Source organism: Anopheles moucheti, chromosome X, assembly GCF_943734755.1.
Source record: "Anopheles moucheti chromosome X, idAnoMoucSN_F20_07, whole genome shotgun sequence".
Classification (NCBI taxonomy): Eukaryota; Metazoa; Arthropoda; class Insecta; order Diptera; family Culicidae; genus Anopheles; species Anopheles moucheti.
The window spans coordinates 16,081,301-16,188,974 of NC_069142.1; the positions used below are offsets into that span (position 1 = coordinate 16,081,301).

The 107,674-nt window shown below is 37.5% G+C and overlaps 8 protein-coding genes across 20 annotated transcripts in view; 3 read left to right on the plus strand and 5 right to left on the minus strand.

Annotated features, from left to right (window-relative positions):
* LOC128307363 (uncharacterized) overlaps window positions 1-459 on the minus strand; it is a 20,875-nt gene extending 20,416 nt beyond the window's left edge. Inside the window, exon 1 of the mRNA XM_053045157.1 lies at window positions 120-459. The gene's annotated coding sequence lies outside the window, so the exon portion shown is untranslated. The remainder of the gene's footprint in view (window positions 1-119) is intronic.
* Window positions 460-4,449: 3,990 nt separating this feature from the next.
* Window positions 4,450-26,190, minus strand: LOC128307468 (forkhead box protein K2-like). 6 transcript variants are annotated; one of them, XM_053045335.1, is made up of 8 exons: window positions 25,952-26,190; window positions 25,768-25,873; window positions 19,031-19,168; window positions 11,754-12,914; window positions 11,050-11,668; window positions 10,769-10,980; window positions 7,246-7,532; window positions 4,450-7,176 (listed from the first exon to the last, which is right to left on the minus strand). In XM_053045335.1, the coding sequence occupies exons 4-8, from the start codon at window positions 12,467-12,469 to the stop codon at window positions 7,034-7,036; spliced, it is 1,977 nt and encodes a 658-aa protein (XP_052901295.1). In that variant the 5' UTR covers window positions 12,470-12,914; window positions 19,031-19,168; window positions 25,768-25,873; window positions 25,952-26,190; the 3' UTR covers window positions 4,450-7,033. The 6 variants fall into 6 exon arrangements, with proteins under 6 accessions (XP_052901295.1, XP_052901296.1, XP_052901294.1 ...); XM_053045336.1 differs by lacking the exon at window positions 19,031-19,168; XM_053045334.1 differs by lacking the exons at window positions 25,768-25,873; window positions 25,952-26,190 and adding an exon at window positions 24,987-25,088 and having other exon boundaries at window positions 19,031-19,264.
* A 2,006-nt stretch (window positions 26,191-28,196) lies between these two features.
* On the plus strand, window positions 28,197-56,706 carry LOC128307458 (transcription factor kayak). 4 transcript variants are annotated; one of them, XM_053045312.1, is made up of 4 exons: window positions 49,300-50,072; window positions 52,643-53,030; window positions 53,464-54,386; window positions 54,716-56,706. In XM_053045312.1, exons 2-4 carry the CDS (start codon window positions 52,977-52,979, stop codon window positions 55,089-55,091), a joined length of 1,353 nt encoding a protein of 450 aa, XP_052901272.1. In that variant the 5' UTR covers window positions 49,300-50,072; window positions 52,643-52,976; the 3' UTR covers window positions 55,092-56,706. The 4 variants fall into 4 exon arrangements, with proteins under 4 accessions (XP_052901270.1, XP_052901271.1, XP_052901272.1 ...); XM_053045310.1 differs by lacking the exons at window positions 49,300-50,072; window positions 52,643-53,030 and adding an exon at window positions 28,197-28,947; XM_053045311.1 differs by lacking the exons at window positions 49,300-50,072; window positions 52,643-53,030 and adding an exon at window positions 43,706-44,485.
* A 1,133-nt stretch (window positions 56,707-57,839) lies between these two features.
* Window positions 57,840-75,915, minus strand: LOC128306676 (cytochrome P450 4g15). Of its 3 annotated transcripts, none has more exons than XM_053044256.1 (12): window positions 64,935-65,510; window positions 64,211-64,525; window positions 63,898-64,133; window positions 63,751-63,829; window positions 63,463-63,684; window positions 63,221-63,376; window positions 62,875-63,139; window positions 62,626-62,790; window positions 62,219-62,364; window positions 61,965-62,099; window positions 61,406-61,889; window positions 57,840-60,262 (listed from the first exon to the last, which is right to left on the minus strand). In XM_053044256.1, exons 1-12 carry the CDS (start codon window positions 65,310-65,312, stop codon window positions 60,123-60,125), a joined length of 2,721 nt encoding a protein of 906 aa, XP_052900216.1. In that variant the 5' UTR covers window positions 65,313-65,510; the 3' UTR covers window positions 57,840-60,122. The 3 variants fall into 3 exon arrangements, with proteins under 3 accessions (XP_052900216.1, XP_052900217.1, XP_052900218.1); XM_053044257.1 differs by lacking the exon at window positions 64,935-65,510 and adding an exon at window positions 64,783-64,885; XM_053044258.1 differs by lacking the exons at window positions 57,840-60,262; window positions 61,406-61,889; window positions 61,965-62,099; ... (7 more) ...; window positions 64,211-64,525; window positions 64,935-65,510 and adding exons at window positions 70,758-70,782; window positions 70,941-71,103; window positions 71,198-72,115; ... (1 more) ...; window positions 74,549-74,746; window positions 75,491-75,915.
* LOC128306679 (probable glucosamine 6-phosphate N-acetyltransferase) lies at window positions 66,696-68,369 on the minus strand. 2 transcript variants are annotated; one of them, XM_053044260.1, is made up of 4 exons: window positions 68,126-68,369; window positions 67,650-67,860; window positions 67,375-67,564; window positions 66,696-67,306 (listed from the first exon to the last, which is right to left on the minus strand). In XM_053044260.1, the coding sequence occupies exons 1-4, from the start codon at window positions 68,144-68,146 to the stop codon at window positions 67,090-67,092; spliced, it is 639 nt and encodes a 212-aa protein (XP_052900220.1). In that variant the 5' UTR covers window positions 68,147-68,369; the 3' UTR covers window positions 66,696-67,089. The 2 variants fall into 2 exon arrangements, with proteins under 2 accessions (XP_052900220.1, XP_052900221.1); XM_053044261.1 differs by having other exon boundaries at window positions 68,108-68,369.
* LOC128306678 (ubiquitin-like modifier-activating enzyme 5) lies at window positions 68,832-70,945 on the plus strand. The gene is made up of 2 exons (XM_053044259.1): window positions 68,832-69,136; window positions 69,216-70,945. The coding sequence occupies exons 1-2, from the start codon at window positions 68,926-68,928 to the stop codon at window positions 70,214-70,216; spliced, it is 1,212 nt and encodes a 403-aa protein (XP_052900219.1). The 5' UTR covers window positions 68,832-68,925; the 3' UTR covers window positions 70,217-70,945.
* A 3,631-nt stretch (window positions 75,916-79,546) lies between the features above and the next one.
* Window positions 79,547-89,391, minus strand: LOC128307153 (TWiK family of potassium channels protein 7). Its single transcript, XM_053044890.1, has 7 exons — window positions 89,185-89,391; window positions 81,459-81,620; window positions 81,251-81,374; window positions 80,901-81,065; window positions 80,241-80,438; window positions 80,049-80,164; window positions 79,547-79,976 (listed from the first exon to the last, which is right to left on the minus strand). The coding sequence occupies exons 1-7, from the start codon at window positions 89,389-89,391 to the stop codon at window positions 79,704-79,706; spliced, it is 1,245 nt and encodes a 414-aa protein (XP_052900850.1). The 3' UTR covers window positions 79,547-79,703.
* Window positions 89,392-92,491: 3,100 nt separating this feature from the next.
* Window positions 92,492-93,649, plus strand: LOC128307124 (uncharacterized). Of its 2 annotated transcripts, XM_053044855.1 has the most exons (3): window positions 92,492-92,716; window positions 92,807-92,978; window positions 93,061-93,649. In XM_053044855.1, exons 1-3 carry the CDS (start codon window positions 92,587-92,589, stop codon window positions 93,407-93,409), a joined length of 651 nt encoding a protein of 216 aa, XP_052900815.1. In that variant the 5' UTR covers window positions 92,492-92,586; the 3' UTR covers window positions 93,410-93,649. The 2 variants fall into 2 exon arrangements, with proteins under 2 accessions (XP_052900815.1, XP_052900814.1); XM_053044854.1 differs by having other exon boundaries at window positions 92,492-92,978.
* Window positions 93,650-107,674: the final 14,025 nt, after the last annotated feature.

The window sequence follows — 107,674 nt, forward strand, 5'->3', positions numbered from 1 at the left end:
AGAACAACCACTGTTCGGAACTACCACACACAAGGGCGTAAATTTCCCAAGTTTCATCGACACTTCAGTAAAGACGCAGCTAAAAAATAAAGTGCAGCACAGCACTTTTAATTACGTACCTTGACGGTGTTAGTTTCTGGTATGGTATACGTTGATTTTACATAATCCAATGAATATGCTGCTGCTAGCGTTATTACTCTTTCTTCTGCTATTGCGTTTTCTGCTGACTGTCTCTCATTACTTTACATATCGCCAATATGCTTCAATTTGTAATGTTCGTCATGTTTATTGATACGGAAATTTCACTTTAACCATGAACGTAACCCTATTTAGGCGATCCTGTAATTCTATTGCGTAGAAAAACAGTACAATAACTGACGCTAATAGTCGCAAAAATAAACTCAAGATACACCAAAGGTAAAGGGTATACTGAAACTACACGCACACGCAAACACGATGAAGGCGACGGGATTCTGTTTTCTGATTTATCGAGAGCTTCTCCTTCTTCTTTGCTGGTGCAACGAATATTGTTGGATTGAATGCAAGTTGATTGTTTGGCGAATGTTGTGTGTACTGATAGCAGAATCCTTCAACCTCACGCACACAGTTTGCAAAATGGTCGACAAAAGTAAAGGTAAATTTAACAAAACAAATAATTATGGTCGCTGTGTATCAAACGTTGGTATAACAAATGGGCAAGAGCAACTCAAGACACTTTGTTGCAGCAGACTTAATAAACGAAAAAACTAGACCTCACGCACACAACCTCAAACACTTTTTCACTAGCGTCCAACACAATAAAAACAATTTTCGCGCAGAGTCAACCAATTCGAATCCGAAGACTGGGATAGAATAAATTACGATTCAAGCTATTTGCTGTTGTATGCTGTTGTACACACGCCAAAGATATGGGTTGCTTTTTGGCAATGTGTAAACATTATTATGCATTTTTACTACGGTTTATGGCGTGTCGCTGGGATTATCGTTGGCTTGGATTACTTGTAGCTGTACGGAAAACGACTGCTAAGAAGCATAATAGCATCACCACCGTTGATGAAAGTTTTCTAGAAACCGAACCACAGCACAACTACCATCTTCCTGCAAGGTTTTGATCACACAGCAAATGATGTTGCTGTACAAAGAGTTTTAACCTATCCCTACACTGAGAAACAATGAAGTGTGCCCAGCTGTGTGCGTGAAGCCGTGTCGCAACCCTGGATATTTGTTGGTGTGTGTCGGTGTATTTTCTATCAACACCCTATTTTTCTTTTCGCCGTTGTTATTGCCCTTTTTTGCACGATATACAGCTATGGCAACACGGCGCAGTATTACAAATAATTGTTCAAATAAGAAGATTTTTCTGAGATTAGTTGGGAGATTTCATTTTACGGAAAGTTAAAAGTTATTAGTTATAAATATTGATGTTGTCAAATGAAGGGCGTATGCTTCATAATACGATAAGTATGACCAAAAAAATAGAAATTTTACCTTGCAAGTTTTGTTGAGCCATCAGCAAGTTGAGGAAATGTTTATATGACATCAAATAAGGAAAAAAATAATTGTAACAAGCATACAGTTTCAATAATCAATGACCCACTTCCAACTTTCCAATACAAGCCAAAAGCAAACAAATGAACAAATAGCAGGTTTTGTTGTTGTTTCTCTTGCAACCATGCGATACAATAATGCTATCGATAAAAAGCCTCACAACAAAAAGTCTCCAGACTAAATAAGATAGATACGAAACGATCCATCCGTCTACACTTTATCTTAGATGATTCAACCATGTATACATACTTTTAATCTATTTTATGTAAAATAAAAATTAATTATAGTGACATCAAAAAAGATTTATCAATCTATGAACCGAAAGAAAATACCTTCCTTTGTCATATAACGGATTTTTTTTAAATTTATTTAAATGTTTTCTTTCTAAGCTTGATTCTTGAGCATGCTTGAGCTTTTTTCTAGCTCGATTCGCTCAATAAATTAAGTGTAGATAAGGAAATCGACACTGTGACTTTGAAGTGTAAACGAATTTGCACCAGGATTCGACTTACGCGAAAATCAAAGACATGCGAATTTTTCCCAGGTTATAACGGTCCGCTATCTCGAGGACTGCCTGTATTGTTATATTTAAAATCTCTTCAACTTCAAACACGTTGTTGAACCCCAAACACGAAGAAAGTTCAAGAATCCTGCATAACATAAGATTCAATATTGGTTTTGTGGTCACGTTATAAGCTATTCGATTCAATTTCTCGATACGGACATGAGACTTAAACTTATTCGGTCTTCAAACGAGTCATGATTCGAATTATTTGTTACGGCAGCGTTTGTCAGGTAGATGGATAAATCACATTTTGGAATGAACACTAAAAGCAGAAAATTTGGACTCAACAGAAACTTAGTTTATTATCTGTTTATTCTATGCCATAATAAAAGATAAGTACTGTAAAAAGGACTTGAAGGTTTCTAACGTTCTGTTCAATTTTCCCTTTGCTGTTAAGTGTTATAACTTCTTCAACATTTGAATAAAAACAAAGAATAACCATTGTAAAAGTCGGGCGCGATTGCTTCTTGTTTTAGATTAGCTAAAATTGTCAGAATGTTATCCATTTATGATTTTGAGAATACAGTATGTTTTTAAATAGTTACAATAAAACACACATTTATATACAATTATCAGATATCAATTTACTTGTACATATAAGCATGCAAACTGTTGAAATTTAAACATGACTTATGTACACATCCATTTACAATTATCTTTCATCTAAGTGTTTATGAGCAGGAACGTACAATCATACCTGGATGACGGACAACCAACTCTATCTTTGATTAAATACCCTGGGTTTGAGTGTTCGTTCGAAGAAAGTGCCTTGTTGTTACGTCGATCGGTTTGTGATCATGTAGCACATTTTAAATGAACTATTGTTTATGCTCGGTCTCTCGGTCTAATTTCTTCCCAAACCTGAACTAGTTTCCAGAGCTATATTAAAAAATAAAACAATAAAAAATTGTACGCGAATTGCAAACACTTGTGAGACAGGGTGCTCTATATGCAGGTCCCTGATGGCATTTGAACAATATCGCCTACTTCGAATTTGGCTAGGTAGTATTAGATTGACAACGATGATTTCATGATGCATCTATTATATACATATTCCTCTGTGAATATTCAAATGACTGAAAACGATCTTCGATCGATTGAACATGCATTTAACAGTGATTTTACATGTAGCAATGTTGTTTTACGATGGGAATCAACAGTCTGTTATCTGTTTCAAGACCATTAACGACTCAACCCAAAATGTTTCATCCAAACGCAATATATTTTCTGCTCTTAAATGCTCAACCGCAAATTGTAATTGTTAAAACAACGTAACTACTAAATCGAAATTCTAACCACCAGTTTAATTTGTAAAAAAGAAAAGCGATAAGTGATCATTTTTACTTTAACATAACCCACTTCTATTATTGCTTTTCTGACCTTAAATAAACAAACGAAAATAATACCAGGGTTCTGTGCGGTGTATCATTATTTGCAGGCAGTCCCCGAGATAGGCGGTTACTCTTATATGCGGATTCGGAGATACGTATTCTTTCTAAAAGTCGCCTGATTCGCTGAATAAATTAAGCGCAGAGAAGGAAGTCGAAACGAAATTACACTAGGATTCGACATACGCGGAAATTTGAGATATGCGGATTTTTCACGGCTTATAACGGTCCGCTATAATTGCGTATCTCGGCAACTGCCTGTAATACGTAGTTACGGTGTGCCTTGTTCTCCGACAGCATTCCATAGAACTTGGCCTGCATATGCCTGCCATTGCTGGCTTCTTCTTCCTTATCAGCACAACAACCTCAAGAGGTATAGGCTTGTCATTCCTGGCTTTCTGTGATTAATTGTACCACGTAGCAGGATAGTCAGTCCTTGCTACGGAGGATTGACCTGGATGGGATTTTGGTCCGGCCCCCGTTCGTGTGACGACCGGCGCCGCTATCATCATGCCACCAGTCCGCCCCTCAGCATCAAACTTTTAAAAAACAAAAAATTGGTTCATTGGCATCTTCCTACACGTTTTCTTGTGGATAATTTCTACTGTTAGATATTTCCAATAGGTTGTGCTTCAAAAAACAATTGATAGTAAGTATTAATCTGTAAATGTAGGCAGTGCGTGTAAGTGTACTGCATTTTTTGCAACTTTCGACCTTTTTGTCACATTAAAGCATACTTCCATACAACACTTCATCAAATCAATCTGATTGATTTAGTTCAAATTTGTATTTTTCTTTTTTTCTCTATGCTGACAATTTTTTTCATTCTTACAGAATACATCTAAGTATGAATTAACGTCTCAAACGAATGGCCTTATTTTTTATTCTCTATACATTAACGTCTCCTACGCGAACTTTCTTTCGCCTGATAGCTTTTCTCGTGCAACATACAATTAAAGGTTTTTATTTTTGTTTTTTGAATCATTTTTTCGCACTAGTGTTTGATTCAGAATTATTTTCAGACAAATAATCCTGCTAACTACGACGCAGTAGTCTAAACAATTTCAATTGAAAACAAAAACATTTGCGCGACCAGCAGCTCATTTTTGTGCTGCGTCCAATATAAAACGCTCTACAGTCAATACCCGAGATACGCGGATATTGGGTTCCAGAGAAATTCATGTATCTCAAATTTTCGCGTTACTCAAGTTTCCTTTAATACATCGTCTATATGTTGTATGAAGGGATCGAATACTTATTTCCACGTTACCAAGCTAAATATTTTGTTTTTTATTACCAAGCATCCAAATTTGATATTACTACGTTTATTGCGAGAATTATAGCAAATTTTTAACAAAGATAATGTTTTAAATAATAAAATGTAACGTGTTAGCATTAGCAATACGGCTCGGCCGTTCTACTTGAACAAAAATGTAACTTATTCTGAGATTTTTTGTAAATTGCAAACTGGACAGTGAATTCCACATACAAAACTACACGAAATGTCAAATTTATAAAATCCGCGTAACTCTGGTAAAGACTGTATTTAAAATATACGTTTCTTTAGATATGCGCAACACGGTAGCGATTTATCCATCATTGTATTAGGTAAACCAATCCGTCCATGCGCACAAATTATCTTTTACCTCGGATGCCATAACAATGGCGCGCTTTGACAAGAATTTTTCAAACTATGAATTTTTTAGAGGCTTCACCCAATCTGTGCTATATCGTATCGTTTGCTAGAGACATAGATTCTCCTGTTTCGTGCTTATGCTCATTTTCAAACATCGTTCAGAAGAACAATAATTTTAAAATTAATTTCTCCCTAAAAACATATTAAAAGCTATGCATAAGGTTCTATTTGGGGTCGGTTGAATAGGAAAATCATTATAATGGATAGTAATCGGGGGTAGTCAAATAAGGTTCCTGTTAGGACGTTGTGGAAAGTTTATGGGACGGTGTGATGCTTGCAAGCATCGATGTCGTCAGGATATGGCTATGTATAAAAGGTATAAGCGATGATGATCGTGAGGTGGAGGGGATGGAAAATGTGGCTTACAGCTAGCTACACTACTACTGCGACTGACATTTTTTCTTTTGTTACACTAACTTTACTCTATGTATAATTTCTTATGTTCTGGTTTACGATAATTACAATTTGTTAGGTTTTATAAATGATTCCTTCTCCTTTTCCGGCGGGGATGTGTAGATTTACGATACGGGGTACCATGATCCAAAGCATAAAGCTACATTCCTTCATTTATTTCTACCCAGCTCCAGAACAAAAAGCCATGCTATAAATCGCGTGGCGGAGACGTTCCCTTACTTTGCCATATTTGTTGATCAACATAAAACATTCATTTTTTGCACTCCAACAGGAGTATGACAAACACACATGCGTGCACGAACTCCTCACCACAGGTTAGGAGACTCTTTTATGACTTATTACAATCACACAAAAATGTGTATTTAACACCATTGTTCCTCAACCGTCACAACGCGTATTGTTTCTCTCTGACAAAGCATAGATTCTTTATTTATTCCATTTTTAAATAAACAGCTTACAATACCACCAAATGTGACATTGAATCTAGTGCTGATATTAACAAAGCAAAACTACAAAATCTTACTGTGGGATGATCAAAACTGAATTAACTCTCACTGTTTTCCCTTCCTTCCTGTGTTTTCTTTGAATATTTTTAACTAATCATTTCGAAAATGCAGCAGAGGCAATTTGTGTTTCCTTCGGGGTACCTCAACACATATGCAGCACTTTACTATGGCTACTGACATTCCCAAACAAAAAAGTTAGCAGTTGTAATAAGTGGTAAAATAAGGTCGCTGAGAATATTTAAAAACCTTGTTGAAACATATTCACAGGGGAGAAAACGCGTGTCTTTTAGGAAACCATTATAATTCGTGTTGTAAACAATAAGATCAACGACGTTATGTAGGTTCTTTTGGTCTTCTATTATGTTGAAATCAATTCAATTACCAATGATTTTTTGTAATTTATATGAAATTCATGAAGAATATGTTGGAATTGTAAAAAAATCTAAATTAAACACATTTGCTAAAACATTCAACCATAATACAAAGGTCTACAAGTTTTACATAATGTTGTATTTTCAAGAAACCTTTCAGGGTATTTATTGCATTGTTAAATTATCAAAAAGCAAATAAGCTGCAACCATCGTTTGCAGGGAAGTATTTAAAACTTATTTCGAAAGTGAATGTGAGTTGGTGTCGCCTCAACGTAAATCAGGTAGCATACCAGACTTGTGTACATCCTATCATACGCTCTGATAAATTTCCTCATTTCCATGCTTTTACCGTCTAATGTGAAATATAGTGGAACTCTCATAGGTTCCATATCGTGTGCATTGAAAGTTAAACATATATGTATAAATGATAAACAGTAATGAGCTTCACTGAACCGAAAGAAAAAACCTGACAACGTGTTTTTTCTCGCCAAAATACGTCCAAAAGTTAAATCACTTTAGAAAATTTTCTTTTAGATACAAGAGAGTTACATCTTTTGACGCTTGCTGCCCGGTTCATAATCATCACTTTCGTATTCGAGCTGCTCATCTTCTTCATAAACTTCTTGTTGTTGATGCTCAGCGCTTGCGTATGCCGTGTACTGGTTCTGGTACGAAGACTGTTGAGAACCTGCGAATGACAATATAATAAAATATGAAAAATAAAATCAATCCCATACAGTAGCGTTATACTTCATACCATCATGATTATTCGCGGAGTACCCACTATTATTTTGTCCAGGAGAACCAGGGGCCGACATTAGTAATTCCTCGTTAATTGGTGAACCTTCACGCGAGTTGTCGGTATAGCTTGGCGAAACCGGTGCCGAACGAGGCATGCCGAATGGCGATCGGAAGCACTGCGAACCACGTTGGCGTCGTTTTCTGTAGCTTTGATCGATGAGCTTCAGTTCGCTTGAAGGATCTATCCTCCAAAAGCTACCTTTACCTGGTTCATCTTGTGATCGCGGTACTTTAATAAAGTATCTGTATAGCATGACAAAGACATACATAAATTATTCATAAATCCACCAGCTTATGCAGCCAATTTGTAAATTGTCGGCGAGTTATTATTGCCGAAATAACAATGAAGTTTCAACACAAACAAATTCAAATGTTGTAACATATTAATAAATGTGCGAGTGCGTTATGTTAGAGTGCGACGGTTAAGGGATTTAAAAGTTGCTTTTGATCGAATGTTCACCGAAGCTTCGAAGCATTATTGTGGTGAGGCTAAATATATCAGAAAAATAATAACACGACAGAGAGCCGTTATAATTATAATACATAATAAATTAAATAAGACTAATGACAAGACTACAGTTTTTCTAAGCAGTCGACAAAGCTTTCCGACGCACAAGGCTTAAAATAACTTAAATAAATAACGAAATAATTTAAATACTGGTTCGTTTTGTGCTAGAAACCAGCACGCTATGACCGTGCACGACATGACCTCATAAGCTAGAATGTAATCAAAGCCATTGTAATCAATACGTTTCATACTTTGCCACAATATAACTATTCATCATATGATAATCTTTGCTTGCTGTTTAGTCCACAATCACGCGATAAGAAATGTGAAACTGTTCAATGTTCTTAAATACGTTCACATTTGATAGGAGCAACAGATTTTACAAATTTTTTGCCATGAGCGAACAATAATATTAAACCTGTCTTCAACATTGACCAAGCAAAACGTTGGTATAGTGAAAACAATCCCTATAATTGCGATGGCACCTTGCAACTAAGTCTAGTAAGAACAGTTCTTAATCATATGCAATTGAATATCGTAATCTAAGTTTAGTTTATCGGAAGTTTAACAATAGGACCAATTTATTTGGTCATACACTCTGCCGTTTATAAACATTATCATATAATAACTATCTGCTTAGCAGAAATTTATTTGGCATTATTGTATAATAACAAAACGCCCTATTAATTGTCTTTCTGTAAAAACTGCAATAGCAAAACAAAATAACTGTATTTAACTTCCAGGTATAATTTCATACGAACGTGGTACTATACTTCTGTTTGCGTCGAGCGCAATATTGATACTGAAAACTGATCATCCTCACATATGACGCTAGATCAGGGATTTCAAAAATTTTCAGCCCGCGGACCATATTGGCTGAGATTACCTTAGCTGGAGCCACTCGTGCTAGCGAAGGGCTAAATTGAAGTTTTTGTAAATTTATGTATTTTAATCTAATCGGATTATAACTTCTGTCCGTTTTTGTCATGAATACCATTCCTTGTTCATATTTTTTTACTACAACCTTATAGATGTCGCTCATTCATATCTGGATTTTCTTGCTTTATATACCTACCCTCAGCTGGATAATCAGTTCTTAGAGGGGAAAGGTCCTACACTACAATAGAGTACAACACTTAATAGGTGTATGTAATTTTTTGTAGTTGAGTTATACTTGAGTTAACAAAATTATTTGTAACGGAAATTGGAAATTGGTGTGCCACCTTAAGTAATTCATTCTCTAACTCACTAAAACATGTTGAGATAACTCAACTTGAAATTATTAACTTGATAACTTGAGATAAGATAACTTGAGATTATTATAATTTTACACTTATTTTTTCAGATGGTCATTCAAATTATTGGAAATTAAACCTGACCAACAATTTCAAAAAAGACAAAATGTGTTTCTAATTACTCACAGCTTCACAGTGGGCTCTGAACAACAACGTGTTTAGAATTTGACTATAGGAAAAGTGAAGGCACTTTTGACGCAAAGCAGTGGTGGTTCCTTTCCCTAAAAGTGAATCTTTTTTTAACATTATTTTCCGTGAAAAGAAGTTAGATTTTATCAGACTCCATAAATCTGTTCCTCTTTTTCTAAGCTGCACACTGCAAATGTGACACTTACATCCTCAATTTCTGTTCTATTCTGTTATGTTCTGTTTCTGTTCTGTGTTTGAAATACTATAAGATTATACTCAAATTTTCAGCTCACACTATCATCATCATATACACATAGACATTATCATATACTTTAAACCTATAAGAATCTAATCTTGCTTTGCAGGACAATGAAGTCTATAAGTAGTAGCATCTGATTAATCAGTGCTATAGAAACGGTTTTAATTTCATCTTGTGTTAAATTATGACTCGTTTTCTCGAGTCTTAAGATCAATGCACTTGTCTTATTATCGCCCTTTTCTTTGGCTTTCAATCGCTCTCAAACAAATGTTAAATCTCAATTAGCTACTTTTACTAGGTTACTAGTTCTTATTACAATATGAAGTGCGTAAGTAAATTTGTAAACTTCCACAACAAAATTAGGCGCATATTTCTATAACACATAATAACGAACCTCAGAAATAAAATTTAATCTTTTCTGCTAAATATCTCAAGCAATCAACGACTTGCAATCAAAAACAAATAAAAAAAAGAAATGTAAAAACATTAATGTAAGAACATTAATATAGTTTCACATAAAAATGTAAGCAAACGTTCAAACATCTTATGGATGCTTAGATGAGTTACAATATCCGCTTTACTGCAGTACATTTACACGATGAACGAATTACCTCGAGATATAGCGTAAATTGTTAATTAATGTTTCGTCAAAAGAGAATTTTAGCTCATGTACGTATCAATATCAACTCTCAGGCAATCTTTAATTGAATTCGCACTTATGCCATTAAAAAAGCAGATATTTGGTGCAATAACTACTTATTTGATTGAATACGTTACGTTCAAACGCAAATGCGTTCTACTTAAAGGAAGGATTAAACATTTATATACAAAGCTCATAATCGCGGTTAATATTGCAATGTCCGAGATTTGGCTCTTTGCCCATATTTTTAAAAGATTTGTCTTACTCTCGTCAACGTGGATCTGTGTCCGTTGACCTCATAACGAATCAGCGATAGTAGGAATGCAATCCAACACGCAATAAACTCTTATTGTATAACTTTTTCATCTTTCTGATATTCGTGTATTGCTAATTCTACGCAAAATGTGGATATTTATGAAACATGTCTGTCCTTTCCATGGGTTTATGCAATAAAAATGTATAATAATGTTGTGTTTTGAACCGAGCGACTACACGAACAGGATAATTTTTGGGCAACAAATTTTGGATAAGTTCCTCAAAATTTCCAATGAAGATAAATAGATAATGGGGTAATTTAACTCATACCTACTTAAAAAAAAACATTCTACATTCATTTAGAGTAAACGGTACATGTTTTAATATGCTTACCGATTCAAGCTCAAATTGTGCCGAATAGAATTCTGCCATCCTTTGTTCGCTCCGGTACGATAGTATGGATAATTTTTCGAAATGAACGAATAAATCCCCGATAGCGTTAGCTGTTTTTCTGGTGATGCCGAGATGGCTTGAACGATCAACTGCGCATAGCTGTATGGTGGCTTATCACTTTCCAATGATTGAGTAGCCGGGGCTTGAAATTCCTACGATCAGAAATAAAATCATTTTTTTAGCATGATATGCCAGTTAAGAATATCTAATAAACTACTCACCGAATAATTATTGTTATTATTGTTGCTGACTACGTTAGCGGCGCTGTGCTGATGATGATGGTGGTTACTGTTGTACTGGGCAAATTCGTGCACGTTTTGTCGCGGACTAGTTGGGCAACTGTTAGCAGCACTAATGGTACCCGTTGGAGACGGGTAACCACTACCACCTATAGCATGCATATCGCTTCCTCTTCCTCCACCACCTCCGGCAGTACCACTTCGACCGGACCCACGCGATACATCACCGAGCAAACCAACAGTACCAGCATTACTATGCTCGGAGGGAATTGAAATTTTTAGCGGCGCATAAATCACACTAGAAGATGGTGATTTGCCACCACGATTGTGGTAATGGTGCTGATTGCCACCGCTTCCACCAAGACCCAAAGTATTGTTGTGATTGGCACCACTGCTTGTGCCACCGGTGACGTTCTGTGAAATGCCACCCATCGATGCACCGGATATGGAACCAGCGTGCAACGGAATGCCTCCCATCGGTCCGGTTCCCATTTTAACCGGCGTGTGTTCGTTCAGGTCGACAAGTATGCCATTGTTGGCCTGATCAATTAAGTTTTCAAACTGGATCTTAATATTTGTACTTGGAAAACGGATGCTGCATCTGCAATTGAAACAAGAGAATACGATTATTTAGACTTCAACAAACCAATCGCGGCCATAGAGTTCGCGGCTTGATCGTATCTTACAATTTTGGTAATTTGTACGGTTCACCACTCTTTCGATGAAATACATTGTCGATGAACACACCATTCTTGCTCAAACAGAAAAGTGTAAACTCGTCATTCATATCGTGCTGGATGATGAAGTGCTTTCGGGAAATGAAACTGTTCTTGCCAACGTGGAAGTCCACCTGTGACTTTGACGAGTTACGGCCGACTTCGATCACGTCTTCGCTTATTAGCAGCATGTTGTCTTTGCTGATAAGTCGTCCAATGAAGTTGTGATAATTAGCCGTATTACTACCTGATAAACCTAACCCGCTAGGCTCTCCGCTAGTTGCCGGAGCGGAAGCAGGAACCATTCTAGTAGCAGTTCCAGTTGATCCCATACTGGCAGAGACAGTCGTGGAAGACGAAGATGTCTTGCCAGCACCGTTGCTTAGTTTTGCCGAAGCGGTCGGTAGCGTCGGCGACGGCGAAGACACAGGTGAAGACGTTGACGTGCGTCTTGAGCGATGCGAATTCGCTGTATGGTTGTTGTTTGAGGAGGCTGGTTTTTGATAGGTGGACGAAGTGCCCTGGCTAGCTCCACCTGCCAAATGTTGGGCAACGCTGCTGTTGTTGCTTCCGGAGGAAGAATCATTTGGATCGGTCTGGCTGATTGATTGTTGTGTTTCCTGCTTGACCAACTTCATTTCTCCGTTACCGCGCGGCGGTATACAATCCTGAGTTGCGCTCGACATGATACAAACACTTTTGCACTAGAATCGTTATAGAGGCAACGCACTCAACTTCTCTCAGCACCACTACTTGTCGATGTTGTTGTTGTTACTTAAACAGTACGGTGCAATACAAATAGTCCAGGACGTGCAACCAGTGTTTAGCATCGTCCTTTACACCGTACATACGGAAACTACCTACTAACACTTTAAACCACTATCGGTATAGCACCAATGAGGGATTTCGATAACGTGTGTATTTGCTATTCAGGCGCACTCTCAGTTATACGCGAACAAGAAAGTTATTTGCGAAACGTTAAAATGTCCGAGAACTCTGTTACACCTCATGAAACACATACATCCACACACAAACTCTCTTTTCTTTCTCTATATGGTAATAGGGCAAATGATGACCAACCAGCGCCTTCCTTTTCAGCTGAGTTCAAAAACCAAATCGCTTAAGCAGCAACTGTAATGAGACAAAATAGATGAAAATAGTAAGATTATTCAGTTTAGGTTTCTTTAACAAACGCATATTTTGTCAAATACCATTCAAGTTATACGAAACACATACGTAAGTTTATTTTTTATTTTTTTCTGCGGGTAATACATGACATATTAGGTGGCATAGGATTGAGCAACTTTGGAAATAGGTATTATAGGGTGTTATAGTTTTAGCATGCTAAATTTAAGTTATTTTGAATTATTGTCCATTTACATATATTAATTAATGTAGAATGTTAGCAAAGTTCAGGATTTTCTAAACTTTAGGAGCTTATTGCGCAGTAGATTGCAAAACGTAAACCCAAGCTAACCGTGTCATGCCGCTTACTAAACAACATAGCTATTCAAGGCTGCTACCAGTGCCGCGTATCAATTGTTGACGGTGAAGTATATCCAATTGATTTTGCGTTCCAGTGGAAAAATACATTGATGTGACGCGCATGCGTTTGTAAGAATATACCAACCTAAATTATATTAGAACATAGACACAATTTCCTGCACCATTCACCAAAAAAAAACACGGCGCACCCAGATCTACTTGGTTTATATTCGATGAACGCACTTAACCAAACGTAAAACGTTGCTATTATTAATAATACAAGCACGTTAACTAACTTATACAAAAACAACACTGTAGCGTTTTTATTAATACCCATTCCAAGCTTTGAAAATACCCAATGACCGTACAAACAAATGCCAGTGAAACGTCGCAAGTGGGACCCCGGTCCGCGTTAGCCTTTTGTTTGTCAGAATAAACAACGTGAACGGGTCAAGCATGGTGGATTAACAAAGCACAGAGGTAGGTTTGTCGCTGGTTTTGGTACTAATACATACACATGCAATTTTGAAAATTTCGAGCAGAAAAAAAACCGGATCAAAACAAACACATAAAACAAGCACGAAAGTAGATTTGCTTATTCCGACAAAAAACGAGTTGTATTATAAATTACATTATTTTCCGGCTAGTAAGCTCCTAGAAGTTTACCGTAGGTATGTGAATGGCATCAAAAGGTAATCTTCAAGTTCAACAATATATGCGCTGTTCGAAGTTGAAACACTCGCCTAACGCGATGGCTCGAAGTCAACATGCATCAGCAAAGATTGTTGTATTATTTTCCTGCCTCGAAATCACAGGAGATGGAAACAATTCCTTACTTCATACGCAAAATGGAGCCCACCAATAGATGCATTCGAAACACAGCTGCACCATGTGTTCGTACATTCGTCTCATTCGTACCCTAACATATCATGAAGCCGAAGGTTGCACACAGTAATTCCTATAACATTAAAATACAGATTCATACGCACATACATATACTAATACAAACATACACGAACACATGTTTTGAGACACGTATAATGCTTTTCATGCCTAAATATGTTTTTGCATGACTGCAAAATTTCTTCATCTGTAACTTTCGATCGATCAATAGAAAGACCAAAACCTATCTCCTTTATGGTGTTACACGACAAATGCTTTCATATTACAATTGCTGCAGACTACTCGATATCATGCTTGATGTTTCAACAATCCTCCTCAATTCAAGACCTATTTTGCTTATTTTTCTAATTTTTTTTTTTTTTTTTTTTTTTTTTTTGTTTCGTTAGAACGGCCTGGCCGTATCGACTTATTTTACCACGTAGCAGGATAGTCAGTCCTTGCTACGGGAGATTGATCCGGATGGGATTTTGGTCCGGTCCGTTCGTGTGAAGACCGGCTCCGCTACCATCATGCCACCGGGCCGCCCCATTTTTTTTTTTTTTTTTTTTTTTTTTCTAATTTGCTTTCATAAGAATTCTATCTTGACCCTAGCTGATGGTTTTGTTAATACATCAGTTAGCAACGATTCCAAAGAATAGCAGATAATTATGATCATTTCATAGATAATTAGATCTTTTACAAAATTAATCCAAGCTCCAGGGTATTCTACAACTTTAACTTCTTTTTGTTGTACGTGGGGTTAACCAGGAATCCGTGCAATGCATAAAGTAGCGATCGAAGAGAAGACTGAAAAGACGGATTTTGTTTTTTAAATTTAAGGGAAGAAAATATTGGAATAACAGCTACTAGCTGGACTAAGGACTTCAAGCTAGATTTTGTTTTGCATTAGAACAGCCAAGGCCGTATAGACTTATGATAATACCATGTGGCCGGATAACTACGGAGAAACGGATCATCGAGATAGAATTTTTTCTCGGTCCTGTCGTCGTGTTACGATCAGTAAGCGGATTCAAGAATAGGGATATAAAATGAAATTTTTGACGATTAAATTACGTCAAAACTTAACACATTTTTTTCTTCGTTAGAACGGCCAGGCCGTATCGATTTATTTTACCACGTAGCCGGATAGTCAGACCTTGCTACGGGGGATTGGTCCGAATAGGATTTTTTCCAGTCCGTTCGTGTGAAGACCGGCGCCGCTACTGTCGTGCCACTAGACCGCCCTTACCACACAAATATTTATCATTATTATTTTTTTCTTCAAATTCCTAATAATGAGCAAAAACGAATAAGCAAAAGCGTGAAATATACAGTGAAACGTAAAACCCTTTACTGTAGCGCAAGAACTGGATATGGAAACGAGTGCCCAATTTAGTGAAAGCCAATTCTGCCAGACTTATTTACGCATGTGCCCGAGTAAACAATAGGAAAGTACCAGCAATTTTTCAGCTATCCTCAACAAACTAGAATAAAGTAGTTGGACGCTATTTTGCAGTCAACAATTTTAATTACCCGTACTTGAGCATTGGTTCTTATTTTATTTTAGATTGAAGCTCAATGAGGAGTTCTTCTTGCAACAGCACATTTATGTTCCCTCCATTTTGAAAAAGAAGGAGGATTCATGCCTTAACTTTTAAAATGTCGTTAAATCTTATGTTGGAATCCTCGTGAAACATTTCTAAGTGTGAGCAATATGTTTGTATATCGCTCACAATTCCTTACGTTTCTAGTTTTTTTAAATACACTAGTTTAGATTTGAACGCAGAAATAGCTGCTCTAGTTTTTATGATGTTCTTTTTTTCTCTTTGCAAATTAATTTCGTTAAATTTGGAATACAGATCTGCAAAAATGCTACGTCACATTCCCGTTTTGAAGGGAATTCCCTTTTTCCAGGTTATTCCTGGATAAAAAAAAACAACTCGACCGCATGATTACATAATACACTACGATTTGTCGCACAATTAATGTATTTTATTAATACGTTAAAATCTAAGCTGTTTTAGTTCTGCTTTCCGTTTCACCGACACCAACAATGCTAGAGGCACCGGTACATGGGAATGGTCTATTACCTTTGTCACTGTACTGTATGTTTTAAAAATTGTTCAATTTTCAACTATGCTTGATCGAAAATTGCAATCACAAGAACTATCAATTCATCAATTCAATTCAATATAAGAAATTATTGAGAATTCTATGACAATATGCTTCTGAAAAAGAAATTCGTCCATCGGTAAATTATTCGAAGCTCATCGCCCACTCAATATTTCCAAGAGCCCACTTGTGGACGGTAGGAACCACTTCGGGAATAATATTTGTATCGGTGCACCAAAGGGCAAAGAGAAACAAACAAACGCTACAAAACCAACAGTGCTAATCCATGTGTGTCTCATATGCAATCTGAGCCAGCCGAAATACTTGCGCACGATCTATTAGATACCATCTGTTTCTACACCTAAACCGACACATACAAGACTGCAAGCTCGAAAGCAGCAAAATCAAAATTTGGTTCCGAATCTCCCTGATGCATACCGCGAAAGGTTTTGATTTGGCACAATTTGATTGAGATTCAAGAATCTGTTGATTCTTTAACCTGAGTGAATGAAATTGAATCTCTGCTTCAAAGATTAATGCATCATCCAAAATGTATGACTTCCACCTTTGAGCGTGTCCGTCAGCATGTACCAGGTGTACATGTACAAGTTGAAAATGTCCGGTTGGAGTATTTGTTATTTTTGCCCGGTTAATGTTCATTGGATCAGTTTGACAGATATTTCATATTTTTCGTTTGACATTAGGTTGACATCGAAGTGTCTTATATTTGATATTGATTTCCGTGAACAACGAAGTACCGTGATCATAACGCAGTATTGCAAGAGCTATTGGATGCAGACCCTAGTCAAATTCAAATAAAGTTGGCGGAATGAATGTGACGAAAGTTGGCAAGATTCATGGGCTTGTAAAATGGGTTCCCCATGAATTGACCGAAAGACAGTTGGAGCATCGACCAGTTGTTTGTGAAATGTATCTTTAACTGTTCCAGAGAGAGTGTTATTTTTGCAGCGATTAGCTACTGGTGATGAGAAGTGTTTTTTTTTTGTGAATCCTAATCGTAAAAAATCATGGCTTTCTCCTGATGAAGCCGCCCCATCCGCAACAAACCAAGACCAAAAGGGAGTGGTGTACCACGAACTATTAAAACCGGGTGAAATGGTAAATACCACTAGTCACCAACAACGAATAGTGAATTGAACAAAAACTTCAACTGGAAGATTCAATCACACCCGCCTGACTCCTTAGACCTGGCCCTTTCAGATTATCACCTGTTTGCTTCTATGGGCCATGCACTTTCAGAGCAACGCTTCTGCGAAAATGAAGATGTCCAAAAATGGGTCGGTGAATGGTTTTCATCGACGCCCAAACAGTTTTAATGGAATGGGATTCACAACAATAAGCACAATATGCTGTACGGGTACTACAGTGAAAAATAAAAAATTTGAAATTTTCCCGGAAACCGCTTTTCCCGTCAAAGTACTGGAACTTTTTAATTTATACACGTGGTAGATCCCTTGTAAATTTAGCTTGTATAATATTCATCGGATTATACTTCATTTATACTATCGTACTAGTGTTGTAGTAATGTCCGATGCCGTTGTTATATCATGTGCTGCCATTCAAGTCTGCAACTATACACAGTTTGACAGCAGTTCAAATATTCATGAATATGTACAGGTTGTTCTATCATCCAATCCCTGTATTTCCAGATCTGTTAAGATAGATCTTTCTATTCTTAGTTTTCCCACCTGGGCCCATAATCTGTTAGAAAGGACTAAATCAGTCTCGTTTATAAATAGGAGACGAATTTATGAATGAATTGCACAGAGGAATTAACCGGCAATTATTATTATTATTACGCAGCAATTCAAAAATGTGCCAAATGTTTTAACTTTTAGTTTTGGGTCCGTTCACTCTTTAAGTCAGAGCAAACTTATGCTTGAAAGTATCTGATACATGGCTAGCATCACAAATGTGTTTACAATATTTTATTATACTTTACCCCAAAGACCAATCACTAAAAACTAAACAGCCGCGATAAATGCCTTGCATTGTATTATTATATTATATTCAATATATAAATATATAAATATATTTAATATAAATTATATTAAATAAAAATAAATTTCGCATACACGTTATTAAACGCCGGCACATTTAAAATCGCTTGCGTGGTCGAAAAAGGCAAACCGCTGCGTGCTTGAAGCTAGTGATGCCATGCAATAATGTGATCGGTGTGTGTTTTGTTTGGTAGTGATGATGCCAGCAATTCGGAATTCCAAAATAAATTATATGCTCAGCTCAATTTTATTTTTCAATGCTGCCGGCCTCGCACATGCACAAACACAAACACATCCTTTTCATAAATAAACATACCCACACACAAACAGTATAAACGATGTTCCAAATCAGTGAATCTTTTGCTTTTAATTTCTTCTTCACTCGTTCCTCATAGTTCTACCATTTCATTCCATTTTTTCTTGTTGTACGAAAACAGAATTGAATGTAACAATGTTGGAAAACTTTAACAGACTTCATATATAATAACATATATATTGTATAAACACATACTTTATACAATAAAATGTTTCAATTCGCAGCTTCTTTACAATGGTGTTACAGCTTGTTTAGCAACGTTTTACATATACATGTCTAGTCTCAAACCGCTCAGTTCACAAAGCAACACGACAGCAAACGTCCAAGGCATTTGGCACCGATCTCTTGAACGTATCCCGGGTGCTATTACGCACGCAATATGCTTTCAATTTTTGCCCATGATTCTACGTAATAGTGTGCGTGCAACTTACGTTTGAGTGTGTATTGGTGTAGCTTCTTAATGCGTTCTCCAGTATTGTAAAATATAGTTTTTCGCTGTAGGTTGATTGTTGTTATTTGTTCCGGTATTCATAGAAATATTTGCTGAACCACTTTTGAGTAGTAAAATGCTGACAAACGAAAGCGTTAAAGGCCACTTAAATTTTATTTTTTCACGTGAACAAAACTCGTACCAATACTTTGACAGGAGTAATATCACAAAAGCACTACAGAAAACAGCATGGTAACAAAAGTACACTTTTCTTTACTGCTGCTTATACATTTCCACTATTCGACAGGCGTCACTCTGCATATGTTAATCTGCTTTTATATTTTCTACTCAAAAGGCACTGAGGAACCAAACACGAAAAAAATACCACGAACTGGAGCGCACTTATGTCATCAGAAGCGTTCACAGCAACCGACAAGCAAAGAATACGTACGACTCAGCACACACAACCCGACTGGCAAGCACACTGACACAAAATACCGAGATGGTATACGCACTGCTGTCGTGCCGCAAACACAGCGAAACCCGATGTTGGGGTGATACTTGAAAAACTGCTCGATTTGTTTACACCAAGGAATGATATATGCTTGAGCAAGTGTAGTTCGGTTTTAACTCAACGAATGAATACTTGCAATCTAAATCAAAAAGATCCCCAAAGTTTATTTATTTATTTAATTGGTAATTATGGTCAACAAACATGCCGGGGCCCCATGGTGCAGATTTTTATAAAAGCCATTTTGAGAAAATTGATTACTTTCGAAATAATTGAATCCATCCATTCTACCCAGTTTTATATTCATAATTTAAAATTAATTTTATCGAAAGTGTAGCTAACACCGGTCACTCAGGCAGTCACATTTTCCGTTCTTCTACAGAATATGTGGATACCGGTTCTATTTTCTACTACCGGTATATATTTCTACCGCATGTTCTAAAACATGTTTGCGTAGAATAAGATTGTTTGCGCAGTATTTATTAGGCGATACTGGACAATACCAGGTTCAACGTTTTCGATGAAGCAAAATTAAAACTGATAGATAAATCGAAGTAATATCTTATGCACCTTTATTATATCATTATTATTAATTGAATTGTCAAAAAAAACATTTCAAACAACAGAAAGTAAGTTTAGAAAAAAACAAAAAAAAATCATCCTACAAAAGTAAGGAAATAGTCAAAACACATAAGAAATTGCTTGAAAATATGGATTTAAATACTTGCATATGTATGCGTACGCGCGAACACGTATGTGCAACTGTTTGAACAAACCGGTGCGAAATGAAAATAGAAAAATGAAACAAAGAAATTGCAAAAAAGCCTTCCTCGTCACGTAACACATTTATACGCCGTGTTTATAATTCAAGCAATTGTAATTGGGCAATGTGTGTGTATGTGTGTAAGTGTATTTGATCTCACGACGCACTGCCCCCAGGCCACGGATAACAAATGGTACTATTTTTGTTTGTTTATATTTTTCCTATCCGCTCCACGGCAGCAAAGTCCGTACACAACTACATACAACCACACGGTCGCCAATTTTCACACACAGCAACATGAATACGTGATGGCGCGTGCGAAGGAAAAGGCAAATTTTCCCTATATTCACGGCACGTGGAAAAGAAACGAGCTCAGTGTGGGAATGGAATAAACAATAACTGTATGAGCTCATGCACGCACAAAGCAGCTACAAACCAATGTAACCAATCTTGTGGTATATTCGCACATTTGACACATCTCTGCATACTTTCAAAAGAATTTGTTCAGGTGGGCTGGCAAATATAACCACTATTCCACACCACACATTTGTTGTTTTTTTCAATGTCATACAGAGATCTGCTCCAAAATACAAATGTACGAACATACGCAAGCGCGGACACAAACACTATCACACAAACATACACCAATATGCGCAACTAGAGATCTTTGATTAGCACGATTTTCATCGAATCAGATACGAATGTAAGTTGAGGAACGATACAACTTCTTTGAAATATTTCTAATGAAACGTTCCTTTTCTTATAACCTAAACAAACAATTAGTTCATCAGTTAAACTAAATAAATCAAACTAACCACCATGCTTTCCGTTTACTCACACAACCATACACTCATATATGTAATACACACATATATGTATATAAGCATATCATTTTAATACTTTTTCGACGAAATCGACACAAATGTTCAATTTGTATTATTCTCCGGATTTGTAGAACGGATACCTATTCGATTTGATTTTCAATTGTTTAAAATCACTTACACCTCACCGGCATTTTTAGAAGAAGTTGCGGATGTCAAAAAAACAACAAAATTATTGCTTTCCACAGTTGAGAAAGTATTATATCCAGGAACATGAAGGGAACGAGGATGTTGCTTGGAAACAACGTATATTTATAGCAATCAAGATACACACCTGGGGTCAGTGATGCTTGATCGAAGAGGAGAAAAGCACACCGAAACAGCGGCTACTAGGCCCTAACATCTAATTGTTGATCGATGAGGGAAAAGTTGCTTCCATAACACACTGGACTATCATCGACCCGAGCATATTTTTGTTTATGCACGATCACAACTTACTACACCGTCACGGAATAATGTATGCACGCTTGTATTATAATACAAATTGTATAATACATCAGAGTTCCAGCGTCAACTAATTCTTAACACCAAAATTTACGAGTCCCCTGAAAATGGTCTTGCAAAACCTAAGCCAGCAAAGCTATGTGTAAAACGCGCACCACGCGGTTGCCAGACACGGAAGGAAAGAAAAACAATTGACAACCCGTAGAACTCAACACTTCACTCGCGTTAAAAGTGTATGCGTTCGCGCGTGTATGTATAGGTGAACGATTGCAGGGTACGGGAATCACAAGCCATACATAATCCAACAACTGTAAGCTGTGACTTGTTTTCAACGCTGCTTTCGTTACCGTACTGTTGCCAAGGGGTTATGTGTTATCCCCACTCCCGACAATCGTTATGTTATTGCCCACGAACCAATTGCATCAGAACTACCAAATGTTCGTTGATTTGTGCACACACTTGTTCTACCAGTAGCGGTTCTTGAAAACGCTGTAGCGTTTTTAACCGGTAAAGTACTAGGCGGGTATAGTGTAAACGCGCACGGTTGCTGCGCTAGTATGTTACAGGTATTTGTTTCGTTCATTCTATCCGATACTAAGTGTAGGTGTATATTAACTAGCTAATCAATCTATTTCTATTTGATTGTACTGCAAAAGTCGTCATATTGGAAGAAATAAATAAATAAATAAATCTATTTCTTCTAGTTTAGAACAAAAACTCCATCCAACTACACACGGCAATGTTCCTATTTCATAAATATATTAATGTTTCGTTTCATTCGTTTAATCATCTGAGTTACTTTCTTCCCTAACATTCAAAATACTAAATCACGAAATATGCAAAACGTTTTTGATCACTTTCTGCCCAATCCATCCCATCCCCTGCTATTAGAACACAAGGAACACACAAACAAATATTTCATAGAATGTGTTAATTGACGTATTCCATTGTTGGCAAAACGCACACTATTACAAATATGGACCCAACACACCAAGTGCGACCGGGTTGTCAGATTTTTCTATCTAAATTCTTTACAGGGTTTTCAGGTCAGTTCATGTTGAGAGATATAATTCCTTGTTCGAGAGATGCATTTCTCTTTTTGTGATGCATTTTGGTTCCGTTGGAATGAAGTTCCGTTCCTTTTACATGATTTTCAACACATGTCATTCAGACTGCGCGGATGTTCCCCGTTCCGCGGAAGAGTACAATTCGAGTGTGCTCCAAACGCACTGTGTTCAAATGTAAAGTCATTCTTTATAGTTCGCGGTATTCCAGCAATGGGGCAGCCAGATCATTCTATAAGTTAGAAAGCTTTCAGCCTGAATTTGTTACAAAAATCAAGTACCGGACTGTATCACTCTGATCAAATTCGTAAAGGACATAACATTTTCACATACAGAATGACATTAGGGATTATTCTTGCGAAACCACAATAAGAGAAAAATCGAAGTCAACATTAAGTTTAATTCATTTTAAACAAACTATAAATCTGATTATTGCAAATATATAAAAAACTAGATCAATAATCCTTTTTTTGGAGTTTTCATAACGAAATGTTATTTTACAATTTTGGCCTACGGCAAACATGGTTTAATCTGGTTCAGACCGCAAAATGCTTTGATTGAATATTTGTTGTGGAGCTGACCGAACCTTTTGATTGCAAAAACCATCTAATCCTTTTTTCTTAGGCTTAACTTGACTTGTCATTGTTATGGGGAGCTGTAAGCGCATAAGCCTGGAATCGTTAAAACGCATACAATAAAACTGACTAAGAGTAAGATTCCGACCAATATACGAATGAAATTTTGCCTTACATTCAAAGGAGGATCCATTCCATTCCAGTTAACATACGAACAGTAAATAAAAACAATATGATTTCTCTTATTGAAATACGTCCTACCACCACACCGGTTTAGAACCGAGTATAGTTATTTTCCATATTCTTTTCCAAATGCACTGCATTCCTAACATTGAGATCTTTTCTTACAATGGTCCAGTAAAGTACAATATAAGCAGAAATATCTGGTCGTAATTGAATATTGTCTTATACGTACAGGGAATCGGCTCGCAGTTCACATAACATTTACTACAGAAGAATACTATGCATGCAATTATCTTCAATTGACTTCCAAAAAAATTCATCAATCTTCGGTATGATCTAATAACAAAATTTGTTCAAAACTAGGTATGAGTATTTACAATAGAAGCAGTATTCATCGACGGTAACAACCTCCTATAACTCAGATCGATTCAACCGATCCAAACATGATGTCTAGTAGATTCAATGAAACAGTAATCACTGTTTCGAAGTACACATGGTTGAAAATATGGATGCAATTATAAGTAAGTGTCGAACCAAGTTGACATTGAAAGCGACGCTGTTAAGATTAACAGCGACAATGTTGACTTGGACCAAGAAACGCATTAAGTTCATTATCGGTTGGTTTCTGGTTAGATTTTACTAATTGAAATAGATAATACGCGGGAAGTTGTTTTGGAATAATAACAATAACAGCAATGCGTACTAAATTCGTGATTCTACATTTTTTTCTACCAATTACCATTCTTGAAATTAGGTGTACGTTCATTAAAATTCGTGCTCACCTTTTTGCATCTCGATACTTTTTCGTGTTTATATCTTGAAGTTAAATACTTTCCCGTGCTCTGCAAAACCAGTGTGCAATGCCATCGGCTACAGATACCAATTCACATTGTAGCATTACAAAAAACCCGTCATGGCCTACAGACACCCAAAGCGTTTACAGCGTCTTCTAAGCGTATGAGGCATTTCATGCTTAGCGTTTACAAAAAAAGTCACTAAAGATATGTTACAATATCATCTGAGAAGCACTGTAACATACACATGTTTTTTTCGTCTAAAGCAACCTGTAACCTAACCACCGTAATGTCACATAACCTGCGTGGCTTTGCTACTACATATTATTCCTCGCAAGCACACCTATGGGTAAAATATTACCGCCTGGCCTGAAATATTAGGAGAACTTCCAATATAAACAGTTTTGAATACTAGCAAATAGAAACAGAATATAACATTTGGTGCAACATAAAATGTTTACTAAATGCAAGAATATTCTTCGATATGTAATATAACCTAGCCAACATTGGACCGCCAACAGAGCCAACATAAAAAGAAATAATGTAAACAACTTAATTTTAAGGTTATGTTGCGTTTCCTAAACTTCATTATTATCTGCACTTTTCTACCGCTCTTATTTTCATGCACTGTGTAGTTTCTCTTCACGACCATGTTGATTTTGTTTAAAATGAGCTCAAAAACTCTGAAACTTAGTTCATCTATGTTCTTTTAATCTACCTCAGCGTAAAGCATTCGCCATACCGGGAATCTTGTGTGAAAGTGCGCATCGGTAGCCGCCGAAAATACACAGCAGCATATATGTCCTTGGTGATTTACAAAACCTTTGAAGGTACTTCACAATTATACTGTTCGCACTTTGATTACACTGTAAAACTGACGCTTCCTGCCATTTGTTGATAGTTGAACCAAATTTCGAATAAACCTCTTCAGCACAGTCACAAATTGTTTCTAATGCAACATTGGCCGTGCATTCACTTTAAGCAATGTGCCTATTTTGCGATGGTAAATCGTGACGAGGCTTGTGTCCGAATCGTGCTTGTATGTGTATCGCGTAGTCGCATATTGAACACATTGTTTACTGGTGTGAGTTTTGTGACCTCATCATTCGATGCGAAGGCGCGCTAGCGAGTCGTTTCAACCACTGCGACCATTTGCAAGGGTGTGTATGTGCGGTTTGCAATGATGTGCGTTGTAGCGAGCACACAGCGGCAACATGATTGAAATAAAACGCCATCTTTGTTTTCTCATGTTTCCGCGATATTTTCCCGCATCATTGAAAGTCGGGTAATAAATGTGTAACACTTTTCACAACACAAACACAAAGTTTTGCAACAGTGTTTATAATTAATTTCAACCTACTACAATTAAATATACATCATCAAACAAAATTATTAGTTCTGATCGTTTGAAAAAATACATTCGGCGCTTCACGACTACAACTATTGTCCCTACCTTTAAGAAATTAGAAATTCTCACAAGTGAGTAATGTATGAACATCAATATATAACAATTCAACACTTACCACTTTTACGTATACGCCAGAATAAAAGGTGCAGCTGTATGTAGCTTTTGTGAATACCGAACGCCGGACCAACTAAACTCTGTTACCCTGTTCCTTTCACACCGCACTGCGAATCGAATATGACAAGATTAATGAAGATGATACTTTTGTTTGCTCCGCTAGAATAATTAAACTAGAAACTCACAAGGGCTTTATAGGTAAGTTAGGTTTTGTTTGACCCTATAACGACCCTTATTTTATGTATCAGAAAAATATAAACAATATGACTATAGTCTGATACGGTGGTCCAGCTTTTCTACCTTTTCTACTGTGTTTCTAGGCCTTAACCAATCAATTCACAGCAAATCGCGGCAGTAAGGACCGGCAGCTCAAGCCATGTGCCCCATACTTTCGTAATGTTTTGTTTAACTCGAAGCAGAATAATCAAATCACGAAATAGTTGCTTTACGATGATGTTGGAAAGTTTGAAAGTGCGGCTACTATTGACTACCAACACAGAAATAACAATTTTTCAAGCGTAATGCCAATAGATATACGTATAGGTACAGTTTATTCCCAAGATAGGCAAAATATGAGATAGGCGGTTCCGTAAATACGCAGAATGTCTATTTGACAAAACGTCAATCTACCAGTTATCCCCAAGGTCTATCGAGTATGAGATATCCAAAGTGAATATGAAGGCTGTGTATGGTTCCGCCATTTTGAATTTCATTTGACGTTTGGTCGCCCGTGTTAGACGCATGATCTATCCACCCACATATGGTTTGGTATGGTATTAGTGACACTTCCTCCATGCGACTAGTATGCTTGTCTACTAAATCGTATGGTTTCACTTTGTGCCTGGTCGATAAAGGTTTCCTACGTTTTGATTGTTTTGCCATATCCAAAAGAAAATAGTAAATGGTGTAAAAGGGATTCTACACGAAATTGTATTCTACTTTGATTTCATTTACACTTGCTGGGCACCGGTACAATCCATTGACCATTAGTTTGGTCCTCCTCGGAGATGAAACAGAATTCCACGTCGGAACGGAGCTTAAAAGATAACCGGAACGCAACTTCCTGTCGAAGATTTAGCAACAGCTGATTTGGTATGGGCATACCACCGCTTTTGTAATACGTTTATGCGAGGCTCGATTCATCCTGTTGCTTTGTTGCTATTTTTCTTGGATTTTGTTTGTTCCTTTGCTATTTTTCTCCTTCTGTCCTACCCAGCTAGATTTTTTTGTTACATTTTGTCTTAGGTGGCTTTGCAACATATTCGTATCTTGGTGAACATTTTGTTTCATATATTCTACCTATAGCGTTCTGGTTAAAAAAATGGTGTTAAATATTGTATGATCATTGTATATTGAGCGAAACATTTTCCACTATTGTTTTTTTTTTTAAATTCAGTGATACAGTTAACATTCCCCCATTGTATTCAGTACCGTGTGTGTCAAGCTATAAAAATAGCTGCTTTACAATTATTTAAGGCTCAATAAGGCAATAATCAAGCTTATATTTCACAAATTGGGAACCTAAGCGGTCTTTAACAGTATGCTAATAACTAAAGATTTATTTATGCAGTCTTGTCCGGCAAAGTGAATCTCAATATTTGTTTTGCTGTTTTGAATTGAAGCAAAAAACTGTGACTGAAAAGGAACACCCAAAGAAACACGAAGCAGAAAAACGTGCGCACCATATGAAAGAACAGTACCAAGGTGGATTAACAAAGCACAGAGGTAGGTCCGTCGCTGGTTTTGGTACTAAACATACACATGCAAGTTTGACAATTCCGAGCAGAAAAAATCCCGGATCAAAACAAACACATAAAACAAGCACGAAAGTAGATTTGCGGTTAACAACAAGAAGCGAGTTGTATTATAAATTATATTATTTTCCGACTAGTAAGCTCCTAGAAGTTTACCGTAGGTATGTGAATGGCATCAAAAGGTAATCTTCAAGTTCAACAATATATGCGCTGTTCGAAGTCGTTCTAGCTTCATTGTATTACACAATCTATATGGATCTTTGCGTCCAAGTGAGGATTTTGTGAGAAAATAAAACATCGACAGAAAAAGCCAACGTGTATTACGAGTTATATGGCCATTAATGCAAAAGGGCATCCAACCGTCATATCGCATATCACGAACTTCAGGCTACTTGTCAAATTGCTCTGCATTTCGAGACCTCGTTCCTATACAAACCTTCATTGGGATTTTCATTGGATATCAAGATTGTGTGTGTGGAATCAGTGGAAAAAATGCTACCTTACCGTACTCTGGACGTGTATTGGTTATTCTTACGTATATAACGATGATTCATTTTCGACAAATGTTTGTTCCAAGCAAGCTTACTCATGCAAAAAGCTTTGGACGTGATCAACCCTCATGGCGTGCGATTCAGTGTAGTTTCTCGAGTGACCATTTCGTAGATGTCAGTCTTTTAGCAGGTTGCCGGTGTTATTCTCTCTGTTACAAGTTTAGCTTATTTTCCTATTGCACTCTTAAAAAGTTGCAAGTGCGCTTCAGTCATAGTTATAATATCCATAGAAAACGTTATCTTTCTTTGTTTGCGTTTGTGCTGCGCTGATGCCGTGTTAAATCGCATAAATATACAAGAATTAGGGAGGATTACATCGTCAATTTCCAACTGTATGTTTAATTGAACAAGCATCGGCGGAAAATCCAATTATAGCAGAACAATTACAAGAAAATAATTTCAAATTAAAGTAACAGTAGTTTCGCAAGTGTTAAAGATTTCACTATTCCTGGAACAGTTTTCTAACGAGTACATAAATTCATATAAACTCGTGCTGCTGCACATAGGTAGGTCACCCTCCCCTGTATGCGTTAATTTCTTGTGGCAACACCAACACCTTTAAGCGTCTACGTAGGTCGAAAGGCCATACCAACATCAAAACATCCAAAACAGAATTAAAGAAGCACGATGAAGAATCATAGCAATATCGCGTCAGGTGCATACGAGGATCATTCGCAGTTCGATAGCGATGAAAGCAATAACAGCAATAGCGACAACACACAAAATAGCATTACCAGCACCGTTAGCGGTGGACTTCAACAAATGCCACCGGAAATTCCGGTCGCCGGTGGTAATGACAACAATCAACCTACAACTCTCGATCTTTCCATCAATGCACCAACGCAAGCACTATCGAGTATTCTTATTGCTAGGCCGGTAAGTAGTCTGTTTTATTTATAAAATTTCATGTAGGAATTTATTCTATTTTGCTTGTTTTTCAAGTTACTATTCATATTTATTTGCGTCTTAGTTCGCTTTAGGTTTTCCCATATTGTGCTAATATTCTGTTTTTTTTTAATACACGAGCTATCTCATTTTCATGTACACTCATTTCCCGGGTTACGCGAAGCTCAAAATTTTGACAGTTTATGTAATGTTGAATGTAGATCTGAATTTTTAATTCGTCATATTTTAATTTTCCCAAAAACGTTACTTTTTAATGTTATATACATTAATTTTGGTAAAAATTTACTCTAATTGTCGAAGCAAACGAAGAAATAATAATTATTAAAATACTGCGTAACGTGAAAAGAAGAAAGCGGTCATTAAATACTAATTAAAAACGATCTTATGAAAAAAAATCGAGTTACGCAAATTTCTCTGGCACGCATAATTCGCGGGATTCGCATAACTCAGGAAAATACTGAATATCAAAAAATGTATCGGTCTCATTCGTGATTTCTTGTGTTCATCTTTTTGGTTTAATGATTTTGCTTTAGTGCCCTAACAATCTATGTCCGAAATAACAATTCTGAAAACATGCTATGTGTTCCTTCTGCGTTATATGAGGTATAGAGGCCATACAATAATGATCAACAGAAGCGACAGGATATTTGCATTGACACAGCAGCAGCTACTCATTATTTCTTCGAATTGCGAACTTTACTAACATCGACTGTTGGTAGTTAAGCAAAATTAGAAAATGTTATTTAAATAACAATTTTTATATCCTATGTCGAGCTATGATCAATATAATCAACGAAAATTCCATGAAATTATTTGAAAAACAGCAATATTAGTTTACGTAATATGAGCTACTCTTCAATGTTACCAACTAAATGTCAGGGTTTCACACTAAAACTTAAAATCAAATACGAAATAAACGTTTAAAGTTCCATTGAAAATCATTGGAATGAATAGTCATATTAGGAATATTCAAATACAGCAATTTAAAAATTAAAAAAAAAGAAATCATATCCGGTATCCGGTTGTAGTTTGAAGTTGCCTTATGTCAGCAATAACGTTTTCAAATACAAGCTTTTCTAGTTTTTTTTTATATTTTTAATGGTTTATTGACATGATAATCGCTTTTACACTTTGAGGGTTCTATGTCTTTTTAAGTCTATTTTTGATTTATCGACAACTAGAGGTGGTTAGCACAGCTATCGTGCACACGTCACTAAGACGTATTACTAGTTGAACATGTGTCCGTAGGCTACCTTTTGGGTGAATCGTTCAGAGTACGTTCAGCGTCGAGTGTTAAAGTTTGTGCTGCGTATTTTTTCTCGTAGTGTAACTGTTCGACTTGACTATCGCACCCGGTGGCTGTTATTAGGGTTACAGTGACTTTACCATAGACATAAAGTAGTCATAGGTTTTTAACTGGAGAAATTGCCACTCCTAACCTGTTGGTCAGACTTAATATTGATGCTCCAGAACGAACAATAAAAAATAGACAAATTTTTGTTCCTCCTCTGTGAAAAACGAAGCTTTGCTTATGATGATGCGTAATTTTAATTAGTACTATGAACACTTCGATTTCCGTTCTTCCTTGGAACGTTTCAAAAGTAAACTACTGCTCCTTTACTCTAGGGTACTCACTCTAGAGATAGAATTCTTAGGATAAGTTTAAGTATCATGTTCAGGCCCAAGCATTGGTCATACATTATAGAATCATTAATAAATAAATATTACTTCTGGCTGTTTATGTCAGGATTTCCTACTGTATAACGGTATATACAGGCAGGCAATCTGATTGCGGCTAGTAGCTGCAATAGCTTGGAATAAAGACTGTTATCTGCTGTCACGCGCTGGCTGAGGAGCCTGGTATTGTATTGGTATTGTGGCATGTATTGTAATGATGTTAGTTGATCGTATAGAAGTCTATATCTCTCTCTCTTTCTCTCGTTGGTCTGCTCTCGAAAAAGTCATCATCGTGACATGACCCGGACAACAATTATTCGCCAAGGATGCTCGGACTCTGGAGACTCCCGAATTCCGACAGGTTTTGCTTCACCTGATCCAACCAACGAGATCGCTGCGCCCTTCTGGGCCAGTGGAACTGGAGATCGCTGTCGAACACCTTCTTGGTGGGGCACGAGCCCGGTATCCGGTCGTCGCTCAAACACGCCCAGAGCGTTTGCTTCCTCCGCTCGGATGGTTCAAGACTCGTGTCCACAGAAGACCACGGGGAGAATCAATGAGCGATATATCTCATATTTCGTAAGGTCTTGAAGACTTCTGGATCTCAGCGTATGGTGAAGTCCGTAATATGCACGATTCCCCTGCAAAAAGCGTCTTCGAATTTCGCTGGTGATGTTGTCCGAAGTAACGATCGTTTCACTACCACACCGAGGTTGTCGCCGTTGACTGATATGCTGTCTCCCAATTGGGCCCTATCGTTGTTCAGCCAACAACCGGTAAGCAGGTATTTCGTCTTCGTCGCATTGATTCTCAACCCGATTCTTGTTATTTCGCATTTTAGTCTAGTACAATGACGTACTGTCGTCTTGCCAATGATGTCTTCTGCGAAGCCAAGAAATTGGAGAGACCGGTAGAATATCGTGTCATGGATGTCGTTGCCTAGCCCCGCGCTTCGTAAAACACCTACCAAAATATTTAAGGATAGGCAGAAGAGTTCGAGGATACTCCCCCCCCCTCTCTCTCAATTAAGCCATGCCACCCATCCCCACCCAAGGGGTTGGGTTGCCCCGTATACCCAAGCTCGGATTATTGAGGGATATGTTACCGTTCCATACGACGAGGATGTATTGATTAGGAGTAGGGAATGGAAAGTCTATGTTATCCTTCTAAAGGCTTCGGATCCACCCCCCTATCAGTGAGGTATTGCTACATCACTGCCACAGAACTAGATATATTCAATGCTATTCTGGTTCAATGGCACTGATTGACCGAAGACTACCAATTACTATATTGATATAACATGCAAAACGTATATCTAGTGTATCTAATATAGCCATGAACTCTCCAAGTCCTCCACTGCCCTGTGAATCAGTATCAAGATTGAGATACCGATTTGGCGATCGTATGGACAAATTAGATATTGCAGAACTTGTTTTGATAAATGAACTTTTCATTCTTCTTCTTTTTATTCTAGATGTATATTTTGAGAATGAATGTGACATGGACATGGGCTAAAACTTTATGACCATTAGACCATTTTGTATTATTTTTTTTAACGTAGGTCAACGTAAAACAGGGCACAATTTTGTTGTGTCCAAAAATAACCTTCTACATACGTTTAGTATTTTTTACATAGTTGACTTACTATCTGCTCATTTATTTTTTAAACCCACTTCAACCTAAATTCGTTTTAAAATCAGTTGTTTACGATACAAATGCAATGATTTGTAATGTTGATTCTCTTGAAATCAAGTATATAAAAATGTGTTATAGACATTCTAAAAACGCATCAATAAATTTAACGGAGTAATTCCAAAGTTTAAATTTTTAGCTTTACCATAAAATCCATTTTTTACTTCATTCAAGTTAATCTTCTGGTTTGGTTTAGCTCCACAACTAGTTTGCAAAACGATTCAATTCAAAATCAATTCCGATTGAACAGAGGCGAAAGAGACCCAGAAGGTCCAAAGCCTCTCTAATATTTGACAACAACAACAATTCCGATTGAAGATGCCTAGTACCATATACCTGTTTCCAGTGTAGATTTGAAAAAATGTCGGTAGAACGGTTAGCCGGTATCATCTTATTGTTATTACGTAGCCGGATAATTAGTCCTTCCTACGGGGGAAAGGTCTGTATGGGGTTTTTTTCCGTTCCTGGCACCGGATTGCGCCTTAGTAAATAATATATGATGGACATTACTAAATCTTCAGAGTTTTGAAAAAGGTTTAAAAGTAGTATTATACGTTAAACTTAAACAGTTGTTGACGCCAAATGTTGTCGCTAACGCATGAATTTTTCTCTTGGAATTTCTTGGAATTTTGAAATCGTGGATATTATTAATACTGGTATTTCGAATTGTGAAGTAAACCGGTAAGTGATCAGAAGTAAGTGCTGTTGTTGTTTTGGGTTGATCAAAGGATTTTGAATAGTTAGTTAATGAGACATCTAGAGTCTAAGGCTTTCGAGGAGCATCTGATGCAATGTAGGTTAGTTTGTTTGGGTGGCATATCGAAAATAAACCTTTTTGAGACTTATACAAAAGCTTTATTTCGACTGAATTAGCTGAAAATCAGTTCCACATCTTGGGTTGTAAAAACTATCTTTAGGATTGGTAAGTTTTTGGATATATTTTGGAAAATCGCACATAACTGTGTTAGAACTGGGATGATAAGCGGTTATAAAAGTTAAACTATTGTGATCGGTAAAATCATTAATGCCTATTGATTCGATTATTGAAAGTTTCAGTTCATGTTGCTTCAAAGGTTAATCAATGAGTATAAGAACCCCTCGCTGTACAGTCTGAACACGACATATTCGGGCTTGTTAAAAACGTGGCCAGGTTTAAGAAATGTTTCCACTACCATCATGATGTGTATGTTATTTAAAGATAAAAAGTGATTAAGTTCCTGTTTTTTATTGGATATGCCATTTGAATTCCAGAATGAGACTTTTAGTTTCCCTAGGCAATCCATCACGGAAAACAGTAGTTGGCAGCCTCTTGGAAGATTGCCGAGATTTGTTTTTGTTGTGACTTACATTTTTCCAGGTTATTGAATACTTCTTATACAATAGGGATGATTCCGCTGAACAATTCCGCTCGGACCGTTATGTGGTGGTAGTTTACTTTGTGTCGCTTTGTCGGCTTTGACTGGGGAAGTGCGGAAAAGTTGGCGCTGACCGGCGAGTAGTTTTTATGGAGGTCTGGAGAGATGACTTTCGGTTTAGAGATCACTGGGCGTTTCAGGTAGCCGATGCATCCCACCGTGTGGTTGCCTTCACAATTGGCGCACTTCAGTTTATATTCCGGCACTTTTCCATCACTTGACGAGTTACTTACAATAAGGGGGTAAAGCTACGACGCTGGTTAGTTCGCACATTTCATTTCGTGGCACGATAACAGTTCTTCGCACTATGGCCGTATAATTGACATCTTCTACAATGCAAGGTACCCGCTTTTTTTGGAAAAATAACTCAATTTTTTTATTTTTTTTATTTTTTTTCTGTTCTTTGAAGAAGCTTCACCTATGAAGGCCATAGAGCACGACCTTTGAAGTTTTATCCTCCTCAAGCTAATAGGTATGGAACGCAACGTTTGTGTTTTTAAATGGTTCACCACTTTACGGAAGTCATTTATGTTGGTAAACTGGACGATAGTACCGTGGTATGTTGGCTTAGTGTTGTATTGCACTATAACTGCAGCTATAACGGCTTTGTGCACAAAAGCCACTGATGAACTTTTAACCACAATTGGTGATATTTTATCGGCGTCAATGTTTGTCACGTTTATCAGTATTGCCTGAAGGCTTGGAGGCTTGATCATTTGTGTTGTTTGCATCAACTTCTTCTTCATTGTCGCTAAACAGTGCGTAGCTGTTTTCAGATGGATCCGACCGCGTGTCTAGTCCGTCTATACGGTCGTGCGATGTTGATAGTTTGGGAGTTTTGCCCATTGGCCTTCCTCTTCCCACCTTCATGTGAGAAGAGTATAGATCGTTATCTTTTAAATACGCGTAGTATTTCGTAGTATAAGTGAGGATTGTATTATCATTGCGGAGCTAACTGGGAATACATCTGTACTGTTCCAGTGTCTGTTTGCTATTGTTGTTTATAATATCAAAATGTAACGTAATGTTTGTAAAGTAATGTTTTTGGAAAACTTTCAAATTTGGTATATGAAAAATTGAAATTCACGTATAAAATAACACGAACTGTCAAAATTTTGGTATTCGTGTGTCTTGAATTCGAGTGTCGCGTAACTCAGGAAATAACAGGACCATATAATTAACTGTAAAATTCAATGTTTTACATTGATTCATGAAATGAATCACTTTATTCACAATTACAATTATTGTAATTATGTTTATCATAATAATTTTAATTATGTTTATCAATAAAATTAAAAAGCAGTACATTTCCCTAGTAATTGTGTGCAAAAATGTATGAATGAGCTATTAAAATCGTGATTTAGCGACAAAAATTGGTGGATATGAGACACAAATTGATGTCTACTGCCATAAAATGGTGACTATAACACAAAATTTAGCGGCAACGACTAATTAAATGAAAGATTAGTCGATACGACCCTGACCGTTCTAACAAAAAAACCCGAAATAATTCATTATGGTAAAACAATTCGAACAATCATATATTATGGTTACTGTCTCAGTGGCGGGTTTAGTTCAAACAAAAATATTAAGCATAATGCATTAGAATGAAATGCATAAAAGCGATACCGGACGTCCATACGCCAACTACCCAGAACCGTTTTTTGTGCCCTTTTACAGTCAAAAGTCTAGGCATAGTAGTTAATTGCGATCTTAATTCTTACTCTTAATCTTAAACGTTTGGTCGATTGCTTCAACCTATAGCGTTTTAACTCTTAGGATCACTTAGGTCCTGATCTTCATCTTGAGATTCTGTTGTCGTTTACGGTTACGTTTGTTATTGGGCAACCAGAGCAGGATTACTGTTTGACACTGATCTTTCGCTAGATTATAGAACAGCTATATTTTACGAATCCGAAATGCCCACCATGTAACCATGTAATATTATTCATTTTGGTAAGACGCATGCAGTACTAACAAAGTATTGAAAGCCTAATAATAGTCATAAAAGACAAAACTATGATGGTGCTGCAAATGTTATTGCAATAGAGAATTGTCTTATGCAAGCAGGCTGGGCAGGTTAAAAAATCACGAATCTCGCGTGGTTTTCAGATTTGCGCTTCTATTCCCTTCGCCAGTCCCTTATATTTCATATTTTTTCCTTATATATTATTCATCTGTTTCTGCTTTCCGTTATTGCCCTGCGGGAAAAATCATCATGCATTCTCGCTCTGCTTAAGTAACAATTAAATCTGTCAAAGTTAGAAAGTATAAAGATATTTTTCTTCGTTTTTATCATTCTTAATCCTATTTATTTGAGTTTGTTCCTTCTTTTATTTTCCTTGAGTATTTCTCCTTTCTGTTGTCCTTTCTAGATATTTTTCTCGTTACTATATATTTAGAATAGTTGTTAAGTTAAGATTTAAAAAATCGTATATCCATGAAAGGAAAATGGATAAAGAATGAATAACACTAAATCCTCAAATGTTATTCCTTCCTTTGGCGTAATAATATATGCTAAAATCATCATCAATCATCATCATCACATCGTTGACTTAGAAGGTTTGATAAAATTGCATATTTTCAATACCAAAAAAACGGCATGGTCTAGTTTTTTGCTATAAAAATGCATTTTTTTTCTTCTGTAGAACAACTAGGCCGAACCGCGTATTATTTGGCACGTATCCGTATACTTAATCTTTGTTATGGAGGCTTTGGCTCGGTCTTATCGTATCGGACCGGCGCAGGTTCCTAATATAATTTATATGAAATTTTAAATACGTATGAGCAATGGGAGTGTTTTTTAATGGAGTAGCACATCCTGTAAATTTTCGGAAAAAAAATCATTTTAGCTTGATTTTTTGGGCTGTCTATTTTCTTACTTACTTACTTATCCGGCGCTGTAGCGCGAAGGGGCTTCGCAGTCTTGGCTTGCTGCTTGCTTGTCTTCTAAACCGATTACAGCCGAGCGCCGTCGTCTGTCAATCCATTATCCTGGCCTTTCTGGCGGACGCATCAACGCCATCACTCCATCTCCATTTGGGGTGACGCCTCTTCTGTCCATGTTGGCGAACTAAAAGGACTTTATGAGCCGGGTCGTCCCGTGTCATTCTTATGACGTGACCAGCCCACCGGAGCCTAGCGACTTTAATCGCAGCAAGTTCACCGTACAGTTCAAAGAGCTCGTCATTGTAGTGACTCCTCCATTGTCCGTCCACACATACGGGGCCAAAAATCTTTCTTAATATCTTCTTGAAGGAGGCTAAGAGGATTTCGTCAGTTTTGGCCAAATTCTATGTCTTAGAAGCGTATGTACTGGAACTATATAAGTTCTATATAGTCCCCGTTTCATTCGTCGCGACAGGTGTTTTGAGTAGAGAAGTTTCCTCAGGCTGTAGAAAGACCGGTTGGCAGCCAGCACCCTAGCGTGTATCTCAACATCAATGTTATTGTTGCTGCTGACTTCCGACCCAATATAGAAGAAGTTTTGAACGACTTTAAAAATGCGCTCACCCATTTGTATATCGCCCCTGCGTCAGTTAGGATTTGGTATAGCGCTCATTGCATCGTAATTTTTTACTCTGATTATGTTGTTGTATGCGGTTTTGAAATAAATGAAGAGATGGAAGGAGTGTAGTTTCTGCTCCGCCATCTTCTCCAAGATTTTTCCGCATGGTTCACCAATTCACCATCTCATACCTCAGTAATAATTCGATAAATTTCGTTTTGTAGTGCTGCACCTCCATTTTTGTTCAGTTCTGCTACTATTCCGTCGGTGCCTGGTGCCTTATTATCCTTTAGCCGACGGATGGCCTTTCGGGTTTTGTCAATGCTAGGTGGCAGTAGCATGTTATCATCTGCTAATGGAACCTTTAGCTGCTCGTTGAACTGATCGTTAAAAAATTCATCAAAATACTGAGCCCATCGCGAGATGATCTCTGGCAGGTAACTGACCAGTTCTCTATCCTTATGTCAACAACAGAAAACCTTAGGTCTGAAGTTGTGTCGGTGACCTCTGTTGATCCTTACTAAGAGATGATAAACGGATTCTTGCGGGTACGCGACGGCCTCTGATTTCTTCAAGTTGAAGTGAAAAACTCGTTCATAATGTCTGTCTCGATTCCTGCAGCAGGTTATGATGCATGTTTTTCACAGAACCGGTACAAAATTCCATCTGAACTGTTTCACCTAAGGATGGCTATCCGGCTTCGTGGTAAAATAAATCTAGTAAACTGGAAACGATGATCCTCCACCTAGTAGATCGTTACACAACTCATAAAAAAAAATTATCGAAATAAATCGTTTTTATGGGATTTAATAATAGTTATAAGTAATACTATTTATAATACGGCGAAAGCCGTAATAATGGAAGTATAAATAAGTAATGCTATGAATTGTTTAATGGTAATTAAATTAAATCAAATTAAAGTAATTAAATACTTAATAATATTAAGTATTTAATAATAGTATGATGTTTTTAATTATGAAAACATTTTTACATTAGCTTGTTCAACCACGTTGTTTGCCTGGGTAATCTCATTCGTGAGTAAAACGTTGGTATGCAGCTTTCCGTACATCTACCGACACTGACTCTCTGATGTCGTCATACTCGTCTGCGATTGGTGTAGCCAGCGTTCGGGACTGTTTCTTTCCGAGAAATTAGGTTTCTCTTGGGGTTCTCTTGCAACCGGTGCTCATTGGTGCCGTTGGAGCCTTTGATATACATTTGTGAATGGATCTTATGTTGTGACACTCAACCCCACCACCGTATGGAGCGATGCGTCATCATTATTTCGTCGGTCGGTTGTGGTTGGTTGTTTTTCTCTCATATTTGCCAGTGACGTCACCTCGAGTACGTATAGTCGATGGGTTTTCCATTGTTTGCTGCTATTTCTTTTTTTATTCATAACCGTTCATTCGGTCACTACTACATGTAACTAAGTGGTGAGTTCGGTATGTCCTGTGCTTCCACGTAGATTTCGAACAAATGGGAAGAGTTGTAGTGGTTGTGGGGCACACATTAGCGCGAGATGCTAAACAATAAATGAGAGCGGGGAGGAATGTGGGGTCTTCTTGTTTATTGCAACTGAGCGAAATTCGCAGAAAATCGATGACTGTGAAACGCGGGTTATTTTGGCGTTGATTTGTAGCTCGCGTTCAACAAGTCTGCTCATCTCATATTATAAGCGGCAGACGGTTTTGTTTAACACGAGTGTTTTCTACGGTGTAATGGATTATATGAATGTATGTAAAGTGTGTATTGGGTTTCTGGGACGAAGTTATTAGTGTAGGTAAATTTTTTAAAACGATTTGATGATTAACACCTCGAAATACTGTTATGGTTTTGCTGAACATTTTACAAAGGTGTAATGAAATAGTAAGGCATGAAATAGCATGCAATATAATATTTTCCATTACACATTTACGTGTACACGAGGTACCCAGAGAAATCCGCGCAGTGCAAGTGCAAATACCGTTTAGATTAAGGGACCGTATTACCCCTTTCACAGTCACGACTTGGGGTCACGACAACAATTGGGTAAAACAATTGTCACCTGGTTTTATTACCTTTTTTAAAAAAGGTTATGATGTAAAATTACCAATCAAAATACACTTTACGCTATTTTTCTTAAACTTAAATTGCGTTACATCATATGGGGCAATGGTTTTTAACGGTTTATTTCGACAAACAGAGAAAAATTTCAATGAAATTAATTATTATTATAATAAATTGGAACAAGTTCATATGTTCATATGTAGCAGTAAATTTTAACAAATTAGAAATTAAATACCTCGTACAAAACTCCATGAATTGTCAAATATATAAGATCCGCGTATCCGCGTGTGTAACTAGGGTATGGACTGTACACAAATGTATTAATTTATTTTTTAGTGCTAATTTGATGGCGTATTGCCGTGTTATCAGTAAAAGTTGGACTTAAGTGAGTACAACGTCCTTAACGTATTTTCTCCTTGTGTTTTGCCTTATCTGCACATGCTCGCCTGTAGTATACACAAACTCGTTTGGCACACAAATATATGTTATATGACAATTGCATTAAAACTAAAATAGGGTAATTATCATTTTTTCACAAAATGCACAAACCGTAATTTGCTTAAAAACATTATGTAAATAAAAAATAACAAAAAACAAACATCGTTCATAATATTTGGAAACACAGTTATCTCTGAACATGGAGAGCAGCTAGATCTCATGCTCAATATGCGTAAAAAATAAATGTACGGGAAAGGGTAGGAAGATAGTTCCGTAAGAACCGACTTGGGTTTTCCCCAATTCCGATTCGTCATCACCATGTGTGCTGAGTTACTTTGCCCCCCTTCCTTTTTTGATTTTCTTATGCACTCTGGTTTGCCGCTAGTTTGTATTTGTCGGATGATTTCGTGAATTTGGCATGTGTTTGCACTCGTTAGATAAAGCGCGGCAGTATCTGCTACAAAATATTTATTTCCAAAGAAACACAAATCAATAAATGTATAATTATGTAAATACGTACGATGAAGCGTTGAAGAATACATTTAATTATACATATTCCAGTCACAATCATATTGCTTATTTGATTTGATTAACAAAATAAATAATTTCCTACAATTCATTGCTAGCCAATTATCGTAACTTAATCTAAATAATACATAAAATTAAATTAATGATTTATCTAAAATCTAGAGTAACCCCACAATAGAAAGGCATGTCATGAACTTCAAAATTCAACGACAATTTGTTTAAAGCTTCTGCTCATTTTAAAATTAGGCGTCTCGTCCGGTGGGATTAATATTGTTGTTCACAAAGGTAGGATGACTAGTTTTAAGCTTCGTTAGCAACTTAACAACCATAATATTAGCGCTTCTCTTCGCTGTTGATGAACTTACTTATTTATCCGGCTCTGCAACTGCTTCGGGTTCTTGGAGTGCTGTAGGAGTCCTCTAAATTGCTCACGGCAGAGCGCTGCTGATGACGTATCAACCACGCCTCCTTTGTCCACGTGGACGACCTACAAGTACTTTAGGGATTGGGTCGTTTGGTGTCATCCTCATGACATTACCAGCCTACCGGATCCTGGCGAGTCAAGTCCATTGTATGACAGTAAGTTCGTTGTACAGCTCGCCATTGTAACGGCTTCTTCATTGTCCTTCCACACATACGGGGCCAAAACTCCTTCTGAACGTCTTCCTCTAGAACGCGGCTAAGAGGATTTCGTCTGTTTTGTACAAAATCCACATCGCAAAGTCGTATATTAGTATTTTACGCTACCCAACCTGCTAAGATCCCATTTAAAGATCGATTCGTTGTGTTTATATAACTGGTTATTGAGTTTACTTGTTTGAAACTTAATTTTACTGCATATTGAGCGGTAATTCATCGTGCAATAGTATTTAAAACTGTTTTCCCCATTTTTATACGTTAGTTTGTCTTTGACAATCATTTCTAGCTCAAATAATTTTATAGTTTAAGCCAACAAACGCAGGATTTGCTATTGTTGATGCTGCATGCAGATTGGGGCGTTGTATTGGCTGTCATGTCACATCAAAGCTCAAGAAAAAGACAAAGTAAAAGAATCAGAAACCCGTGTAAACAAAACCAAGAGAAGCAGTCTCATAAATACAATCGTTTTAATCGGTTATATTTGAAAACACAGTTGCTTTCTTGTATAAAATATAACTCAAGAGTCTTTTCCGGTGCTAATCAAAGTACTTTGTAGTTGTATCGCCTTCATAATCGTGTAGCTGCTATCGAATGCAAGTGGGGAATAAAACGACTTAAAAGAACCTTCTGCAGTACGATTGTGTTTTTAGAACAGGACTACTGGTATGAATTTGAACCAGAAAAGCATTCGGAACTACAAAATTGTCGCATTGTCTCTGTGTAAACACTTCTGACGGGGTTTTCAGCACTAACTCGTAGTGTTTCAAGCTTCACCACGCCATCATGTTCAGATTAATTATAAATGCATCTCTCTACGGTTATGTATCCAGACACGTATATTCAAATGAAAAATAGCTTATAATTATGGAAACTTATTTTTTAATGCAGTTTGCGGAGATATTGTAACACAAAAGTTGGTTGAACTAGTACGATAATACCTTAAAGATCCCTGCTTCCGGTCGAAGTACAATTGGGTTGGCAAAAAAATGATAATTTTGTTAATGAACTAAATGCACGATTGGTTTATGTATACAGGCATAAAACACAAGACGGGAATGGGTAAGTTAATGTTGAAACATCGCTTGAAGTTGTTTTCAACCGATCCCAAAAGCCAAGAGTTCTTATCATTTACTGAGAGGAAGTGACGCCCAATTTCATATCCTCCTATAGTCTCGCTTCTTTTACACTGTATGCTTCAGTTTACAAAATCGAGCCCTACCCCGATGTGTGTTACCGACTGAACGGCGCAATCCTTATCGCGAATGCTCTTATCGTGTATTTCAGTTGAAGTTTTTTCTTCTTAGTGTAATGTGTCCTATTCTTGATCGAAGTTGCACGGTTTTATCTCTTACATTCCAGAACTGGATTTCAAGCAAGCCCATTTACTTGTTACAGTATAGCGATACTCAATTCCAAATAATGCATTTTTTTATGAATTCAAGTATTTGCATGCATTATATTTAATTTTTGTGACATATTTATTGCATATGATACATTGAAATGTAGGCTATTGAGAACAATTGTACAAGAATTAATCACGAAAAGATACCCGCTTGGCAATACTAATTCGATTTGCAATGTTAGCAGCAACGATAGAATATTCTGATTCGTAGCCTTAAAACTTTGGGGGTTTAGAATTCTTTTCATTTCTGGGTTTTCATGACTTTTGTGTACCACGAAGCTGGATTGTTAATTGAATGTACGGACGAACGGTTCGAAACATTGTAATTTAGATTTATTGTATTATACATTAGATGTGGTTGTTTCCAACAGTTGTTTGGCAAAATATTAAATGCATGAGCTCGCAGGTTTGAGTGCTACATAGGATATTGTTGAGTAGAAAGCAAATGCGGGGCCAGTACAGTGAGAAGCAGTTCTCTCGTGCAATTGTAGAATCAATTCGTTTGCGTTTTGTTCTTAGTTTGGTCTAGACAAGTGACATCGCGCACCGCTGCTGGATAGGACGTCATATTTTTTGCTTTATCTTAAAAGCACGTGACATCTTGGTGGTCGCACTGCATCGGTGATGCGGTTGTATTTGTAGGATAGAGTTACCGAACGGAAATACTCGGGAGGGATTGAACAAAGTTGATTTGGGGCAGGTTGATTGAGTCTTGATGAAGGCTAGCGAAGATAAAATGTACATTGAAGTGCGAAGACCGGTTGGTGAGAGACTCCAACGGTTGACGCAGTTGGAGTGTTCGTAGCGCCATACCGAGACCGAAAATCAGTTTTGGGGAATTCCCAACACGTTTGCGGTCACGTCGAACGGCCTAGCACTCACAGCTTCTCACAGACAAAAGAATGTTTCATCATTCGCGCAAGTGAGTGCTGTTATAACGTGCGTTGCTTGAAGTCGGGTTCTGGTAATTGATTTGTATATGCAAACGGATGGTCGGTAAATGAAATTTCTTGTGGAATGTTCTGTGCTCTGTGTAGACGCGTGTGGCTATTTCCGAGCGTGTGGGTAAGGCTCGGGTATGGTTTCTCGGAACTTCGTAGCCATGGTGGAAAGAGGTCGCTCAATCGTGCGATTTCTCCTGCCAGTAGCATTTGGGGCAACTTTTTTTTTGTTACGCCTCAGTAGGGGCATCTCCCATATAATAGCGCGTTTGCTCACTGCAGGCACTCATTACAAACACACAAATGCGCGCGCGTACCCACACAAGCATATACACAAATTTATGGTACGTGGTCTCAAGTCGAGACTGGTGCGTGAGTGCTATATATAAATGGCCTGTTAACATGCCGTCACAGTTTAGTTCGTAAACAACCGAGTGACGCACGGGTGCCAAGTATACGGCTTACTGCCCGAAGTTGGCTTTTGCAACAAGCCATTCCATTCGCGCTATCAAATCATCGATAAACAACACCACCAATCAATTTGCGGAAGTTCAACTTTGTGACAAATTTCGATAAGTTAATCTTGTGTTGGAGTGTGTGTTGGGTCAGTTTGTGTACGTGTGTTTCGTGAAGTTATAAAGCTAACGGTAAACAAACAGGATGTTTCTTATCGGAGCTGCGACGACACTGTAGTGGTTCGCGAACATTCAGTGCGATATTTTCAACGTTATAAACGCCATACGGGTTTCGTCATTTATTATTGGCCTTGCGGCAAATTAAACTGTGTTCAGCTGCTTCACAAGCAAAATGTTTTCGAGCGATTGAACCATTCAACAATTTACGAATGGATTGTGTATAGTGCGTCAATCAAGTGAGCCCTGAAATAAATTCAAGTTATTCGAGAATTCAGTGCTTTAACTCTGCTAATGTTGATAGCAGCGGTGGTGAAAAAGTAAAGTAATTGGCAAGATCCGGCTATTGTCTTAGCCATTTCCAGCCATTGAGCAGTGTGAGCGGGATCGTGTAAAGCCTTTTGTGTGTTTCCCATTAACACAACCCAACGCATCACACGTGTTGGTCCTATTCTGGCCGCGAGCACTTCGAAACACTGCTAGCCGACCAAATGACGAGAGATGATAATGTGCTGCTAAATGATGTTTACTTCAACGCGTACAACACTAATCCACCGCTCACACCGTTGACACCGATAAGTAAACTCGTAAGTATACCGAATTTGCTAGCCGCTGCAGTGCTTCGCGCTGGGATTTTTTTAAATCCGGGGTGTTTGGAGTCGGCCAATTAACCATGGAGCTCGTTCCCGAAAAAGCATACCAACAAGTTATTGCATTGGGGTGTGTGGGGAAGAAGCTTCAAAGCGTAAGCATTGATCCGCGCTGACTTTGATTTCGCAATGTTTAGTATTAATTTGTTTACTTGAAATTCTTATCAATATCTATAAAAAAGTCATTACGCTTCGTCAGCCGCTTAATCATCCTCAACGTCGCCATTTTGAGCGTGAAGCAATAGTTAGGCGCGATAAACGAACCGATTGTGGAATGCGCATGTGGCGGTGTGTGCCCACGTTAGCTTGAATTTTAATTTTTATCGCGCCTTATCAGCAGCTGATAGCTGTTCGCTATTCTTTTATTGCTTAACTTGCAAACGTTTGTGTGATTCGATCTGGGAATCGAATGACAAAAAATTGCGTTTCTAAAAATATTTGTATGAATGAACACTAAACAAATTGTTTCTACTAATCTTGGATGGATTCAAGTAAAAATATGTACTCAAATATGAATCTAACACGGATATGTTTTATGGACCACTGTGTTGTCTGTTGAAATAGACTAGTTTATTAAAAGTCTTTGCCGGGTTTCTAACACAAAGTTGTTGAAGGGATATGGGAGGCGTAAAAGACCAAAAAATTAATGTACTGCTAGCGGCACCGCTTTTCACACGACAGGACCAAAGGAAATAACCCATCCGAACCGAACCCCCGAACTGACTATTCGGCTACGTGGTAAAAATAATTCGATACAGCCTGGCCATTGTAACGAAAAAAAAAATTGTTTTCGTCCAAAAGTTGATTGTTGGTGAAATTGTTTAACTTCAGTGGTGCATATGCTAGAAAACCTGTCATCCAAATTGAAACGTTGGCAAAAATGTATTACTATGGTAGAAAGCTTTCCAAAAAAAATACTACATGTGTACTGCACACGTGACAATTATGCACGTACTACAGGTGTCGACTCCAATAGTTTGTAGCTTCTGGTTTCCGTTTTCTGACCATACAACACACATATACACGCAAATATAGGTGACGTACAATTAAGTCAAACCTGAAACAGACGCGGCCTTCGGTCAACACAAAGTTGGTTACGTGGATGGTAGCCACACTCAACACGTTTCTACGGGGTTTCCCGGAACTTCTGGTCGTTTGGTCATGAAACAGCGGACATACATTCAATGGCTCATTATTCGAGTATTGCAGTAGTTATTTTTATAGTTGTTTCAAGAGTAAATTTATCAGAAATACGAAAGCGTTGAAAAACAATTTTGTTTCATAGTCCCTTGTATTGTTAAAACATCTCAAATCATCATAGTCGTCTAGTCGTAGTCCATAATCGTCTGGATCGGATGAGTAAGAAGAACAATGTACCACACACCGCATTAGTGGTAGTATTTGAAATTACGCTGTTAGATGAAGACTAATTGATAAAAAACTTCGTTAGGTTTTCCTTAAATCCCAATTACAAGTCCTGTTAATAGAGGAGGATGAGCATAGTATCTTTTTCGGGAGTCAGTTCCGGAACCGACTCTGAACTAACAGCTACTGCATCGACTCCGAGTTAACCGCTTCGAACAAACTTGGTAGAGTGTACAGCATTTTTATATGATATGAAAGTTTATTTGTCTTTTAAACTTGCACGTCATGATCTCTTGTTATCTAGCGTCTGCAAAGACGTACGGTTGAAGGAGCTAGGAATTATCTGTGCCGGTTGCTATGTACCGGATTGTTGTAAACGGACAGACTATCGCCGATCCTCGAACGGCCTGCGTCGACATCGATCTTTACTTTGCTCGTCGCAACGTATTTGTAAATTCCGCTTTTCAAACGAAACGGATTTTTTGTTGACGTTGTGTAATAACGTGTGCCAAAAAATTGGGCTTTCGAGTATATTTCGGTTTTTATTTTCATGTGTTTTGTCTTGCAAGAGATCGCAGGCGCATCCTGCGATAGTTTTCCCATCCGCATCCCTTTTTTTGTTCTTGCCCTATCTCTTTCCTCCTTCTCCCTTCGTTGCCCTAACTGACTGTTAATTGTGTCAACTGGATGTAGAGTGTAAAAATCAACTGTTAATAGTGTTTCTAAGATTTAGCATAGTCCAGAGTGAGTGACACGCTCAACCACTCATTGTCCAACGCTAAGCAGAACACTTTTGTAACATTAAGTATTTGCAAAAGCTGGATGATATCGGACCATGCCCCTTCGAGGACCAAAGCGGTTGATTCATGAATCTTACAGGATTCATGAATTTTTGAAATAGAGATCCAGATTCATGCACCTGGATCAGATTAACCCAATTCCTTTAAAAAAACATTGAGTGCGCGTATTGAACTACAAGCAGACACAAAAACATGAAAAATGCTTAACTTTAATTTGACTTGACGGTTTAAGTCCAAGTCGGATCCAGTTTCTGGAGTAGGCTACCGAATCGCCTCTAGAGTTGGTTCCGGAATGAGCTCCGGAATCGCCTCTAAAATCGGATGCGGAATCGGAATCGTTGGTTCTAAATTGGCCGATTCAGTGTCAACTCCGGAAATTTCATTCAAGGGGTTCATTCAGTTTTCATCCAATTTTTGTAACTTTTAAACATCGCGAACCACCGCTAAGCCTTGTGTTAGTTATTGTTTTTGTTGAAAAAAATGAGACATACGTAAAATTTCCATATCGGCAACGTCGTTTTAATCGAATAGACTTCGAAACATTCATCTGCGTCGAAAGTTAGTCAAATTATTATATTTTTTCTTTAGTTGGAGTATATCGGCATATGCAGCACATATATTCAAATACAAGCATACAGCCGGTAAAGCGGCAAGTAATGCAAAACCATTGCAGGGGCATGTATAAAAACGGTGGTCTCTAGAAAGTTTTACACAGAGGTGTATCATCACATGACATTTGGGACAATTTTCAGTATCTTTGTTTTTGTTTGTTTGTTGTGTTTTGTTTTTGTCTTTGGGGTTTTGTTGATTCTTCATTACTTTTGGAGACAGAATTTTTCGACAACGATTGTGCGAATTTGGGTTGTTTTCGAGTGTTGGAGAATAAATTAGCTTTACAATGAACGGAAAAGAGATGGACATAGCAGTGTTAGTGCGCATATTTGTCACGTATTTGCGCACCACCAAGGTCATGCAGGGTTTACTAAATAGCGGAGAACAGGAATGAATGGTAAGATGAAACGGTGTAGCTGACGGCGTGTATCACTGCCACCAACACAGTAGCATCTGTTGGATTGAAACATACGACTTTTTGCTGCTTGCGAACACTGCTTTTGATCGCCTCTCTCCTTGTTCTTAATATACTTTGTCGTACATATATTATTGTAATATGCGAACGCTATAGGTACACTGATCATGCATTCGATTGTAATTGTTGTGTTATCGAATCCCGATCCCAAGAATATTCTAGAACCTGAAAGTCCAAGAGCTATTGTTCGAATTAGGCTGCAACAGTTTGAGATTTTGCTGATACCATCCTTCTGTCCTGGATTAATTGCTCTATGTCGATGTTATGAAAATGAAGTAAAATCGAACCCGTTCTTAATGTTGGTAAAATGCTAAACTTTAAGACACCATTGATGTTCGTTGTCCTTCGACATTATACTTTTTTTTTCAAGATTCAGTTGGTTATACCGTTTGTCCTACATTAGGCCCAAGCAATGCACTACAATCATGTACAAGTCCGTCAAATGCGCAAATCAAGTGCAACAGTGTGTCTCAAAGGCAACAACAAAGTGCCGATGGGTGTAGAAACGTGAAAATACGCTTGCACTGGGTTTTCCCCTTTATGATAATACTCTACAAACTGGAGAGGACAAAGGCAGGCTATAACCTTTATATCATCGACAGATATAGCGCCACTAAGGGGGCGGAAAAAGAGGAGCATGGAGATACGGAAAAAATGGTTGTTCGCTGTGGACTAAGTGAATCATTTATCATTTCTTTTGTGAAACACAATCTTATGACATGCTGACATCTTATGCTTTATCTAGAAGGGTATGGAAATAATCTTCTAAAGTGCTGATTTCACCGGAAGCTTTCATAAAATGGAGGCACTTTCAAACGCATAAGGATTCGAAGTATATTTTGAAGGATTGAAAGAATAATTTGGTACCTCGGATAGTTATTCAATTCTGTGATTTGTCACGTTTTTCATTTGTCCTCTTCACAACCAGTAAATGTATGCTCGTACTGTAGCGTGTTTTAAACAATATTCAGTGGCTACTATAATTTCGTAAATATGGTCGCTGAAATCTCTTTTTTCTCTAATTTACATAATTATTCTTAAACCGGTATATTTTTAATTTTTATTTTAATTATTATATGTGACTATGAGTCTATTGCACGAATTTATATAATCTATAAATAAAAAAATAAGATGTGTTTTAAAGCTTTAGTCAGATTATATGACGTATCATGGCTAATCTAATATACTTGTTTTTTTTTTTTAATTCTCGTAAGGAAGGATTTAAAGCATCGTCATGAAAAAATATTAATAGATCAATTCGCAATTCGGAACCAAGAATTTAGCATACGTTTACACCAGACATACAGACTATTCCAGAGATACACTATTATAGTGGACAGCTATAATCCGCGAGAAACCCTGGAGTTTATTCGTTTATAATTGAAAATTATAAGGAAGATTCCTGTCTTTCTTCTAGGGTCAGACATATCAAAGAAGAAGGTTTCTAGATTTCAAGTGGCCCGTGGGCCATAATTGCTCTATAAAAAAACTATATAACTAGAAATTTAAACTTTTTACAATTTAAAAATACTTGAAAAATATAAAAATATTTTCCTGTCAAAACGGGGACAAATGGTCTTTCAAAAAAAAAAGCTTGTCCAATTTTAACTCGGAAATCATGGACGACTTGAAAATGTCATGAATAGATAAAGCTACTAGATTTAACCTTTTTCCTTGCATCTTTTGTGGAACGGAAACACTTCTAATTCAATATATGAGGTATTGCTTGAAATAAAATTTCAAAAATTCCGAATGTATATCTTCCCTGAAGATCTAGTCTGGATTAAAATAAGATAATGATAGTTTTAACTTTGATGGTAATAGGCAGGGTTACTAAAGGTCTAAATGTACCCAGATTATCTAATTACTCTATGATCATTATTCGAATCGATCTAATGCCAACCGGTAGATGTACAATCCTTCGCCGATCATTAACTTTATACTCGATCTATAGAAAAAGTAGCAGCATTTTGCGATTGCTTGACGAACGGATCGTTGAGCACAGCGTAGATAAGAGAGGTAAGAGAGCGCTAGATGTAAAATGATGTAGCGAGTATTTCTATGCGGCTGCGCATAGCAAGGTTTTGTCCTGATCGCCCTTACGCCCATATGGATATACGGCAGTACTCCCGTGTGCGTCAGTTACGAACTCGAAATACGACGCATTGCCAGTGCGCTCCTCGCTTAAGTTGTTCATTCGAATTTTCCCTAAACGGGAACAGTTTTTTCGCGAATCTTTTCCTTTTCTCTTGAGCTGTGTTTATTTCCTCCTGTATTAGCTGTATTTCACCTGTTTGTTATTGATGGAGGAGAAGTAAATGATCGTACTGTCGAACGAATGTAACCATTTTTGGTGCATTTATGTGTTTTGTTGGGACAACGCAAAGTGTATAGTGCAATGTGTTGTAGTTGAAATAGCTTCCGTCGGATGCCACATATTATTTTGTAGCTTTTGTGCTGGGCAGTTATTAATGTATGGAATTTGTGTCTTAAAAAAAAGAAGTCCCTTGCCGAACGCGCGTATGCTGCCGACACACTTTCAATTGACATTCGCAGAACAATTTTTCCCACTCATCAAGCAATATCAAGCAACGACTTTCAACAAAACTTAAATTCTGTTCATCAGATTATGATCTTATCTTCGGGTCGAATCCTTAATCGGGTCTAGTGCATGTAAACAGTGCAATAAAATATCCCCCGAAAATGTACGCATTACATCGTGCATTCCAATTGGGTGGAGTCAACGGTTGAAGATAGTAGCGTGTGTGCTCGTTTATTTATACTTATTAGTGTGTATGCAAGTGTGAAACAGGGAAATTAAAAGAAAGAGAATCAGAGAGAGGGAGAGAGAAAAAAAGAGAAAGAGAGAGAGAAAGAGCGAAAGAGAAAGAGAGAGAGAAAGAGAGAGAGAGAGAGAGAAAAGGAGAGAGAAAAAGAGGGAAAGAAAAAAGGGAGAGAGAGAGAGAGGAAGAGAAAGAGAAAGAAAGAGAGAGAGAAAGAGAGAAAGAGAAAAAGAGAGAAAGAGAAAGAAAGAGAAAGAGAGAGAGAGAGAAAGAGAGATAGAGAGAGTGACAGGATAGGGGGAATAAATAATAATTAAAAAAACTTATATCGTACACGGTTTTTTAAATTCTCTAATAATTGAAAAATTTTACTCAGAAATCGCCTACAAAGTGCATAATTAAATCATGCAGGGTATTTCTTTTGTAGTTTTTGACAGTTTATACACATTATACGACAAATCTAAAGTATAATGTGTGCCACCTAAGGTTAAATTTGAGCTTAGTAACAAGGACTTGGAGTCTTTTTTCGTCAGGTTGGGATGGATAATGACGAATTGGTAGTAACATCTAGCTGGCGTGTGCGGAAATGGGTAGGTTGAAGTCGAACCGGCGATCTTTCTGACCAAAAACCCCACAGCGGGATGGTGATGATGGAAGATTTTGAACGGAGTCGTAAAATGGGAATATGCAACCGTATCAAATCAAGAAGAGAAATAACTTCAAGTTCAAAGGGAAGAATTAAAGCAACGGATTTAGGAAGATATATCTAAAGTTCTTAATATTAACGACGCGTCGTGTTTTCATAGATTAAAAAACATTCTAGCTTTTCTAGGTCAAAAATAAACACTAAGGCAGAATATATATTTTTTCTAATAACGTAACCATGTGTGCAATGAATGACTTTTTTATTTTGTTAGGCCAGTTTCCTTGTTGAGGAATAATCATAGCTTAACTCTACTGTAACGGTGTGAGTTGAATGTTTCACGCGTTGGTTTCTTTAGATATAAATGCTACTGTAGAAAAAATATCGTGCAAATATTTCGACAAACAAACTAGTTTGTTCAGTATAACTAAGTGTCGCTTCATTTATTTATTCATGTTGTTGTTTGAATGGCTTAGTGGTACTTTGAGTTCTTATGAAACTCTTTAGTCTCTGATTTATTTATTTATTTATTTATTTATGGCGATTTCTATTTGCCCGCATCAAAAACCACCAAAAGACTATGTTCGTTTTGTGCCAATAGAGTTGTTTAATATACTACATTAACTTATATGCTTTACTTTGCGGTCACAGTATCGATAATATTTAATGCGATCTCATACTTCCTAAGAGCAACAATCCAAGAATTTGTGAGCGGCAGTACTGTGGTACTTCTTGTATTAGAATGGCATAATGCATCAGTTGGCATGAAGAAACTGGGTATAATCGAATACCTCCCCCGTCTGAGAAAAGCTGCGCGCGCTGGTTGCGTGATTAAATCACCTTTAAAAATAAATTCTCACTTATCTCCACATACTCTGCGCCCTTTAGCACAACCTCCTTGGATTTGATAGACATTGTCTATAGTTCCATAACAGGGGCCGGACGAGAGCTTGTTTCGGTTCCGGAAGTGGATCTATCCAAACTCTGAGCAAATAGCAAATACTCAACGCGCACATACACACCCACACGCCAGCGTAAACATATTCTAAATCATAATGTTAGTAGTTAAGTGGGGCGGCTAGGATTGATGGTGGAGGATCTTTAATTATATTCGGTTACGCACACTTAAAAAAAATAAAATACATACACCACCTCCATAGTGTAGCATGTTTTGTTCGTTGCTCTCGGCACGTCCCCTCACAAAAAGGAGATGGTTGAAGGTGGTTTAGAGTTGTAACCGGACCAAACAGGTTGAGGCGCAAATGTTGTAACAAAATGTCCTCAACAAAAAACAAAATTAAATTCGTATGTTGTGGTTATGTGACTGATTAACGCGTACTAACTAGTTTGCTCGAAGCATTTATGGATACAACATTTTAATTCTTCTAAAAATCAATCATTTGAATTTTTATGCAGAAAAAAAACGACCTCAATTTAATAACATGGGACAATAAAACTACACAACATGAAGCATACACAAAACGAAATCAATTTTTAAAACGAAATAATCCGAGGACAACTTGAAAGGTAATGCGAATTTACCCACAACCGAAGGTAACTACGATCAAACCCACAACGAGATAGAAGTTTTTGACACTGGCAATCGTACGGAAAATATTAAAGAACATCAAAGCAACACGACCATACACGAACAGTGAAAATCTACGAAATACGAAAAGAGTAGTTCATAAAACGAAAAACAAACTTATCAAGTACAAGAAACGTTTAATTGTGTTATCACGAAACCATTATGGATGTCAGCGAATTTGCGAATTTTGTCGCACGGGAACTGCTACTGGAACAGGTTAGCCAACAGTATAGTAGCCTCAGATAAATTGGTTGATGTTTACATTCCGTTATGTGTTAATTTCACGATGAGAAATTTAAAAAAATATATTGCTTGATGCTTTTTTGTCTTATTGAAGCTTTGGAACTAAATTAAATCGTATTATTTTTTATTGAGTTACCATTCAATTAACCCTTTCTCTAAATATTAGTATTTTGTGCGGAAGCGAACAGTACTGATATGTTTTAACCTGATATAGAAAATAAAGACATTGCTTTAAAACTGGATATTCCAAAAACGAAGTTTGAACAAAACAGTTTTTTATCTGCAAACTGCACCTAATGCTGTGACGATTTATCAACAATAAACAGCTTTTTCGCTGATAATACGGAAAATGCCGACATCATCAAATTAGTAAATAATAAACATATTATTTCGGTGTCTCTTCCAGTTCGCATCATTCGACGGCATTGGGGTGCACAGCGGGGTTCCTACCCGCACCACACCAACACTGACACCGACCACGTTAAAGAACATCGAGCAGACGTTCATGGAAGCAACGAGCGACACGCAGATAAATTTACCATACCAGGCAGGATTCGTGCCACCTTCCTATCCGATGGAGGATCACAGTCAAGACGAGGGTGTAAGCCAAGAATCGCTTAGCTCAGCCTCAAACGGTTCCTGGCACGTGTCGGGCTCGCACCACGGTTACACCGGTGACGATCTCGATTCGAAATCATCGGCATCATTGGAACAACCCTCTTCCACGCGCACGCGCAGCCGTCGATCTGGCTTTGGAACGAGCGCAGATGATAACGCGAAAAATGAATCTGGTTTGATGGAGGCTGGGAGTGCGTTTTCAATTGGTTCATCAGCTGGTACGACTTCTGGTACGGGGTCACGCAGTGGTGGTGGAAGACGAAATGTGGGTGGCCGACGTCCCCACAAGCCTTCTAATCTCACGCCCGAAGAGGAGGAGAAGCGCCGTATTAGACGCGAGCGCAATAAACAAGCTGCGGCACGGTGTCGAAGACGACGCGAGGATCATACGAACGAACTGGTGGATGAAACGGATCAACTTGAAAAGAAGCGTCAATCTTTGGCACAGGAAATTCAACAACTGCAGCAGGAGAAGGATGATTTGGAGTTCCTACTCGAATCCCATCGAGAGCACTGTCGCTTGCAGGCTCGCCGCAGCAGCCCCATTGACCTGAAGCCAGCGGAGCTTGAGAACATTGCTACATTTGTGCTGCCAAAGATCAAGACCGAACCCGAAGAAGAATTTGTCCATCAACAGCATAACCAACAACCAAATCAGCTTAAGGAACATCACGTCACTGATGCCGCTGAACATGGGACACCTTCCAAAAAGTAAGTGTCTTCGCAAAAAGTAAGTGTTTCCAAAAGGCTCAAGGGGCTTCAATCAATTACTATTAACAAACATTGAACTGTTACATAATACGATTTGTTTGGAAAGTTAATAAACACCACTTAACTGCACTTTTGCTTAAATTTGCACCCTTTATATTCAGTCGTAAACAAAAAACAGCTACAACTAAAATTTTCAATGCACATGGCTGCATCTTTATTCCAACGGATAATGTGGCTGTTTTTGTAATGCGAACTGTATTTTATTTTACTATATAGCTGCACATTGGAATTGTATTTTTCATAAATTTCTTTCATTTGCTCTATTACAGACTTAAACTTTCGAACGTACATAGCGATAGTCTCGAGACACCGACACCAACCAGCAGTGCCTTTGCTCCTCTTGTAGGTGTTGGACTCGCGGGCAATAAATCATCAGCAATTATTGGAAATACTGGCCGTCCAACACGTCCGGATAGCTTGGATGTGAAATCTGCTGCACAATATCCTTTAATCACTAGGGGCGATGCGGGAGGACCCGTGGGAATCTCAACTCCCTCGAGCGGTTTGTTTAACTTCGACAGCCTGATGGAGGGTGGAACTGGGCTCACACCGATTGCAGCCCCGATCAGTTTCCCACCGAATAGAAATCCACTGGAGCTTATCACACCGACCAGCACAGAGCCATCGAAGCTATGTAGTCTATAGTGTAATATTTATATAGTGCACTAACGCCATATACTGATTACATCCGCCCAGTATGGAATAATATGACTTGTTGCGACCCTATATGGGAATCATTTCTCTCCGAACTAAGTGCAATTTCTTAATCGGCGCCAACAAATCCTTTCACATAGTACTTTTGGCTGTATTGTTTAAGAAATTTTTATCTCCCAGAATAGTATAATGTTTTTTAGACCTTGCAAATTGGAATAATTGAGAGTAGATACATAAATCGAGTAAGACGTCTATCTGATTAAAGCTTTCTAATGATAAACTTGGCATATAAATTTGCACACTTTTCGGAAAAACTTATTGCAAATGAGTTTGAAAAATAAGGACTATATTTGCGTTATTTATTAATAGTTTACAAATATTCCTATTCACCCATTCCTATGCTGGTGTTAGAATGTTGTTATTAGCTTCCCGTTACTGTTGCGTTTGGTTTGCACCCAATCTTCCAAGCCAGACCAAAGAGCAAAATGTAGAAACAAGTTAGGAAACAAAAAATCCAACAATTTGATAAATTATTTGGCACAGTATAAAGAAACACATAAATGATTTTATTGTTACTGATGGTTTTTCAATTTGCATAAAAGCTCAATTGTTTAGCTTTAAAAAAAATCGCGCCATTTGATTCAATTCTTTCGCTTTCCATTACTTCGATCGAGCTCCAATCTTTAGCTGGCAGCAATACGCTAAATTTTTTTTCGTTAAGCTTCAAGAGATAGGAATAATTTACATCAAATCAAACATAAAAAAACGTTATACAATAAAGTTATGACACCAGGAAGGAATTCTAATCTTTTAGATGTATCGATGTATTGCGATATACGCAACGAATAGTGAGAATGGTGATGTAAAATAAGTAACATAGTTTATTTCGGAATGAGTAAAATATGAAAACAAAAAAAGAGGAGTGACCAACTCAAATTTTTCTAAATGTCACACTGTGGCTATTTTCCAGCATAATGTTTTTTTTTCACAGGTGTGATTAACATTCTGACAATTGCAGATTTAGAAACATTTGGTACACACGCGTTTGAAAAAGCATTATCATTTTAAATTACATGCAGTTCGATGAATATACCAGAAAATAGAAACGCAAGCAAAAGAGACATTTTTAATGTTCGTGAACTGTTTCCGCATTTGATTTTTATTTTGAATTGTATTCCAACATTTAAACAGTAGTGTAAATATATATTGTATGAAAAGATGAAAAAACATAAGTGATAGTTAAAACCAGGCAAATTTAATGTAAATGCTAGACGGATTAAATGCCATGCATGATTGTGGCACAGGATGATATAGAGTAGATTTTTACAAGTGTTTCTCTAATTTTTAATCTATATTATACAATTATGACAATTAGGTTGTGTTATTCTGACTACTACGGATGCATTACCTGAAACGATCCAGTGTGATCTCTGTGAGGAAATTGTAAAATTAATTTGAAAAAATCTATTCTAATGAACTACATGAGACACATAGGATGGATCCAGCATTATGTAGCAGAAAAGTCAGATTGATAATTTTTGTTTTTGGCTCAAATGACAAATCTGGAACGTGAAATAATCTAATAAAAATGAAATTTGACGAAGAATATGGAAGCTTTTATTAAGAAAAGAATGATAAATTGAAAAACTACACAATGATTAATATTCTAAATAAATAGGTGATGTAAACTGATTCATTAATAAGAAAAAAGAATTAAAAGGTAGTATGGTTCCATTTCAATTTATAAGCATCTTTTAATACAATTGCTTATACAAATTTTCACACCTTGCAATTAAATTCATTAGCAACAATGAATAATTTACTCCCTCTTTATTATTCAATTTAGAGACGAGTCGAATAAATGTCTAGTTCAACTGTTATAATTATAATTATTCGTGTGTTGAAGCATGCGCAATTGAAATAAGAGTACATAGGTATGATTTTTGTTTCTTGTGTGCTGAATTACCTCCAAAATTATTGGATTGTGGTGGCAATTTATTTTAGGAGCTATTGAAATAGTTTTTTTTATGCAAAAAAGGGCCAAGGCTGTATTGCTAGCTGTGTCAAATTGTGTAGCGATTGAAGCTTTCCTTCGTTCTCCCTACACGAGTTGATGTTTGGACTATACCTTAAAATTCCTTGACTAGCTAAACCCACCTGTTAGATATTCCGACGATACTCATTGACTAATTGAGCACGTTGTCAAATGATGCATGTTGGATGGTTGTAGACGGTTGAAGAGTGTAGATATTTGATGTAAATTTTCAACTTCAACACAGAACACACGTTCTTAGCCTACTCAACCTATTCGTGAATGAATGAGGATCAATTTTTCAAACTTACGAAACACTCCTACTTAAGATATTGAATCACATTTTTTTCATTTTTGGTTCATATCAGATAGAAATCAAATCAACCGCAAGATCAAATCGTTTTTAAAGGGACTTTGGTACCTCCATCCATTGCAGCAGAAACCTTCAATACTATCATGAAAAAATGAAAACCGGATCTTCTGTATTGATCATGTGTAGGATCGTATTGTTCAGAAAAGCGAAATTCGTGCTGCTTCATAGTAGTTGGTCATTTCTTTCTTGTATACAAAACAACAGGAGCTGATTGGAATAGTTCTCTATTAGAAGTCGAAAAGGTATGCAACAATAAAAGAAAAATTTACAACATAGTGATCTCGAAACAACCCAAACAAAAAGCATTTTAATAAAAAGCGCAAATGAATTGTTTGGTAGTTTTCGATTTCTGATTTTCACCTTTCCGGCCAGTTCGGACCAAATTATAGCATTTGGAAAATGCGATTAATTACAGTATTTTTGCTTTATTGTTTTTCACTTACGCTGGTTTAGTTTTTAAGACGTTGACGTGGTCGTGCACTGTTACTTTTAAAAGTTTGCTAAGGTGCTTGATTATTAGATTTTAATTTTACTCTATCTATGATTTCGTCGAATCGATTACTCTACCTATCTAGAATTGATTCATCCAATGCGATGTTTAGACGCATCATTGAGCATGACAGAGCCCAGAAGGGTGGGGAAGGGGGTTTAATAACCACAAAAGGAAGTCTTGCCAGTACAAAGAAATGTCAATGAACGACAGGAAAAGAACATGGTCATTTTTTCCTAAAAATGGATATGCAATAATAGAAGCATTAGAATGACTACTGATAGCGCACCCCAGTAATCATGGTAATGATATTTTTTCGCAAAGAAAATGTTAATCAAGCAACTGCAAAAGGAAATTTTAGACAAACGATTGTTGATAACATTAGTACAAACTGAATATATCTTTTTTCTAGTGAGATTTACAATTCAGTAGAAGCTTTCGTGTTTGGACCGATGCAGTATCAAATGTCTTGGATGATGGATACGGGCCAAAACACACATAACAGGTATAATGTGACCATCTTAATGCAAAAGTTGATTATAGGTAAAACAAATGTTACTAATGGAAGCTACCTTTGTATGACTTAGGTAACTTCTTCATCGCAAGCATGATTTATAAAGGTGAGTCTCGAGTTTGTAATACACGTCTACAAACCCAATACCAATGGAAGGAATAAAAAAAACTTTTCAATTAACTCTCACTCGTTCTTTTTTTGTTAATTGTATTCAATGTAAATTTGAAATGGAAGCAACTAAGTAATACTATGATAGCGAGCCATTGTAACTTATGGATACCGATAGATTTTGGCCCCTGACTGCTTTGTTCAGCGAAGTGGAACTGTCTTAAACAAAAATACCAATGTTTTTCTGGTGACATCGTTAAACTATCGATAGGCAATTATTTTCTCCTGCCAGCATCTACCCTTTTAAAGGGCAAGCATGGAAATATAACGGAGTACGAAACTTTTTTTTTTAACTTTGTCCACATTTACGTAACTACCAATTAAGAAGATTGCAAATATTTTTAATGATAAAAAAGGGCGTGAGGAAAAACTCATTTCTAGTAAACATGCAGGAGCAGTGTGAAGCCGCTGGAACCCTTGTCAGATCCTTAACTTTCAGCGAAAACATCTCCAATTGCAAAATCATTGATCTATTCGACCATGTTAAACCAATTCTGACGCTATAAATTCGTACATTTTCTATTAAAGCTATTCACTTGTCTTGACGAAATTTATTTGTTTGCCGTTACGTGCATCTTGTTTCACGGTATATTTTAAATGTTTGTTACATATATTCTGCTTACCGTTCCGAGGCTAAACCATTTGCGATCGATATCAGATCGAAACATCTGATGTTGAAATGGTGATTTGTTTTGCATTTAAATTTCCTTTAGAATCCAATCTAATACCTAGCAAAGTTGGACAAAAAAACACACGCACTCGGGAAACATTATGTGGAATGAAAACTATAAAACTCGAAGTTGTTATACGTTGGTATGATTATTACTCATTGTCATTACTCTTTACGCTTCAGAAGACACACATACACACGTTCAGTATGATGAGTATCCAATTTTGTATATATGAAAGACCGGTACACCCGTTGCATTGTTTAAGGAATTTAATAACAACAAAAAACCCAAGGGAAGAGACAATATCACCGATCACCGAACATTGCACCGGATGATTGCATCGTATAATTCTGGGGCTTATGAAGATCTTATTATTGTTATCATCTAAAAAGGCTTTTACGAGAATTTCGAGTTTTCTTTTTACCTTCGTTACGCTTCACACTGTTCCGTACAGAAAGCGCAGTCTTTTTGCACCACACACCTACTAACTATTTTTGTTGTTGTTAATTCAGTTTGGTATGGTGTGGTTTTGCATTGCTAGTAATGTTCTACTGCTGTGCAGCATCAATCTTATGCTCTTCGGCCAGTCATTACAGCAGGACCTATTTTAACCGTATAGCAGTATTAGCCGACGCAAATCGTATTTCCTGCCATATTTTAGACATCTAACATCGTCCACGATTTAACCAAATGTAACGACCATTTGTATTCACGCGTTACGCAACATATAGTACACGTTATCTGGGTGAGCCAACAGGACGTTGTGCTTTCGGATTAAATTTTTTTGGCACCTAACTTCATTGGACCACCGCCAGAACCAGTACGGGCAGCTCTCTTTGCCTCCAATTCGCGTTGCCGCTGCATTTTCTTCTCTTCGCGCTTACGACGCGCCTCGTCCATTTTCGCGTTACCACCTGCGGCATATGATAGCAAAGATAAGAAAAAAACATAAATAAGCTCAATGAAAAATATTTATATATTTTTTATGTAAGTATATTGAACAGGAAAATAATAGAAATATCACAAAGAATAATAGAAGCTAGAGAAATAACGTTTACAAACAAATAATTTCCACAATCGACATGGCATGTCTAGTAACATAATGAAGGGCATATCAACGCAAAGATTATATAAAATAATCCATCGGTTTGACTTTACTTCTATTTAGCTCATAATTTACATTATTTATTATCATTTTAATTTCATATCATGGAGTGTAATTTATTGCAATAAAATCTCTTGACTATTTTATTGACTATCTAAATGAATTTAGATAAAAAAATAATAAAACGTCGAAGCAAAATTGAAATGCCAATATATGTTTAAAATAATAAAGATAAACCAATATGAATACAATCAAAAATCAAATAAACAAAAATCTGAACCTATTAAAATCAAAATTGAAAACAACAATAGAGGGAATGAATGTACGCTACCATTAACAAGGTGAGTAGCAATTTCTTGCGTTTTTTATGTTTGCATAAAGAAAAGGTGTAAGAATGCATTTAAAACTTTTCTTTCGTTGAGGCTTCGAAAGATTGACGACGAGACGACAACGATGGTGATGATGATGGCGATGAAGATGAATGTGTGGTGGATGACTGACAGCAATCTATTAAGTAGGAATTATTGCATCCGGAAGCATCTCAGTAACCCTTCCTTCGATTGTGAAAATGATTTCGCCGATGCAAATTGTGCACGATATCATCTGGGCACGGATTCAACGGGTTTTATTGTGGCAAAAGAGAGCAATACGGAGGATTCATGAAGAGAAAGATAATTAAACGATAGTATTATTGTCAATCAATCGTTTCGTATGATAAATGCGAACAAATATTACGCGGTAAAATGAATAACACACGCAAGTTACAGACATAAAGAGAAAAGAGACAGAGAAAAGACAGAAAGAAACATATTATACACTAAGGATAGGACTTTTAAATCAATTCCTGGATGGAACACGGTATGTTCGGTATGTATTAAGTCGGTCTGGATCGGAGTGTTTAGTGAAATAGGTTTAAATTGATGTGATATTCAAATCTTGTTCAAACACTCACCCGCACTTGGTTCGTCTAGTGATTCAAATTCTCCGTCGCCCCAGCCATCTCCCGCACCTCCACCATTGTTCCAACCGGTCAGTTGATTGCTGTTACTGCTGCTAGTGTTGAGTAGGTTATTCATGTTCTTAAGAGCGATCATTTTACTAGGACTGCTGATATGATTCGCCATGGTGTTGATGGTATTGTTGTTACTGTTGCTAGTATTGGTACTGGCACACGTACTGCTACTACTGCTGTTGTTGCTACTTGCTTTTACTGTGCTGTCCGTAACAGACGAGTTGGTTGTATTGTTTGTTGTGCTATTGCTACTGCTGCTGCCACCCCCACCGCGACCCATATTGAAAGAACCACCACTGCTGCTGTTGTTGATCGAGGACACAAGGTTAGGTAAAATTGCAGACGGGTTAGCCATGTGTGACGCTTCCTTCTGCTGTGCCTGATTGTGTTCATCTTCGTCTTTCTCGTTCAGTTCGGTTTCATGCTAACAAATTAAATGGATAAATGCATAAATAAACACTTTAAGAAGTGGGTATACAAAATGCCAAGCTAGACGTACCGGATCTTCTTCAAGGCTTCCCCAGTCTTCATTATCCCAACCATCACGCATATCGTTTACACTACCGATCATGTTTAGGTTCTGATTTAGTTGATTGGATGTACCTGCCATTGGACTGCTTGGATCTTGAGAAGTCTGTCAAATAGCGATAGAAATGAAAAAAAAAAAATATATATATACATAAACATATTGATAAGTTTCATAATCATTATATCGTTATCTGTCATTGGTTGTCGTAGAACATTATTACTTACATCCATATCGCCCCAGTTTTCTTGGTCCCAATTATCGGGTCCGTAATCGCTTGCTGAAGCAGATGTGTCAGCGCTTTCATGTTCCAGTGAGGTCATCGATGTAACACTACTGGTGGTAGTTGATATACTGCTACTTGAAGGTTGTTCTGTCAATGCAGGGTAAAATGCGATAAATTGATGGAAGATATCACGTATTAAGTAATTCATAAAAGTACGTCAAAAAATGGTAAATAAAAAGCGGACAATTTTACCAGAGACATAAATCAAACCACAATACAAAAAGGAAAGCTATTCCCAACTATGCACAAACACTATTTTTTAAGTAAAAACAAGGTAGGTAGGTATATACTGTGAACGATAGATGTATAGTTTAAGAAAACAGTGTAAGGCAGCAGTTTGCTACATACCCAAAGAAGCAGGTTTACTCAAAGTTTTACCCGTTAGTGGTGGTCTCGGTCGGGCCGTGTCGCTTTGACTGCGATAGAATTTGGCGGTTACCGCTGTCACTGCCCAGCCGGCCCATGTTGCAGCAGCATTTCCCAGCGACGGCGTTGCTGTGTGCACATCAGCTTCTGTAATGCGTAGTACAAACGAATGATATGTTGTAATCAAAGCGTATTACAAGCTATAAAAATACGACAAATCACATTACTCACCCATACTCTCGCGTAGACTTGGATCTTCTGATACTTTTTCTAATTTGCCCAAAAATCCACGTAGTGTTTTGAAGGCAGGATCGCGTACGGATTTTTCGGCGTCCATCGTGAGGGGACATAAAGCAGGCAAAATACGAATGGCAACTTCGTTTAACAAAAAATATTGTTGTGTAGCCGCAAGCGCTAAAATTCCTGCCACTCGCGACGGTGGAAACGGATCACGCATCGCTCGTATAAATGCGGAGACAAGGACACGTTGTCGGACCTGTCAAAAATATGCAATAGTCGATTAATTCGTGCATCAATTGTGAACAATAAAACGTATCAGATGACTGAGTAGTATTACCTGGGGATGTAAATGCGGCGCAATTTTACCTAGACACACAGTCGTATTCGTTCGAATACCGCCTTGGTCATCTCTTGACTGCAGTCGTGCAAAATGACGCAGTACTTCAACATTCAAATTGTTGTAATTTAGCTTTGGTGCTAAATGAATGATAGACTGTAGAAAAGAAGAAAAAAGGGCGTATAAAGCATATATAAAACAGTTAAACTCAGGAAGCAACATATGCTACCGTTTGAGCTTACTTTCACTGTTTGTTCCCTAATTGTCGGATTAGTATCTAGAAAGCCATGTGCGATTTGGGGAAAAATTTGATCATTCACCACATTGGGCTGCAAATGGGAAATAAACAAATCGAGTTGTTGCAGCAAACGAGAGCGTGTAACGCGATCGGTCGAAGCAAACAGCTTTACTACACATGGCACTATACGCTTCTGATATTCTGCTTCATCAAGGAGTCGTCCCAGCTGCAGTTTAAAAAAAACACACAAATTACTAGAGGTTCGAATCTCAACCGAATATAACTAGATTACCTTGAACATTGGGGCTAAAACTGCAGATCCGGCATCACCATACTCATAGGCCGTTATTAATTGGGGTAGAATTTTGTGCCTGTAAAAAGAGATTACATTGCTTTATTCGATTTGAAGTTCTGCACTAACGTTGATTTGCATACATACTTGCAAACATTGTCAGGAAAGTTGTCTATTTGCGATGTAAGTGCGCTAAAAAATCGCATTTTTTCCACTTTATCCTTTATTTGAATTTCCTCTAGAAATAGAAGCGAATCCACTAAATCGTTCTTAAAAAATCCACCAGGTTTCCGGCATTTGGTAATAACATCTGCCGGATTTGGTCGGCTTATGGGTGCAGCGCCGACAAGCTCGCAATACAAAGGAGCTAACGATTTTGGAATCTGCAATGTAAGGGAAGAACGAACAAAATTTTTAACGTGAAAAATTGATATTAAGCACACTCGCATTGTATAATTACGCCTTCAATGTTTTTCAAGTTTCCTCGCGTTTTCAACGGTCCGTTAAAGGATTCCCATACCAGGCAGCCAAGACCCCACATATCACTGGAGCATTTTGTTGCTGATTTCAGTTTGTTTGCGTCACTCTTTTCCGGTGGATCATAAATTTCTAATGATGGCGGTATTTTGATCGGTGGTACCACCGGTAACTCAGTTGAAGATACGTATTCCAGTCCACCAAGCTTCCATTCGCCTGATGTATTAACAAATACCGACCATACAGAGACATTATTATGTCGCAGGTTACCATCGTTGTTAAGAAACGATAACGCGCGCTAGTAAACAAAGGAGAAAAATAATTATTTGAAAGTGTATTTGAATCACAAAAAAAAATGTATTGAATGTTGGGAAACACAAACATTATTTACGTGCTGGCAGTTTGTGCATTTGCCATCTATAGTATATTTGAAGAACAGCGGTACGATATTGATATTTACAGAAAATCGCGCTTCGCCAAGAAATGCGTGCAGTAATCCCATTGTCAATTTTCTATTCCATATGGCTTACGTATACGCACGATTGATTCACTCACCAATTGTGTAAACATTATCACATATCGATTTGGTAAGAGGGAAAATGTCCTGTCGTTTACCTTAACAGATCATTTTAGCCTGTACCATCTTCATTATACAAATATGCGGCACTATAACTGACGGGTGATTCTATTCAAAAACTAAATATTACCGTGATTTGAAAGATACCCCAGGCCAGATACAAGTCCCGTTGAGGTCCTTCAGCTGATAGCTTGCCGATGTGCGTACCTAACGGCTCGACAGGCTCGGTGGCTACGTATAGTACCTTATCCGTTTCCAGACTATCTAGAAATTGAAGAATGCTAGGGTGGCGCAGAGTTTTCAGTCGCTTTAGTGCGGATTTCGCTAGCTCCAGCTTAATGTCCGAACCATTCTTGATGTCATATGTAAAGACTGACACCTCATCATTGGATCCTTTCCGTTTGCCACGGTGTAGACTCCAGATGCTTTTCGTGTCAAACTGTTGCACTTGTTCTCCGATTTCATAAGGAAAGTCTTTCGAGGAATCGCGTGAGAAAAAAGACCACATAACGCACACAAGAACACGCGTCCGCCAACCAACCGTACGGAAATTCTAATCGGTTTCTATCGGTCCAGCAGGAGCACCGATACGGTGGTGCAGTTGACGGATGCTTTCGCTTCCGCGCTCTTTCACCACTGATAGCACAATCTTTCACAACTGTTTCGCTACGGTACAGCAAGGAAAGTTAATTCTAACGATGTATAAACTATGCTGGATTACACAGATTTTTCGCGTAATGCGCGTATCGTGTTTTGTGTTTTCGCGATTTTCCCTGGCTACGGAGAACATGAAAATTTTCTGTAGATTGACAGCTGGTCCAAACAGCTCGTTTGAAGCACATGGTTCATTTCTCCATGTTTAAAAACCTTTTAATAACAGCAGAGGAATTTAATTAAAGTAGCCTATACGAATTTCTTCTTTACTACACAGTTCATAGGTCATCCCATACGTGAGAATTGGTTAAGTTAAACAATAAAACTTTTTTTTGTCAAACTTCAATGTTCTAGAACGATATCCGCATCTATTGCTCTACTTTTTTGGTCACGTATAAACGGTGCTTACGATTGTGCTTAGGGTATAGTTATACGTAAAACTATTTGATATTAATTTTTTAATCATTAGATATTTTAATGAGCTAATTTAATTTATTTATGCTTCGTATACAAGCACCACATTTTCAACCAGGCTTCATATTTATCATTTAAGTTTATTGAGCTTAAATGTGTGTAATAAATTAGTAAAAATATTCATACGAAAATTAATTTTCTCTTGTAATTTTCAGGTAAGTATTTATCCCAAGTCTTTTGTACGAAAAAGTGGTTGTTTATCAAACTTTATAAACTTTATCAAGTTTATTGACTGGCTATGTATAAAAAGAAATCATTTACAAACCACAGAATATGGTAGTTACTGCCTTTATGGTATAAATAATTTGTTTTTGGCTTGAGAAATCCCAATATGCTAATAGCTAAACGGCAAATTAAAGAAGCATTAGCAAACAAAATGATTACTTATGTTTCTAATTTTATTTCTTTGTTAGGCGAAGAAAATTAATAGGGTATGATATCCACATGCAGATATTTTTGTAGCATAAAATGTACATGTGAAAAACAGGCATTTGGCACATCAAAAAGCTTAAAAGCTTAAACGCATCAGCTGTTGTAAATTTCGCCATCGTGGCGAAGCTTTCAAGGAAACGTTTGCAAAACAAAAATAAAATAATTGCGCACTAATGTATCGCTACATTTATTGCAAGTACACTGTTGTGCTTAGTCAAACTAATAAGCGAATAGCTGTTTTACGTATTAATAATACTTACTTAGTTAAGAATTAATAATAGATAAAAAAATGACAAAAATTAAACCCATTTCAAATAGTTTTTAAATATTTTATTTCCCATTATTTGAACACAAGCACAACCACCAAATGCAAAATATATAAAAAGATAGATAAATGATTAATACTAAGAATTTTAAAACAGTGCAATGAAAAACATCTTATGTACCAGATGCTGCCACGGGGATATATGTGTCTGAAACAGTTATTGCTATAGCAATATGCAACAGCTTACAGAACATAAGAATCTCCGACAAAAAAGTAAATCCAATTGCAAAACGAAAGCCAATGTGATTTTGCGTGGCATAAGCTAGGCAGATGGTCGATCATGGAGAAGGGCATTGAGGAAGCCGCGTAACTATGTTCAGCGAATAGCATCATACCCTCTGATTCGACCTGCAGTCTAGAGCTTGGATTTACTAAGAGTAGCAGCACTGGTGGCTAATTGTCATGAAGGCTCAGTATTTTCCGGTTTGCTGCCTGTAACGTTGCAGTTAATGTTTTTATCGTTTGCAGACTCGTATCGAATGTTCATCGTATTAGCATTACCCGGTTCAAGGGTATAGCCAATCGATTTGTAGAAAGAAATCAGCTTATCCTTGCAATCCAGCGACATTTTGTAACAACCCAAATGCTCCGCTAGCAGATTTACGGTGACAACAATTCTGTGGAAAAGCAGATACAGAAAATTAGTATATCAATATACGTCTGTTTTTTTTTGGGAAGGTAGTACAATTTGCCGAGCTGCTTTCCACGATATGTATCGTCGACGACCACATCTTCGAGTCTGCCTCTGGTTGCACAACCATGAATAAATTTGCGTTCCAATACCAAAGTAGCACTGCCAATGATTTTATCGTAACGCGTATCGACAATCACAGTTACATAGTAGTCACCACTTGCACGCATTTGGGCAAAACGATCTGCAAAAGAACCGAGTTGTATTATTAGTTCATCTCCAGGGTTGATACCGCCAAGATTGATATTATCAGTGCTTTGATATCTTACTGAGGAATTGTGTCAGCGAAACATCACCAACTTTCGTTAGCTGAGATAAAATTTGTAAGAATCCACGGTGAAAGTCGCCCGACTGGAGAGGTCTAACTTTTAACCAAGTCTCACCCGGTACCGCGGCGGAAATGCGAGGATTGAATTTGGCCGGTGAACGAAAGAAGTCTAGGCTCAGCAGAAGGGCAGGATCATACAATGACAACTCCTCCTAATCCAGTGTAATTTAGTTGGAAAAAAGCAAAACATAGACAACTTTAATTAGACAGTAGTAATAACACTGTTCACAATTAATTAAATCGTATGTGTAAATGTATTTTCTTGACCTTGAACAGATTGAATATGAAGGTGAATGTGGTATACAACATTCAATTGGTACTTGTTAATAGAATGCTGTGCCTTTTTACGACACTTTCTTTATTTCTTCATCACGTGTCACGAAACCCTTTATCTGATACCATATCATCGTTACTTACCTCAGACAGCGGACCACCCATTGTTGCGCAAATATTATCCCGACGATAGATATGCAAATATGTATCACTGCTCTTTCTATCCTGGTAGACCTTGGATAATTACCAAGTAAATCACTTTAGCGCATTTTTCTGCGCTACGATTGATTTTCGCACTACTTTTGCGTAGCGTAACTTCCGCTTTACGTTGCCAGCGTGGAACGACTGTTCGGCAACGAGCAGGAACGAATAACCAGTCTAGTTGCAAAACAACTTTCTCTTTGATACACAATTCTGACGGCTGGTAATCAATAGATCAGTTCAGTAGAATCGTACAAATACGGGCTTTGTTTACAATCTAGATATGTCACTTGTGCGTGAAGCTCAAAGCTTGTAGAACGGAGGCAATATACACATTCGGAAAAATCAATTTAGTTAAGAACGCATGTTTATATATTTGTTTACATATTACACTGAGCGCATTTTACATAATGTTGCTTATGAATACAATACGCCGCAATCCTTGAGGGCGGTATTCCAAATTAATTTTAATAATCGTTGTAAGTTTTGTGTTTAGAAGTGCCGGCTTTTGAAGGTAGTTGCTGGCATCACTGCCGCACCAAAAAAGCTTCACACGTCATACGAAAGCACACTCTGCGCTAGGCTAAACGTCAATTTAGAAGCCACGACAGCTGACAAACAAACTCGAAAGTTATTAAGAAGAAATTAAAACTCCTTTCACATCAGGTGCAATTGTTGGAGAGAATCGTAATCCGTGGCATATATTCATAGGAATTGAATCAACTAATTTAACATTTGACGCTATGGAAAGTCGGGAACAAAATGCGGATCGTGTACCTGTGGAGGCTGTTGCGTGCGATGGTGCAAAGGAATTCAAAACTGGGAGAGAACGAATTGAAAAAATGTCAGCAGAAGTTGTGGATTCCAACCCCTACAGCCGCTTAATGGCATTGCAGCGAATGGGGATCGTTAAGGAGTACGAAAAAATTCGAGAAAAAAGTGTAGCCGTTGTTGGTAAGTCGTGAGAGGATAAGCCATTAGTGTTTATATTTTGTTAAAAGAATTTATTAAATGCATATTCAATGTGTTGTAGGTGTGGGAGGTGTGGGCAGCGTAACAGCAGATATGTTGACACGGTGCGGTGTCGGTAAGCTGATGCTGTTCGATTATGATAAGGTGGAGTTGGCAAACATGAATCGACTTTTCTTCACACCGGACCAAGCAGGACTATCGAAGGTTGAGGCAGCAGCGAAGACGCTGCAATTCATCAACCCTGATGTGGCAATTACGACGCACAATTACAACATTACAACTGTCGATAACTTTGATCGGTTTCTCGATGCCATTCGAACAGGTGGTATTGAAAATGGTGCGCCAGTTGATCTGGTACTCAGCTGTGTCGATAATTTTGAAGCCCGAATGGCGATAAACACGGCTTGCAACGAATTGAACCTCTATTGGTTTGAATCAGGTGTGTCCGAAAATGCTGTTTCGGGCCACATACAGTTCATAAAGCCTGGAGAAACGGCATGTTTTGGCTGCGCACCCCCATTAGTCGTTGCGGAGAACATCGATGAAAAGACACTTAAACGCGAAGGTGTATGTGCTGCTAGCCTGCCAACGACTATGGGTATTGTGGCCGGGATGTTAGTACAGAATACGCTCAAATATTTGCTTAATTTCGGCATTGTTTCCAATTACCTCGGTTACAATGCAATGAACGATTTTTTTCCCAGTATGAGCCTGAAACCGAACCCAACATGTGATGATCGATTTTGCATTCAACGTCAACAAGAATTCTTGGCCAAACCACCAACCACCTTGGCCTCTAATGTTCCTGAAACGGAATCTGAAAGTCCACTGCATGAAGATAATCTATACGGTATCGAATTAGTGGTTGAAAATGACAACGTACCGAATAGCAGTAGTGATAAGGTAACGAACGTTACAACTAACATTGTTGAAGGTTTGAAATTGGCGTACGATGCGCCTATTGTAGAAAATGCATCCCAGGTATCAACGCAGGACGATGTAAGCCTTGAAGAATTGATGGCACAAATGTCAGGAATGTGTAAATCTTCCAAGAAAGAGTGAAATTTATATTTTGGTATCATTGTTAACATTCGGATGCAGTTTATTCCATACGTATAGCTATTAAACGATGCTTGATGTGACGCCATTCGAACGGAAGTGTGAATTTGATCTTTTTTTTTATTCTTGTTTTATCACACACATACAAATATTTGTCAATACATGATATATACATACACAAATATATGCATTCTTAATACAGATCCATATTTATGTATGTATATCTATACACATATGAATATATCTATGTATGAATAACAATCGTTTACTCCCCTTACATAAAATTGGAAATAGAACAAAACTACAGAATCATATGTTTTCTGAGCGAATATTTCGGCAGAACAACAAATTTCACAACTGGGTCTGGTTTTATCTTCGCAAAGAAAAAGAAAAAACAACAACCACCAAACTTTGCGAAGATCCGAGCGTTACTGTTCTATTTATGTTTAAAAGGTGATTTAAGTTTAATTTCTCCGAATGTATTCCCATTTGAAAATTAAAACAAAAACAAACGAAACCACTCTTTCTCGCCCTTAGCGCGAGTTTATGCATATCTTTTGGCATGATAACTAGATGGCAGGATAAAATATCATGTCGCCAAACTACTACCGTTAAGACCAACATATGTGCAGTGGAATATTTATATATATATATAGAAATCATAAAGTATTAAACAACATAACGCACATGTCGCACATTCTCTTTCTATCCTTACAGTGATTTTGACTTGCGCTGACGTGGCTCAAGGCGAATCTGGAAGCCTTCCTCTCGTTTCAGGATTATATCAGCCTGTAACTTGAAGTCTTCTTCTTTCAGGTCAGAGTGTACGCGGAAGTTGCGAAGAATGGTCGAGAGGATAATTTTCAGTTTCAGCATTGCATATTTGCGACCTAGAGATGTTAAGGTTGAAGAAAGAAAAACAAAAAACAAAAAATAGTGAACGGAAGTTTGCAATAAACTACATTGAAAATTTTGTTTACTTACCAACGCAACTTCTTGGACCTGCGGAAAATGGCACAAATGCGTAATAATGGCGATTTGCTTGTTTTTCAGGGAGGAAGTTGTCCGGATCAAAGACGTCAGGGTTCGGATAAATTGATTCCAACCGGTGTAGTTTAAAAGTAGCGACAGTGATGGTAGCTCCCGCTGGAACCACCAAATCGCTCGAAGCCAATTTTAGGTCCTGTTTGAGCGATCGGGCGATGATCGGTACTGGAGGATACATACGCAATGTCTCCATAAGGCATCGTTCGAGGTATTTCATTTCTAGAGTATCTTGGAATGTAGCCGGACGGTCCGAATCGCCAAAAATATCGTCCAGTTCTTGAATTACTTTGTCCTGGATGTGTTGGTGTACTCCCATCATCGACAAGAAGAAACTGCTACCGGCTGCTGTAGTATCGTGACCTTCGAACATGATTGTATCGACCTGGTTTTTGATTTCCTCGTCCGAAATTAGCGCACCATTTTCTGCGCTTTCCAGCAAAAGATCTAGGAAAGCTAGACGCTTCTTTTCACCAACATCATTCTCTTCGACATCCAAATCATCTTTTAGGTTAGCAGATTGACCAAACGACAGACCTTCCACGGTACTGGTCTTACCGACATCGCTCTTAGGTTTCTCAATCTCAGATGTATTGATGTCGGTAGTAGCCAAAGAGCCGCGTGTTCCTTTATCGAAAGCTGCTTTCTTGTTGCGAATAACTTTCTTCGTCAAACTATGGATGGTATCGAGCAATTTCACCTGTTTCTTTGCGTATTGCGTAAGATTGAAGAATAGGTCCGGGTACAGCCACATTTTGCGATGGCGCAGGTGTAGAATGTCACACATCTTCATCACCGCCATAGCGTAGTCATAACCAGATTGATCCTGTGTCTTTTTTGATACACCCATGGCAGTTTCTGTAAAATATGATGAGGTATACGATAAGATAATATACATATGTATCAGAACTGGTAAAATAGAAACTTGCAAATGTGTTTGAGAGCTGTGAATAAATTAGAGTTTAGAAGCTTTGCCAATGTTAATATGTACTATGCCTTGATATTAGCTAGAAACCTGGCCTATCTTAGCCACAGACATTTCAAGTAATCTCACTTGCAGATTTAACCGGTATTAAAACATAGATTACGCACCAGATTACGCACCTCCCATGAATTCAAACTTTCCGGACGCTATCTAACAGTGTTTGTCTACTTTAACGCAATTCACTCCTCGCTTCATTCAACAGGATAGATTGAAGGAGGTAAATGACATGCATGCATATTCAAATTGATTGCTGTACAGCTACTCCGTACTGTATGTTATTCCTGATTCTAGACTACATTACAGATGTATAAAATGAATTGAACTGTAGCAATTCTTCGTTATCCAAATGCACTCGATTCTAGTACTGTTTGAGCGACGTGCGGTGAACGGATCAGGTTTGCGATTATCAATCGACTACGGTGTGGCGTCGGTGGGTTGACGATAGCTTCAGTCGTAAATCAAATTCCTATAAATCCTGTTCACATTCTCAAGATCGAGATGGGTTGCTCATCTGACTGCATGTTGTTTTCCTATTTTTGTTCAAGCATGCATGAATGTGCTTTGCCTGTGATAATGATGTTGCAAAATGTACGTGTGGTCCACACAAATATTGATATAAATCCTTGCTTTCACATGAGAATGGCTTCCAAGAGAACCGTGGGTCGAATATTTAGTTACACTGGTTGCGTCACAGTCACTTTGATTTTACGGTAGGGTATTCCCTTCGGTAGTGCCTTTTGCGACGTTTATCGGTTGTTGGATGGGGGCCTTGTAGCTAAGGACGGAGATCAATTCATAAGCAATAGTTGCAACGGCGATCACTGCCGAGCGCTATTGCGGAAAACTGGTTTCATGGCACCCAAAGCCATTTTGCTAATGCAACGGAGAGGAAAATGACAACCGTAGTTTCTCGTCGTAAGATTAGATTGAGAGTACTAGTAGGTTCAGACCGAGTCACGAAGGGGCCAATTGGAAAAATAAGGGAAAGACATGCATTGAAAGAAAGCTGGCTGATTAGGGAATACGAAGTCGATTTAAGAAATCGAGTTTTGTGCAGTAGCGCAACTTTCGATCGCCCTAGTGCCTCAGTGGCTTACTTTGCAACGTACCTTTAGAGGAGATGTTTGCAAGCAATGTTACCACCATTTCAGTGCCATTAGGTAGTTGACTTATGCATGACGACATTGCAATTTTCTATTATGCAATTTATCGATCACCATGAACCGGTGTTGAACATTTCGCGTTTTATCGCGCTCCATGTAAAGCATTTTGAAATCATAAGAATCTGATTATCGGCTGAGCACAGTAAATTAACTTAAAAGCCAAATAATTTGGAAGACAAATTGACAACATATAATCTACTACATGTTTATCTTAGAAGTTGCATAGAAACTAACATTATGCAATTGCTGAGCGGCATAATATGCATGTTCAACGATATGATGATTATGAAGCGCAGTTTACTTACCTAGTAAAATTTCTACCGTGCATTCGCTCATGTAGTCATGACAGTCGAAGGCCTTGCCGTTTTCTTTGAGCATTTTGTTTACAACGAGACGAGAATTTTCGTTAAATAAATCAATGAAACTCTTCAACACGTTCAGGTGGAAAGTTGGTGCAATCAGCTTGCGATGTTGGCGCCATTTATGTCCTGGAGCAAAGAGAATAATAAGGCATTTTTACTTGAGAATCCATGTACTTCTGGGCGGAAAATGTATGCAGAGATGACTTGTGTGCGGTTGTCGTAAGAGAGCATGTTATGTTACTGCGTGAATCGCAATAATTACGATCATGTATCATAATAAATATACTAGCTTGTGTAACGAAATATGCAATGAGCAAGGAATAAAACGAATCATGACCGAAGCCAATGAAGTTAGACGATCATTCACAAACGCATATAATTGTCGCCTAGTGTTGATATCTCATGACTACAATAATCACATCCGCCATTGGTTCCGCAATGGTTGTAGACATGCGCGTCGGCGTTCCTGCCCGCTGGCCCATATAAAAGTCTCTGAGCACCGAGGCAATAGTAATATTTTTAGGCTAGGCTAAGCTTACTAAATTTCGAGGAATTCCGAAAGCGACGGTTGTGGCGATTGTGATAATGGTCACTTCCGGTCCGCTGGTGCATATGGTCTACCGTGCGCCATTATCGGCGAGCGAGCGTTGGATTCGTTCACCGGTCATATATGCAAATCTAGTCATCGCGTTCCGTGTCAATTGGTTTTTTGCCTTTCGTGGGCAGAAGCACGTCAACTGTCCAGTGTCGACGTGGTCGCAAGTTTTATTAATATACTTACCGGTGCTGATGAGAAGTCCGTTACCCAGCCAGGGTTTGAAGAAGCGGTATTCGGGCGATTTGTCAATGTAGACATGACTGCTGAGAAGCAATTCTACATCGCGCGGATCCACTAGGAAGACGATAAGCTTCGGTCCAATCCAAATTTTGATCACCTCGTTATAATCCTTGCCCTTCTCGATAATTGTGCGGAAAACGGCTTTTAGGATTTGGGAAGAAGGAAACCAAGAAAAAAGAATGATTAATCAGAGAAAGGGAGGGAGCAAAGATGGTGCAACAATTTTAAAAATATTGTGTCACATAGGCTGGCACTGTTTTTGTGTCGAAATAGATATCAATATGTATGCTCCATGTGTATGAATTTTCGCAACCCTTAGAATTCGATATCTTCGTGTCGGGAATTTTTAATGTCTGCATTGTCTGGTCGGCCAGATCTTACTACTTTATCGCGCTTTATATCTCGTGGGTCAATCACCCTCGCTCTTTGATTAGGGCTGATTGGGGTTACTGGTGATAACAAACGAAGCTAACGCTTCCGCTTCGTAAAAATTGAGAAGACGAAGTAAAAGGAATGGGAATATGTGAGATATGAAAGGCAGCAGCAACATCCTCTTAGGTTGTGGGGTCTACAAGTGCTATCAATTTATACCGTTTCCCCCATTTGTCGCCTCAATGCGACAAATCACAAACTAGGACTTCCAGAAATTTCGAGGAAGGCGACTCCATCAGAATAAGCATGCGGTCCAACACATCGTAAAATACTCACGACCGACCTGCACTGAAGCAAACATTTGCTATGCCTTTTAACTAAATATGATAAACATACCCCAATTGAGAAGATGTTACTAGTTTCATATACGATTGCACTATGCTTGCATCTTCCAAGTGGTGGGTTATGATGTGGTAAAGTAATTCTACATCCATTAGTCTCTCAGTTACTTACAATGTGAACTGCCAACCAGGTCAAGTGCATTGCCTAACAGTGGGAGTCCTTTTGGACCAGGTATCTTTTCTGCTAGCTCAAGCATGTGGCGGCGGGAGAGCCGCCAGTAGAAAAACCACAACAATAGGGCAGGACCGAGCAGGAAATAGAACATGTTGATTGGTGAGATAATGTTGGCATTGCTGTTGAGGCCATCTGTATGCGCTATCGTAGCGGACATTTTGTAGCGTTCAGACTAAATGAAAGTTTGATCGAAGCTTGGGCAGGAAGAAGGTAGTAGAAGTGAGATTCTACTCGTTGTTAACAAGGTACTCGTCTTCCTAACGATGTACGTAATCTTTCTGTCCCAGCGCTTGCGAAATGTTACTATTTTGTTGCCCAGCACTATCACTTTCGATCTGAGTTGTAGACAACTTTCACAAACACTGAACCACACTTAAAGTATTACATATTACAATGAAATAAAATACACAGAGTTAAAATACAGTTCACATCCACGGTAAAATAGTTTTCGTTATGCTTGTTTCAGTTTATGTAACGCTGGTTGAAGAATTTTATGCACCAAATTTATACCGAATGTAATTGCGAGAATATGTGTAAGACTGTAGAACACTTAAAATAACACAATATTAATAATCCGTGTCTCGATCGTTAGCGATGAATTTGTTCGAGAGGTAGAAAAGTATACAGTTGAGCAAAGATATTAAAATAAGGAGATACAGTTAACAAAGGAAGCTCACGGAGAAGCTCGCAGCCGTTAGCTGTTGTCGCTCTGCTCGAACTACTGTAACTGACTGACGGATGGTCTTTTAAATTTGTTTTTATAGTCGGCATAATTTTCTTGGCTCCTGACAAAAACCGCGTGCTTACGCTTGGCATCGGAGGGGACCCGGCGGCGTCGGAAACCATGATCGCGGATCGTTTACAGAGAGTTTGATGTATGCGACTGTGCGGCACACTCAGGTACAGAAACAAATACATACACGTGGTCGGGAGATTGTTCGTTTGTTCGGCAAACCGTTCAGTGGGGGCGCCTGATGGTGGACTTCCCTTTCCATGAATACATACGATTCGGTACGTACATGCGTACTCACACTTGTTCTCAAGCATGTACCAGACGAGTGTGGTCAGCCGACGGCAATCTGCAACCTAATCCATGTTCCTTCTTTCTGCGGCTTTTGTTGCATCCGTGCAATGCTTCGCTAAGATATTAGGTCACTCCGCCTGCGCGCTAGTCCCAGCCATTCATATGAATGAATCTGTCTTCCTTGTTCTATGCAAATTGTTAAATGTTTGATTTGGTATCCAGATGCAAAGTCGATGGATGTAGTCCTTGTGAATCGAATCCGTTTTGCTTGAAAAGATCAATAAATTGAGCGTGCGTGATGTATGTATGTTTGTAATACATAGAAGTTGGACACAGGTGCACAGAACGTAATGTGTAGGAACGAAGTGTAAATGTAAGGACAATAAAATTTCTATGAAGGGTGGTAGGAAGTAAGTAAGTAGGTAAGTAAGTAAGAAAGTAAGTAAGTAAGTAAGTAAGTAAGTAAGTAAGTAAGTAAGTAAGTAAGTAAGTAAGTAAGTAAGTAAGTAAGTAAGTAAGTAAGTAAGTAAGTAAGTAAGTAAGTAAGTAAGTAAGTAAGTAAGTAAGTAAGTAAGTAAGTAAGTAAGTAAGTAAGTAAGTAAGTAAGTAAGTAAGTAAGTAAGTAAGTAAGTAAGTAAGTAAGTAAGTAAGTAAGTAAGTAAGTAAGTAAGTAAGTAAGTAAGTAAGTAAGTAAGTAAGTAAGTAAGTAAGTAAGTAAGTAAGTAAGTAAGTAAGTAAGTAAGTAAGTAAGTAAGTAAGTAAGTAAGTAAGTAAGTAAGTAAGTAAGTAAGTAAGTAAGTAAGTAAGTAAGTAAGTAAGTAAGTAAGTAAGTAAGTAAGTAAGTAAGTAAGTAAGTAAGTAAGTAAGTAAGTAAGTAAGTAAGTAAGTAAGTAAGTAAGTAAGTAAGTAAGTAAGTAAGTAAGTAAGTAAGTAAGTAAGTAAGTAAGTAAGTAAGTAAGTAAGTAAGTAAGTAAGTAAGTAAGTAAGTAAGTAAGTAAGTAAGTAAGTAAGTAAGTAAGTAAGTAAGTAAGTAAGTAAGTAAGTAAGTAAGTAAGTAAGTAAGTAAGTAAGTAAGTAAGTAAGTAAGTAAGTAAGTAAGTAAGTAAATAAGTAAGTAAGTAAGTAAGTAAGTAAGTAAGTAAGTAAGTAAGTAATAATGGAAACACGGAAAAATGGTACGAATTGTTCCAACCGAAAATCCTTGAAATTTCAACCAGCATTTGGGCCAACAAGTGATCTTTGGCAATTCACAATTTATATACCCTGCCAGTTTTTAAGATTCAATTAATTATGCCTAGTGGTACAGGAACTATTTTCATACAGAAATTGGAATTCAACGCGTGCATCCGTCAACTACGAATAATGTCCAGTCACTTCTCATGTTAATTGTCTTCCTTTGGGAGCCTTGGGCAGCAATTAGAATAATTAAATTATGCAACTTCGTTTTCATTCGTGGCCCACAGGTTTCTGCGTGCAAACATCATTTAGCTTGTTGCTAACAGCGAAATGTGAGATGCGTGAACTGCGCGTAATACAGGCGCATTTATTTTGCGCATTTGACAAACTGAAAACCGTGACTTGGATTAGTCGTGTATCACGATTTAGTAAAGAAGTTGATGAAATTAGGCTGTAAATTCATTTTAATGGAATTGGAAGACAACGGTCTGCCTACGGAGTATTTTACTTCTAAATCCGGATGTTCTATATAAAGTTAAGTAATGTTTTTTAAACAAAATAGACGTACGCTAAACTATGCTTCATTTTGTTCATATTATGTTTGTAGTAAATGAATTATGGTATTGTTTTCTAGCTGCTTTGAAATTAAAGTTATAAGTTAACAAACGTAACTAATCATTTTACGAACTCTGTACGTGGGTAAGATAAATTCATGGATCGCGATATTTAAGGACGTTTCCACTTCCAAACAGGGACCAGTTATTGGCTACATTTTTGATACGAATCCACCAAAACATTCGCAATGATGTTATTTTAAAGGGATCGCTTAAGGTTATGAAAGCTGGATTTGGTTGTGATTTTTTACAACACATCTTCTTCGGCCGATGACCCTTTCGGTCAAAGAGTTGGAGCTGCCTCGAAGTGTCGCTGATACCGGCTCAAAAAGTAAAATTAGGAGGGAAAACTTCGCGATACATGTGAGAGTGTAGAAGCAATGCGACTAATGCTGTAAAGATCAGGTTAGCCGGTTTGTTTCGTTTTATGCCAGCAGGCTGTAAATTGCCTCTTGCGATCTTGCAGTTGCATCAGTGCGTGGTCTTGCGCATGGGTTGTTTGATGCAATTTCTTTCGCACAATTTCTCAATCTTGCAGCCTCCGCTTTGCGTGGACTTCGTGATCCAGTGCTTATATTAACGACACCATTTGGAGTGTTTGCCAGTACATGACATTCATGCGCCCTAGCATGATAGCAGTAAACAGTCAACAAACATGCAAGGTAGCAAGAGAATCTACCGAAGAAAGGACAATTATATAGATGGGCGTTTCAAAGCCTTTAAATTAATTTTTTGGAGTTGGACGAGTTTCTCATCCAGGGAAAAGATTCTCATTATTTCTTTATGATGTGAATTTCATGTGTGAAGAGGGGTTTTAAGAAGGACAGAAATATCATTGGAAAAAGAAAATCGCAACACCAATGTTTGTTAAACAAAACAGTAGCTATAGATAGAAGACACTTTACAGTGCATATAAATTAGTAAAATGCTGTTTTCATGTAATTTGTAAATTAGCTGTTTTCAAGCAATCCATACGTATAAAATCAGGTGCAGCGGTGTTTTCATTTCCTCACTATTGATCGCATTTGCGTCAGTCAGCGAAGGTTGCGTAGTTTCATGTGCCAGAGCGAACGTATACTAATTATGAATGAACTAAAAGGATGTTTACAAGAACTCTCCTGCGTTGAATAATGATACACGTACCACTTGATAAACATGATACATTTACAGTTAGTTGAAATGCAGCTTTGTGCGACTTTATTGATTTAATTGCTTAATACAAACTTATTTAATGTACATCGGCATAAGACTAGCATGAAACAGCAAGTGCTGCTGGGAAAACGGTCATTACAAGACGACAGTTATGATTACTATTTCGTGGCATTAGTTTTGGATTTTAGACAGACGATTCGTAAATAACAATTTGCACCACCTTTGGTGGACCTTCCTGATTGTCCTGTTTTTCCTTAATGTCCTGCAAAATTGCATTAGTGATAGCTTCGAGGGCGGCCATCTCCTTAGCTTGGCTTTTCTTATTACCATGGCGTCGCGGCATAGAAACAACAGTAAGAACGCGGCGCAAATCATTGTGCAGCGCTGTGACATCGATTCCGGTACCAGCTGATTCGCCCAGTCGTCTCAAAGTGTCCGCTAATGGTCCGGAAAGAGCCTTCGGAGTATATTGAGAGCAACATTATAGGTAGATGGTATGTGTATACTTTGGACAACGGATGAAATATACCTGCAATTTTTGCCAGCTTTGGGCATATTGTCTTCGAACCAACTCAATTATAGTACTGGTTAGCGCTAACCCGACCAGTATGTATAAGGTGCAAAGAAGCATATAATTCGGTTTGCCTGCAGAAATATAAATGAAAAAAAAAACATTCCAAAATATTAGTAAAGTTATCGAGACATTTATATTATAACATACTTGGTACCAAATCTCCAAAACCGATAGTGGTCATAGTAATAAAGCAAAAATAATATCCATCAAAGAAGTTCCAGTCTTCTTCCCAAAGCAACAGTAGCCCCGTGCCTGCCGCCAGGTATACGCCTAAGAAACACACTGCACCGACCGCATACAGCCATTTTTTGTCCGTCATTTTAATTCCAGCGTCAGAGCAAAATTCTAAAAATGGTTTTAAATGAAAATGAAGACATTAGATTGGCGATATTTCCTCTTGGGACATCGCAAATGAGATAAATTGCACTTGTAGTTGTGAAATATTTACGTATTACGTATTACGTTTAACAGCCAAAAGGCGGATGACAGTGTGGGTAAAGATATAATATATATATGGTTTTATAGTAGTAATGGTTTAATATCATTAGACTTATGATATGACTACGCCAATCCAATCATAGTATTATGTTTGCTACTCATATTATTGCATTCAGGTACGGTAAATAGTAAATGTTACTGAATTAATATTATTATGTGTACTGATTTATTTGTTATATTAAATATATTGACTTATTGTGAATTTTAGAGTAGTATCAACGCTACTGTATGGATGTACTAAGTATGCAGTTGTCATTTATTTGAGCCATGGCGCTTGTATGCTACTTTTCCCTTTTCATTTATACGTACTTGCTAAAGGCAATGCTGGAAAGTTTTTCGCTAGAGTAGACACTACCGTCGCAAAGAGTCTACCCCAGTCTGCTATGACTGTCAATGTGAATGGGATGCCAATGAGAGCAAATAGCATACAGAAGACCCTGCCGCCCAGTGTGACTGGAACAATATTACCATATCCTATGGAAAGTATGAAAGTAGATATAATTCAAACACGTTAAACAAACTTTAAAACTATAAATCCAGTATAATTTAAACAATTGCTTAAGACCCTGTTCGATATGGGTTTAATGTGTATATATCATGTTCAAACGTCCGGTCTTGTCTGGTCAACAAATAACACCCCATTCCGATGACGTACGTACCGATGGTTGTAATTACGGTGGACGCAAAGAAGACGGCCTGCAGCACACTCCACTTCTCGACCGCGACCGGAAAGTTCTGATCGGCGTCAATCAAAATCCCGCCCTGCGCCGCATCCTGCACCACCTGTAGTGCAAGAGCGGTAAGTTTCCATTTCCAACATGTATCACAAAGTATTAGTACACTTTACTTGGCTGTACGGGGCATTACCTGTTCGTACTTCTTCAGTTCAAAGGCTAGCAGTTGGTCTAGGTTTTGTACACTTGTGTTGTTGATGATAGAATTGATGAAACCTTGCCGGTGATGGGACAGAAGCTTCCGAAGACTTTGGATTCGTGCAACTTCTGCTGGACGTTCAAACTCGCGAAATATCTAGTATATAAAGATGTTATACAATGATATTGTCATAATTATTCTACAATGACATTTGGAAGTATCTATAACACGCCATCATCAAAACCTGGGCGGAACTTATTACAATTTTCGTATAATTTTCATTTTACATTTGTCATTTGATATTACCCTTTACCGACCCATACGTGCGTCATCGGGAAGTAGCAAGTGAGAGTGAAATAAGCAAAAATTACTAGTGTCAACCGATTGTCACCGTGTAACACCACGAAACACTTTCTGGATTGGTTCGACCGGATGAGACCACCCTATTTGCCCCCGCGTCCGCGAAAGGTTAAAGACACATCATTTTACCGCCATTTGTTTGTTTGCACAGTTTGTGTTTGCGGGATATTTTAATTAGTATTACTGCTGCGCTTCAAGCGCGGAAAATGAGGCCAAGAATAGCATTGAACTTGAACCGCGTGTACGGCGTAACGTTCCTCCGAATAATCGGTTCCCGTTTCGCTACGATCCTCCTGCATTTACACTTCAACCGTTGTAACTGCCACACCATGAAGTAGTCCTCCTTGTTGTTCAATTGCGTTGGTTTACTCAATTTCTAATTCAGATTCATTAGCATTTTTCAATCGATCGGTTTCTTCGAAATTAAACTGCTGGAAGGCACCGATCGGTCATTGCGAGTTAAAATTTCCATACGCAAATGTCTGTGCATTGTAGCTCGGTTTACGTTGTACAATATCTCGCCGTGCGTTTAACTGAATCGTCATGGTTTCTTCCATCGACATCACCGTTGAACATTCTATCACCTGCTGGTTTTAATGTCAATCAGGTTATATGAAACGATCAATAGTTGACGATGGTGTTTGGCGAGACGATGCTGATCGTAAACAAATTGGCATCGTCAATGTCGTAGATGTTATTCTCATGTATAAATATATTACGAATTACTAACGTGCAATTTCATATCGCACACTCCAGATCGAAATGATTGAATAAAATCTTTTTCGAAATAGTTGGTACGAAAATATATTACCAACTGATACAAGATGTATGAATGATAAAATTTCCCTTGAGGATTAACAAAACTAACTAGTTCTGCCAGTAATATCTTTTTCGAGATCTACATAACCACATAAGACTCAGATTGAGATGGCATGGATACGTAAGAGGTAGGATGGTTAAGCTATAGTTTGAGGATTTAAAATAGTAGTTATAGAGGAGAGAAAATTTAGAACTTCAAAGCTAATCGAGTTGAGAAACCTGGTCTTTGTACATTTTTGATTTCGGGAATGATTGGCCTTAATAGCTTTGAACGTTTGTGTTGTGTACCGTGAAGTGGTATTTTCAAGCGATTTACTGATATCCATTTTGTTATGCTTCGACGTATGGTCAAGCCGTATGTTTAACGTCTATGTCTGTGTATGTCTTAAATATTGACATGTGAGTGATAGCATGTTCATAGCTGGATTGCCTTACTCATTTTAGCTCTGTAAAGTTAGTTAAAAGCTCTTATTTACTTACTTACGTATCAGGTGTAACCACAAGACGCAGTCCTCTGAACCATTCCCGGTCGAGGGCTGTCATCAATCAATCCAATATCTCGGCCGTTCGGGCGGACGTATCAAAGCCTTCAAAAGTCCATCCACGCCTCCTCTGTCCATGTGGACGATCTAAAATGGTTTTACGGGTTGGATCGCCCGATGTCATTTTCATGACGTGACCAGCCCACCGGAGCCTGGCGAGTCTAATCCGCTGTATGACAGTGAGTTCGTCATATAGCGCATAGCGTTCGTCATCGTAGTGGCTCCCCTATTATTCTACCATGCTCTCTCTCTCTTCTTGGTGTAATGACCTACTAGGTCATGCCTGCCATTTCTGGTTTACTACATTTATTTTAACATATAGTCGGAAAGTCTGTCTTTGCAACGGGGGATTGGTCCGGATGAGATTTTGGTTCGGTCCGTTCGAGTGAAGACCGGCTCCGCTATCATCATGCCACCGGGCCACCCCCTCTTCTATACATACAGGGCGAAAGATGCTTTTGAGGATCTTCCTCTTCCTGAGGGTTGTGGACAAGGTCTTTGTCTCAGAGGCGTATATACGCATATGTGAGTACTGGAAATATAAAAGTACTATATAACTGCAGCTTCGTTCGTCAGGACAGGTTTTTTAAGTAGAAAAATTTCCTAAGACTCTAAGAAAACATCTACTACATCCACCAGCTACATACATACAAAGATATGCCGCATGAATTTTCCTAGTTAATAACTTCACATTAAATTAAAAAATAACTGAACACAAATTTTCAACGTCAAATATTATATGAAAAAAAATTACATGAACTGAATAACCTCGTTCAAACGGGTGAAGAAAGCGGACGAAGGCTGTTTATAGTTGATAAACGAAGATTTTAAAATTTCCATTAATAAACATACAAAAATATTACTAAAATAATTAAACTTTGTGTGCATATATACCTAAATAATGATCCAATTTGCAAAAAATGCTTTTTATAACTTTTGCCTATAACTGAATGTTATCAAACTTTCGTATAAATTGTATCTTATTTAGTTTGAAAATGATATTGATGTAATCGGTTGATCGGATGCGTTCGAGATCACTTGTGTTACGTTGTGTTACTTTATTCTATCGAAATTAAATTTCGCGGGTGATCCGGGTTGTCCGTTCGTGCGGTGTAATTCGTGGATTGTTGTGCAATAATACATAATTAATAATAATTATGTTTTGCTCAAACGGCCTTAAGCACTGACACGTTCAAACATAACGCTTACGAAAATAATAACAGCCTAAACTAGGGAGCGACCAGTTATCAAAACGTCATAACACAAAAAAAACCAAATGAGAGTAACGCACAATACGTAGATAACAGGGAAAATCGATGTATATTTATTTGTTTTTCAAGAAAAAACGTCGTTTTGCTTAAGGTTAATTAATATTGCTATTGTTAACTTGATCTATCGTACAATTCAAATTAATTTTGAAACCTTTCCTTTTTCTAGCAGTGAAAGGGTATCTTATCCCGGATGTAACTAGCCGAAATCCGTTGTATAAGTACAATTCTGTTTAATGTTTTGAAATAGCTGCGTACCCTTTTTTGCTTTTCACGGTTGGAGAAGTTGTTTGGTTTATTCGGAAAGTAAAAATAAACAGCAGCACATTACCAAAAAAACGTATATTACGCGTGCAAGAAGTATTTCATCCCGGCGGATTCCTTTGAAGTTGAAATACTGTTGGTTTTCTTCATTTTAGAAAATACCGTTAAAACTCAATAGCAGCCAATTGCAATGTATATTTGAATTCATTTCGATTGTATCGAAGAAATTTTTGGTTTATAGGCCTGAAAATATATGCCGAGAGTAATGATTATTAGCATGGATAAACATAAAAAACCATGTTATTCAAGATGCCATCGAATATAGCACAGATTGAATGGGTTACCCCAGTGGGGGAAAACATCTCGGAACAATAATAAAACTTCATGAAGATGTACATGAAATGAGATTAAAGCGTCAACATGTGAACCAAAAAGTAATGTATTTAATTTAAACAAAATTAAAAATTACATTGCCGATTTTTGGTTGCCAATAGTTGTAAAAAATGTTTGTATTGCTTAGTATACGACCAATGTGCTTTTATTTTTATTTATTCAAAATAATAATAAATTAATATTGTTAACAATTTTTAAACAGTAGTTCAATTTGAAGATCCAGCTTCAATTCAATTAGTAATTTATTTCTAATGCACCTGCATTTATCCTACAATTTAACTAAATTTGCGATTTTACACGAAGTATCACAATGCAAGTGTCTAAGTGCCGCTAGATTAGGGTTATTTTACCGTAAACTATAATGAAACAAGTTAAATAAAAAAACTATACTGAACACCGTTTGGACAAGCAATCAACAAGGGTAGCAAGTTGGTCTCGAAATTTATATCATTCCAGCCACTGTCGGATAAGCAATGACGAAGGCAATAAAAATAAATAAATCAGTGTTTCCAACACGCGTCCTTTTTGTCAACATAGTACCCTCATTGTGATCTTCTTTCGGTGCTAATGGTATCGCAAACACATCATACAATTTATGGCCACAATTTTCCCTGTCGGACCTGGCTAGGATATATCACATTACATTGGCACATATAACGAAACTAACATGTGTTAAGGGATGAAATTTATCTGCCCTTACTCTTTTTTTCGCTGAATCTCGCTGTATAGTACGTGTGGAATATGCATTATATCCCATGAAAATATGAAATGTATTCCATTAATGCATCATGCTTTGAGAAAATTAAAACCTTTTAGCATCAGGATTTCCGTTCATGTGATGCATGTTTTTTCGCCACAAATTTTTTATGTTGGCCATTAACTTAATTGTTTACTATTAGCTGTATCTTTTTATTTCTCAATTCGGCCAGGAATAATGGACTAAGGTTGATGGAGCGATTTAATACTTATTGCTGAAGAACCGGTCAATCATATCATATCACATCATGTTTTCATCATCTAAATGTTAAGTGTTAAACGATTCTACTGACTTTTATAAATCGTAAGTTTTATGAGGTTTAAAAAAATTATATAAAATAAACACAAAAATTATTTAAAAAATATATATATAAAATATGTATAAAATATATATATATATATTTATATACATTATATACTATATAATACTCGTATGTATACATCCAACTAAGCTCTTTTACACAGTGTGTATGTCAATGAAGCTGCACAGCTGAAAGTCTCTATAAAAATTGCAAACAACAACAACTAGGTACGGTAGTAATTTTTCTCCTTTTATGTGTTGATTGTCTTTCGTTAATTTTACGCACAGTTAGTGAAAGTTATATGATGTTGTAAATAAAACAAATCAGAGGTAGATTTTTTTTAAATTACGATACAATTACAATTTGGTATACGTTCAAGCAATTTATAATAGTACATTGACCAATTGTATAACAATTTAAACTAAACCTCTCATTTAAGTAAAACGTAAGTAACAAAGTATTTAAGTAGTTTTATGAAGAAAGAAAACTTGCGAAGTCTGTGCATCGTATTAAAGGAAGAAAGTTGTCTATATCAGGCAGCTAGGAAAACTGACGTATGATGGGGCAAGGGGCGATTGAACGAACGACCTACAGCAGTGGTCGGATCGTTCCATTAACGGCAAAAACGGTCTCGAGCTCCTCCGACGGCAGTTTACTGCGATGCGGAAGACGAAGGAAGTGAATCATTAGAGTGTGCGACATTGATCAACGTGCTTATGTTACTCTGACTCAACGGACGCACCAGAACGGTCGGAAGATGTTCGTGGTGAAATACTAATGTAACGTATCCCGTGTTTCACGCTGAAGATGGTGATGACGAAAGACATAAACAAGTTGTTCCTTAGCGCTCTGATAACCACGCTGGTAATGATGTCAATGATGCTGATAATCGTGGTTAGTAATATAATTCTTCTATCCCTGTGCGTAGTTTGGCCTTTTATTGAAAGTCCAATACTATTTACGTTACGTTAGGGATAGTATGTTATTTGATATAGGTTGTTTAATACAATTGCGAACATGTTTTGGGATAGGAGCTTCACGGTTGTTGTTACAGCGCACGAAATTCCCTAATTTGATTGGATGAAACAGTTATGAAGATATTTAATAAGCGACCTTACAGAAAAAAAAACCCCATGGAATAACAATTCGCCGTGTTAAGGACGTGGTGGAGGATAGAGAAGAACGAGTTAAATCATTATTATTATCTGATTTCTTCCACGCTCGGTTTAGGACATGTGGGGTCGGGTGGGTGAACGCATTCATTGTACGAAAAATAACAACCAAACGAAAGGGCTACGTTTGGACGCTACAGCAGGCAAGTCGTAAACAACAACAATCAGCCACAAATGGTGGCAAGAATTTCTCGAAATTATGCAAAATACAGCTACTTTTGCAAGTGGGCCTCCTCTCTGCATGGCGATTCTCTCTGTATCGTAACCCTATGTCCAACGTTCTTAGGAATGTTTGCTTAATGTCGAACACGCCGCACTCGGTCAAACATTAGCGGACGTCGTTCAATGTAGGGCAAGGGACCAACAAGATGGAGGATAGGCATATTGAGTGAGATGCTGCTGTAGAATTCTGTATTTCAACCAGCGGCATATGAACAAGGGGATTCGGAACAAAGTTGATCATCGGAGATCTCGTGTGGACTGGTAGTCTGAGCGAGAATAGCTACGAACTCACTAGCATATGCGATGATGTATGGTATGGGGAGAGATTTCTCAGATCGTTGGGTTATTTTTAGACCCCACCGGATCTCGTGCCTATGCACGCGCATTTTGCGTTTGTTACGTTGTTAGCCGTATGACTTGTCCGTGTCACGCTTTATGCGAGTCGTGTCGCGACTGAGCTGTGTAAAACACAGTATGCGTGATTTTCTTTGAATGGAACGTAGGAATGCATTGCATTTTATAAAAAAATGTTTTGGTTAAATTTGAGAAAACCGTTCAAAATATTCTACGCTGTATTCGCTCACATTCCCAGAGGGTTGTGTTACATGTGTTACGATGTAATCTTGTTCTGAATATCTGTCAGTCCATCTTCCGTTATGCTCCATTAAATAAAGGGATTCACTCCAACACGCTGTATATATGCACCCAAGACCACTATACACTAAAAAGCTTTTAGTTGATTGCTACGTTTAGTAGCTTCTTAATGGAAGCCAACATTTTATGTACGTGAGGGACAAACATTATTGTCCTTACATGTCTCTGCCATAGTAAACACGATGCTGTCCGAAGGGGTTAGATAAAAGTAAAGCGTTCCAGCTTTTCAGCTGCTATTTCAATAACCATGGAAGTTATTGGAACCAAACGCAAAAGAGAAACCCATAATCGTAAAGAAAGTATTCGTTTTATGGTTCCCGTAATATCCTGTTAAATAATAAAGATCAAATTGGAGATGCGGCGATCTGAGAACGTTTTTATAATTCAACCTGAAGATTAAAAGATAAAGCCACCCACAGCAGACCCACAGCAAGATGCGATTTAGTTGCCATCTAAATTAATTTTCATCTTAATTGTTCGGAATCTAGCGTCAATTAGAAAAACAACGAGAAGGTGAGAGAAGGAGAGAAGAAAGTGGAGGAGAGGGAGGCTGGGACAATGGCTTACCAGTAGATGGAGCATAATAGGAGTAAACCTAAGCTGCTATGTTGTATTTTTCGAAAAAAATGAGTACATGAGTAACAAAGTATTAGTTTATCAATTTTTATAACATATATGGGTAACCAAAAACGAGTACATGGGTATAATTATTGTTATGTTCAGAAATCCTTTGAATCTGTTACACAAAGGGAAACCTACAACCTGCAACCCAAATTGGTTTAAAAATATTTCTTATTAATAACAAAATATATATTCAAGATAAACTTGATGCAACTTTACGAATTAAACGTCACTTAAATAGAAACTTGTGAAACAAATTGAAATTAATGATTTATTGAGAAGGTGTTAATAACATAATTAACATGTTAGAACATAATTTACAACAGCCTAAAGAAACTATCACTTACATATCCACCAACGCCGCAGTAGATGGCGAGTGAGACAAGCAATCCAAGATGCGACAGCACTTTCTTGATGTGCCAGCGGTTGCAAAATCTGGCAACGTGATCGGCAAACCCTTTTGGTTCATCTACAACCTTCACGTCAATCTTCTGGAAGTGTTCCAGCAGGTCGTTGTTGATAGTACCGTTCGTTGATTGCAGTTGATTAGTCATGATATATCGAAACAAAATTGAGTGTCGTGTTTATTTCTTTCGTTTGCTCGTTTTGAAGGTTAATGCTTAGTGTATTATTTTCGTAAGCATAGTTCAGACCAAATACACAAATATGATAACTCCTCACAAAAGACTTAAACGAACACTTTGCACGCGCGAAACAAATGATTCTTTAGATTTATTCCACAATACGTTAATCCAAAAATAAAACGCTCCGTTGTCGAGAAGCCGTCGCACAGTACTGTAGATCAAACAAGATATTACAAAGATGGTCCACCGGGGAAAAGGATGAATTTGGAACATTGGTAGTTTTTCCTTTCACTGTGTGTTACTTGATTGCGGACGATGCCTCTCGCATCTCATCTTCATTTGTGAGAGTGAGAGTTATCCTCGAAGTATAACGAAGGTTTCCATTGCCTGATCGCATACGCAGAGAGAAAAACCGCATCACATAATCATCGTACCGCTTGGTTTTCTTAGTGAACGATGCAAGAGAGTTTTTCTGAGATTGTTGACCTACGAATGACGAAATTTTCCTTTCTAATTTTTACTCTTATTTTTTTCTCTCGAGGAACGGCTGAGGTTATATCTGCCCTTACGGCTTATGGGATTATTCGTCCTACATAGTGGACGAGTAAGTTCTTTTTAAGGACAAATCATTTATTTGGAAATCTCTGCTTACACAATTGAACATCGTATACTACATTATAATAACTTTACTTATTTTTGTGTATACAAATAATCCCTGAGATACGCGGTATTTCGAAACAGCTGAGTTAGTTTATAGCATAAAAACTTACCAAAATGGCGAAAACTTGGTTGAAAATACCTTCTATTTTAATTTGTTTTTAATTCTTGTTAAAGTTCTCGTTCAAAAAGTCGCATGAATTACCAAATACAGGCAATCCCCTAGATACGTTATTATAGAGGACTGCTATTATTATTATTTTATAGATAAATGAAGGCAGAAAATACGGCATTGCCGTCATAATGGAATTTAAATAAAAAAAGATAAATGAAGGCATTTTCGACCAATTTTTCATTTTTTTGATTAGATTTCGTACTATAAACTAACCCAACTGTTAAACCGCTTATCTCCAAATCCGCGAGTAAGAGAAATCGCGTATCTCGGGGACTGCCTGTAAATAAAATTGCAGAGAAGGAAGCCGACTTTGTAACTTTGAAGCATAAGTGATATTAAACCAGTATTCAACTTCGAGATACGTGAATTATTTCAGGGTGATATCGGTCCGCTATAATAGCGTATCTCGGAGACTGCCTGTACATGCCAAATCATTGTTGAAAAATCAATCCGGTGAATTAAGAACTTATGGTTTGTAAGCGATGCTGTTAACCGTACATCTATACTTAGCGTTCATCTTATGTACGTTACGTTATGGGAAATAACCAGCTTCTAGCGTATCTATTCCCATGGTAACAGCGGCAAAACCTAGCTACGTGGGCTAACAAACCGTTAAAAACTCCGTCAGAGGCAGCTGGCGACAACTCACCGTTCATCTCCACGTAACGGAAATCTCATGTTCTTTAGCCAATGTACAGGCAGTCTCCGAGATACGCTGTTATACCGGACCGCTATAAGGGACTGGTCACGCATTTGCCGCATCCGCATCTGCTGAATGCCTTTGTATGGAGTTTGTAGTCAATGACAGCAGCTCTAATGTTGCCGTCCGGCAATATTAAACAAGTTTTATGATCGGCAGATGCGGATGCGGCAGAGCTGTGACCAGTCCCTAAACTGGAGAAAATCTGCGTAAGTCGAATCCTGGTATAATTTCGTTTATACTTTAAAGTCAAAGAGTCGACTTCCTGCTCTGGACTTAATTTTTCCACCGAATCAGGCGATTTTAAGAAATAATACATTAAAATAAGTTAGAAAGAAGTGTTTTTTGTGTGACAAAAAAAGGTATTTTCGAACAATTTTTATCTTTTAACGGTTGAATTATTTCATTTAACTTTAGCAAGAAATTAAACTGCGTCGAAAATTTCACGACAGAAATGAAATATTTCAATTTTATGATTCATACGCTATAATTATGGCACATTATATATACAGGCAGTCCCCGAGATACGCTATTATAGCTGACCGCTATAACCCGGGAAAAATCCGCGTAACTCGAATTTCCGCGTAAGTCGAATCCTGATGCAATTTCGTTTATACTTCTAAGTCACAGAGTCGACCTCCTTCTCTGCATTTAATTTATGCAGCGGAACTGGCGATTTTTAGAAAGAATACATTAAAATAAGTTAAAAACAAATGTTTTATGTGACATAAAAGGTATTTTCGATCAATTTTTCACCATTAATTTAAAATTTGTGCTATAAACTAGCTCAGTTTTCAAATTTCCAAAAACCGCGTATCTCCGAATCCGCGTATAAGAGGAACCGCGTATCTGCCTGAGACTGCCTGTATATCCCACGGAGTCTTATAACTACTGCTGTAAGTAATGCTTTAAGACCGCTATACGACCGCTATGTCTCGGAGAAACGTAGTTTTTTGCAGTATTGAGCTACTTTAAAAAGTCTCGGAGAAAAAGTCTCCGAGACAATTGTCACCGTCTGATAGCACGTTAACAACGTCTGCGTTAACAACCAAACTGCATACACACAATTTGCCAGCAGACGTTGCTATAATCGTCGGTTCCCAGATAATCTTATTGTATCTGGCCAGACCGTGTCGGACGGCCTTGATATCATCCGTGCGTGTAGTTTGGCTATAGCCCAATATGCAGGGTTCGTTGACTAACGCACCTTGGATGATCGCTAGGTGTAGATACATGGTAAAGATTTGTTATTTGGGTACCTTTATCCAAAATTGACAAATTTGGCAGTTGGAAATCACAATGCAAACACTTAAACACAAAACAAGGTCAGTATAGTGTGATGAATTTGATAGTTTAGTCTGCCTTAATTCTAACCGTATTTAAATTTAGCAATAGATATAATTTAAAAAAAAATTGATCAATTTAGGTTATTTGGGTTGATATACAGTCGTGTGTCTGGACCTTAACTATTTGACAATGTTCAACAACTGCTGTCAAAAGGAACTGCAAGTTTATTTACATTTTGTGTACATGGAAATCAGACAAATCAGCAAAAATTCTAAATCGGTGTGTGTTTTCAACAAAGCAACAGATTTTCACAGTCAAATGTACCGATCAGCAGTTTAGGAGAAAAATGCGTAAAACATGGGTTAAACGAGACAACATTTACTATAAACCTTTCTACAAGCAAAAGCTCAAACTTACCTTGATTGGCGTAATTGCGATGGGCATCCTGTTTTTTATATATCAGCTTGTGTACATCAGTCAGTTGCTACCGCTGGAATCGATGCCAGCGGGACAGAAAACTCGCCCGTTAAAGGCAAATAGTAATGATAATCCCATTACTTCGCTAGAACTGGCGGGACGAAATGATGCTGACCGCTCCGAGCATGCACATCGGAAACCACATCAAGATCAGGGAAGCGCCATAAGAAATGAGACGAACAATAACAAATCTATCATTTGGAACAACACACAGTTCGCGTACATAGAGAAAATAGGCAATTATGAACGAAAAATTTTACGGTGAGTTTCGAGTATATCTATTCATTGGTAATAATGAACGTGACTTCTATAACTATTATACAATTTCCTATTTTCGTTACAGCGGCATTCGACTGATCGACCTAGATCACTATAATGAAAAACCGGGAATGTTAAAGTTCCGGTGTTTGAGCTCACACAAAGAAATACCTTGGGAATGGGTGAACGATGACTATTGTGACTGTCCGGATGATGGTAGCGATGAGCCAAGTACAAGTGCGTGTCCACGAGGTCGTTTTTACTGCCGATTCCAGAAACGACATAAAACTGGTCGTGGAAAAGATATTTACGTGTCTAGTGGTTGGGTGAATGATGGCGTTTGTGATTGCTGTGATGGTTCCGACGAGTGGTTGACTCGAATGAAGCCAAAGTCAGATTGCCCGAACCTATGTAAAACCGATTATTTTTTGTGATTCTCAGTGTTCTAGATCGCACTGTAGATTCATTCTCCAATCTTAACTCCAAGAGGTATCTGCATCACCGAGGTTCCTGTTTATAGTTAATTAAATTAGGCAGGTCTCACATCAAACAATATACATGGACATGGATTTGGAAATTCTTTTCAGAAAATGAAATGTAGCGTTTAAAAATGATTATTAGGACTTGGTAATGATCTACATTGTTTCATTGAAAGTGTTTATGAACATAATAAAAATGTACACTTTTGCAATAATACGAAGCCCTCTTAAACCTATTTAATCAACTGTTTCGAAGCACGTAAGCTGATAACTTTAAGTAATGTTGGGACGAATATTAAGCTTGTGTTAAAATTCACTTAAGAAAGGTTAACTCAGGAGAAAAAAACTAAATCGTCAGTCGGTTTAAAGGACTTTGCAAGAGAAAAAACCCCAAAATACAAGTTTAAATACTTACTTAGTAAAATACTAATTTAATTTTAAATTAAAATCAGATTTATTTCAACGTAATGCTGTTGCTTTGCTCTGATGGATACTCATTTGGTGTCCATATTGTTATTCAAGCATAATGTTATTATCATAAGTACATTACTATTAACGCAGAACATAATTTCAATAGCAAGGAAAAATTCTTTATCTGGCTTCTTTATCGGAACCAGGTAATCTATTTTGCGATTAATATTTTAATTTATGTAATAATTCATTATAAATTGATGATACTGAGTGGATGCTACTGGTCGTTTTATAGTTTAGACGTTGCAACTTTGGTCAATTCAACAGTATGATTAATGGTATATCATATAGTTTCTTAGATTGTTTCATTTGAACATTGATATTGGTTAGTGTATGTTAAACGCGTTATCCAACACGTGAAGTATATTAAGCTATAGCAAATCAAACTCCATAGAGGCCCTATGTGGAATGGTAGTTAAGTTCCAGCACTACTTATTGACGCTAATGGCCAGTAGATTGGATTGATTCCACGATACCACCTATCGTTACATCGGTCAGGTTCTTCAAATATTATTGGTATTCGAATGAAACTTGGTCCTAGCGACTACTTATTTTGTGTGGTGGATGATCCGTTCCTGACGTAAGGTGTATATGTGGAAATCGTCCGGTTTTTGTTTAAATATTTTGATTCTAATGTCTCGGTTTTAATATTCCGGAATAGCACCACTTTGATGCCTATATTTGGTTTCAAACAAATTTATGGTTTTACATGTACTGTTATTATGCCAGTATGTTTACATATTTGTTCGCGTTCCCCAAATCTCTCCGTTGGTTGTGGAAACTCAAAAGAGTGTACAAAAAATAAAACACGTATTTACATAATTTAAGTTTATCACTATAAAAATTTGGTTAGTTGTGTTGCGCTGGCACCCATTTATCAAGGATTTCGGTAAATGATGTTCGGCATGTACATGCCTCAATGATGCAGGAGTCAAGCTTGCGGAGCCTGGCATGGAGATCTATGGCGGGTGCAATATAATGCTCCACGAAAGACAAGGTGGTGGAGTGTTGTAGACAAAGGAATATTATTCCTTAATTTTATCAGTACTTTTATGACCAGTATATGCAACAACAACCAACCAGTATCGTAGTCTTAGACACGCACTAGCGAGCATGAAATCATGTCCCTAGCACGCATGCTCTAGGGACGCAAAACATGTCCCTAGAAGTGATGTCGCTGAAATTACATTTTGAAATGCTGTCGCTTCGCCTTCTAGTTCGTTCTTCAGTATCAAATCCCTGGATCATAGAAAATTTTGAAGCGCTCATAGAGACATGTTCTAAGTGCAAACCCATTAATATCTATAATGATTTTGCTACTCTAAAAGTGAATCCCAATGCCCCACAATCAGTATATCGTGCTGACTTTCCTGAGTGCTACAGTTCTGTTGTTAGTACTTCTCGTTGCGTGATGAGGTCAACATTATTCGTCATAATCTCCGCCTGAGGGTTGTACCGGGCAAAATTTGTAAATAAGCAGGGACAAAATCATGGATGCTCTGAGGAGGGCATTCGCTTCGGTGTTTTTAGTGAAACCACCGAAGCCTTCTTCAAATTGAAGAAGCCATGTTCCGTGTTCACGGCTGAGCTTGCCATAATGTATTACGCACTGGTTTTAATAGTAGCGAGCTTCCCTGATCAGCATTTCATATTTAAGATATTTTCATAGCTGTTAAGAGTCAAGACTATTTTGTAGTCAAATTTGATGACTTGCTTCGCAATTGACAATGTTCAACAAGACGTTTAGGATATCGCTAATCTTGCTCCCTTCGCATTGTGGAATTCCCGGCAATGAGAAGGTAGATTCACTGGCCAAATCAGGCGACAGAGAAGGCGTTTTTACAACAGGCCTATCTCAGTCCAATGGCAGATCATGTGGGAGGCGGATGAACTAGGGCGTTCCATTTTCTCGATCTCCCCGCAAGTTTTCCTGCGGGTTTGGTTTGGTGGGCTCTGTGTAGATCATGCATTCATTTGGATGATGTCTCGACTCATGTCAAACCATTTCGCCTTGGATGGACATCTACAGCGTATTGATATGGCCACGTCAAAGGTGTGTGACTGCGGTGTAGGATTTAACTATGTGGATTATCTTCTGTGGTCCTGTGTGGATTTCTAAACCTCCAGACCAGAGGCGAAGTTAAGCGTGTCGGAGCCCCAAGCGGTGGAACAAAACGATTGCTCTGACTGTCCCCAAAGTGCGGGCAGACGTAGATTTACCTTTAACGGAGGTCCAAATAGTAAAAAAAATTATAAAATACGAAATATTTCAATATCTAGATCTTTTACAATGGCAGTTAATTTCAGTTTTTTTTACCAAACTTTTAAAATAAAGTAAAAATTACTTAGTTCATTATTGTTTGTTATGTTATTGTTATTTTTGATATTTTTCTATAGAAATTATTCAAATGAAGTGCTCGGTAATATGATTCATAGTTGTCTGTGTGCATCGTTTTTAAAATTTTAATGTTTCCCTGATTTTTAGGCTTTTCTTTTATAAAATATTTTATTAAGTCATTGGAGTTTATGTTAATTGGTATTAAGTTGAATTAGATTTGGAACATCATTGGACACATCTTCGTTGGGATTATGTTAAATTAGATTTGGATCATCATTGGACATATCTTCGTTGAGATTAAGTCGAATTGGATTTGCAGTAACATTGGACACCAAACTGTTAATACACGAAAGGTTTGATGCCAGGAAGCAAAAATTTATGCAACGAATTTCTTTGCTTTTCAGCTTCTTCTAAACACTGTTTTTGCTTTTTCGTTTTTGCTACAATATTTTTCTACAATTTCTAACCAAACATGTATATTTTGCTAAACATTTTATCAAAAAGCCTTACCTCAAATGTTTCTAAATAGTAGCAGGTCACAAGTCATCAAAAACTGTAAAAAATGTTTGACAACATAATTCCGATACAATTTTCATAATTGAACAACCAGTTCAGACTAACTTCGAAACGTATCTGACGATGAAGAGAAATGTCTCTCGAGCTAGCTTATGCCTGCATCCAAATGACAAATACTTACAAATGATATCCAACACTGACCGGCACCCTTGGTTTAGGTGTAATATAAACTACGAAAGGATCTCGAATCGTACGCCTATGCTAATTTGAACTTATCAGTGTGTGACATTGACCACGCTTGAATGTGTTCGATATATTCAGTTGCCGTGATGCGATACCCACTGACAAAATATCGCGATTCGTACGACTTAGTCACACACATAAACACCGTCCCGTGTTTGCATTGTCGCCGGCATCGAGACCTTCTACAAATTTCTTAAGAATTGTAACGATAGAGTCAGTGACTGACTGACGATGAAATCATACCAAACGTTCTCGCAAACAAAATCGTCAAGATTACTCATTTTGGGAAGTTTGGTTTAGTTAGTGTTGGGAGCACTCTGTACTAGGCTAATTCTGGGCTTGGCGCAGACGTCAAGCACTCCCTTTTGACATTCGGCGTCAAAGGCAGAGTTGCTAAACTCTCTCTCAGCTCCCGACCGGTTTGAACGGGTAATTGTATTATTAATTTTAGCTAATAAAACCACCTCCATGTTAACAACACAAAAGTTATTAATAGTGAAAAAGCATTCATTTTATCTAAACTTTTGTCAATTTTCTTTGAATTCAAATATTTTGTTGTTATGGGGCTCCCTTTCCACCAGGGGTTCCCCACGATCGCTCGGTCCCCTTCAGACTGGCCTCTGCTTCAGACTGTCTTTGTTGGATGCGGTCGGGTTGGTGGGGAGGCTCCGGGGTATTCCTATACACGACATTTTGGGTTGTAGGAAGCTCAAGTTTGTGAGGCTCATTTACCGCTTTGCGCGAAAGAACGGACTTCTACGGAATCCTATCCTTAATTACCTTTTTCCCTGATGTAGTCCATCCGCTGTTATATCATATTTTGGTCCACGATTGCCGATAAGCCGATGAGGAAACCCACCTTCGAAGACAGCACCAAATCCGCAGAAAGGGTGTGTAGACTTGTACCTGTATGCCTGTAGTCCGTTTAAGCCATTTGTAGTCTGTTTTGCTTCCGTCCAGGCAAGGCTCGACCGATGTCAAACACAAAAGGTTGATCCAGCGTAGAGCGACGTAGTCGCCCATTAGCCACACCACAAACGACAAACAACATCGAAATACATCAACAGCCAATACAACCGGGTATGCCTGGGATAAGGAAAATTGCAAGGAGGAAATGCCTTGTGAGAATGTACATAACTCAACACATCGGTGTTGATAATACGCCGTCATATTGGAAGAAATAAATAAATAATATAACAACTTGAACTCAGATCATTTGCCCGTACTAACGGAGGTTGAAGCTATCACCACCAAAAATATTCCCACCAAACGTAAAAAGGGTTTAGATGCCGATTGGAATCTTTTTGGAACGGTGGTCGATTGTCCCATTACATCAACTGAGATCACTTCAGTTGATGATATCAACAATGGCATATCTCGATTGGAAGGTGCAATCAAAATCTTTGAAAGTGCTTCTGTTCTGTTCTGAAATCCACACCAGGAGTATTGTCCTCCGTTTAGACAATCTCATTCGCTCCATTATTAAACAACGCTGTACCCATCGAAGACAGTACCAAATAGCCAACCTCCCTCACCTGCTCATGTAATATAACTGTTGTTTGTTGTTACTTGTTTATTGCAGTTCTTGTTCTAATATCTCGATAGAGGTGCATGGGGTGTAACATAAATAGATTTTGGAATGTTTTAAGACTGTATAGCAGATATGCTACACTCACTCATCATCGTTCTGGAAAGTTTAAAAATACTTCGTTGCAAACCAAGACCCATTCCTCCATTGATGTCAAACTCATTCCTTCCACTGGCCTCAGCTGAAAAAGCGAATGAGCTCTCTGAGCAATTCGCAAAATCTTACCTCCTATGCGACAACATTCCCAACCCTTTCGAAAATGAGGTTGCAAATATTCATAATCTTGAGAGTAAGCCGTCATTTTTCCTCTCTGAGGACAACGTCTCACCAGAGGAAGTACGTTTTACTGTTAAAGGATTGAAAAATATAAAATCTCCAGGTTTTGATGGATTTTGATGGCATCTGCCTGAGAAAGCATTCATTCTAGCAAACATATTCAACAAATGTCTGGAGTTGGGGTATTTCCCTCAAGCATGGAAATGTACTAAAGTAATAACTGTCTTCAAGCCTGGGAAGAACCAAAGCGTCAATTGCACTGAATATTATCCCATCAACACAATTTGGGTTTTGTGAAGGCCAATCTACGACTTATCAACTTCCTAATTGTGTGAAAAGCATTAATCAGAATAAGCGAGCGAAAATATCTTCGGCTGTAATCATCTTCGATGTAGAAAAAACCTTCGATAACATTTGGCTTGGAGAGCTTATTCACAAGATGATCCACAATTTGCCAGTTTTTCTCATTAAGTTCCTGCAGTGCTACATGAAACTTAGAACATTCCAAGTAGTACTGGGATCCGTTTGCTCTGAAACCTCAACTGCTCTATCCCAAGGGTAGCATACTTGGTCCTATATCTATATCTCCTTTATGTGGCGGATATTCCAAAACTTCCCAATAAGAGCCAGCTTTTACAAGCCACAGCTTGTACAACAGGTACTACATTAGTTGAGTTGCGCAGCACCGCGCAACGAAGCCTTAACAATATAAGCGACTGTAAAAGTAAGTGGAAAATTAAATTAAAGGAAGAAACGAGTTAAGCTATTGTAATCTAAGCTCACTAGTTTTGACATCTTGATCTGATTTTTCTCCGATTTCGTTTTCTATATTATTTTTTATTCAAGAAGAACGGCCGGGCTGTATTGCTTAGAACTAAAGGTAACTTAATGTATAATTCTCATTCTTTTGCAGACATTTCCTTCTTCAAACAGTGAATGGTCACCTTATCCCGGGTGTACTTTTTTTTAAAAAAAGTTTATTTACAGGATTATCGAATACAATATAACGGCTTTTTATTGTCTTAGTTCTAGATTTTATATTTCATGTAAATTTGCCTATTTTGTTTTTAAACAGTGCTCTATGCCAATAAGGAAATCTTCAATATTTCTAAGTCAATCTTATTTTCATTGTTTCCAATTATATGGATGACATAGTTAGCGAATAATTTTAACAACTTTTCCCGTTTGAAGGCATTGGTTTAATTTAGTTCAGGAAAATGCAAACTATCAAAGGAAAAACTACTGCCTGCCATTATTAATGTAATACATTCTTTTAGTAGCTCCCAGGCTGGAGCAACTCGAGCACATTTTGTAAATTTATACTTAATAATTTCCTCTAATGTGCAGTTTAAGCATAACGCATTTTCGAACGTCCTATTTGCTTCATCAGATCGCCATGTACAAAGTTGACCCTTGTATTGGGGCCAAACTCGTGCAATGTATGTTTTTTTTTCATTTTTTTTCTATTTTCTGAGTTTAGCCTCTGTCACTACTTTAGCTTTTGGTAGCCTTTCAACTAATAATTATTTTTTTAATGTGGACTATTTTTAATAATCATCGGAGTATATGCAAGTTGTGTACTGACCATAAACAACTAACTGGTGCAGAAGGACTCGAATTCCTCCAGAATCATTCCATAAGAAACATCCTATGAAGCTGGATACTTTTGCAATGTCGCTATTCCTTGCTTCGCAAACTGGAAGGAAAAACGTGTTCAATAGTAGAACTTTTTGTAAAATATTTAGGTCTCTCATTCTATGTAGTTTCACCAGATTCAGTGAATTTTTGGATGATTATATTTCAGTGTTGAGGCATAGATTCTCTAATGTTGTTTGAAAACAATATTCCTAACAGTCTTAGTCTTTCGTCTGTTTTTTAGCAGCGGGACTTTGATTGGTTAGACGACGTACACATTCATTTGTCTTAAGCGATCGTCTTTTCCACATTTAACTTCGCACCTGAACATGATCCAAAAGCTTCAAAGATCTCTTTCACCGCTTCTATTTTAGATGTAGAAGGAGTTTTCATCGAGATATTATCAGCATAGGCAATGACCAGATCTTCCGAATCATAGCTTATAGTTTCTAATATGGTGATGGATGGAAAGATATAAAAGTAAAACAAGTGCATTGGAAGTGGGTCGCCTTGACGGACTGACCTTTGGATAGGAAAAAAAGGGGAAAGAGCACCATTTAACAGGATTCGAGAAAAAGAATGTTCATCCACTACTTGCAAAAGTCTCATTAATCTCGAATTGAAACCCAACGAGTCCATAGTCGATAACATTAACTTTCTGTCAACGCGATCAAAGTCCTGGGAGAGGTCAAATGAAACAAACTTGGCTGCTTTTTTTCTGCAATAAACGTAAACAATAAAATTGTTCTGTAATAAGCGCTCTCTACTATCTGTGCAATAATACTTCGCGGACACCGTATAGATTTAAGTATCACTTCTATTTTACGCATGCCGAGAGCAAACGCGACGATACTTTTCTTTATATGATAACCATTTCACATACGCCACATTCACCACTCCATATTCAGAGGCGAAAGAGACCCAGAAGGTCCAAAACCTCTTTAAAAGTTTTCAACAACAACAACCACTTCATACGCCATTGATTGTCCCGGCGATCATAAGAATCTCGAGGAGATTCTTCTTACTGGAAAACGTAAGCGATATTGAGGCCTGGGTAGAGGGACACTCAAAGATCTTGAAATGAGAAGACGTTAGGTATCGCACCACTTGATAGTAGTAAACGAAATCGATTTTGTGTACCCCACACATATAGAAAAAATCAATAGTACTCATAGCATTTCAACTAACTAAAATGCGTATCATCAGCATTTTTCATAAGTAAGCTAATGAGTCATGTCACCAGGAACAACTACCATCATGGTATACGGAATTCTTCGTACTAAGCAAACCAAATAGCATACTGTATTATACTCCGCACTCAAGTACAATCCATTATAAGTGTAACAACACCATAACAAATCCGCACGGATTTTTCCGGGATAATAACTCCATCCTTCGATTGTACCCTACAAACCACCCAGAAGGAAACAATTCACAAAATAGCTACACAACAATTATAGGCCTGAGTATAGTGATGGTAAGCAATATTGCACAGCTATAATTTTAGTACGCAACAAAAAAAGGGTCATAATTCGTAAACCGTAAACCTTAGAAAGACCCTTACCTGTCCAAAACGTAAAACATTTATTGAAAAGCACAAGGAAGAGGTTAAGGCTGTTGAATAAAAAACCAAAATGCATTGAAATATATTCAAAACTATCCAAAGGCAGTGGATAAGAAACCATTACGTTGACGACTACTTAGATAGCTTCCTCTCACTTGGGTCTCACTGGCCACAAAAACCGTGCGCGGAATCAACTTCATCCATGATAAAGCACATTTTTTCATGAGAAACTATATTTTGAATTAAAGAGAGATGGTGAAAACAATTCCAGAAGAACGAAGATATTCGAAGGATCTGCTGAAAATCACGGAAAAAGGACATACCGTTGAAAAGGTACTAGGACCATACTGGGACACTTAGTAGAACGTCTTCAGATATCAGATGAAAGACGAAATCAAAACTGAGTGGAGTAAAAGAGGTATGAGGGTAGAGGTAAAGAGAATATACGATCCGTTAGACCTATTGAGTAATTATCTGATCGAAGCAAAATGTGGCATACGGAACAAACTCCGGAGCAACTGGAAGGTGGAATGAAGAAAAGAGTAACACTGCGTAAACAGCCTGGCAGAATTGGGATTCACTAAATTGTGCTCGCAATTCCATATCTAGTTCACGCGATACCATAAAGTGTCTTGTGTTTCAATATCAATCTCGTCGCTTATCTTATTCGTTTGCGCGATTCCATAAGACAGGCACGCCATATTCTATCTATTGCCAAACCCTGAACAGTTTTGTTTAAAATATAAAAAAAAAACAATGTTTCACAATGTACAATGTTTAAAAATTGATGCTATAGAAATCACCATAAATTGAAAAATCGTTAGCACCTTACAATGTGAGTTTGGTCTCCTGGGTCTATCAGTGAAATGTACACGATTAGTTCAAGTAAGATGCATCCGTAAGCTTGCATGAGATTATGGTGTGCGATAGGTGTTTGCATACAACATTTCATACAGTTCAAGCGATTGTGCAAATTTTTGGAGAAGTATGCAACAATTACACACGTGAGGCACATACCTATAGTATATCGTCTAAACGATATTAATTGTATGTGTAGTTATGCGCTTTTATTATCGTTGTACGGCATTGAAGTATAACGATGTTAAATGTTTGTTCTCCGCGTTACCAACGATTTTGTATCCTGTATGTGCGGAAGGACAATGAAGGAATAGCTACAAAGACGATCGGGGATCCTCCGGTCCCCCCGTCGACCTGTTCAAAGCGAGGCAGTTGAGGGACCCCTTCTCGCTATGCTTTTCGCTTCGTCTCATTTGAGGGTCCTCGATGCTAGAAACGCCGGAACATTGGATTGACAGACGACGGTGTTTTGAGCGGTTCGGAGGACACTCCTGCAGCAGGCCAAGGCCGGGAGTGATTATAGCCCTGGATAAGAGAAGAAAAGGGATTATGGTTAACAACAGACGATAGGGCTTCATGAAGTTTGTTTATTGTGAAGAATCGGTGAGTTTATTGGTCTCTGCGTTTTAATTTAATTTAATTTTAAGTTATGTATCCATGATGACGACCTTTGCGGTATATTTAAAAAATAACATTATTCTGATTTTGTGGTACCAAAATTAATTTTTGGATAAATGTCTTACGTGAATAAAAAATAGTTAAAATGTGATTAGTGACGCGAACATTTCAAGGTTCTTCTCCTGTTCTAGTCAAATACTACAAAGCTAGTATATCCGATACCATTTTTAAAAAAAGACATACCTCGAGAGAATGTATGATGTATGTGTATGTGTGTGAATGTAAGATGTATGTGTCATTAACAGCATGCATTTACGCACGGTCATTTTTTAGCTAATCGTTTTCACTCTTGTAGTTGTTTTTTTTAATGAAATTTGTTTACGTATTTTTTCCCACATCGTAAACAACATATTTATATTTTTTTTATTCAGAAGGAACGATCATGCCACTTGGCTTATAACGAATGATAGCTTAATCTATGATTTAGTTTGGAGACATTTTCTTCTCCAAACAGTCAAAGGTTACTTTATTCCGGCTGTACTCAGCCGTGTGTAGCTGCGTAATGTTCTGATCTTTTTTCTTGCGTGGGTCTGGATCGTGATTGATGTTGAGTCGTCTTTCTCCTTCTATGTTTTCTGCTTCGGCCAGACTGTGGCAAGTCGTTCTGGTGGATATGCAGCGATCAACCTTGCTTCTTTGTAGCCACAACTTACACGCATCAAATCTATTCGCCATTCGAAGCCGACTCAAGTAGGTTCGGGTCATTCGGAGCCATTCGAAAGCGACTCAAGTAGGTTCGGGTCACCCCGTAGGTACAAGGAGGTTTAGTAAGTGCAACAGGTGTAGCGCGTTCGGGTCGGAGTCGAAGTAGGTTAAATAGTAATAAAACAAACGTTGAATAAAATTAGTAATAATCGTAATCATAGGACCAGTAGGAACAGGAATGTCGGTAGGTGCAAGTATAAGCGGGCTTTGGGTAGAATTACACGTGTTGAGTTTTTTATGTTGGAAATCTATGACCAAAAAAATATTTGGTTTTAAAAGACAACAAAGTACCCAAAATTGACAATCTGGTGATCCTGCCGGGAACCGCGCTGTTCTGTCCAGGATCCACGGCCTGAAATAGGAAGTCTTAAAAAAACGATTTGCTCAAAATAGATTCTTAATTTATTTATAGTAGTTTTAAAGTGGTCTAAAGCATGTTTTGAATTTAACACAATTTTTATTTTCTCCCTCCTTGTATTCAAAAAATTTTTAAGCCGTTGCACCCAAGGATTGGAATCGATACCGATATGTTCCACCCACCACCTATCTCGAGCATACCACACTGCCACGAAAAAGAAATGTATTGGTGAAAAAAATTAAAATAAAAATATATTCATATATTCCGCGGGCAGTAGAAACCCTGCGTGATTTCTATTTAGCCTGCCCAATTGGGAAACAATTAACATCATAAACATCATGTATGAATAAGATCAGATAAGATAAGATAAGATAAGATTTGCATAAGATTTCAGGACGAGTCAAAATAGGTCAAATATAACAAAACCAAATAAATAAATAAACAAGTAAATATATAAATAAATACATCAATAAATATACCATGAACTAATTAATCAATAATTAAATAAAAACATTATACATAAAAATAAATCAATAAATAAAATTAAATACAACAACAGCTACTGATATCCTTATATAACAATTCACAACTGTGCAACGAGATAATAATCATACCATCAGAACACTCCGTATAGGTCTAAACCTTCATAACATACTTGAGCATTGAATAATAGGAATTACAGGTGTTTATGCTGCTGCAAATAGTACAAATTGTAGCTAGGCGAATATTAATGATGTGAGACCTCAGAAGCAATAAATATCTTATACATAGCAGTTAAGTACAACTTACGTAAGCCGTCATCAGTTTGAATATAAACTAAATTAAACGCATCAACCCAAAGACGATCAGCACTGATTTCGGTAGTTGGTTTTCAGTAGGAAATATGCAAGTTCTCTCTCACCCCAAGAGCATCGAGTGTCCTTTTATCTATGGTAAGGTCTTCGATTACCCCAACGTTGATTATAGGAACAAGCTGATGTCCGTTGTAAAGTAAATACTCGGTAAAGTATTCCAGGTTCACCGATTGTTCGCAATTTGTTTTTATTAGTAACAGCTGTTGATATTGTGAGAAGTCCGTCGAATTAATAGATCCTTTATATGTTTATATTGTAGTTCACACATAAGTTGATTTCATTTTACTTGCAAAATACACTTTTATGCAAAGGAGGAAAGTATATATTTGGATCCCATCATGCTATGATATAAATAATTTATTTGATGCAAATTATACCAATGTATTATGTCATATTCGGAAAGGCAAATTTGGAACAGTATAGTTAAGATTAGTACGTCCTCTGTGACATATCAATGTATTATTATTTCCCCATGATGATGGCAATTACACTTGCATCAATTACAATTACATCAATGTGCTCAGTAAATATAACTACTTGTACTGTAAAATACATTTTAAAAAATATAGGAAGCGTATTCAACAGGGCGTAACAATAGTTTTGAGTGAAATATTAATTTTAAATTAGTATTAATTATTCTTAGTTTTATTATGTTATAAAATTATGTAATCTATGTAAACTAGAGATAGATAACATGAACAAGAGTGAGTGAGTGAGTTGAAACGTACTAATGAGCGAGTTGCACTCACTCGTCACATTAGGTTTTAACAATTTTTTTTTATTCTACTCACTCATGATCGTTTATCAGTGGCCGCGTTTTGCCATTGGCATGAGTGTGTGAGCGAGTTGAAACGAACGATAACAACACGTTTGACTCACTTATGAGTGTGAACTAGTCGTAACGGCGAGCCGTTTACGAAAAGAGTAAATGAGCGAGTTGAAACGAAAATGAGCGAGTTGAAATAAAAATGTACAAATACAGTTTCGAAACAAACAGCGCGTGTCACTTTTCGTGGTGATTTAAATATCATTTTTGAACAAAGGCCAGGAGATGAATGTTTTTATTTATTTTTGGATGCTTTTGTGTGAAATATTTGAAGTGTTCTTCGTGTGGAAAATAATAACCAAAGGAATCATAAATGGTAGATTTTCAAATTGTTGTCATCGTTATGTCGTCCGTTCCAAATAAAATCGAAGGTTTAACCTGGGATTCAGCAAACCAATTACATGAGGATTTTTCATTAATTTAGATTTATTTAGATTCTACAACAGAGTTATAATCTTCACATGTGACGACATATTTACTTTTTGAAAACGTTTTGAAAATTATCAGTTTTATCCCAGTAATTACAAAGTATTAGTTAATGCGTAAAAGCTAGTAATGAATGAATAACATGGAAGACCGCTTTAGAAAACGTTTGTGAAAGGCTTGTGTTATACCAATTTCGACTCTTAAGTGAGTCGTTAAACGAGTTGACTTGTTATAACGACTCATTCACTCAGAGTCAACTTACCAAAACGAGTTGTTATTCCCATCTCTCATGTAAATACATGTAGTAAACGTAAAAAATAGTGCAATTTGGTAATTGGGGTTTTGAGAGTGCTGTGAGTCCATGCTAAAGCTTTCCTAAATAACTGACAGCATCTGCTTTTGAACCATTCATTCTCCGTTCACAATAGATGTCGTTTTACCAAGTTCATTTCAAAAGCTTTGAGATTTAAGACTAACAAATGTTGCAACTTGGGGATCAAGTTATTGAAGAAAAACGTAATAATACCATATCTTTACATAATATTTACAGTAATATTTTACATCACAGAATGCTTTGAAAATTACAAAAATATCCACCTACAGGAGATTTGTTCGGTGGTGTCCCCGCTAAGTCCTGGCGAATAAACGGCAACGAAATCTGCAGCAAGGAGTACAAATCTGTAATGAGCAATTCGGGACTACTAAGGCTATATGTATCAATTAAAAGTACAAAATTAGAATAAAACAATGTAAATAACCTGTTCCACAAAGAAAAATTAACATAAAACACACCAGAGATAATTTTTGTATTTCAATAAGGTATTTCATGAGGTTACAATCTACATGCAAGATATTTTATTTTCAGTGGTTGAAAACAACCATAC

Excerpts from the sequence above, each read along its gene's own strand:
- LOC128307468 (XM_053045336.1), bottom strand. The coding sequence starts at position 12,469 with ATGTCGAGCGCAACTCAGGATTGTATACCGCCGCGCGGTAACGGAGAA. Across the intron at positions 7,533-10,768 it reads CACAATTTGAGCTTGAATCG|ATACTTTATTAAAGTACCGC; the intron begins GTAAGCATATTA and ends CATGCTATACAG. Across the intron at positions 7,177-7,245 it reads CTCCGCGAATAATCATGATG|GTTCTCAACAGTCTTCGTAC; the intron begins GTATGAAGTATA and ends TGTCATTCGCAG.
- LOC128307458 (XM_053045310.1), top strand. The coding sequence starts at position 28,699 with ATGAAGAATCATAGCAATATCGCGTCAGGTGCATACGAGGATCATTCG. Across the intron at positions 28,948-53,463 it reads GTATTCTTATTGCTAGGCCG|TTCGCATCATTCGACGGCAT; the intron begins GTAAGTAGTCTG and ends TGTCTCTTCCAG. Across the intron at positions 54,387-54,715 it reads CATGGGACACCTTCCAAAAA|ACTTAAACTTTCGAACGTAC; the intron begins GTAAGTGTCTTC and ends GCTCTATTACAG.
- LOC128306676 (XM_053044256.1), bottom strand. The coding sequence starts at position 65,312 with ATGTGGTCTTTTTTCTCACGCGATTCCTCGAAAGACTTTCCTTATGAA. Across the intron at positions 63,685-63,750 it reads TTTTAGCCCCAATGTTCAAG|CTGGGACGACTCCTTGATGA; the intron begins GTAATCTAGTTA and ends TTTAAACTGCAG. Across the intron at positions 62,100-62,218 it reads AAAACTGGGGCGATATGGAT|ACTTCTCAAGATCCAAGCAG; the intron begins GTAAGTAATAAT and ends GCTATTTGACAG.
- LOC128306679 (XM_053044261.1), bottom strand. The coding sequence starts at position 68,146 with ATGGGTGGTCCGCTGTCTGAGGTAAGTAACGATGATATG. Across the intron at positions 67,565-67,649 it reads TTCGCTGACACAATTCCTCA|ATCGTTTTGCCCAAATGCGT; the intron begins GTAAGATATCAA and ends GTTCTTTTGCAG. Across the intron at positions 67,307-67,374 it reads GGAAAGCAGCTCGGCAAATT|AATTGTTGTCACCGTAAATC; the intron begins GTACTACCTTCC and ends GCTTTTCCACAG.
- LOC128306678 (XM_053044259.1), top strand. The coding sequence starts at position 68,926 with ATGGAAAGTCGGGAACAAAATGCGGATCGTGTACCTGTGGAGGCTGTT. Across the intron at positions 69,137-69,215 it reads AAAAAGTGTAGCCGTTGTTG|GTGTGGGAGGTGTGGGCAGC; the intron begins GTAAGTCGTGAG and ends AATGTGTTGTAG.
- LOC128307153 (XM_053044890.1), bottom strand. The coding sequence starts at position 89,391 with ATGACTAATCAACTGCAATCAACGAACGGTACTATCAACAACGACCTG. Across the intron at positions 81,621-89,184 it reads ACTGCGGCGTTGGTGGATAT|ATATTTCGCGAGTTTGAACG; the intron begins GTAAGTGATAGT and ends TTTATATACTAG. Across the intron at positions 80,439-80,900 it reads TCCAGCATTGCCTTTAGCAA|AATTTTGCTCTGACGCTGGA; the intron begins GTACGTATAAAT and ends AACCATTTTTAG.
- LOC128307124 (XM_053044854.1), top strand. The coding sequence starts at position 92,587 with ATGCGTAAAACATGGGTTAAACGAGACAACATTTACTATAAACCTTTC. Across the intron at positions 92,979-93,060 it reads TATGAACGAAAAATTTTACG|CGGCATTCGACTGATCGACC; the intron begins GTGAGTTTCGAG and ends TTTTCGTTACAG.